The sequence below is a fragment of the Trachypithecus francoisi genome, unplaced genomic scaffold (genome assembly GCF_009764315.1).
Source record: "Trachypithecus francoisi isolate TF-2019V2 unplaced genomic scaffold, Tfra_2.0 Lachesis_group16, whole genome shotgun sequence".
Lineage (NCBI taxonomy): Eukaryota > Metazoa > Chordata > Mammalia > Primates > Cercopithecidae > Trachypithecus > Trachypithecus francoisi.
In genome coordinates, this window is record NW_022681461.1 from 16,953,330 (window position 1) to 17,097,508 (window position 144,179).

Genomic DNA, 144,179 nt, shown 5'->3' on the forward strand with positions numbered 1-144,179 from the left:
GATATCAGAATCCATTCTGATTTATTTATTTTTATTCTTTCTATGGCCAAAAATAGGGTTTTGAAAATTATAAATATTTTGTTGAATAAACGAGTGGGTAAATAATTTTAAAGAAATAAAATGTTTACCATTTTTAAGTATTGTTTCTGTTTGTGCAATCAGCTTTAATCCATCCATCCTAGATTGAAAATCATTTTTTGATAAAATATTTAAAAAGAAAAATTGCAAATAAGTTGTTCTGATTTCCATCTCTCATTCATAAACATTTTTTCACCTGCCTCAAGTAATAAAATTTTCCTTATTCTAATTTATCTGAACATTGATTTATAAGTCTCAGGCCTATCGTTGATCATTCAGTTTATTTTGTCTTTGGCATGTGTCGTTTGAAAATCTAAGTGGTCCTCCTACTGGGCAGCAATATTAGTTTTTGGCACCCTTTTTTTTTGGCAGAATAGTATGATTTTTGTTGTTGTTGAAACATTTCTAAAGATTTTTAGTCTTCTCCCCTTTTAATATATATATTTTCAATTGCTTTACATATGACACCAGCATTTCCCTTTTCTTGGCAGGTAGATGTTCTTTACTAATGTTAAATAATATTACTATCATCTTCCAAGCTCTTCCAAGTTGTTTTTGTCAAATACAACTTTTTAATTGATCAAAATTAAGGACAGCAATTTATGGTTGCTTTATCAACCATCTGAAATACAAACTCCAGACCAAGAAAACATGTTATTCATATGTAGATATAGAAATATGTGTATGTATATCTATCTATCTACTCACCTATCTAAATAAACATCTTGTAATGGAGTGTGGCGACTAGCTTTGACCTCAACAACTTGTACCGTACTCAACCAGTAAATAATCTTACTGAAAGTAGGAGGAAGATGAAGGCATTCTTTATCACTAATATTATTTATTATTCTTCTGTAGTTTTGTAGCAATGCTATTAAAAGTAGAGATATTAAGGATAGGATCGGGAGATAAGCGCAATAAATGACAGAAAATGTTGTAGCTTATCTGGAAAACCCAAGACAACTAAGTGAGAAGCCATATAAATGCAGTAGTTTTGCTTGGAACATACAGAGCATAACAGTTTTTATTTGTCCTTCAAGTTTTAAAGTTTGATTTTACATTGACATAATAATAGTACATATTTATAGGGTACCACGTGATGTTTCAATACATGTATGCATTGTGTAATTATCAAATCAGGGTAAATAGCATACTCATCACCTCAAACTTTTATGTTATTTTCTATTGAAAACATTCAAAACCTACTCTTCTACTTATTTTGAAATATACCATACATAGCTCAAAACTTCTGAGCTTCATGTGCTTGAACGTCCATGTCTCTTTGAAGACTTCAGAAGTTTTCAGCATTTTATTAAATAAGTTTTCTGTCCCTATCTTTGTCTCTTTTACTTCTAGAATTTCATAACGTAAACGTTTGATCATTTAATGGTGCCTCATAAGTCTTGTTGGCTGTCTTCATTCACTCATTTTCATCTCTTTTTCTTTTTAACTCTAACTCGGTAATTTCAAAAGACCTATCTATCTTCAAATTCAGAGATTCTTTCTTCTGCTTGAGCTAGCCTGCTATTGAAGCTTTCTATTGTATTTTTATTGTGTTTACTGAATTATCTTCAGCCAAGATTTGTTTTTTATGACACCCATTTATTTGATAATTTGTCATCATATACTGTTTTTCTGATTTTATTGAATTGTCTTTATTATTTAGTGTCATGCTGAGTTTCCATAATATTATTATTTTACATTTCTTTCCAGGCAATTTGTAAATTGTTTGCTTTGATGCAAATTACTGGAGAGTTATGTCTTTAGTGTTCTTGCTTCTTCCAGTTTCTTGTGTTCCTGAATTCATATCCACACATCTGGTATCACCTCTTACAAACTTTCCAGAGTGGCTTTCATAGAGAATGTCTTTAGCTTGTAGGTAAGTCTTACTGCGGCAGTTGGGAAGGACATGATGACTCTGATTTTGAGTAGATCCAGTGATACAGCTGTGGTCATCACAGTAACTGTGGGTGCCCCAGTGTCCTAGGCTATAGGAGTTTGTGGCAGCAGTGGTAGTAATGTAGGTTGTTAAGGTCCTCAGTGTCAAGTGCTTTTGGGATCCTCCTATTCTTATTTTCCCCATTTTTCCCAAGGGGGTCCCTCTTGGTATCAGATCTGACATGGCTTACAGGCAACTATAGGGGCACTGGATCTTAGGAGGCATGTGCTCAGAGAATATGGAGTTGAGGTCACAGTCTCAGGGTCCCATTAACCTATTGTGGCAACTGGGTCTTGGGATGCAGGTTCACTCTATGAGGCAAGGGTGGATGAAGATTGGCCCCAGAGTTGGAGTCTGTGATTCTGAGGCACCCCCTAGCAGCTTTGGTTCAGGGGACCAGGTTTCAGTTTTGATTCTGACGCTGGGGTCAGGGGGCAGCAATGGCTTGGTTCAAGGGAAGGAGTGTTTTGGGGCTCTGAGCCTGGGCAACAGGGTAAGGCTGCAATTCAGGAATCAGAGCCAATAAAGCATAGTGGCAAACTGGGTCCAAGGGGTTGAGGCACCATATAGTGGTAACTCCGGACCCTGGGATTGTGAGACATGGCAGTAGGCCAGAATTTATGAGACCACTTTCAGCATCAGCCAGATCCTTGGAATGGTACATAACAGCTGTTACTTGGGCCCTGCTGGGCAGGGAACAGCACAGCAATGACTCCATTCTCCAAAGAGGTGGGTGTCTCAGCATCTCAGACTCTAAGTGAGCTAGTCCAGTTCCAGGAAAGTGGGGTACTAGGGTTATTTGACCTGTAGGGCAGAGTGCCTCAGCTCAGCTACTGCTGTTTCCCTGAGACATACGGTACTATATAAGCTTACTCCTCAGGTGTGTAGTTTTTCAGCTTAGCCCAAACACTTCATTCCCCAACAAGTGATGCCCCACTTTAGCTTAGTCCTGGGGACATGATTGCTTTGGCTGACCAGGGCACCTTTTCCTTGGGAGGCAAGGCACTGGTTCAGCTTAGACACCTGGGAACATGATTGCTCTGGGTGGCCAAGGTACCATTTCCTGGGAGTCAGGATGCTGCTTCAACTTAGGCACTGGGAAGAGTAGACTGTGACTGCTTTGGGTGGCAAAGGTTCTGTTTTCCTAGGAGACAGGGCACCTCTTCAGTTCAGGCACAGGGAGGTGGGACTGCTCTGGGCAATCCAGGCAGCATTTCCCAGGGATGCCAAGCATTGCTTCAGCTTTGACACACAGAGGCAGGGCACAGCAGCGATCCAGAGGCATAGACATAGTGGCTGTACAGCAGCTTGACCCCACAGAGTACAATGTAGCAGCAGCTCAGTGGTGGGGTGGTGGGCCACTAGGTGGAGGTGGTTCAGCCGCAGCTAAGCCTCAGAGATGGAAGGGTACTGTGGTCACTCAGTCCTGGAGAAGGACATACTCCAGCAATAGTTGTAATCCCATGATGGCATGGCACAGGAGACACATGGGCCACAGGGGGTATAGCACAATGTAGGCTCCTTCTCTGGAGGGAACACAGCTGTGTGGACTCCACACGGCTTCCTCAGCTAGACTTAGGGCCTGTGAAGGCTGCAGAGTCCTCCAGTGTTGAATACTGTATGTTTACAAGGTATTGATTGGGACAGCTGTTTACCTTTTTTACCTTTTCCTTGTTTACCTTTTCCCTGGAGTACGAAGTCCCTCCTGGTTCTGAGCTGATTATGGCTGGGGAATGGGGCAGTGGAGGCCAGCTGTTTCCTTTTGTTCTCTATGTGGCCGTCCTGGGTTTCTGTACTCTACAGGGTTACTGCTGCAGTTTTGATGTGCTCCAGCACTCTCCTTTAATTTTTTTCATAATAATGTAGCTGGTTATTTATTGTTTTGGCTGTCTTTCTGGAGGAACGACTGCCAAGGGCTTCTAGTTCACCCTCTTGTTGCCATCACTTCCTCCTTCACTCTTGAAGATTAAATTCACCGTATATAGAATTCTAGATTGGTGGTTTCTTTCTTTCATTGCTTGCTTTATCAAGCAGGAAAGAAGAGAGAGAAGTGAAATATTTAACTCCTGTAGTAATTCTTATTCTTTCTTTATAGGTAAGATGTTTTATTCTCCCCGGCTTCTTTCAAGATTTTTTTGTCTTTATATTTTCTGCATTTAAATATGATAGGCTGAGATACACACATATTTTGTTTGCCTTTTTTTTGTTGTTGTTTATTTTTGTATTTGTCATGTTTAGGGCTTCCTGAGTTTCATGAATTTGTGGTTGGTATCTGTCATTAATTTTGGAATGTTCTCAGTCATCATAACTTCAAGTATTTCTTCTGCTTAATACATTCTTTCTTCTTCTAGTAATTCAATTATACTTATAATTTTTTCATAATTCTTGGCTATTCTGCTTATATGTGTGTGTGCATGCATGTGTGTACATGCATGTGCATGTGTATGTTTTGTTCTTTCTTCTCTGTGAATTTCAGTTTTGGGAGTTTCTGTGGACTATCTTCAAGCTCACTGATTATTTCCTTGGCCATGTCCAGTCTACTGATAAACTCATAAAAGTCATTCTTAATTTATGTTACAATGATTTTTATTTCCAGTATTTTCTTTGAACATTTCCTTAGAATTTCCATCTCCTTGTTCATATTAGCCATCTGTTCTTGCATGCGGTCTCCTTTTTCTCATTAAAGCACTTAGCAAGTTAATTATGAATTATTAATTGATAGTTATTAATTATATTTTCCATGTCTGATAATTCCAACTTTGAACTTCTATCTGAATCTGGTTCTGATGCTTGCTTTGTATCTTCAGGCTGTTTTTTCTTGTCTTTGTCATGCCTTGAATTTTTGTTTTAAATTTGGACATGTGCTTTGTTGTATTATTTTGAAAGGTTTTAGTGTGAGTATTTATGTTAATCTTGCTAGGAATTTGGCTATGTTTAGTGTTTGCTGTAGGTGCCAGAGACTTTAAATTCCTATTATATTATTGTTTTTGTCTTCCCTTTTGACTTTGAGTTTCACTAAATTCAGAGTCTGTTTATTGAAGATTTTTCATCTAAAATCCACTATTCTATGCTGGATCCCTGTTGGTTTGACAGCAAGTTGTGTGTGGGAGGGAAGAGTGCTTGACATCTTATGATTAAATCTCCATCTTCTACTGTGTTTAAGCCTTCGTTATGGAGAATGCTATGTGTGTATTTCATTAGATTACACTTTATGAGGGGATTTTTTTTTTTTTTACCCTTTGCCATGTCAGATTAATGAGGGGAATTTTTTTTTTTAACCCTTTATCATGAAAACCTAGTTTCTAGAGGTAACATTTATAAAAGGGTGAGCACATCTCCTAAGGCTAAGGCTTTTGTAAGTTTCTCAATTACACTAGTTCACACTCAGCTTCCAGGCACTTCATCAAAATCACCATTTAAGTGCACCTACTAGTTTATGGCTCCAGTGGCTCGCTCCACATGAAAACACCTTACTTGTGACTCTGATTTTCCCATCTTCCCAAACTATAGGGTGTTGGTTTATCCTGCAAATTCAGCTTTCTGAAGGATTCATGAAAGTCATTGATCTTCAGTTTTTTTCAACTTTTTATTTTAGGACAGAATTTGACAGTTTCCAAGCTCTTTATATATTGAAGATAAATCTGAAAGTAACTATATATAAATAATCCTTTATATTTGTATCTATATTATTCAAATATATTATGGAAAAATACATTTTAATAAGATCAGACAAATACTTAGGTTGAATTTAAGAAAAAAATGCACGAAGGCCAATTCTTCCTAAGTGAATTTCTAAATTTAATACAATTTTAACAAAAATACCAAAGGTATTTTTGGAAGTGAATAAGCTTATTCTAAGATTCATATGAGAAACAAAGAAGAATGAGTATCGAAATTCTGAAGCAAATGCATAATGAGGTTGAATCCAGATTTACATAACAAATGTAAGGTAAGTAATAGGGTTGGATAGAATGCAGAATTATTCATTTATTCAATACATATTTAATGTGTGCCAAAAGTAGGTCATACACTGTTGTAAGCATCTTGCATAGTGGAGTGAAGAAATCAGAAACAATTATTTGCCCTCACGAAGCTTATATTCTAACAGGGGAAGACAGAGATCATAAAAAATATGCAAAATATCAATTATATTAGCTGATGCAAACTGCAATGGAGAAAAAACAAAGCAGGAAGGGGAATGATAAATGCTGGGGAGAGGATATAAAATATTAAATTGTGTGGTTAAGAAAAGTTTTACTGATGAAGTGACATTTGAGCAAATGTGTGAAACAAGTCATGGAGTATGACATGGAGATACTTGTAGATTTTCTAAGAACAGGAAACACTAAGTAAAAAGATTCTGGTGCAAAAAATAAATGCTTAGTATTATGTCGGTGCAAAAGTAATTGTGTTTTTTGCCATTGAAAGTAATGACAAAAACCACAATTACTTTTGCACCCGCCTAATAATCCTCAGAGTAACCTAAAGGTAAACTAGGAGTTGAAAGAACCACAGTGAAAATGCTAAGCAATGAGGTCAGAGAATTAGGAAGTAAAGGTCATCTGTAGTTCTGTAGAGAGTAGATCACTCTAAGAATGTTGACATTTCATCTGAGTTTGATGAGAACCCATGGAAAGAATTTGAGCAAAGCAGTGTCATAATCTGACAACTTGAGGGACGTTTTCTATGTTCTGAATTGGGAATAAACTGTTGAGGGGAAAAGTCAGAAACAAGAAAATGAATTAGGTTAATGTTATAATAGTATCAGTAAAATATGATTTTGCAATAGACAAGGGTAGTAGCAATAGAGGGAGAATGCAGAGGAGGTAGTTGTAAGAACAAGTAGTGTAAGTTCATGGAAGAAAGATCAGAAGTGAAATTTGGGGCTTGTAAAGTTTGAGATGCCTATGAGACGTTAAAGTAAAATGTCACATATGTACTTTCTTGTATGATTCTACATTTAAAGGAAAAATCTGGGCTGAGATGTAGATTTGGCAATGTTTTAGCATGTAGATATTTAAAGACATAAAACTGGTTGGCTAATGACAGAGTAACAAGGACTAAATCCTGAGACAGTCCATTGGTAGATACTGGAGAGCTTAGAAATAACCAGCAAAGAGAACTAAGAAGGATTTGCCAGTGAAGACAGAGGAAAACCAAGAAAATGTGGGAGGCTGTGTAATAAATAATTTTAACTGCCTTTATTCCAAGTTCCTGGGAGGGGATCTCTAAATCCTTGGAATTTCTGAAGTAATAGGAGTGTCTTTGTTATTCAATAATTTTTTTGAACAAAAACAACATGTTAGTCATGATGGGTCTCTACGTATCTTATGCCAATAAGATGAGTCATGACTGAAATGAGCCATAACAGAAACACCAACCATGTGATTAGAGGGTTGAGGAGTTTTGAGTTGAGATATCAATGCAACCTCTGATGAGAAGAGGAGGTTGGATATTGAATTAAACTGAATGGGTTAATGGTTCAATCAGTCAGGTCTATGTAATGAAATCCCAATAAAATCTCTGGACACTGAGACTCACATGAACTTCCTTTATTGACAGTACTCTACATGTTATCGCACACTGATGTTCTAGGAGAGTCATAAGTCCTGAGGACAAGAAAGCTTTTTGTTTGGGACCCTCCCACACCTTGCCCTATGAGCAGATTTCTTTGCATGGTAATGATTTGTATCTTTTTGCTATTAAATCTCTATTTGTAAGTACAGCACTTTCCTGAGTTCTGTCAGACGTTCTAGTTAATTATCGAATGAGAGGGTAGTATGAACTCCTTAATTTGTAGAGAGCAGATCAGAAGTGAGAGTGGTTTGGGGAACTCCAGTCTTGTGGCTGTGTCTGAAGTGAGGGTAGACTTACAGAGCACTGTATTCTTAACTGGTGCAGTTTGACATAACTATGAATAGTTGTATCAGAAGTCAATGCTGCAGCCAAGGGAAGAAAATGTTTCAAGGAGTAGGTAGTCATTATCTGAATCATGTTATATGAGGAATGAGAACGGAGATTTTTTTTTTTTTTGAGGCAGAGTCCTGCTCTGTCCCCCAGGCTGGAGTTGAGTGGCCGGAACTCGGCTCACTGCAAGCTCCGCCTCCCGGGTTCCCGCCATTCTCCTGCCTCAACCTCCGGAGTAGCTGGGACTACAGGCGTCCGCCACCTTGCCCGGCTAGTTTTTTGCATTTTTTAGTAGAGACGGGGTTTCACTGTGTTAGCCAGGATGGTCTTGATCTCCTGACCTCGTGATCCGCCCGTCTTGGCCTCCCAAAGTGCTGGGATTACAGGCTTGAGCCACCGCGCCCGGCCAATTTCTTTTTAACACATGGGAATTGTAGTTCACTTTAGGAAAACAAAATTTCATTGAGTTAAATTAGTAAAATTTTGATTTGAAAGCCTTCTATCCATAACAGGAGGACAGAAATTTTATAGACTACTCTTTTAAGAAGTTTTACTATCAACCAAAGGAGATGTGTGATTTTAACTGAAGGTAGATGTGCGATCAAGGGATATATTTTTCTTCAAGATAAGAGATTTCATAGCATGTTTATGCTGATGAAAATATATTGGAAGGACAACATAGATGACATAAGAAATAGTTGAAATAATGTCTGGGAAAATGTCCTTGGGTGTGCAGAAGGCATTAAATTAGTTGCTTTACTGTTAGGGTTGGCCTCGGAAAAAATACAGAAAATGCTTTCATAATAGCAGAAGAGAAGAAAGAGCATAAGCATAGATGTAGTCAAATGGGTAGATGTGGTAGTTTGAACTTATAGAGAAAGTCTCTTTTGATGGCCTCTATCTTTAGTAGAATATAATATAAGGTGATAGTGAACATAACATAAGAATGACTGAAGGCTTGAGGAGAAAAAAGCAGGTATGAACCCCAGTCTGCAGTAACGGCTCATGAAAGGATAGAGAGGTCATGAATTTAAAGTGAAATGAGTCAGCATGGTGACAGTGAGTAGTGATAAGGAGCATGGAGAATACCTGTTTCACAGAGTTAGAAGTGGCTAATAAACATGATAGCAAAACCTGTCATTACTTGAGAAGACTTCCAGGGAAGAAGTGCATTCTTGGGAGAATTGGGTTTCTCTTAAATGAATACGGTAAAGTGAACATTTAGGATATTAAGATGTTTGCTGATAACAGATTAATGTAACAGAAAATACATACATAATTCTGCATATGTGTATATGTGTATGTGCATGAATTCATTATGAAGGTATAATTTCACATCAATGCAGAAAAAATTAGATTATGTAATAAATATCTTGTGATAACATGGGGGGGTGAATCTCTACCTTATATTTTATGCCAAGAAATATTCATATGGATCAAATATTTAAATATGAAAAAGTAAATTATAAATTTGTTAGACAGAAATTGAAAAATAATTTTAAAATGGGTAAAACATTTCAAAATATTAACAAAAATGCAAGAATCATTATCTATTTTATTGACCAATTTTACCATTTAAGGTTTTAAAAAATATGATATAAAACATATATAAGATCACACCATTGCACTCCAGCCTGGGCAAAAAGAGCAAAACTCTGTCTCAAAAAAAAAAAAAAAAAAAAACTAGAAATACCATATGACCCAGCCCTCCCATTACTGGGGATATACCCAAAGGATTATAAGTCATGCTGCTATAAAGACACATGCACACGTATGTTTATTGCAGCACTATTCACAATAGCAAAGACTTGGAATCAACCCAAATGTCCATCAGTGACAGACTGGATTAAGAAAATGTGGCACATATATACCATGGAATAATATGCAGCCATAAAAAAGGATGAGTTCGTGCCCTTTGTAGGGACATGGATGCAGCTGGAAACCATCATTCTCAGCAAACTATCACAAGAACAGAAAACCAAACACCGCATGTTCTCACTCAGAGTTGGGAATTGAACAATGAGATCACTTGGACTCGGGAAGGGGAACATCACACACTGGGGCCTATTATGGGGAGGGGGGAAGGGGGAGGGATGGCATTGGGAGTTATACCTGATGTAAATAACGAGTTGATGGGTGCTGACGAGTTGATGGGTGCAGCACACCAACATGGCACAAGTATACATATGTAACAAACCTGCACGTTATGCACATGTACCCTAGAACTTAAAGTATAATAATAAAAAAAAGAAAAAAATAAAAATAAACTAAAGAACTAAACCCAAGACATCCAAAATATAGTTCACCCTGTCACTGAACTAGAATGTAAAATGTAAAAAACAAAACAAAACAAAAAAAAATAAGAAAATGCCAAAGGCAAATTGTAAAATGAAATTTTTTTTTTACATTACAGAAAATAGCTAATTTCCTTTATTAGTAATCACACGCAGTTAATAAAACCAATAACCCATATAAAAATGGGGAAAGAATATGAACAGCCAACTTATTTAAAAAATAAAAATGAAATGCAGACAGCTTTAGGCATATTACAAGATACTCTGTGACTCATATTAAAATTGCAAATTAAAACTATAAAATTCCCAATTTTACCCATCAATCTGGCAAAAATAAAAAAGTTTGATTTATCATTTTCAGGGAACAGATATTATACATTGTAGCATCTAAGTGTAAGATGGAAAACAAATGGACTATCCATTAATAGGAAACTCTGTTAAATAAGTTATGGTACATTATTACAATGGAATGCTAAAGAGCAAATCAAAAGAATGAGCTGAATTTTATATACTGCATTTAAATATAAAAAATTATAATAATAATTTGAAAAGGAAGTAATATTTGCAAAGAGTAATACTGTGAAGTAAATTATGAAAAGGGCTATTCAAGACTCAGTATATTTTATGTAATAGTCTCTTTGTTAATAAATCAAAGAAAAATATTCATACATACACAAACACATAAATAGGTATGTAGACAAATATTTGTGTAAAATGTGTAGGAACATATATCAATACTAATGTGTGCTTCTAAAACAGGGATTTGGAGTCTATGGCAGAATGGGAGACCGTTTGAATTTTATAACATATCTTCTTTTATATCCTATTTATGTTTTCCTCTTCAAAACTTTTAAAGAAATATTTTCAATTATAAAACAGCTGGAAACTATTAGCACACTAAGCAGGGAAGTTTCAAAAATATAAATAAAGTAATATTAACTATAAACAAAAACCCTTGGAATATTTAAAACATACTTGAACTAAATCTTAGATAATAAAATGTAATAAGACAGAGTGATTTCATGAGGTGGTTGAAGAATATTGAGGTAGACCTTTAAGAAGGAGGATGTAGTTTGGTTAATTCTATATTGGGTAAAATATTAAGTTAAGCATGTTTGCTAGAAGTTTTTAAAATCAAATAGAATGTATCTCCTCCAAACTGACATGAAAAAAATTTTAAAATTAACATGTCAATCAGGAAAGATAAAATGAATCACAATAGCAGTAAACAAAAGTCAGAATATATGATGATAGAAAAAATTTCAAATACATCAGTGACTACAATAAATGTAAATGCAGTAACTTATTTAAAGTCAGAGCTACCCATCCCCTATCTCTTTCTCTGTTAAGAAAAAAAATAAATAAACAAAAGGCAGTTGTATTGCTTTTGCTGTTAGAACCAATGTGGTTTTGCAGATTGTGACTTATATTTGGTGAAATTCCTGGTTTGCATATTTTTTCCTAGATATGTGTGTTCTGTTGCTTCAGTCTGTTTTGGCCTCAGCAGAAACTTAAAATGTGTGTCCAAAGGTCATGTTGTAGGTCACAACAATGTTCCAGAGTCTCTACCCTCCTCTGAATGCTTGTCTTTGCCATGTATCTCTGTAGAGCCCTCCCACTACTCTGACTGTGGCTCTGGCTTTGACTATGTGATTTCCTTTGACCGATGGAATGTTAACAAACATGGCCAAGGGCAGTCTTGGAAAGTGTGTACATATGGGATTTGCCTGCTTCTGCACTCAGCCAATATAAAATAAGAGCCCACCTGCTTGAGGAGGAAAGACAGGAACAGAGCCAAGTCACAGCAGTCATTCTATGCAAGGCCATCCCATATTAGCCAAAAGTCAGCCGTCCCCTATAACATGTGAATAATTCCCATGAAGTTGGATAAGAAAAATTATCCAATTAACCCACAGATTTGCTTATTGTTTTAAGTCACTGAGTTTTGACATGATTGGTTAGAAAACACTACGGTGCTAAAAGATGAGGCTCGTGGAGTTGGCTTTCTCAGTTAGTATAGAAAAGTGCAGTGGTGAAATGCCTGTGTTAATATGTTAAGAGACCTCATGCATCAATATAAACCAATGAACTCAGGGAAGTGAAACACAATTATCTCACTCACAGTCACTGAAGGACTGTTTTACAATTTTCTTCACCAAATAATCAAAATATATTTGACTTTTAAAAAGTATCAAAGGTCTAATAACCCCTGCTTTTCCATACTTCTATTAGAATCAATTTATGCTCCTTCAATTCTTTCTGTTCACCTGCTATGTAATTCTCATTTTCCAGTCTTATCCTGCTGTCTGACAGCTGCCTTCTCTTTTCTGGCTCTCCTGCCTCTGTTTAACCTGCCAACACCTTTTGTTTTCCCTTCCATGCATCAGGAAAAGGAAGATAACTTGGCATACCTGCCAGAGACTTATGACAGTAATATATGAGCAGGGTGCTTCACTGATGTCGTAGGATAAAACAGTACCCTCAAGAAGACAAACCCTCTGTCATTTGGTTTCCAGGGATACAAACATATCTAAAAATGCAGAGCTAAATACACTTTAAAATAAGAAATTCTTTTAATAATTGAAGTGTAGAAAATGATATAGAGGGAAAAACACGGCTTTGGAGTCAGACACTGCTGAGTGAATTCTGACAACCGTTTACTCCAGGCAAGTTACTTAACTGCTTGACTATCCCTTTTATCTTCTGAAAGATGTGAGGATTATATGAGACAGAATAGCTAAACTCCTGGCACAACCAGCATGTTTCTTCTCCTGTCTCTCTGGCTTCACCAACAACTAAGGCTTTTTTCATTTTTAACATTATTCCTAAATATCCCCCAAATCCTTCAGCAATTCTGCTGTGTCTCAGCCTCTTCAAACTGGTATTCATTCTGAGCCAGATCTCTTTAAGAGCAAAAGCCCTGTGGTTACTTGGACTTAACTGCCTAATAGGACAAAAGAAAGAGAAAGTTTTTATAAATTCTACTTGGATACATTTTCAAATTGGAATATTTTATCCTTCTCACATGAAACTAATACTTTCACTAATCATTAACAGTGTTAAATTCCACAACTTGCAGAAGAAATCTGGACGACTACTTACTAATTATGAAAACACTACTAGACACAGTTATGTGCCATAATGGGCTATAACTAATCCATTGGATTGATAAGCTTATGGAAGATGAGGATGGTCATATCCTGCAGGAACATCTTATGCGATGAGTATGTGACAAAGTAAAAAGTTCATATCTTGGTTGACTGATACTAGTTTTTCTAACTGCTTATTTTACTAAATTACCATCTATTTAAATATCATCTTGATTTAAGGTCTCAATTTGTGCAACCTGCTTCATAGACGTTGATGTGTGAATGTTAAAGTGTGCAATTCTTTTTGATCAATAAGGCAGCTTTCTTGTTCTTACAATATTCCATAATAGGACAATGGCAAAGAGGAACACGATCGTTTCAAATGAAGCACTAGTACTTATGCCACAGCCGAAAGGTAAAAACAGAAGCTACTATTTATTGAATGCTTTCGGTGTGCTAAGTACTCTGCGCACATTACTTTAATTTTAACGAAAACCTTTCATGGTAAGTATCTTTAGCCCATCTTACAGGGTGAAGGTACCAATAATTTGAGAATAAGTAAGTTTCCCAAGTTAAAAATAGAATGGCTATGTTTGTATACATTTGGCCGCAACATTATTAAACCAACAACAAAGTAACCATAATAACAATCACTCAGACCCACTTTTGTTGCACCCATCTGAAAATAATATTCCCACAAATTTCTCTCTCCCTCCATATTATAATCCTTTCATATCCTAGCCAATCTTAGATGCTGTGAATTTCTCCTCCTTATATTTCCTCCTCTCAGAATTCACCTGCCACTTTACCTTACTCATTTGCTATTTGTGTTATTCAGGCAAACTGCTTATGTTCTTCTTAAAGGGTTTTAGGGAAGAGCATTTTCATGTCAATGGCCAGGTGGAGGTTGAATATTAAAGTGAAGATGAGGAGAAGTTGAAGAATGGGATTCTTTTCAACTTTTCAAAGACATAAAACAAATAAGAAGATACTGGATTAAGAATCAAATATCAGAATATATTTAATGAATTAGAGCTTGGGTTGCCATCAAGAAGCATGTAAGTGCAACATCATGCTTTATTAGTCATCTTGTCCTTGGACAAAATAGATAGGAAAAATTCTTACAGTCCAATGTAACAAATTAACGAATCACTTTTAAGTATACTTTTGGTACATTGATGTTATTAAAAAGTGAAGGAACATTTAGTTCAGTCATTCTTATATGAAATATGAGAAAGAAAAAAGGTAGGAACTCAGACTTCCTTTTCATGGAATTAATCTTAAATTCCTCAGAGTTTTGGTTCCATATTTCTACATCTACAGGGAACAAAGGCAGAATAACATAAAAAATGTTAATTTCATTTGTTGCATGTTACTTTTTTGGGGGGTGCTTTGTAAAACTTACACCAGAGCACCATGAGTTTTCAGGAATTCTACAATGGTGTTGAAATCTTGCTCTTATCTAATAGTAATGATCCAAATTGGAAGCTGCCACCAGAGCATAATTCCTGCTAAATGATAAACTAGGTATTGGTGACATAATATAATATCTATGTATACCTGAAGCAGAAGACTTTAGCTTGTCAGAATCATCTTATCTAATGAAATCTGGAAACAAACTGTTCTGATAAGGAAACAGTTTTTATTTTATATCACTCCTCTATTAGATTTTCCTACCATTTTCTTCCCAAACATGGCCTGAATCTCAATTCTATTTCTCTGGAAGATTTAACCGGTTATGTTATAGCACTTTGTTTGATATTACACTTTTGTTTTTCTTTCCCTTCAGCATCCCATTTTCTCATATTCCCACCAATTTTTCCAGGGAACAGTTTCTGATAAATCACTTTTGTACGAAACCTTATCCCAGGATTTGCTTCTGGGGAACCCAAGTTGAGACAAGCATACATTAAAAATGTGAACACTTGTAATCATCAGGATAATCTACTTAGACTTTATTGAGTATCTATTTTTTTTTGGCACTCTCAAGGCACATTTTGACATGGTTTGTATTCTCTATACTAAAATTTTCCTGGAGTTGATATTTGAATATTTTTTATTCACTTGTTTCAAGTTGAGGTAACACATAGAATCAAATATTTAAAATTGCATATGATTTGTGCCCCGAAGAACTTTCCAGATTATTGAAACTAGTTCTAGTCTTTCAGAGATGCTTCAAGAGAAGCTAAACAGTTTAGCCATAATTGTAGAACTTAATAGAGGTAAAAGCCAAAATTAGAAGCTTTTTATTTTTTTTTTCCTAGCCAGTACACCGTGGTGTCTTCCTGTTACAGAATGAACACATTTTTTCCCCCTTTATCTGCCTTTGGTGGAGATATAGAACAGCTGGTCACCATCCTTCCCATTTGGTTAAAGAGTGCAGGAATGGATTATTATGGAAATCACTTCCTTCCCTCCAGTCTAGAAGGTGCTGACTCCACTTAAAGGAAAGAGCAATAGAGGGGAAACTTTCAATGCTGCTGGCCTGCTTCCATGTAGTCTGTGAATAATGGAGCTCTTTGATGTCTGGCACATTCATAACCACTGAACTCAGCTTTCCAGTCAACAGAAGAGCTATTTTACACTGCTTCTGATGTGATGAAATAACTTAACTAGACATGGTTAATCACATAGCTGGTGATTATGCCATGCAAGGAAAAGCCACTAAAGTAAGCTGACTGCCTCTATGAAGAACAAAGGAAAACTCCCTAGCAGGCATACACATAGCTGACTCAAGTGCTCTGGCATGACTCGGTTTTTTACCATCCAGATTCACTCTTACTATTTTAACAACATGAAACATAATCATCACTGTGTCCATGACAACTCTGCATACCTGCCTGACTTGCCTACTGCTTCTTCTGTACGACAGTCATAAGTTTCCTTCACTCTGTTCCAGAGATATCTGACTTTGATCATACTACCAGGCTGAAAACCAACCATAATTGGAACTAAAGCAGAGAAAGCTCTTTTGTAAAAGTGTAATTCCACTTAGGTCATCTGTTTATTGCTTTGCCCAAAACATCTAGATTTTCAGATGATTTGACTGGTATTATAAATGCAAATCCTATAATAAATGAGTGTCCCTATAGGTCAGCAGCATCAAGGGAAAATATAATCTGGTGAGAATAGCACTGACAAGTTGGTTTATTAGTTCAGCTGGCTTTAAAGACCAGCCAAGGTCCTGTTTTCAACTAGATTATTTATTTGCATCAACTATTTCAAGAAAATAAACAAACTGGATCTAGTAGAGCAGATTCTTTCTATGTAGAGGAAATTCTAACTTTTCCAACTCTAAATGAATGGCAAGCTAATGAAATACATACTCAAGTATTTACAAAAGCTTGACAACTAAACAAATCAATGGTCTTAAAATTAAACTAGAATTGTGGTATAGAATTACATTTTTCAATATAACCATAGACTAAATAAACAATAAGTTGTCTTTTAAAAACTTTCCAAGAAGTCTTTGGTGGACTAGCTAATGTTGGTTAAACATAGAGGGCACTATTATTCTAAAAATGATCCAAGGAACAATATAGGCCTAAGAAGGTACAGTTTCAGTAATTGGGATGCCAATTTCAGAAAAATTGTAGAGAAAATTAACCAGTGCTATGAAAATAATTGGGGTTTTGTGCTTAGGTGAGTAAGCTTTTAGGAGGTACTGTGACAAATCACTAAAAGCTCATTCAATACAAGAAACGCTGTATTTTTTAATAATACAAGAATTTGTTTAACTGTAATCAAAAATAAAATACCAGCAGACTATTAAAAGTTTAATTACAGGTGTTTTCAATGCCTACATTATGATATGGAATGACAAGGAAACTCATCAAGCATGCTGTGGTCTAGTTTCCTCATCAATAAACTTATGAGACTCAGTCAAAAATATTTATAGGATTCCCATTACGTACCGCAGAATTTAAAGTGGTAGGCCAAACAGGCAAGTCTTTGCCCTCTTAGAATTTATACTCTTGAACAAGAAATATAACAGATGTGTGGATATGAAGATAATTTCAGGTGGTGGGAACGTTTCTGAAGACAATTCTGTAATATGACATTACAAGGACCTGAGGAAGAAAGAGTTGCTTTAGTTTGGGTAATCAAGGATAATATTAGGAGGTGGTGTTTCAGTTGAAACCTGGTGGGTTTGAAGGAAGCCATACAAATACCTGGTAGGAAGAAATGTTTGGAGGAGACAATTCCAGCCAGCACTAAGGACCAAAGCCAAACAAAGGCCATGAACAATATCGAATTTATGATAGAGGCATACAAAGAAAGCCAGGAGAGTAGGTAAAGACAAGCATAATTGGTCAGGTCAGAGAAACTGGAAGAAACTAGATGTGTGGCATTTGGACTATGGTTTGGAATGTGGATTTGAGTCAGTGTATTGGGAAAGCATCAGAAGATTTTTAGCAAGAGAGTAAGACAGTACTTACATATTCTAAAGAGACCCCTGGTATTTGAAGTAGAATTGATTCTAATATAGCAAGAATGGAAGGAGTAAGACCAGTGAGGAGAATATTCGTTAACCGGGACTGAGAGTAAGATGTTTTGGATTAGGGCAGTTAGACTAGATCAGAAATTCTCCATCTTTCTTGTACAATGGATTAGTTGTCAGTCTATAAACGCCTCTCAAACTAACGTTTATAAATAAATCAAATTAAATGTAGACAATGAAAAAAACTAGTATATTCCAATGTAATCAGAATGTTTTTAAAATATGTCAATACATTAAATAAGCTTTCATGTAAACAATATGTTAAACTGTAAAGTGATATAAAATATCTGATTTATATTAATGAATACAAATCATTATATTATTGATAATAGCACTAGGTGCTTCTAATATTACTGCAGTTAGTGCTACGGTCATGATCAAAGAAAATGCTAAATCTTAAAGATGTCTAAAAATAAAGATGTAAATTTTCCCTTAGAAATTCACAAATTCTTGAACTTTCCCTCGCTAAATAATTTCTATGGAAAGGAACTTGCACTTGGTCATTCTAATTCATTTGCAAGGTAAATTATCATTGATAATGCTGGAGGAAAACAATAATTTCCTATGCCATTGGTCATATATTTGATCATGGCTGCAGTTTCCTCAGTGAGATAGTCTGGATATTTTTCTCCTCCAAATCTCAGGTTGAAATGTAATCCTCAGTGTTGGAAGTGTGGGAGGCCTGGTGGGAGGCGTTTAGATCAAGGGGGCATATCCCTCATGAATGGCTTAGCACCATCCCCTTGGTGATGAATTTTCACAAGATCTAGTAGTTGTTTGAAAGTGTGTAGAACCTCCCTTCTTGCTCTTGCTCTCTCTTATTCCACTCTGGTAATGTGAGATGCCTGCTCCCTCTTTGCCTTCTGCCATGATTGTGTTTCCTGAGGCCCTCACCAGAAGCAGATGCTTGTACAGCCTGCAGAATCATGAGCCCACTATACCTGTTTTCTTTGTAAATTACCCAGCTCCAAATATTTCTTTATACAAACACAAGAACGACCTAACATACTCAGTTTACACAACTTTTTCTTCTTCCAATGAACCCTTCCTGGGGATCTCAAATTCAGAGTAGCTATACCTTTTTTATCTCTAAAAAGAGTTTTGTTGCCTACAAGATAAACTCTACATATTTTTCACTTAACCAAGATACTGTGACTTCTCTTACAGTTAACTTCCACCATGGAGGCAACAGTATTAATATAATTCAATGTCAAAATTTAGATGTCAGGTGTGAACAAACAATAAAACCAGGGCTTTGCTATCCTATATATCCATTATTGATTTGAAAACATCATTTAATAGTATTAGTGTGTACATTTTTGTTGAATTGAAAACATTATTTAATAATGTGTATTAGTGTGTACATTAAGTAGTGTGTACATTTTTAGCTCCTGTTTTTGTTTTTTTGTTGTTTGAGATGGAGTTTTGTCCTTGCACAATGGCATAATCTCGGCTCACCACGAACTCTGCCTCCCAGGTTCAAGCGATTCTCCTGTCTCAGCCTCCTGAGTAGCTGGGATTACAGGTATGCACCACCATGCCCTGCTAATTTCTCCATGTTGGTCAGGCTGGTCTCGCTCTCCCAACCTCAGGTGATCTGCCCACCTTGGCCTCCCAAAATGTTGGGATTACAGGCATAGGCCACCACGCCCGGCCTTAGCTCCTATTTATATACAGAAATACTTTCTTCTATCTTAGCAGAAACAATGGGAAAAATCTGACTATGAATGAAATGTCCTATGTTTTGGTCTTGGATCATCTCAATTGTTTGATGGCCGTTGGCAAATTATATGACTCATCTGTTTCATCACTTAACAATCTAAACTTAAAGTGCATCTGCTTTATATCCTACCACCTCTAGGATTTTACATTTCTAAGGAAAACTAAACAGATTAAATAAAATGGAATACATTTATTCACACTATTGATATCATTATATGGTGTATTCCTCATGATTATTGTGTTTGTTCGATTATATTACACATTGAAGGAGAGTTCCAATTGTTTTGACAGGCTTGTAACTTTAATTAGCTCACAGATATTACATATGAAAGACACAAATTTTAATACTGATGTTTGTCTCTGAGATATGAAACAGTTTTCTCCTACATAAATTTTATGTAAATTTTGTTCAATACTCAATTTTCCTTTCCTATAATACTTCAAGCAACCATTGCTTTCAAAGTAATTTTCTAATAAATAATGCAAGAAGCATTGAGGGGGGGCGGAAAATTTGGGCTTTAATTATAAAAACAAAACGTGAAAATACAATAATCTTCTCTTTCTAATGTTAAATTTCATTTATGCATCTAGCCTTAAACACAAGTATGGGTCATATGCCCTATGCCCCTAAATCCATCAGGACCAACCTAATGAGAACCAGATCTTGTAAACCCATTGTTAACCATTTCAGTGAGCCATTTTGTCATCACAAAATCTAAGAGTCCATGACAGAATATATAAATTAGCTAATATGGCTAGTGTAATACGATTTGAGTGTTGAAAGCTAAATTTCTGTGACAGGTATCATAAAATGTCACATGGCATTTATCATGAAGATATACTCAAACTGTTTAGATAAACAGAGTTTTAAGTGTCTACTATCATTTTGGAAACTCAGGAAAGATGACCTCAATGTTTACTTTTTGGCCAAAATTGACAGGCATGTCTTCATCAAGGAGATAAACCCAACACCAATGTGAGACTGTTAATAATCAAGGAGTCTTGCATACCTACGTACCAGTTAATCTATTTATTTCTGAAGGAACATGAGACAAGATGAAAGGTATTACAAAGGACACATGTAGTTGTTTTTATTACATAAAGAGTTTGAGGGAATTGACGAGAAGGAAGTTTGACTATATTAATGTCATCTTTGACATAATATAAACATAAGATAGGAGGAAAATGGCACAATTGAACCATGATTCTTGGGAACAGCTACATATTAATCTAATTTCTCATTTTACAAGGCTGTCATCTTGGGCCGGTTACTTAAAGTTTGTCTGTGGCTTCGTTTTCTAATCTGTAAACACAGTCATGATGACAGTGACTAGCAGAACTCCCCATTAAGGAACAATGGAGTAATTCATGGGACAAAATGCTTTGCAATTGATTAGACACTAAATGAATGTTAGTTTTCTTCTTTTCAAAATAGTGCCTCTATTTGCTAGAGTTGTAGTAACAAATGGAGTTACTCCTTAATATTCAGGCATTATACCATAGTAGGATGTCCTGGATAAAATTCCTTTTTTGCTTGGTTTTGATCTTCCATATCTTTGTGTCCTCTTTTTCCACACCATTGTCTGTCTGCTTTCCTTTATTACTGTTTTATTTTCTGTTTTCTCAAACTGGTATGGCTTATACCAATCATATTTTTACTCTTCTTCCCTTATCACTGATATTTCTCCTTCCTCCTGCTCTTGTCTCCTTCTCTTTCCTGCTCATCATTGCTTTCCTTCTTCTCTTTGGTGCAGGTTCAACACTCATTTGTACTGTGACCTCATATGCCAGAGTGGGTTTAGTTGCATGCTTGTCTTTCCAGCCAATCTCAGCACACTTTGATCTTACAGCGACCTGACCAATCATGGCATTCCTTTGACTTTTCTCAATAGCTCTTCCAAACTTCTGCCCGCAAATTTTGCATTCTCTAGAATTCCATTTGTTTAAAGATGCCATTGTTTAGGTGCCAAATATTTGAGGTTTTGTTATATGAAAAAAATTTTTATATTTTAAATCAGGGAAATTTAACAATGCTCCAGTTGATTAAATAATTCTTAATAAATATACACTCAAGACTTAATGCAAAACAAGTTATATGAAAAAAAATTAAGCAAATGGCAAATATGAAAAAGATGCATATATTTTATTGCTTAAGAACATAACTTTTTTTAGTTCTGAAAAACATTTACTGAAATGCCCTCCCTCAGATGGTAAAGTAAGCAACTTAATAATTTTATAAAATTCATTTTTACCCGTCTCATGTGCTTATTTAAACTGTCATTATAATCAGGATGGAGAACTGTTGGTAAAAAGAACATCAGAAAATCATAACTTGGAGGGGGTGCCCAAGATGGCCGAATAAAAACAACTCTAGCCTCCAGCTCCCAGTGTGACCAACACAGAAGATGGGTGATTTCTGCATTTTCAACTGAGGTACCAGGTTCATCTCACTGGGGCGTGTCCAGCAGTCAGTGCTGGTCAGTGGGTGCAGCTCAACCAATGAGAGGTGAAGCAGGGCGAGGCATCGCCTCTCCTGAGAAGCACAAGTGGGAAGGGAATTCCTTTGCCTAGCAGAGGGAAACTGAACACACAACACCTGGAAATGCGGATAACTCCCACAATAATACTGTGCTTTACCAAGGGTCTTAGCAAATGGCACACCAGGAGATTATATCCCACATCTGGCCTAGAGGGTCCCACGCCCACAGAGCCTCCCCCATTGCTAGCACAGCAGTCTGAGATCTAACTGCAAGGGGGCAGCCAGGCTGGGGGAGGGGTGCCTGCCATTACTGAGCCTTAAGTAGGTAAACAAAGCCACCCAGAAGCTCGAATTGGGTGGAACCCACCACAGCTCAAGGAGGCCAGCCTGCCACTGTAGACTCCAACTCTGGGGACAGGGCATAGCTAAACAACAAGCAGCAGAAACCTCTGCAGATGTAAATGTCCCTGTCTGACAGCTTTGAAGACAGCAGTGGTTCTCCCAGCACAGAGGCTGAGATCTGAGAACGGATAGACTGCCTGCTCAAGTGGGTCCCTGACCCCTGAGTAGCCTAACTGGGAGACATCCCCCACTAGGTGCAGAACGACACCTCACATCTCACATAGTTGGGTACACCTCTGAGACGAAGCTTCCAGAGCAAGAGTCAGACAGCAACACTCACTGTTCAGCAATATTCTATCTTCTGCAGCCTCTGCTACTGATACCCAGGCAAACAGGGTCTGGAGTGGACCTCAAGCAAATTCCAACAGACCTGCAGCTGAGGGTCCTGACTGTTAGAAGGAAAACTAAAAAACAGAAAGGACACCCATACCAAAACCCCATCAGTACGTCATCATCATCAAAGACCAAAGGCAGATAAAACCACTAAGATGGGGAAAAAGCAGTGCAGAAAAGCTGGAAATTCAAAAAATCAGAGCGCATCTCCCCCTCCAAAGGAATGCAGCTCATCGCCAGCAACGGAACAAAGCTGGACGGAGAATGACTTTGACAAGTTGAGAGAAGAAGGCTTCAGTCGATCAAATCTCTCAGCGCTAAAGGAGTAACTACGTAACCAGCGCAAAGAAACTAAAAACCTTGAAAAAAGAATGGATGGATGGATAACTAGAATGATCAATGCAAAGAAGACCATAAAGGAACTGATAGAGATGAAAACCATGACATGAGAACTATGTGACAAATGCACAAGCTTCAGGAACCAACTCGATCAACTGGAAGAAAGAGTATCAGTGATTGAAGATCAAATGAATGAAATGAAGTGAGAAAAGAAGTAGAGAGAAAAAAAAAGTAAAAAGAAATGAACAAAGCCTCCAAGAAATATGGGATTATGTGAAAAGACCAAATCTACATCTGATTGGTGTGCCTGAAAGTGACAAGGAAAATGGAACCACGTTGGAAAACACTCTGCAGGATATCATCCAGGAGAACTTCCACAACCTAGTAAGGCAGGCCAACATTCAACTTCAGGAGATACAGAGAATGCCACAAAGATAGTCCTCGAGAAGAGCAACTTCAAGACACATAATTGTCAGATTCACCGAAGTTGAAATGAAGGAAAAACTGTTAAGGGCAGCCAGAGAGAAAGGTCGGGTTACTCACAAAGGGAAGCCCATCCGACTAACAGCAGATCTCTCAGCAGAAACTCTCCAAGCCAGAAGAGAGTGGGGGCCAACATTCAACATTCTTAAAGAAAAGAATTTTCAACCCAGAATTTCATATCCAGCCAAACGAAGTTTCATCAGTGAAGGAGAAATAAAATCCTTTACAGACAAGCAAATGCTTAGAGATTTTGTCACCACCAAGCCTGCCCTACAAGAGATCCTGATAGAAGCACTAAACATGGAAAGGAACAACCGGTACCAGCCATTGCAAAAACATGCCCAAATCGATGGTCTTTACCATCGATGCTAGGAAGAAACTGCATCAACTAACGAGCAAAATAACCAGCTAATATCATAATGACAGGATCAAGTTCACATCTAATAATATTAACCTGAAATGTAAATGGACTAAATGCTCCAATTAAAAGACACAGACTGGCAAACTGGATACAGAGTCAAGACCCATCAGTTGGCTGTATTCAGGAGACCCATCTCACATGCAGAGACACACATAGGCTCAAAATAAAGGGATGGAGGAAGATCTACCAAGCAAATGGAAAACAAAAAAAAGCAGGGGTTGCAATCCTAGTCTCTGATAAAACAGACTTTAAACCATCAAAGATCAAAAGAGACAAAGAAGGCCATTACATAATGGTAAAGGGATCAATTCATCAGGAAGAGCTAACTCTCCTAAATATATATGCACCCAATATAGGAGTACCCAGATTCATAAAGCAAGTCCTTAGAGACTTACAAAGAGACCTAGACTCCCATACAATAATAACGGGAAACTTTAACACCCCACTGTCAACATTAGACAGATCAATGAGACAAAAAGTTAACAAGGATATACAGAAATTGAACTCAACACTGCACCACGTGGACCTAATAGACGTATACCGAACTCTCCACCCCAAATCAACAGAATATACATTCTTCTCAGCACCACATCACACTTATTCCAAAATGGACCACATAGTTGGAAGTAAAGCACTCCTCAGCATATGTAAAAGAATAGAAATTATAACAAACTGTCTCTCAGACCACAGTGCAATCAAACTGGAACTCAGGACTAAGAAACTCAATCAAAATCGCTCAACTACATGGAAACTGAACAACCTGCTCCTGAATGACTGCAGGGTACATAACGAAATGAAGGCAGAATTAAAGATGTTCTTTGAAACCAATGAGAACAAAGATACAACATACCAGAATCTCTGGGACACATTTAAAGCAGTATGTAGAGGGAAATTTATAGCACTAAATGCCCACAAGAGAAAGCAGGAAAGATCTAAAATTGACACCCTAACATCACAATTAAAAGAACTAGAGAAGCAAGAGCAAAGACATTCAAAAGCTAGCAGAAGGCAAGAAATAACTAAGATCAGAGCAGAACTGAAGGAGATAGAGACACCAAAAAAACCTCCAAAAAATCAATGAATCCAGGAGTTGGTTTTCTGAAAAGATCAACAAAATTGATAGACCGCTAGCAAGGCTAATAAAGAAGAAAAGAGAGAAGAATCAAATAGATGCAATAAAAAATGATAAAGGGGATATCACCACCAACCCCACAGAAATACCAACTACCATCAGAGAATACTGTAAACACCTCTATGCAAATAAACTAGAAAACCTAGAAGAAATGGATAATTTCCTGGACACTTACACTCTCCTAAGACTAAACCAGGAAGAAGTTGAATCCCTGAATAGACCAATAGCAGACTCTGAAACTGAGGCAATAATAGCTTGCCAACCAAAAAAAAATCCAGGACTAGATGGATTCACAGCCGAATTCTACCAGAGGTATAAGGAGGAGCTGGTACCATTCCTTCTGAAACTATTCCAATCCATAGAAAAAGAGGGAATCCTCCCTAACTCATTTTATGAGGCCAACATCATCCTGATACCAAAGCCTGGCAGAGATACAACAAAAAAAGAGAATTTTAGACCAATATCCCTGATGAATACTGAGGCAAAAATCCTCAATAAAATATTGGCAAACCGAATCCAGCAGAATATCAAAAAGCTTACCCACCATGATCAAGTGGGCTTCATCCCTGAGATGCAAGGCTGGTTCAACATACACAAATCAATAAACGTAATCCAGCATATAATCAGAACCAAAGACAAAAACCACATGATTATCTCAATAGATGCAGAAAAGTTCTTTGACAAAATTCGACAGCCCTTCATGCTAAAAACTCTCAATAAATTCGGTATTGATGGAACGTATCTCTAAATAATAAGAGCTATTTATAACAAACCCACAGCCAATATCATACTGAATGGGCAAAAACTGGAAGCATTCCCTTTGAAAACTGGCACAAGACAGGGATGCCCTCTCTCACCACTCCTATTCAACATAGTGTTGGAAGTTCTAGCTAGGGCAATCAGGCAAGAGAAAGAAGTCAAGAGTATTCAGTTAGGAAAAGAAGTCAAATTGTCCCTGTTTGCAGACGACATGATTGTCTATTTAGAAAACCCCATTGGCCGGGCACGGTGGCTCAAGCCTGCAGTCCCAGCACTTTGGGAGGCCGAGACGGGTGGATCACGAGGTCAGGAGATCAAGACCATCCTGGCTAACCCGATGAAACCCCATCTCTACTAAAAAAATACAAAAAACTAGCCGGGCGAGGTGGTGAGCGCCTGTAGTCCCAGTTACTCGGGAGGCTGAGGCAGGAGAATGGCGTAAACCGAGGAGGCGGAGCTTGCAGTGAGCTGAGATCCAGCCACTGCACTCCAGGCTGGGTGACAGAGTGAGACTCCGTCTCAAAAAAATAAAAAAATAAAAAAAATAAAACCCCATTGTCTCAACCTAGAATCTCCTTAAGCTGATAAGCAACTTCAGAAAGGCTCAGGATACAAAATCAATGTGCAAAAATCACAAGCATTCTTATACACCAGTAACAGACAAACAGAGAGCCAAATCATGAATGAACTCCCATTCACAATTGCTTCAAAGAGAATAAAATACCTAGGAATTCAACTTACAAGGGATGTAAAGGACCTCTTCAAGGACAGCTACAAACCACTGCTCAGTGAAATAAAAGAGAACACAAACAAATAGAAGAACATACCATGCTCATGGATAGGAACAATCAATATTGTGAAAATGGCCATATTGCACAATGTAATTTATAGATTCAATGCCATCCCCATTAAGCTACCAACGACTTTCTTCACAGAATTGGAAAAAACTGCTTTAAAGTTCATATGGAACCAAAAAAGACCCCACATTGCCAAGACAATCCTAAGCCAAAAGAACAAAGCTGGAGGCATCATGCTACCTGATCTCAAACTATACTACAAGGCTACAGTAACCAAAACAGCATGGTACTGGTACCGAAACAGAGATATAGACCAATGGAACAGAACAGAACCCTCAGAAATGATACCATACATCTACAGCCATCTGATCTTTAACAAACCAGACAAAAACAAGAAATGGGGAAAGGATTCCCTATGTAATAAATGGTGCTGGGAAAATTGCCTAGCCATAAGTAGAAAGCTGAAACTGGATCCTTTCCTTACTCCTTATACGAAAATTAATTCAAGATGGATTAGAGACTTAAATTTTAGACCTAAAACCATGAAAACCCTAGAAGAAAACCTAGGTAATACCATTCAGGACATAGGCATGGGCAAGGACTTCATATCTAAAACACCAAAAGCAATGGCAACAAAAGCCAAAATTGACAAATGGGGTCTAATTAAGCTAAAGAGCTTCTGCACAGCAAAAGAAACTACCATCAGAGTGAATAGGCAACCTACGGAATGGGAGAAAATTTTTGCAATCTACTCATCTGACAAAGGGCTAATCTCCAGAACCTATAAAGAACTCAATCAAATCTACAAGAATAAAACAACCCCATCAAAAAATGGGCAAAGGATATGAACAGACACTTCTCAAAAGAAGACATTCATACAGCCAACAGACACATGAAAAAATGTTCATCATCACTTGCCATCAGAGAAATGCAAATCAAAACCACAATGAGATACCATCTCACACCAGTTAGAATCACTATCATTAAAAACTCAGGAAACAACAGGTGCTGGAGAGGTTGTGGAGAAACAGGAATATTTTTACATTGTTTTAGGGACTGTAAAGTAATTCATCCATTGTGGAAAACAGCGTGGTGATTCCTCAAGGATCTAGAACTAGAAATAACATTTGACCCAGTCATCCCATTACTGGGGATATACCCAAAGGATTATAAATCATGCTGCTGTAAAGACACATGCACACGTATCTTTATTGCAGCACTATTCACAATAGCAAAGACTTGGAGTCAACCCAAACGTCTATCAGTGACAGAGTGGATTAAGAAAATGTGGCACATATACACCATGGAATACTATGCAGCCATAAAAAAGGATGAGTTCATGTCCTTTGTAAGGACATGGATGCAGCTGGAAACCATCATTCTCAGCAAACTATCGCAAGAACAGAAAACCAAACACCGCATGTTTTCACTCCTAGGTGGGAATTGAACAATGAGATCACTTGGACACAGGAAGGGGAACATCACACACCGAGGCCTATTGTGTGGAGGGGGGAGGGATAGCATTAGGAGATACACCTAATGTACATGACGAGTTAATGGGTGCAGTACACCAACATGGCACATGTATACATATGTAACAAACCTGTACGTTGTGCACACGTACCCTAGAACTTAATAAAAAAATCATAACTTGCAAAAAATAAGGAAAAGTATATAATAGCAATTCCTAAAAGGAATATTGAAGTAATTACTCACATTGACTTAGAAAGTTCATGATAGATTTGCATGTATATTCATCAACATTTTATTCATTTGCAAACTGGACACAATGTAACTCAACTGTTATCCATTCTCACTCTCTCATTCTTTCTCTGTATTGATATATTTTATATTTAAATAACTGATCTACAAATTTCACCCAGGGAAAGAGCAAAAACATTTGGCCAGGCATAGTCACTCACTTCTTTAATTGCAGCACTTTGGGAGGCAGAGATGGGAGGATTGCTTGAGTTCAAGAGTTTCAGACCAGCCTAGGAAACATAGCAAGACCTCATCTCTACTAAAAATAATTTTAAAAATTAGCTGGGCATGGTAGCACTCACTTGGAGTCTCAGCTACACGGGAAGCTGAGGTAAGAGTATAGCTTGATCCCAGGAGTTTGAGGCTGCAGTGAGTCATGGTCACCTGGGAGTCAGAGCAAGACCCTGTCTCTCAAACAACATTGTTTTGAAGATCCCTACCAAGTAGTATGACATCATTTGTAACATTGAATTGTTACTGCACTGACTATAGCTGTAAAATCCAGTGGTTTGGTGCTTTATGAAATGTAGCTGAAGGCTCTCTGGGTCAGCTTCCTTTATAAATAGAAATGGGACAGGGAAGAAAATTACATTTATAATGTGTGTAGGAAATTTTCCAAGGAGTTTAAGAAAGGAAGGAAGGGGGAGGAAAGGAAGGAGGGAGAAAGAGAGGGAAGAAGGAAGGAAAGAAGAGAGAAAAGAAAAGGCTTTCTTCACCCTTACATTGAAAGTTGAAACCTAAGATACTCTAACAAAATTTAGATCTTGACATGTTGGTGTAAAAGTTGTACTAATTTGGAGGTGTCTGAGACTTTGATGGTGGGGCTCCTAGAGGAGGAAGATTGAACATGAATGCCATTTATGTGTCAAACCCTTCAGGAAATTTCTGAGAATCTGAGAACTGTCTCTTACAAATCACTCTATTCTTGACATTGGATGGAACCTGAAAATTCATTTGTTAGAAGTGAATTCTTTATATTCTTTATTTGAAGCTGTTATTCCTTTGTAAAGCATAACTTCCCCTAAGATGGAATCATTTATGCTGTTTCAATCACTTACAATGTGAATAAAAATAGCTAACATTTCATTTTGGCTAGAATAAGAATAGTCCCATGAAAGAGCATGCTACTAAATGAAGACTGGACAAGTATATCACTAAAGGTATTTATATTTGTCTATTCTCTCATTGCTATAAAGAAATACCTGTGACTGGGTAATTTATAACAAAAGAGGTTTAAGTGGCTCCTGGTTCTGCAGGCAGTACAGGAAGCATGGTTCATCTGCTTCTAGGAAGGCCTCATTAAGGCAAAGCAGGAGAAGTCATCTTACATAGCCAGAGCAGGAGCAGGAGAGTGAGCTGGAAGGTGCCACATACTTTTAAATGACCAGATCTCATGAGAACTCACTATCTCTAGGACAGTGCCACAGGGGAAGGTGCTAAACTATTCATGAGAAACCACCCCCATGATCCAACCACCTTCTACTTAGACCCCACCTCCAACTTTGGGGATTACATTTTAATATAAGATTTGGGTGGGAATGCACATCCAAACTCTATCATTTTCCAACCCTGGTATCTCTCAAATCTCACATCCTTCCTGTATTTCAAAGTACAATCATGCTTTCTAAATAATCTCTGGTCTTAACTCATTTTATGTGCAAAGTCTCTTCTGAGACAAGGCTAGTCCCTTCCACCTATGAGCCTGTAAAATAAAAAACAAATTTGTTATTTTTAAGATACAGTAGGAATATAAGCATTGGGTAAACATTCCTGTTCCAAAAGGGAGAAAGTAGCCAAAAGAAAGGGACTACAGGCCCCGTGCAGTCTGAAACCCAGCAGGGTAGTCATTAAACCTTAAAATAATTTCCTTTGACTCCGTGTCCCACACCTACGGCACACTGTTGTGAGGGGTACGCCCCCAAGACCTTGGGCAGCTCTGCCCCGGTGGCTTTGCAGGGTTCAGTCCCCACAGCTATGCCAATGGGCTGGCATTGAGTGCCTGCAGCTTATTTAGGCACAGGAGCAAGCCGTAGGTGAATCTACCATTCTGGGGTTTAGAGGACAATGGCCCTCTTCTCCCAGCTCCACTAGGCAGTGCCCATGTGGGTACTCTGTGCGGGGGCTCCAACCCCACATTTCCCCACTGCACTGCCCTAGTAGAGGTTCTCCATGAGGCTCAGCTCCTGAAGCAGGCTTCTGCCTGGACATCCAGGCTTTTCCATACAGCCTCTGGAATCTAGGAAGAGGCTCCCAAGCCTCAACTCTTGCACTCCGTGTACTCACAGGCTTAACACTACATGGAAGCTGCCAATGCTTATGGCTAGCACCCTCTGAAGCAGTGGATTGAGCAATATCTGGGGCCCTTTGAGCCGGAGTTGGAGCTGCCAGGATGTAGGGAACAGTGTCTTGAGGCTAACAGGGCAGTGGGGATCCTGGGCCTGGTCCAGGAAACCTAGACCTCTGAGTCTGTCATGGGAAGGGCTGCCATGAAGGTCTCTGAAATTCCTTTGAGGCCTCTGTCCCATTATCTTGGCTATTAGCACTTGGCTTTTAGTTATGCAAATTTTTCTAGCAAGTGGTGACTCCATAGCCCACTTCAATTCCTCTCCAGAAAAAAACATTTTTTTTTTTCCTCTGCCACATGGCCAGGCTGCAAATCTTTTAAATGTTTATGCTCTGTTTCCCTTCTAAATGTAAGTTGCCACTTTAAGTCATTTATTTGCTCCCACATATGAACATAGACTGTTAGAAGCAGTCAAGTCACAGCCAGGCACAGTGACTCACACGTGTAATCCCAGTACTTTGGGAAGCCAAGACCAATGGATCACCTGAGGTCAGGAGTTCGAGACCAGTCTGACCAACGTGGTAGAACCCCATCCCTACTAAAAATACACAAATTAGTTGGGCATGTTGGCAGGTGCCTATAATCCTAGCTACTCGGGAGGCAGGAGAATTGCTTGAAACCAGGAAGTGGAAGTTGCAGCAGTGAACCAAGATTGCAGCATGGCACTCCAACCTGGGTGACAAGAGCAAAACTCCATCTCAAAAAAAAAAAAAAAAAACAGAAAAAGAAAAAAAGAAGAAAAGAACCAGCCAAGTCACATCTTGAATGCTTTGCTGCTTAGAAATTTCTTCCACCAGATATCCTAGATCATCAATCTCAAGTTCAAAGTTTGACAGATCCCTAGGGCAGAGGCAAAATGCAGCCAAGTTCTTTGCTAAAGCATAACAAAGTGACCTTTGCTCCAGTTCCCAGTGAGCTCCTCATTTCTATCTGAGCCCTCCTCAGCCGGGACTTCATCGTCCATATCACTGTCAGCATTTTGCTCACAACCATTTAACCAGTCTCTAAAACAAGTTCCAAACTTTCCATTATCTGTCTTCTTCTGAGCTCTCCACTCTTTCAACCTCTGCCTGTTACCCAAACCCAAAGCTACTTCACATCTTCAAGTATTTTTATAGCAATGCTTCACTCCCAGTACCAATTTTCTGTATTAGTCCATACTTGCATTGCTACTATAGAAATACCCAAGACTGGGTAATTTATAGGAAAAAGAGGTTTAATTGACTTATGGCTCTTCAGGCTGTACAGGAAACACAGCAGCATCTGCTTCTGGGGAGGCCCCAGGGAGCTTTTACTTAAGGCTGAAGGCCAAGCTGGAGCAGGTACTTCATATGGCAAAAGCAGGAGCAAGAGATCGAACAGGGAGGTACCACAAACTTTTAAATGACCAGAACTCATGAGAACTCATTCAGTCTCATGAGAACAGTACCATGGGGGACGGTGCTAAACCATTCATGAGAAATTTCCCCATAATCCAATCACCTCCCGCAAGCCCCACCTCTAACATTGGGGATTACACTTCAGTATGAGATTTGGGCAGGGACACACATCCAAACTATGTCAGCGTTTGTAACAGATTTTCTTTTTTTTTTTCTTTTTTAAACAGTTTTCCCCATGAAACTATTGAATTCGTATCATATTGATCTGAAATCTATATTTCCGTAGTTTTTTCACTAAATATCTAGTAAATTTTTATTAATGCCAAGTCATTCTTCAATCATCTAGAGATACCAAATATACACACAGCATTATGAATTTTTAAAAATTATATATATTAACATAATACACAGGTGTTAATTCACTCAACCTGCTTTCAGTAAGTCGTTACAGTAGTTCCCACTTATCCTCAGTTTTACTTTCTGTGTTTTCAATTACTCACAGTTAAGTGTGGTCTGAAAACAGTAAATGAAAAATTCCAGAAATAAGCTTTAAATGCTATATCACAATGCCTCTCTATGTAATTTATCTCACCATGTAAGTATTTTATATTCTCACATCATCACAAGAATGGTGAGGATAGTACAATAAGATATTTAGAGAGAGACCACATTCATATAATTTTATTATGGTTTGTTACAAATTTTTAATTTTATTATTGTTAATAGTCTCTTACGGTGCCTAATTTTAACTGCAGCAATCTCATAGGTATGCATGTATAAGAAAAAAAAAACACAACATATATAGGGTTCAGTACTATCCGCAATTACACTCATTCACTGAGTGTCTTAGAACATATGCCCTACAGATAGGGTGAAGGGGCTGTGGTAATGAGTTTCTAATACATGCCCATTAATGGTCTAGGTGCTAGAAATATTGAATTGACTAGTAGAGGAAATTTCCCTTCTTTGATGGGGCTTATTTTATTTTTTGAGAAATAGGCAAAAAATAAACATAAGATTATAGAGAGAATTGTCACATGAAAAAATGGGGTTTGAGATCATGGAATAACTGAGGGAAAGTAGACATTTCAGATATGAACTAAAAGAAGAAACCAACCATACAAAAATTAGAAGAAAGCATATTTCAGCTAGAGGTAGAAAGCTCAGAGACATGAAGGAGTCTAGTCTGTTGAAATAAGAGCTACCTATGCCATAAGGCTTCATCAGAGTGAGCTAGAAGGAGAGCAGGATGAGTTTAGTGGTGATATAGACAGCAGCCAGATGAGGAAGGGAATTATGGGTTGTGGCATGAAGTTTGTGTTTTAAGAGTGAGAAGAAATCATCGTAGAGGTTGTAAGCAAAAAAGTGACAAGATAAAATGTATGCTTTCAGATTTGTATTCTGCTTGAAAAACAAACGATGTGTATTCTGTGTTTTGAGTCCACTGCTTTGGGTCGCTGTTTGTTAAATGCCTTTTAAAAGACCATTGCCAATTTCAATCCTGCTTAAGGTATAGAAAGCTACAAAAGAACATCCCTCCTATCTTAACAAGGAAAAGGTGGATAATTTAGAAAAGCACACCATTCTTGAATTCATCAGAAACTTGAGATTACAAGAGATTCAAGCAGACTTAATTCCAAGGAGTAACAATCACCTTCAAAGAGATATTAGACTGCTGGGCTATTTAATCTTTGAAAGAACATGGAGGGGAGAGATGACTGCCAAATAAGTGGGTAATAGCTAAAATCGTAATGCAATAGAAGAGGCTGACAGCGAGCTAGCACATTTGTTTAGAAGAACTGAGAGCTACACATGCGAAGGTAGTTCTCACTCACTCACAAAATCTTCATGGGACTCATAAAAGATGGGTCCAAGGCAGGAGAACAGAGTGAGCCCTCTTTGGTGGCACACATATGAAAGAGGTTTTTTGCTACCACTGAGGGACAAATATACACTATTAATCCACCAGACCCTACTTTTATGAGAAGCAAAATCCTAAGCCATTGAGAAGGGGGCAGCATATCTCCCACTCATACGACTGCTGGAAAAGGGCACAAACAAAACTATTGGAGGAAGGGTAGAAAAAGAGTAGAAAACACTCCTTTTTGCCTGCCAAACCAAAGCAAAGAGTCACAGCTTCTGGCAGAAGGGTAGAAACAGAAGTTCCTCTAGGGACAAGAAGTTTGAATGATATATAGCAGCATTTGCTACTGCTGATGGAGGGGCAAAAAATCTTTCCTGCCCAAGACCTGTGAATGATACATAATGGAGTTTGCCTGTTACTGGAGGAACAGGAAGGAATAATAAAGAGATGCCATTTCCCATGCTTAGACACAAAGACTCTCCAACTGAATCTCCACCAGAAGAATAGAGAAATTCCCTGCTCCTATCACAAGCTTAACATAGGCTGCCAAGCAATACCAATGTAGCAGTATGTGTGTTGAGTGGGTATGGCCAGTAAGAAGGTAGAGAATAGGTGTTGGATTTTGTCAAATGCTTTTTCGGCATCTATTGATATAATCATGTGACTTCTTTTCTTCTCTAGCCTGTTGATGTAACAGATTACATTAAATGATGTCCAAATGTTGAAACAGCTTTGCCTACCTGGGATTGATCATGGTATATAATTCTTTTTATACATTATTTGACCTAATTTGCTGATACTTTGCTGAGAATTCCTTGCATCTATATACATGAGAGATGTTGGTCTATAGGTTTTTTTTCTTGTAATGTCTTTGATTTTGGTATTATGGTAATTCTGGTCTCATGAGTTAGAAAGTATTCCCTTTGCTTCTACCTTCTGAAAAGGATTGTGCAGAATTAATATAATTTCTTCCTTACATGTTTGATAAAATTCACCAGTGAATCCAGATGGGTCTGGAGCTTTATGTTCTGTAAGATTATGAAATATTGATTCAATTTCTTTAATATGGGCCTATTTGGATTGTTTATGTCTTCATGTGTGAATTATGGCAGATTGGGCCTTGCAAGGAATTGGCCTGTTTCATCGAGGTTATCGAATTAGTTGGCATAGAGTTGTTCATAGAATGTCTTTATTATCCTTTTAATGTTCATGAGATCAGAAGTGATGTGACTATTTTTGATGTTAGTAATTTGTGTCCTTTCTTTTCCTCATAGATTGACTAGAAGAATATTGATTTTCATGATTTTTCAAATAATTAGCTTTTAGTTTTGTTGACTCTCTTGATTTTCTGGTTTCAATTTTATGAATTTTCCCTCTGGTTTTTATTATTTATTTTCTTCTACTTACTTTGGATTTATTTAGTCTTTTTTTATTTGCCTAAGGTGGAAGCTTAGATTATTTATTTTAGAGCATTCTTCTTTTCTAACATACGCTTTAAGTGGTATAAATTTCTCTCATTACCACATCTCACACATTTTGATAAGTTATGTTTTTCATTTTCTGTTAGTTCAAAATATTTTTAAATTTTTTCTTGAGATTTCTTGTTTGACTTTTGTATTACTTAGAAATGTGCTATCTAATTTCTAAATATGTTAGAACTTTCCAGCTCTTTTTGTGTTATCATTTTCTAGTTTAAATCCATTTTGGTCTGAGAGCAGACATTATATGATTTCTATTCTTTTAAATTGGTTAAGATTTTTATGTCACTCGGAATATGGTCTCTCTTGGTGAATGTTCCACAGGAGCTTGAGAAGAATGTATATTCTTCTGTTGCTGAATGAAATAGTCTACAGATGTCCATTGTATCAAGTTACTTAATAGTGTTGTTGAGTTCAACTAGATCCTTACTAATTTTCTGCCTGCTTGCTTTGTACATTTCTGATAGATGGGTGAGATAACTGCAAAAGTAAAATAAAATAGGATATACAAGAACTATGAGACAACTACAAAAGGCAAAACATACATACAGTGGAAATTCCAAAAAGAAAAATCCACATGGAACAAGATAGCTAGAATGGGTTCAAGTTGGATATTCCTTCTCTCCCAAATCAGTTAGACTCTGTTAAAATCTCAATAGATTATGCTCTGGTTACGGTTTCTCCTGAAGGCAGACCTGGTTAAGAAGAATGGAATACTTTGACATATTTGAAAGTTGTTTCTTTTCCCCTCCTGGGTCAGAAGCACAATGAAATGCTTTTCTGAAATTCATTGTGAGGACCTAGCAGAGTTGCTGCTGGAGGCAAAACTCATAAGAGTGATCACATATGAAAGAATTTTCTTCTTTCTAAAAGCTAAATATTCATACACACACACACACACACGTATACACATACATACACACACATGTATACACACACACACACACTTTATTTTCTTTATCGCTTTATCCACTGGTGGACATTTAGGTTGTTTCCACATTTTGGTTATTCTGTATAATGCTGCAGAGAACATGGGAGTGTAAATCTCTTTTCAAGATCCTGATGTCAATTCTTTCAGATAAATACTCAGAATTTGAATTGTTGAATCATATAGTACTTCTATTTTTAATTTTTGTGGAATCTCCATGCTGCTTTCTATAGTGGCTGCAACCTTTTATATCCACACCAACAAACTACAAGTGTTCCAATTTCTCCACATCCTCATTCACATTTGTTTTTACTCTTTTTTCATAATAGCTTCCTAACAGGTGTGAGATGATATCTTATAGTGGTTTTGATTTCCATCTCCCTGATGACTAGTGATGTTGAAAACCTTCTCACGTACTTATTGGCAATTTGTACGTCTGTTTTGAGAAGTGTCTTTTCAAATCCTTTGCCTGTTTTTAATTATGTTGATTATTTTCACTATTGAACTATAGGAGCTCCTTACATATTTTGGATATCAACTCCATATCCTATATATGCGGTTTCCAAATATTTTCTCCCTCACATTCTGTAGGTTGTCTTTTTACTATTAGTTGTTTCCTTTGATATGCAGAAGCCTTTTAATTTTATATAGTTCCACTTGTCTAATTTTTCTTTGTTGCCTGTGATTTGGGGGTCATATCTAAGAAGCTGACAAGATAAAACTCATGAAGCATTTTTCCTATGTTTTCTTCTAGGAGTTCTACAGTTTCAGGTCTTATGTTTATGTCTTTAACCCAGTTTAACTTGATTTTTGTGTATGGTGTAAAATAAATATCTTGATTTCATTCTTTTGCATGTGGACACTCAGTTTTCCCAACATCATGTGTTGAAGAGGCTATCCTTCCTCCATTGTATATCGTTGGTACCATAGTAAAACATCAGTGGTTTATATATGCATGGATTTATTTCTCGTGTTTTTATTCTGTTCCATTTGTCAATATGTCTGCCTCTATGCTAGATAAAAATAACCTTCAATAAAACACCAGCAAACTAAATTCAACACCATAGTAGCCTTTCATCATTCATCACTACTAAGTAGCCTTTATCCCTGGATGCAAGGGTCGTTCAACATGTGAAAATTAACGTGATAGACCACAGTAATCACATAAAGGAGAAAAACAACATGATAGTCTAATTAGATTTTTTAAAAACCCAGCATTTGAAAATATTCAACACATTTTCATGACAAAAAGTCAACAAACTAGGAGGAGAAGAATTTACTTTAAGATGAGAAAGAACATACATAAAAAGACCCCAACTAACATCACACTCAATAAAAAAAAAACTGAAAGCTTTTCCTCCAACATCATGGAACAAGGAAATGATGCCCACATTTGCCTATCCTATTCAACATAGTACTAGAAGTCCTAGCCTGATTAAGCAGAAAAATAAATAAAAGAAATGTATAAGTCATAAAGGAAGGAGTGAAATCATATCTATTTGAGATGGTATGATCTTAAATGTAGAAAATCCTAAAGATTCCACTGTAAAAATCTATTGTAATAAACAAATTCAGTAATGTTGCAGGGTGTAAAGTATACAAAAATTGGTTGTGTTTCTATACACAAACAATAAGCTATCAAAAAAAGAAATTAAGAAAATGATCCCACTTACAATATCATCAAAAGAACAAAGTACTTAGAAATAAACTTAACTGAGAAGGTGAACAACTTGCACACTGGAGATTGCAAAAAAGATTCATGAGTGAAATTAAGGAAGACACAAATAAATAGATATCCTATGTTCATGGATTAGAAGACTTAATATTGTTAAAATGTTTATACTACCCAAAGCAATTTACAAACTCAGTGAAATTCCTACCAAAATCATAATGGCATTTTTTAATAGAAATAGAAAAATATTCTAAAATTCATATGGAAGCACAAAGGATTTCAAATACCCAAAACAATCCTGAGAAAGGAAAACAATGCTGTAGATATCGCACTTCCTGATTTCAGAAGACATTACAAATCCACTGTCATCAATTCTTGATGAGATCATCTTTGGTTGTACAAAGAATTTTAAATCTGAGCACCGGGCTATCACTTGAAGATATTTTAAGTACTGACATTCTCTACCTGACTTGATGGATTAATTGGAATGTTTAATGTTATCAATAAATGGAATATCATAAGAATCATTTTCTAAATCAAAGTGATTTTTCCTATGAAAGCATTATATATGTATGTGTGTCTCTATACATAGACATATATACATATACAAACATAATCTGGAGATTGTGTATATACATATAATCTCCTGATGAAGGGAATATTGTGAACCAGGTTTCTCTTTCTCCTTTCACACCCTTGGATAATATCTACTCCTGACATCTAAAGGATCCAATATCCTCATAGTCATACCTTAGGTAAGGAGCAAGCAAATGAAGTTAGGAGAAAACAGTCAAAGAAAAAGATGAAGACCTCATGTGGCCTATCAATGTCAGATTAGAGGAAAAAACAAGAGCAAAGGCGAGTCAACTAGTATTTGATGTTTAAATTCATAAGGAAGGGCTCAGATTTGTACTTTCATGACCAAAAATTACAGCTTTCTGAATAGGTGGCCTTTAAGATATTTTTTAAATAGGTAGATTAAAAGAGTTGATAAAATTTTCAGGACTTAGTGACCATGTTGTATCCGTAAAGTCTAATTTTAGCCTGAAATTTGATGGGATTCTGCCCATGATTCATACCCTGACAGGAGTCTCTGACCTTTTAAAGCTCCTGACAAGTACCTGAAATCATGCTGTAATACTTTAAAGTTCCATTCAGTAATAACTTTTATGTTTCACTATTAGAGAAATCCTGGATTTTTACTAATACAGATTTATTTCTGTAGCTCACATAAAAAACATATTCCTCTGGAGAGGTTAAATATATATTTAAGTATTTTATTTTAATATTTAATAATATTTAAATATATATATATATATAATACATGGTTTTAATATTCCCAGTAGATTTGCAATGCAAGTAGTATCATTCTTACGTATAAAATGAAAAAAAAAAAAAAAAAAAACCAGAGGGTTGGATTTCATTAAAATCATCTTCCTTAGATCACATACATAGAAAAAGACAGAATCTGAATTAGAAAACAAGGATGTCTAAATAAGAAGAAAGCCTGTGTTCTTATCACTCCGTTCCATTACTTCTCATACCAAAAAAATCACATTAAGTCTTAGAGTTTGCTTCTTTCTCCAAGCTTTATATAGCTTTAGAAAATGGACTATTAGATGTACTCCTATGTCTTTTACTCTGGCTACATGTGTTGTTTATGCTGTAATTTTTCTGCTTTATCCTTGGCATGGTGAATTTTTATTCTTGGTTTCCTGTGATAACACTGTGTTCCAGATTTTTTCTTTTTCCTTTTTTTGCTATTTGTTTATTTTGGTATGGAAACATCAGACACAAAAAGCTGAACAATATTTCTTTCTTCATGGCCTGATAACATCATTCCATTATGCAAGGTCCCTAAACTGTTTTATATATTTTTAAAATTTCTTTATTTTATCCTTATTCCTTTCTCTCATTTTCTGCCCAAGGAACTATTTCAGTTGTTATGTCTTTTCTTCTTATTGATGTACATATCTTATATGTGGTTTTGTTTGTATATTTTAAAATACATTATAGGTCTTGTAATGTTCTAATTCTGTTTTAGTTTTTAAAATGTACGGATGTGTGAATATCTAGTCCACTGCTTCTAGCTTTTGAAGAGTATTCCATAATTTTTCAGTGACAAATACTTAGTTTGTCTTCAAATTTTCACTGCCATAAGCAATGTTGCAGTATTGCCACACATTTCCCCACAGAAATCTTAGTTAAGAATGGGGTTGGGCAGACTATTCTGGACCATATGCTCTGAAATAAGTTTTTTAGATCACAGGTTATCCATAACTTAACCTAGCAACCATCTCTCCAACCAGCAGTGCCCAAGGATTCCTGTACCTCTAGGTTTCTGTCAGCCCTTGTCATCAACCAGCTTTACATCTTTAATGAGTTTCAAATTCTGTTTGTCTTTCCTTTGCATTTATCTGTGTACTAATGAGTGTGATATTCTTCACATAGTTATTAGCAATATAGATTTCTTCTCTTCTGGTAATTACCAACTACCACATTATAATCTTTGTCTATTTCTCCATTTGATTGCCTTATTTTTTGTGTTTGTTTTTAAGAGCTCATTATATATTCCGGATAGTAATTCCTTTTTGTTTTTAGGCATTGTAAATATTTTCTTCCAATATATTATATTTGTCAGAGATGTTCCTTATTGAATAAAACACTTTAACGAAAACAATCAGAATTTTTTTTGCCTTTTGTGTTGTAGGTTTTAAGAAGTCCTTTCTCAACTGTAGATCCACGAAGACATTCCAAATATGAGCCTGTATTATTTATAATTTGCCTTTTAATATTTAGGCTTTTAGTGCAGAAGAAGCTTATGTTTGAATATGTCGCTTGATATATTTTATATTTTAAATATTTCATATTTTTCACTTCCTGAGATAATACTATCTACTGATTTCCTTTTCCATTTGTTTCATCACCTTTATTATACATCAAGTTTTTACATATGAATGGGCCTGTTTCCAATCTCTATTCAGTTAAAGATGAACTTTTATATCTCCAAGTATCTTGAACAATCCTTATTATAGAGAATTATTCAAGAATATTGAAATAAATTTATTCTATGGAGCAGTGCTATTGTGAATTTCTACTGAAATATTTTCACACACCCATATCTCCAAAATTTTAACTTTAGAGAGATTTAAGAAATGTAGTTGATTTGAGGGCATTTCTCTGATCTGCCACTGATGAGAAAACGCAATGTAGGATTATTCAACATCCTAAAAGAGATCATCCCTAACGTTTTGTACCATCCCCAAATTCAGTTTCTATGATGGAAGGCAAAATGTATTTGAATGAATGAGGTAGTAAGTATAGTGAAAGTTGAAAGTGTATTTCCCATGTCCTTAAAAATGTTAGTGTGAAATTCCTTTTTCTTTATTAGACATTACCCATTGTTATGGATTCTCACAAAAGTATTTTATAATCTACAACTTTTTCTATATTCTGGTTGAAATCCAGATATCCTGCTTAACCACCAAGACTTTCAATATTACATCAATGGAATAGTAGGTACGAGTGGATTGCACAGATTTTCTGATTGTGAATATTAGGCAGCATGTATATTCATCACATTCTTCAGTGGAAAGTGATTTTGTTGCTTGCTGGTAGTTATTTCATTATACCAAACTAGGCTGCAGTATGGCCAAATGATTACTAGCCATTTGTTTAGTGGGGGAAGGGGACAGATAATCCATTTATATATCAAAACATACTTTGAAACAGCCTGGATGTATCCTGGAATGGAACATCACATGTATATAAATCTAAGAGGCATGTTCGTAATTTAGATAACCCAATCTGCCCTGTAATAACCTTGCCATTACAATGTACGGGTTAGGATTGTGTTTAGGTGAGAGCAATAGAAAACATGACTTCAAAAGGTAAAATGTTTAGTTATACCACACAAAAAGAAGCCCAGGGAGCTGTCCAGCTACATTAAGTTTAAATGAAGTCCTCAGGATCCCACACTCATTTTCTCCTTTTACTCTGTGGCTTTTGTTCTCCTGGTAGCAGAATAGCAGAAGCATCTCTGGGCATCTCCATATTCCAACCAGAAAGAAAGTAGATGTCTAAAAGCCTTGTACTCTAGGAGGCTTTGTCTTATAAAAATGAACCCTCCACAAAACTTTATGCTACAGCTCATTGGACAAAAATGTGTTAAAGGATCATCCCTTGTTGCAAAGGTAGTCTGACAAGTGAATACTTTAGTTCTCTAGCCTTTTTGATAGAGACTGACAATAAAAAGGATAATTATCAGTGGCTTTAGAGAAGCTCATCTCCATTGCTTGCTATATTTAACGAGTCAAAAAACTATTATATACATTTACGTACACTCTCTAAAGAAACTTCTGATGATTGTAAGTCTGCTCTACATTTAAACAGGAAGAATAATCCTAATAGATAATATTTACATTTTAAATGTTAATAAATGTTTTAAATAATAATTGACCCTTATTTTATACCTGGATCATCACAGCAACCCTAATGTCTTAATTCCCTGACTTACAGATGAAAAAGCTGAGGTCTGGAAGGGTTGCATCCTCACCAACACCACATAGCTACTAAATGGCAGACAAATAATTCAAACCCAGGTCAGATCATTATGACTTGAAATTTCCTTTCCAATCTGCTCTGCTGTATATACACCTACTCATACACATTCAAGTATGAATATGAGGTATTTATTCCATCTGTACTCATATTTTATATCTCAGTTTGCCATCTCCACTGGGCACTTTGAAGTTCTGGCAAAAACAAATGTTTCCCTCTTATTTTATCTTTGGCTGCAATTTTTTCTCTTTTGGAGAAAATATCATAGGAAATTGAGCCTCTTGTGTAGGTTGTAGAGCCTGTTCTTGTACTAAACTTATTCTGTAGGATAAATGGATTGAGCATTGTACAATTATAACATTGTAAGGAACCTGAGAGGTCAATCATGCTCTAGTTCAGTAATTTACACTCCTTCTTTTCCAACAAGTAAGTCAATCATTCAGCTGATGCCTGAACATGTCCAGGGACAAGAATTTCACTGGTATTGCACTAGATTTTTTATTTTTATTTTTGAGCAAGGTCTCATTCTGTTGCCCAGGCTGGAATGCAGTGGTGTGATCATAGCTCACTGTATCCTTGAACTTCTGGGCTCAAGTGATTCCCCCTGCATCAGCTTCCCAAAATGGTGAGAATACAAGGCACAAGCCACTGTGCCCAGCCACTAGAATAGTTTTAACAATTGAAAACCCAAACATTCTCTCCAATCCATTCACAACTTCACTTCTATAATGATCACTTCAATGAAAGCATTTGGGGAATAGGAGAAGAGAGTTAAATTATTTCCACTGCTCTACCTAGTTCTACCTAGACTTACTGTAATCACCCTCCAATGGCTTTCTCACACTACAGGAAAAGTTACCTTTTCAGCGTGAAACTGATCATATTACACTTATCTTAGTTTTTTTTTTTTTTTTTTTTTTTTTAAGATAGAGTCTCGCTCTGTCGCCAGACTGGAGTGCAGTGGCACAATCTCAGCTCACTGCAACCTCTGCCTCCCAGGTTCAAGCTATTCTCCCGCCTCAACCTCATGAGTAGCTGGGACTACAAGTATGCACCACCACAGCCGGCTAATTTTTTTTCCCCTTTTTTTTCTTTTTTTTTTTTTTAAGTAGAGATTAAAACATGGGTTTCACCATGTTGGCCAGGACAGTTCTCGATCGTCTGACCTTGTGATCCACCCACCTTGGACTCCCAAAGTGCTAGGATTATAGGTGTAAACCACTGCACCTGGCCATCTTAGAGTCCTGTAATACTTTCTTTTGCTTCTTGGATAAAGGCAAAGGTCCTTAATGTGACCCCTGCTTGTGCATTCCCTAAAACCACACCAACCTTTGAGTTCCATGGATTTGTTCTTCTGGCTTCAGGATGTTTGTATATATTGTTCCATCATCTTGGAAAACTCTTCCCTTTGCTAGTCAGTGTTTCAATGTCTACAGGTTTTTGGAATTCATATCAGCCCTCCTGTTAGCTCCCTGACTAGGTAAAATCCTCTACTGTGTGCTTTCCTAGTATGAATACTATTTACTTTATGGTAAAAATGTTATATTTCATTTTTATGATTATTGGATTAATGCCTATTTCTTCTCAGTAAGCATATATACAGGAAGCAAACATTTTTTTTCCATTTTCATACTCAGACTGCACAGTGTCTAACACATAGAGGATGCCCAGTTAATATTTTTGAATAAGTGACTACATCCTTCTATGATGATTATTCTATCCTTTGATCCTAGTTTTTTTTTTTAATGAATTTAATTCTCTCAAACGGTATATATACTTATAACATTTGAAGGTATGCTATCTCTTAATATGTCTTAACATTCTGGACTTTTTAGCAATTCTTCTTATAACATGATATACCCCTATTTCATTACTTAGCCCATTTTCTGAAAATGGCCCAGTGTTTACAATGTTCTTTTGAAGTGTGTTGTGTACAAATACAGATACATTTTGATCAGTTAATACCCCAATCTAAGTGCTCTGATAAAAAATAAGACATTATAATCATACAATAACATTTAAATAATGCATACATAACATATATAATACCAAATAATTCATAAGTATATAATTTTTTCGAGAACTTATGACATGGTAGCTTTCATCACTAAGTGCTTGATGTGGAATAATTCAGTTAACCTCAACATAAACTTCAGCCATAAGTATATTAGTATCCCCATTTACAAATGAGAAAATTGAGTCTCAAGAAGAGGATCAACACTTGCCTAATGTCACACAGCTAATGAATGGAACTGAATTTTCAGGAACTGAATTTAGGCAGTATAGTTCTAGAACAACTTTTTTTTTTTTTTTTTTTAATATGGAGTTTCACTCTTGTTGCCCAGGCTGGAGTGCAATGGCACGATCTTGGCTCACCGCAGCCTCCAACTCCAACTTTTCTTAAACACCATGATACACTACTATACTTTTTAATTTTTTTAAGAGATGAAGTCTAGCTCTGTTGTCCAGACAGGAGTGCAGTGTGGTAAGACCACAGTACACTGCAACTTTGAACTCCTGCACTCAAGAGATCCTTCTGCCTCAGCCTCCCAAGTAGCTGGGACCACAGGTATCACCATGCTCAGATAATGTTTTATTATTATTATTATTTTATAGAGATGGAGTCATGCCATCTTGCCCAGGCTAGTCTTAAACTCCTGGGCTCAAGCAATTCTCCCACCTCGGCCTCCCAAAGTGATGGGGTGTCCTGTCTATACTGCTACATGTCTACAAATAAAGTCTAAGTTTTTATATAGCAATTTTTGCCAAGTTTTTTTTATATATATATATATATTACATGGTTGTTTTTTACTTGGCTATTCAGCTTAAAATCACTAAATCCCTAGATATTTTATCTTATAACATTTAAAAATATATAAGTCCTTGCGGTGGAGACATCTGTGACCTATATCTGTGTGTACATGTGTTATTGAATTGATTTTGTAAAATACTAAATGGTTTAGTAAAGGACCTTGAAATGCACATGGGCCCTACACTGTATGCCAAATTTTACAATTACATTTTTTTCTCTAATTAGTCTAACCTCATCCGAGTTTTAGCTCACTTTTGGCAGGATAAATAAAGGCCTTGCTACAAAGAAAGAATAAGTTAAATGAAGCCTTTGATTATTGTACATACCCATAAAGTACACAGATGTGGCCATAATGTATACTGGAAATTCCACAGGTTTTATAAATCAAGAAGTTTGGAACAGCCCAGAACAGCCCAGGAACCTTTTTCGGGGGAATATCAATCATCATGATATTGGTTAAATAACAGTTCTCGAATCTACACTGACCAGCTTTTATAAAGTAAGTTCAGATCCACTTATGTACTGATGTCATTTGGAAAAGCTATTAACATGTGGGTATATATTTTCAGTGTTAGAAGGAAGTTATAAAGTTTTAATTAATATAACATATACACATTTTCATTTATAATTTCCATGAATGTGCTTGTCCATGAGTTAAGGGCAGTTTGATTAGAGAATAACAATAAAAACAATGCCCATATTAATCTATATTAATCTTTGTCAAAGACTTTTAAAATAATGAATTTCAACACAAGCTTTGTCAGTAATCAAAAGGGAAATTAGCTTATCCTTTGACAGCAAAAGAGGTTACAATTTGTTATAGACCGTTGACTGCCTTTAAAATATACAAACATTTTGCTTAACAAAAATAACATGTCTTTAGGAGAAATAATTGCTCAATTCATTTCATGAACCAATGGATGTGATATCAGTGTTAGACAATATAAAAGTTTATGCTTTTGCCCCTGATTAGTGAAGTAGGTATATTTTTCAGAACAGGAGATGAGTAATAAATGATCCTTGCCTACTGCCATGTAAATAGAATCAGCATCATTAGGTGGCAATTGCTTTGGGAAATGCAGAGAAATATATGCAAATTCAGATAAATAGATTAGTTCGTAAGGTGAAGGTTTCTGAGTCTATTTTAACCCAAGTCTGGCCTAAGTGTAGATTGCCAGATACAGTTTAGGGGACAACTAATTGTCAATTTCTTTCCTTTTGAAACATGATCTTCTTGGCTATGGGGCCTAGGGGCCTTCTTGATGGCATGGATAACTGCATCTTTCTTAAGACCTTTTTGTTGTTTCCTATTTTAAAGTCTCTGATTTTCCTGTGATCTACCTATTCAGTTACAATGTCTTTGCTATAGGGCCTAGGGCCCTTTCTTGATGGCATGGATACTTTAGCTCTCTTAAGACCTTTTTTTTTTTTTTTTCCTATTTTAAAGTCTCTGATTCCCTTGATCTACCTATTCAATTACAGTTTTGTATATGATTATCTGCTTCAAACTGTCAGAAAATCTGTGTAAGAGAAATGCTTGATATGTTTTGACCTCACTGAATGATCAAAGTCGTTCTGGTTACCCATTTCTATCCATTTCTTACAGTTTTTTCTGATAACTTTTTCCTCATTTCCTCCATAGGAAAGATTTTCAAGAATCTTATCATTATGACTTTATAATATTGCTTGAAATTGAAAAGCTTTACCACTTATCTATATCACCATCCCTAAATTATTTATTAATTTATGGACTGAGATAAGGAGAGTTGTCATACCGAGGCTTTCAGATAGTCAGAAAAACACCATTACCACTAAGAGAAGAGAAAATATTCCATATTCTTCTCTCCAAAGCCACTGCCCCTCTGTTATTTCAATGACAATATTATTTCCAGAGAAAGAGATATACAATTGCCCAGAAATGTCCATAAATAGAAAACATTTGAGAAAGAAGGGTATGTCACTGAATTTTTAATGTTGATGAAGTACATTGCTTTGGGATCAATGTCTGGATGCAAGGGTCAAATTTGTAAAGATTGTCAGAAAATTAGAATTCCTGCACAGATTGAACTGTCTATATTTTAATATCCTTTATAGATTCATCCATTATCTTTTAATAGGGTTAGTGCGGGAGTCCCTGGTTTCACCCTCCTCCAAACCACTCTCTCTAAAGTAACCAGAGTGGTCTTGGTAAAAGAAAGATCTAATCAGACAGTACTGCTTGAGCCATTGGATAACCCTTAACCCAGGACCATATCCCTGTATTATCTAGCTCCATCCTCTCCTTCCTCATGCTTTGCATTCTAGAGCCTGGTCTTCTTTCAGCCCCTCAATTCCACCAGGATTGTTTCATCTCCTGGCCTTTACATGGGCACTTCTCCCTTCCTAGAGTGATTTTACTCTTCTCCTCCAAATGTTCCTCCAACTGTCACATAATTAAATCCTCATCATTATTGCTAGTAAACACTTGCCTTCTCCTTGTGTCCACCCACCCCAGGTCTGTGTGAGTGGGATCCCCGGCACATTTTCTGGCACTTAGTGGGCCTACTTCACTGAGCAACTTTGTCTGGGGAACCGTGTTGGGGTTAAGACGGTGGGGAGGACGGGCACTGTGCATGCGGAGCTCCAAATTCAAATCACTGTTTCCTGTCAGAGACTGGGGGGAAAAAGAAATCTTTGAAAATTAATATATGTCTATATATTTGTGATCAATCAGATATGCATCTCAGATAAATACCTGTGGCAGGAATTTAAAGTATTCAACAATGTTAATGGTCCCAAGTATGGGAAAAGGATGCATTAGCGAATCTTATCTCCAACAAATCCTACATCCTAAGGCAAGAAATTAGTTATAACATTTATTGAAAATGAGCACATTTTCTATGTAATTTTCCTTTAAAAAAATCCAGATGGATTTTGAATTGGAATTACAGATAATGCCACATAAGCATTCCTAATGTTGTCAGCTCCACTGGGATGAAGTGTCTCACCCCAACCCCTCAGATGCTCAATTATGACTTAAATCCTCGTGAAAGCTCCCTTAAGACTCCATGTTACCTAATGTCAATTGCTCAGTTACAAATCAGGTTTCGAATGCCTCCAAATTCTGCACATTGAAGAGGTAAATGGAAAAATCTGAGAGATGGAGAAGGACCAGATCAATTTGGACTTTCATTAAACTACACATAATTAACACAGAACAGATGCTCCCCAATTAACTGTGCTGGCTTCAGACCCGGGAAAATCCTTACTGATTCTCTTGGATAAAACTTAGCAGGGGGAAAAAGCTAGAACCAACACGTACTCTATAATAATTTATAACATTACATTACCATTATCTTATCTTAAAATATTTATGTGGCTCTGTGAACATCAGAGAATTAAACACCACATAAAGTTATTTAAACAGAGGCAGACACTTCCTTCTCAAGGCTCAAGATTTAAAACAGACAATATTGATCAGTAGAATGAAAAATGAACTACTAAGTTAGATAAAAAGCAAAACCTATCTAACTAATGAAACTTTAACATACACACATGTACATATGCATATATAAATGTATATATTTTCCTAATTTATATGCAATGTATGTAAATATTATTTATATAGATATATATAGATTACATATCTATAAAAGTCTAAGAGCAAAATACTCTTGGGCATTCATGAAACATTTGTATAAGAATGTAACTTTGATACGATAGAAAACATTACATACATACTTTCTCATAGTAAAGAGAAAGGGTTCTACATAAACCCATGAAAGAACACCATCTACTAGAAAGAGACCAAAACTTTGTCTAAGTAACAATTCCAAAAAGAAAACAAGTTTTAAAAGAGTAACAGAACTATAAATATGTGGTTATTAAATGCCCAATATATTATTTCTAGTTTAAAAAAAAGTATTCTATTCCCTTAAAAAGTAGGATTTTACAATTTTATTTTTCATATCTGTGTGTGTACACACACACACACACACACACACACGCCACCTAAAGGGATATTGCTTATTTTATAATAATATTTTTTTTTTTTAAACAATGATAGGTTCATATCCTGGGTTAGCATGTGGTCATTGGAGATTATGCAAATACTTCCCATACAAAGAGAGCAGAAAAATAAGATGTAAGTTTAATTGAAAAGATGGATGAAAGGTGTACAATCAATCTAAAAAAGCACATAATTATACATACAGAAAATAGTCTAATGTATGTCACAGCACTCAGTGGATGCATCAGGATGATAAGAATTAAGGTTTATTTTAATTATATCTTTAGAATGTTCTACAATTTAGCTCTAGTATAGCACTTAAGATCTATGGAGTCAGTTTCTCTGTGATTCGATTCTGTTTTGTTGTTCACTACACATGGGACATTGTATAGGTTACATGAACTAGCTGAGCTTCAGTGTCGTTATTTAGAAAATAGCAAGAACATTTCCCACATCATAGTACTGCTGTAGAAATTCCAAGCAAAATGAGAAAAACCAAGAAAAATACTTACCAAGTTACTTAAAACTTAGCACAGAATATTTGAGTTGTGGTATGATGATGATGATGATAATTTTAATTAAAAGAAGTTATAATTAACATTATAGTGATAGTAGGTATTAAAGAGGATTTGGCTATCTTAAGAATCAATAAAATTTAGGTTTCAAAAAATTGGAACTGGTTGCAGTGGTTCACACCTGTAATCCCAGCATTTTGGGAGGACGAGGCGGGTGGATCACGAGGTCAGGAGTTCGAGACAAGCCTGGCCAACATGGTGAAACCCTGTCTCTGCTAAAGATACAAAAAGTTAGCTGGGCGTGGTGGCGTGCATCTGTAATCCCAGCTACACAGGAGACTGAGGCAGGAGAATCGCTTGAACCCGGGAGGCAGAGGTTGCAGTGAGCTGAGATTGAGCCATTGCACTCCAGGCTGGGTGACAGGGCAAGGCTTTGTCTCAAAAAAAAAAAATAAAAATAAAAAATAAAAAATAAAAAAACAGAAAAAACACCTTTTTTTCCATCAATTAGTCTTTTGAACAAATTTTGTAGCCAACATATGCCGGTCAAATAATCATTCAATCTTGTAAATAATTATTAACAAAACACCATTAAAAGATCTTTAGCAAAATGCCAATGTAAAACATGAACCTCTGAAGTAGTTGAAGTAGTAATCTATAAATAACTTGATTCTTGGTGTATCACTAAATGTTAAGAGCTCTTACCACATACCCTTGGAATCTTAACTTCCTTAGTATCTATCAATGCTGAGCAATGGGCTTGTCTCTGTTAAGTATACAGAAATGTTATATCCCAAACACACTAATTTCTTCCTAGAAATTTTCACACTAAATTTGGAGGCTGACATTTCATTTGCCAGTCCTTTGCATCGTTAAATGAATGTAATAGAAAATAGCATCTATGATTTACTCAATCCAGACATTATGCTAGGTAGAGAAGGAAGGCATAATCCCTCTTTCTATAAGTATCAGATTTTAATGTGAGATACACAGCAGTACAGAGAACAGAACAGCACAGTGTGATAAATGTTATGAAAGTAAGGTGTATGCTGCCCACATGGGGATCCCCTGGGTTTAGGAGAAGGTCCTAGAAGACTTCCCTGAAGGAACTGAGACCTTAAGAATTCATTGAAATTAACTAAATACCAAAATAAGAAAATATAGAATAACATATCCACATGTCCAGATTAAAAACAGAACATAGCTTGTTCTGCAAAGTGAAATATAGTGACAGAAGAGTATGTTAAAAAAAAAGAAAAAGAAAAAGAAAATCGACTGACAAAGTTAGGAAGAAGTGGACAAAACAGCAAATTTCCACTATAAAGGATAGCCCTATGATAATAAGGTTAAATATAAATGCCCTCTGAAAATGCCCACTGAAGATGAGCTCAAAATAAAAAATTATTATACAGATCTTAAAAAGAATGCAGTATTGAATGTTTTAGAAATAGGGAGAGGGGTTCAAGGTGGTTGACTAGGTGCGGCTACTACATGCCTCCTCCACAAAAAGGAACCAAAATAACAAGTAAATGTTCTCATTTAGAATAGATTGTCTAAGAGAGAACAATGGAATTCAATGGAGAAGCAATGGGAACCACCAAAAAACAAAGAAGGAGAGGGAAGTTAGGCACCCTACTCGGCAGAGACCAGCTGGGAACTGGGAGAAACACCTGTATGAGGGAAAAAGGTAAATGACAGTCTCCCAGGACTCCACATTTCTGCCATGAACTTTTAGTCCTAGCTACAGGAGAACCCTTCAATCCATGCAGGCCTGTGGACTAACATATGGAGCTAACTAGAGGCTGTACCATGGCATTGTTTTAGAGAGAGAACTCACACTGCATCCCACAGGCTTTGAGCCCTGAGCTGCTGCAGCTTGGTGCCATTCTGAGAACTAAGCTCTCAAGAGACTGTCCTGCCTTGAGGCCAAAACTGCTGCTCTCCTCCCTGGCCAAGGAGGAAGTAGGAGAGGCAGGCACTTTCACATGCCATAAGTACAAATCCCACTGCTGTTGCTGTGGGCTTCTGTGGAACCAAAGCACAAGCAAACCGGACTCCTTTCTGCTGCCCACTTGTGCTGCTCCAGCTGAGAGAGGGCACCCCCACCACTCACCCTCCAATCACAGGCCTGCAGCTGATACAATTCTGAGAACCTGGATTCCAAAGGCCTGCATCTTGCCTTGGGGCCAAAGCCAATGCTGATGTTACTGCTCCCAGGCCAAAGAGGGAGAAGGGAGGCAGGCCCTTTCACACTTTGTGAGAACAAATCCCACCACTAGTTCTGTGGGCTACTGCAGGACCAAGGTGTGAGGAAAACACCTCTCTCACAGCTATCTGCCTATGCTGCTTCCATTGAGAGTAGTAGCCTGGCCTTCCCCAGTGGCAGGCGTATAATGCAACTGCTACTGCCCACAGCAAAGCATTTTGCTAGGGGCCCATAGACCATCCTGTCCCTGCCTATCACAGCCAGTGCCTGAATGCACTACCATGGGGCCAGAGAACAAGTCCTACAGCACAGTGGCATGCCCCTAGTACTCAAACATACCTTCCAGGGGCCTGGAAATTGCCCAGCACATTTGCCCAAATTTCCCAAAGCAGAATCCACCACTTTTGGCATTTGAACACTCCTCCTGGGGTCTGAGTTTAGGCCAATATAATCTACCAATACCAACACAGCATGTATCATCAGTGGGCCAGGAAGGATGCGTATAGTATAAAAGTAAAGGGATGGAAGAAGATATTCCACAAAACCCAAAAGCAAGCAATGGTAGCTATTCTTGTATCAGAGAAAACAGATTTTAAATCAAAAAGAGTAAAAAAAGAGAAAAGACAAAGTTATTACATGATGATAAAGGGATTGATTCAACAGGAAGATATAACAATTACAAATATATATGTACACAACACTGGAGCACCCATAAATATTACCAGATCTAAAAGACAGACTGCAATGAAATAATAATGGAGTGCATCAACACCCCACTCTCAGTATTAGACAGACCATGTAGACAGAAAATCAACAAAGAAACACTGGATTTAAACTGGACTTTAGGCCAAATGAACCTAACACACATTTGCAGAACATTCTATCCAACAACTGCAGAATATAGATTATTTTCATCAACACATGGAGCATTCTCCATCATAGACCATACATTAGGTCACAAAATAAGTCTCAACGTATTTTTTAAAAATTAAAATCGGCCAGGCACGGTGGCTCACGCCTGTAATCCCAGCACTTTGGGAGGCTGAGGCGGGCGGACCACGAGGTCAGGAGATCGAGACCATCCTGGCTAACATGGTGAAACCCCATTTCTACTTAAAAAAAATCCAAAAACTTAGCTGGGCATGGTGGCGGGCGCCTGTAGTCCCAGCTACCGGGGAGGCTGAGGCAGGAGAATGGTGTGAACCTGGGAGATGGAGCTTGCAGTGAGCCAAGATGGTGCCACTGCACTGCAGCCTGGGCGACAGAGTGAGACTCCGTCTCAAAAAAAAAAAAAAAAAAAAAAAAAAATTAAAATTGTACCAAAGATCTTCCCAGACTACAATGGAATAAAACTAGAAATCAATAACAGAGGAAATTTGGAAGTTTACAAATACCTGAAAATTAAACAAGATGTTCCTGAACACCATTGGGTCAAAGAAGAAATCAAGAAGGAAAGAAAAACAACCTTGAGACAAATGAAAATTGAAACACAACATACCAAATCCAATGGGATACAGCAAAAGCAGTGCTAAAAGTTTATAGCAATAAACACATCAAAAACACAGAAAAAAAATCAAATAAACTAATGTTGCACCTACAAGAATTAGAAAAGCAAGAAGCAACCGAACCCCAGATTAGTGGAAGTAAAGAAATAATGAAGATTACTGCAGAACTAAAAAAATAGAGACAAAATAAACAGTTGAAAGCATTTTCTCTAAGAAATGGAATAAGATAAAGATGCCTACTTGAATCACTTCTGCTCAACATAGTACTGGAAGTTCTAACCAGAGCAATCAGGCAAGAGAAGGAAATAAAAGTCCATGTGTTCTCATTGTTCAACTTCCCCTTATGAGTGAGAACATGCGGCGTTTGGTTTTCTGTTGCTGTGTTAGTTTGCTGAGAATGATGGTTTCCAACTTAATTCATGTCCCTGCAAAAGACATGAACTCATCCTTTTTTATGGCTGCATAGTATTCCATGGCATATATGCACCACATTTTTTTTATCCAGTCTATCACACGTACACAAGGAGGGGAATATCACACACCAGATCCTGTCGGAGGGTGGGGGGCTATGGGAGGGATAGCATTAAGAGAAATATCTAATGTAGTTGATGGGTTGATGGATGCAGCAAACCACCATGGCACATGTATACCTATGTAACAAACCTGCACGTTCTGCACATTCATCCCAGAATTAAAGTATAATAAAAAATAAAAGTCATCCAAAGTGGAAAAGAGGAAGTCAGATTGCCTTTTCACTGATAATGTAATCTTATATTTATAAAAACCTAGAGACTCCACCAAAAATACTCCCCATTTGCTAAATGAATCTGGTAAAGTTTCAGGATACAAAATCAAGGTACAAAAATTAGTAGTGTTTTTATACACGAATAATGATATAGCCATGAAAGAAATCAAGAAGGCGCAATCCATTTATAATCGCTACCAAAAATAAAATACCTAGGAAATTTAACCAAGGAGCACGCGCGCGCGCGCGCGCACACACACACACACACACACACACCATACACAGAGAAATGAAATAGGAGACAAAAAAATGGAAAGACATCTGATGCACATAGATCAGAATAATATTCTTAAAATGATATTACCCAAAGTAATGTACAGATTCAGTGACATTCCTATTAAAATTCCAATGTAATTCCTCGCAGAATTAGAAAAAAAAAAACTTAAAATTCATATGGAATTAAAAAGACTCCAAATAGTCAAAACAATCCTAAGCAAAAAGAACAAAGCTATAGGTATCACATTACCTGACTTCAACATATATTACAAGGCTATAGTAACCAAAATAACATAGTATTGATATAAACAAAACAAAGCCCAACAAAACTGAATGGAGAGTCCTGAAGTGAAGCCACATATTTACAGATCTTTTGCAAAACTGACAAGAACTTACACTAAGGAAAGGACACTCTGATATGGTTTGACTGTATTTCCGCCCAAATCTCATCTTGAATTGTAGTTCCCATAATACCCACGTGTTGTGATAGGGACCCTGTGGGAGGTAATTTAATCATGGGGCAGTTACCCTCATGCTGTTTTCATGGTAGTGAGTTATCATTAGAGCTGAGGGTTTCATAAGGGGCTTTTCCCCCTTTTCTTAGCACTTCTGTCTCCTGCTGCCATGTGAAGAAAAACACGTTTGCTTCACCTTCACCATACTTGTAAGTTTCCTGAGGCCCCCCCAATCCATGCTGAACTGTGAGTCAATGAAGTTTCTTTCCTTTATAAATTACCCAGTTTCAGGCAGTTCTGTATAGCAGCGTGAGAACAGACTAACACACCCTCTTTAATCAGCAATGCTAGGAAAATGGGATATCCACACACAGAAGAATAAAACCGGACCCCTGTCTCTCACCATCTACAAAAATCAACTCAAAATGGATTAAAGACTTAATTGTAGTGCCAAAAACTATAAAATTACTAGAAAAAAAGCCAAGGGAAAACTCTCCTAGTCATTGGCCTAGGCAAATAATTTATGACTAAGACCTGAAAGGCACAGGGAACAGAAAACAAAAATTGGCAAAGAGGACTTAATCAAATTAAAAAGCTTCTGTACAGCAAAAGAAATAATAAACAGAATGAAGAGACAACCTACTGAATGTGAGAAAATATTTGCAAACTATTTTCCAATAGGATACTAACATCCAGAATGCACCAGAAACTCAAATAACTCATCAGGAAACAAACAAAACAAAACACAAATTATCCCATTACCAAGTGGGCAAAAGGCGTGAATAGGCATTTCTCAAGAGAAGAAACACAAATGACCACCAGGTATGCAAAAAAATGCCAACAGCACCAAACATCTGAAAAAATGCAAATAAAACTACAATGAGGTATTATATTACCTCAGTCAAAATGACTATTATTAAAAAGGCAAAAAAATATATATATAGATGTTGGCAAGGATGCAGGGAAAAGGGAACTCTTACAAACTCTTGGTCAGAATGTAAACTAGGACACCCACTCTAGTAAACAGTATGGAGATCTCTCAAAAGCTAAAAATAGAACTACTGTTTTATCCACCAATCCCACTATTTTTCAAAGGAAAAGAAATCAATATATCAAAGGAATACTTGCATTTATGTGTTTGCTGTAGCACTATTTATAGTAGCAAAGATATGGAATCAACCTAAGTGTCCATCAACGGATGAATGGATAAAGAAAATGTGGTATATATACACAATGAAACGCTACCCACCCATAAGAAAGATTACAATCATGTAATCGCATCAACATGAATGGATCTGGAGGCTATTATTTTAAGTGAAATAAGCCAGGCACACACACACAAAACAAATATTGCATGTTCTCACTTATACATGAAAGTTAAAACAGTTCATCTCATGGAGGCAGAGAGCAGAGAGATAACAGAGACTGGTAGGGGTAAGTGACATAGAGAGCGAAGGATGAAGAGAAGTGGGTTAAAGGGTACAAACATACGGTTAGATAAATAAATTCAGCATTTGACAGCAGAGTGACTATAGTTACTAAAAATGTATTTGGGTGGTGAATACCTTAATAACCTGACTTGTTCACCATGCATTTAATACATGTAACAAAATTTCACATGTGGCCCATAAATTTGCACAAATTTGAAAAAAGTTTGAGAAACTGTAAAATGTATGGTTTATCACTGCACATACAAGTATCAGGGTTTTAGCAGGAAACAGAATTCACCCCAGATGCTTAAAATGAATAGATGTAAGTAATCTACTTACAGATATAATCAAGTTATAATTAAGTGTCCAAGGACTAACAATAGTAAAAAGAGTTTCCTCCCACTAGGTCTTTCATGAAGGAGATTGAATTAATATGAGGAGTTTATCCAGATTTCAGATTTATTGTGGTAAACCTCAGGGCAACACAGGATTCCAATTCCTGTAGAGACACCTAGTGTTGACATTGGGGTCGATTCACCAGGACAGTAAGAGTCTGTCATGTTAAGATCATCTCTTTGTCTCAGAGAAGGTTTTGTCACATGCTTTTGTTCCTCATTTTGCCCTTCCCCAGCAATATTCTGCTTTTACTTGTTATTCAAATAAGTTAACTTGGTGATGGGAGTTATTGGGAGTGGTGAGGGCTGGGAGGATTTGCAATCTTTGTTGTTTTGAGTGAGGTTCGGTCTTAGGGTGTAGCCTTCTTGGTTCTAGCACCTATGCCCTGAATTTATTTATGAACTTCATTCACCATCTTAGCCTTATCCTAGTAGCAGGATTCTTCTATTGCCTACTCTGGCTGCATTAGTTTTGACTAAGTCCCAACTGCAGCAATGCCTGTTCTCCTTTTGTGACATATTAAGGCTTTTAGTCCATAGTGGAGGTTTGGAAGAAGGATGTGGTCAGAGTTTCTTGTCCTTTCCTTGTGTGTGCTCCTCCCTTTTCCTGGCCTGCACCACAACAGGTGCTTTTTAGTTCTCTTTCCTATCTTTGCCATGAGTGCTCAGTAGATTTTGTGGAGGAAGAGCCTACAAGATGATGCAGACTCTCCTAATTTCTGTATCTCCCAGAGCTTTTATGCTAACGGTCTCCATTTAACTTTTATCCATAAAATGAAACAATAAAATGTATTGTTTATTACTGTATACATATTTTTCATCTATTTTAGCTGAGTTCTTAGCATTTCTGGTTGTTTCTCCCACAGCTTAGTGTATATTCACATTGTTCTTCCTGTAAGCACCATTTCTCCTTCGATTTGGGGTCTATTGGTTGTTGAGCAACATCAGCTCTCTATTAGCCTGTGATTTTGAAGTTAGTCTGGCTAATCTTTGCTGTAAGACTAAGATGAACCCTTCTTCCAGATTTTCTAGATCTAGGGGATAACCGAGAAAGCTGGTCAGCGAAGTACTAGCTAACATAGAAGTGTTTGCCTTGAAGAATATCTTCTATTCACAGTAAATACTGTGAATGAGAAAACTTTGTTGTTTTAAACCACAGAAATTGTAGGTTTGTTTATCACAGCAGCAGCATCTAGCATGTCTCCACTAACACAGTATTTAAACTAGGATGTCCAAGGTGACTGGCAGAGGGACACAGACAGGTGTATGTAAGGAAAGATAGCCTGTAGGCCTAAGAAATTCCTTCTAGGGTCTCAGGAGTCTGGACAAAGCTGGAGTTCAATTACTAGAAAGTATGAGGCAAAGACTAGTTTCTGGAGTTAATTTCAGAGATTTAGTTACAGTATAAACTGCAGGCAAGGCCAAAACACACGGGAAACAAGGTAAGAACAAGTCACTCAGCAAAACTGCCTCAGTGTGAGCAGTGAGTCACTGAGCCCCTTCTGATTCCCAGAGCCTTAGGAAGGTTTCTAAATGGAGTGGTTAACCAGCCTAGTATTGTGGGCTACAAGGATATAATGCCAAAGAGTTATCACAACTCCAAAGCAGGCCAAGAGCCTCTCTTGCAGGAAAGTCCCTTCAATAACAAAAATATATCATTTTGATCAAAATGCCATTGTGAACTTTTCCTTCTGTGGCAAACAGCTTGAATTCTATGACACTATCACCCACGTCCATATGTCTCAGTGTTTGCTCTGCCAAGATGTCTGCTTGCCATTTGCTCTGTCTGTACAATGCCAAACACCCAGGTGAAAAGTGAAAAATTCAGTCAGTGTTTCTAAACACCCAGATGTTTGGCACCAACTATGTAAAATATCGGGATGCCTGACAGCATTTCTCACTTTTTCATCTGGTTGTTTGGCATCATATAATATGAACAATGGTGTAGATGCTAAGTACTCTTAGGAGTAAGAAAATATGGAACATTAGCATAATCCAGTACACTTTTTTTCCTAAAGTATTAGAGAGTCTTAGTCTTGAATTGGTCTTTAGAGGCCATCTAATACAACTTCCCTCATAATATATTTGTGGTGTCTCTGCAATCAAATCAAGGAGACTTCAGTAACAGGAAAGATGAATTCATGATTTGATTTTATGTTATAAACATGAATAAACTTCATTCAAAAAATGTTAGCTGGATGATTCTTCTGACTCAAGCTTTGGGACTAGAAAGGACGAATATGTCTTCAAGGAGTTAACTTCAGTCTAGTAGAGGGAACACATTAGACAGCAGCAGGGGAAATGAAAAAAAGGGGACACTGAGTCAAGAGGACTGAACTCATTAAATATACCTACTACTGCTTGAGCATCTCTTAGTACCAGCCATTATGATAGGCAGGACACAATTTTCCACATTCAATCTGCATAAAACCCTTAGCACATAGAGATTCTTATTTCTATTTTCTGGCCATTTAGGGGGATTAAGTAACATTCCAAGGCCATACAACTTGAAAATTCAAATAAGATGGTGTGTAAAACAGTATATGCTGCCTCCAAATACCTTCCACTGAATTGCTTTGCCTCCCTTCAAACTTCTCTAACAAAGCTCAGGTCCTCAGTACCTCAATCTTGTCATCTCAGAGATGATCAGACCCTGGAGGAGAAGGTTAGGATCCCCAGGCACTTACGGATTTCTTCAGAAGGAATATAATTACTCAAGACATCAGAATCAGCCGAAATAAAATAATACACAAACTGTATGATTGACACTAAAAGGTGGAAGAGAACCCAGCCTCCAACACCGGAAAATGAGAGAAAACAAAATGAGCATAGATGTTAAGTCAACAGTTACTCAGACAGAACCGGCATATTTTCTAATCGAAAGAGGCCGTTTCCCATCTTTAGGATGTGAGAGCCAAACTTAAAGAGAGACTTTATTCAAAAAGACCGTGGTAATAAGGAAAATTTCAGTTTCAAGTTTCAGTTTCAAGATCTGCAAATGTCTCAAAAATCAGACAGAAACAGAGGCTTCTCTTTTATAGGAAGGGGTAACCAGGGACTTCCAAGGGAGAGTGATCAAGGGGAGGAGTTCTGATGGGAAGTGTTACTCACTGTGCTCAGCTGATTCTCAAGATGGGAAGCTGGAGCTGGGGACTGTTCTGCACTTTAGAGCTTGCCAGATCTGGGGGCAAGCCGAAGTTCTGGGCCCTGTGTTAAGGAAAGAAGTCTAAAGTTTGGTCAAGCCAAGGCATAAAGTAAGAAATGCGCAACTATAAACACCTGGTCAACAGTCATCTGTGATATTGACTTCAGAGAGAATCATCTATTTTATCTCCCACAGTTTACAAACGTATTTTACAAATTTTAGCAGCTTTCTCCTTTCGTTGCAGGCTCATTCATGTCTCTTTTTAATGCTGCTATGGTTATAAAAGGCTGCTAGAAATGACAACACTTAGGACTCTAGTTGTCCACCCCTGACTTCTTCCAACTGCTGAATCAGGTTTCTCTGGATAGGGGTATACAAATCCACCCAACTCAGACAGCTTCTCTGCCCAATAACAGGAGGTTGGTCCCAACTGGCTGGGAGACTCCCATGAAGTGTTTTGGTGACTAAGGCCTTGGCTCAGAAAGCCCTGCTGAATGGAATTTCCTGGATTTCAGCTTGGAACTGGAGCATTCCTCACATTTATTCATTTTCATCCTGATGAAGCAACATTTTGAAGTGGAAATTCTGAATTCCTACCTCTGGCCTGCTATGAGACTAAATAATCCACTCCTAAATTCTTAGGAAAGCTAAAATATAACTGCTTCCACAGTGGGCAGCTGTTTATTGTCTCTTTATGTTTCCAGTAAGAGATAGTGATTTCTTTGACCACAATGGAATCTCCCTTTAGGCACTCCCAGCTTGATGTAATGTGTGATTTTTATCAATGGTAACAACAAATTCCCCACCTGCCAACTTTTTAAACCAAAATCATAGCTATTAAAAGTTAATGATTAGAATGCATGTTTTATTCTGCAATTTGAGTGACGTGAAAGATGCAACAAAGCTTGATTCCCTTATTATGCTGCTTTTTCCCCTGTTATCTTAGGCAGTTACAAAAATACACTGAATAACTTAACAGTTTATAATCCCTTTAATTTACCTCCTCCTTTCACATATGGGGGCTATTTCTTTAAAATTTTTCTTTATTCCTTACTTTTACCATGATAATTGCTCATTGTAATCCAGGGTTTCTTTTATAGAGATTGAGTTATAAATCCAGAGAAGGAGAAATCGTCTCTGGGGACTGTAGCAGGTAAGTCATTATGGAATAATGTTGATCTTACAAGTGCAATATTCAAGTTAGAATGAAATACACCAGGGGTCTGGATAATTCACTGAAGATCATCGTGCCTATCTCAGAGGTGAATGCTTGAAATATTCAAAGTTCGAGAAGGCAAACCGAAGAAATACTTTTTATAAAAAACAAATCCACAAAACTCTGATTACAGTGTGCAGTTGAGTTACTGGCAACAATTCAAGTTTCCTGAGTTTTTCAAAAACTGAAAAGAGAAGAAAGTAATACAAAAATGAACTCCATAATGTCGGAATGCTGTCATGCATTAGCAGAAGTTATCAGCAGTGATTTAGGCCCGATTAATGTTAGAGGAAAAAAGTAGCCTATATACATTGTATGGTGTTTTTCTTCTGTAAATGAATACTTAGAAAACCATTGGAAACTTCATTTCCTACAGCCACCATATATTATTTCTGAGATTGTGATGCCAAGTATATCTGACTTATCTTTCTGCCTACTAAAACTTATTTTATGAGGAAAACTATGCCTGAAGTTAATCAAGAGTGAATACTGGTAGCCTAGGAAAGAAATACAGTTCTTACCACTATTGTATGCTTTGTTTTTAATGGGGAATTGTATCCTTTTAATTATTGTATGCTACTTGAAAGTAGTAAACAATGCTATAAATCTCTGAAAGCCACCCTATGGTAATAGTGCATTAAACACTTAAGCAGCTAAGATTCATGTGGACAAACAGAACTGAGAGGGCACACTACCGTATAATTCTATAAAGATTATGAACACAACAGAGGCAGGAAATTGGCAACTCAGCACCAGTACCGCTTTGTGTCTTATCTAATTGTACATAGCCTATGTTAGCTGAGCTAAGGACATCTCCTGCTGTGCTCAAAATAGATAAACAGTGCCTAAAGTTGATAATAATTGACAAAGAAAAATATTGTGCTGCAAATGACAAGACACCTCTGAGGATTATCAAATTTATTATCTTGAAAAGATTGGATTTCCACAGGACTATCAAATGGGAAGAGGAAACTGAGGGGAGTAAGAAAACCAAGAGTTAATTGAATTTGCAAGATATATTGGCTGTCAGGAAAAAAATCAAGGGAATTACACGGATAATCTAAGGGAAAATAGCTCTTTGCCTTAAAGTTTGAATTTTCAGTTTACAGTTCATGTAAATATATATGGTGTGGGGGTGTGGGGTTATGTGTGTGTGTCTGTGTATGACGGCGAGAGAGAGTTTTAGAAACATCTTAATGGTAATAAAGCCAATACTATTCTCACATGGCTGTGGTCAAGTGAAAACAATAACTTATTTGTGTTCTGAAGTGTAAAAAGTGTTGTCTCAGGAGTTATAGAGCCTGGGCTTTGCTGCTCATTAACTGTGTAACATGGCTAATTCATTTACATATACAACTATGTCTTTCTGCTTTGCAGTGGTCCACAGCATCTTGAATCTTTCTATTATTTATTTTACCTGGAAATCAGATATTTACATATTTATCATCCAGAATTGTGTTGAGCTATAGCTAAATCCAACCAAATAGTTGATTTTAAGAACATTCAATCTATATTCTAAAACTGCCCCTTCGTTTGAACAATCAGGATTTTCACACACACAAAAAAAGTTTAGCGGCTGTCCCTTTGTATTATTTTTCTTTTTAATAATTAGTAAAAACAATTTACAGAGAATTTATAAAAACTACAGTGTAATAACCAAACTTCTTCAATACTTACATACTGATAGCTTTATGTGTAAACATATTCACAGTTTTGTGCATACATATAAACACACATTATCTATACAGTATATCTTGTGGATTACATACAATTTATGTATCGTGTATAGATATATAAGCTTTCTATATATGTATATATGTTAATTAATAAATGCTAATAGATGACCTGTGTGTGTGTATATAAGCAAATTTTCATTCTTTGATTCATAATATATTTAAAAAGAAAAACGTTTGTTTTCATTGACTACTTAAAGAGGAGGGAGAAGAAAAAGGCAGGAACAGAGGAAACATGTTTCAGCTACTTCAGAAATCACTCACTGTATTCTTACCTCCCCAGATCCACTTGATATGAACGCTAAAGAGACAACCAAGCAACTCTGAGAATCTAGTTTTCTGAAGAGTACTGTAAAGTTCATGACTAACCCAAATCATCAATCTCTGTCAGTTTCTTGATCTCTAAAACCAAATCATCAATCTCTGTTAGTTTCTTGATCTCTAAAACTGTCTTAAAACATTATGTGTGTGTGTATATATTTTCAATCCTCTTTTTCAATCCTAAAGTTTATTAAGTCTCCATTGCTTAAACAGTCTTGATGGGGTGGGGTGATGTTATCTTGAGAAAATTCCCTAAACTTTAGTTTTCTCATTTTCGAAATATGGTTGATAATACTTGTCTTCTAGAATTGTCTTTCATTGTTTTATACTTAGACTAGTGCCTGGTAGATGGCAGATTCTCAAAAGATATTTGTTGAAGGAAAAATGAATGAATGAAAGTATAGGAATATTCAGTACTCTATCATATACAGTATAAATTAGAGCTATTGATATTAACCTTTATTATTGTGTATAGTGATGTCTATATCTACTCATATATTTTGGAATATTGGGATAAATAGTACACACCTAGTGGTGAAAAGATACCATATATTTTTAAAAACCTATTACAGGGTTGGCTTCTCCAGAATCATGTTGTATAACATATAACAGAATCAATAGAATATATATGTGTGTGTTTGTGTAGCCTATTAATCCTAAATAAATTCAAAGATATTTATTTCAAGGAAATCTAGCTCAAATAATTGTTGGGACTGGCAAGTCTACACTCTATAGGACAGGCTGGTAGGTTGGAAACTCAGGCTGGGGTTGATTTTGAGTCTTGAAGTAGAATTTTTCTTCTCAGGAAACCTCAGCTTTTGCTCTTAAGAACTTCAGCTGACTGAATGAAGCCCACTTAACTATCAAGGATAATCTTTAACTAAAGTCAACTGATTTTAAATGCTAACTACATTGACAAACTATCTACACAGCAACACCTGAGATTAGTGGTTGATTAAAAACTATGTAATATAGCCTAGCCAAGTTTGCATACTTACACATAATTACACCAAACAGATGAAAATCCTAAAAGAAAAACAAAACCTAGGTTCTTCTTATGATGGCTTAGAAATGTTACTTGCTATTGGTCTCCATCTGAAACTGGTCCAATTGTCCCATAGAGCTATTATTTACATTTAAAAAATAAACATAGAAACGGATTCTCCGGTTCTCAAAACTTGAAATTCACATTGTCCCATCTGAGTTCCTCCCTCAGGAAACCAAACTTCAGGCAAGGGACTGGAACTCCCCAGATCACTGCCTTCAGACAAGACTGCCAGAACCCCTATCCATCATGAGTGCCTCTGTATTAGTATTTTCTCATGCTGCTAATAAAGACATACCCAAGACTGGGTAACTTATAAAGGAAAGAGGTTTTATTGACTCACAGTTCCACATGGCTGGGGAAGGCCTCACAATCATGGCAGAAGAACAAGGAACATCTCACCCGGCGGCAAGGAAGAGAGAATGAAAAACCAAGGGAACGGAGTTTCCCCTTATAAAGCAATCAGATCTCGTGAGACTTACTCACTACCACAAGAACAGGATGGAGGAAATTACCCCCAGGATTCAATTATCTCCCACTGGGTCCCTCCTACAACACGTGGGAATTACGGGCGCTACGATTCAAGATGAGATTTGAATGGAGACACAGTCAAACCATATCAGCCGCCTTCCTTTCCCTAATTCCTGTTTTCCTGCCTTCCCTATTATATAGACAACCCCAATTTTAGTTGGTTGGGAGACAACCTACAGCTAAGGAGGTCCACCTCAGCTGCAGCACCTGATTGAAGCCTTCTTCCTTGGCAATACTCGTCTCAGTGCTTGGTGTTCTGTGCGGCAAGCAGCAAGACCCAGACTGAACCCCTTGCATTTTTATAACGTCTACCCATTTTCCATCCAGAAGTATGTGAACAGATAATGACATTAAAAGTTGGACTAATAAACAATTCTGCCTCTATAAAATAAAACTAATGTATTAGAACAGATTTCTTTCTTTCTGGTGAAAGAAACGCTTTATTGGCCAGGCACAGTCACTCATGCCTGTAATCTCAGCACTGTAAGAGGCAGAGGTTGGCAGATTGCTTGAGCCTAGGAGTTGGAGACCTGCCTGGGTCACCTGGTGAACCCTATGTCTATAAAAAGATTTAAAAAAAATTAGCTGGGTGTGGTGGCTCATACCTGTAGTCCCAGCTACCTGGGAGGCTGAATCCAGGAGGTCAAGAGTGCACTGAGATGTGATTGTGCCACTGCACTCCAGCATAGTAAACAGAGTGAGACTCTGTCTCTCTCTCTCTCTCTCACTCTCTTTCTCTCTGTGTATGTGTGTTTGTACCTATTTTAGACACATTATGTTTAGAGCAATGTGTTATTATTGCTCTAAATGTTTAATTTATACAATGCAAATATGTAAACTTGGCAGTGATCTGGCTCATTCAATCACCATAGAAAAGTAAATGATAATTTTGTCTACCATTAACAATTGATAGCCTAAGTGACTAAAATTGTTGTGATACTAATTGAAATGAAGAAAAAATCTACTTTTCTTTATACAATATCAGTGCATTATTCTATGTGTATATCCCAAGTAATTTTTTGATAATTCTAGAAGTTATCTAGCCTGAGAGTTTATCCTTCAAACTTAACGTGACACATCATGAAAGTCAGCCTTAATTTTCTTGAGTTGTGTATGGATCTAATAAAGTAAAATCAACTCCAATATCTTGCATTTGCCTACTTTGTATTAAGCTGGCCCTCATGGGAATGACAAAGACATCTTGGAAATGGTCTTGAACCAGTTAATAATAAAAACCTTTTTCCCTGAAGAAATCAATATACCATTTTGGGCATAATTTATCATTACGTATTCATTTTAGGCAGAACAGCAGGCAGCCTCAAGTAGAGATATTGTAATACTGTTCTCAAAGTCCCTGCCTGCTACTGCTGCTCAGAAACCTACATACTTAATTATTATTTCACATCAATTTTCCACACATTTGGAAATAGCTACCTAATGCATCAATTAATTAAATTTAATATCAGAATATAAATGGGTGAAAAAGTCATTAAAACTTTTTTAATTGTAGATGTTCTCTTTATTTTATTCATCTTGAATTATTAGACAAAAATAAAGTTACATAAATGTTAAATACAAAATTTCATATGTACATATAGTTAAAATTAAGAATGTTATAGATGTATAGAAAAACCAGGCCTTAATTCCTATAAAAATACTCCTAATTGTTCAATACAGAAAAATTCAGAAAATACGAGCTAAAAAAACTGGACTCTCTATTCTCATGCTAATCAGCCATTCTTCACAGGGTCTATAAATTACTAGTTATCAAAATTGAAACATCACTTATCTGTATCCTTTGCCAGGCTGAAAGGCCACCTTACTTCTGCATATCCTAACTGAATGAGAATATAGTGAGCTCAGACTGAGAGTTTTTGAAACCCATGGTGAACCACCGGTTTGGTCTTAAGCAAAAAGGGATGCCACACATTCAGCAGAAAGCACTACAGTGTGCAGCAGCACATTGAGCCTGTGATAGAGCCAAATCCAGGCCCTGGACAAGATTCTGAGACAAGTTGAGTGGTGAGACCCGACACCTTTGGCTTTAACAATGAATAGGGCCACTAGAGTCTTCTCTCACATAGTCCTAGAGAATGTCTCCTCAAGACCTAAGAGAACAGTCAGATAATAAAAGAACACTGAAAGTGGCTCTTTCCATTTGGAGATCCAATAAGAATGAGGTCCTACTTGAAGTTGTGAGAAGAGCTAGATTGATGTCAACCAAGTCTAGTATCAGGGATTGAATAACTGATACTAAGTAAATGCTAGTTACTGACTGGACAACAGAAGGGCCTGTAACACATCCATGGAAAGATAACAATTGCCACGAAGAAGAGGTGGGACATCAAGAACTCTGAAGAAGAAAGGTTGAGGAGCCTGAGATTCCATTGACTTTTCCAAATATGGATTAAAGACATTTTTTCAAACTTTTATTTTACTTTAAGGTACAAGACACACGTGCAGAACATGCAAGTTTGTTACATAGGTATACGTGTGCCATGGTGGTTTGCTGCACCTATTGACCCATCACTAAGTTTGCTCCCCTGGCCCCCCACATCCCAACAGGTCCTGGTGTGTGTTGTTCCCCTCCCTGGGTCCATGTGTTCTCATTGTTCAACTCCCACTTACAAGCGAGAACATGAGGTGTTTGGTTTTCTGTTCCTGTGTTAGTTTGCTGAGGATGATGGCTTCTGGCTTCATCTATGTCTCGCAAAATACACAATCTCATTCCTTTTCATGGCTGCATAGTATTCCATGGTGTGTAGGTACCACATTTTCTTTATCCAGTCTATCAGTCATGGGCATTTGGGTTGGTTCCACATCTTGAGTCAAAGACATTTTAATTATATGCATTGCTTTATAGTGCTTGCAGGACTGCTTCCTTAATAACTACCTAAAATATTGAGTAAGCACACTTTGTTGAATCAGTAGGCCTTAAAAACAACCTCACTCCTCAAAAACTTTTGTATGGCAGCACTAAGATATGCGAGCACCTATCCTGTATGCAAGGTTCAGCTTCCAGCTGTCACTTCTCATCTCATGTTGCATCCCGTTACATGAAAGGAAACTTTGAACAAGTCACCCCAAGAAACAGTAGCTTGATAAACTGTTTCTACCTCTGAGCAGTAAAAAGTTGCCCAAAGGAACCCTGTCACCAGTGAGATGCTCCTTCTGATGATACCAAGACAAGAACCCATGGGTGCACTTTAAGTCCTTTCCTCTTGGACTCCAGGAAAGTTCTAGTATCAATCAACACCTTGTCAATGAAGCCTGGGGCCTCTACCCTTGTTTTCTGTAGCTACATAAATACCCCTGAGATAAAATATCATTCTGTGAAAGAGGAAAGTTAAGGAATTTTAAGTGGATTTCTTATTGTTTGGTTTGAAGTGTCAAGCCTTGTGGAAGACTGCTCTGAGCTCTGTTACCTGGAATAATTGGACTTTTTCATGGACAAGTATCTCATTTTCCTGAATACCTAGTTATCGCCTTCAAAGGATCTCCTTTAAAGATAAAGGAAGAAAAAAGGCATTGCCATTCATGAGTCACACCCAGTTCTGCCAGAAATCATTCTTGAGTCGTATTTCCCATTTCTGATCATCCTGGGATGAAACAGCTCTTCGCAGCCCCAGGGTCTGAGTCTTGAGGGTGACCTGATGATAGTTCTCAAGGCATCTAAATAACTATCCAGCAGGGCCTTACTATATGGGAAAACATAACCCATTCAGAGGATAGTTACTTTTTTGTGCTGGTTTTTAAGGTTAGTGTGTCCTAAATTCTTCTCGATCATTTGGCTGAGTTTTTATTTTTAATGTGCCCCTTTTAGAATAATACAAGCCTTTGTATATATAAACAATACATGACATGAGAAAAATATTTGAATTACATAAGCTTACTGTGTAGAGATATTCAATTTGGGAATATATCCTTTATATAGAATTTCTGTGATCAATAATTATCTGTCAGATATTTAACTCATGCATAAAACATGTGTAGGCATAATTTGTGGCATGTCCAAATAACCTTTAAAATCATTTTCTTCCTTTTGCTTTTTCTACTCCCATCTTTCTTCAAATAAACTGGGCACCCAATCTATTTTCCATGAAATTACTTTCCAGACTCTTCAAATGTATTTCTCTCAGAGCTGTTCTCTTAGAGCATTCATTTAGTTCCGAAAGCAGCATTCATCTGATTTGTCTCTGCAATCATTGTTTCAGAGGAGCGTATTCCCAGGGACAAATTTAAAAGCACTAATGCAGTGTTATCTATTTGAAGTGGCCTGTTCTGTCATCGGCATTCATGGAGCTCTCAGACCCAGCTCTAGTATTCTCAGTAAGTACCTCCAAGTTTTTATTCTGCCTTCACAAGAGCACTGTACTCTTTACTCTCAGTATGTTATGGAGGGTGCTTTTTCAAGGAGGAAGGACAGAGGATCCCAGAAAGAAAGGGAATGGTTACAGCTGCAAGAGAGGAAGAAGTTTTGCCATTTATCCAGTCTTGGTGAAATAATTACTTCATGGAAGCGACTGTGGATCTTGCTGTTTATAGGGTTGGAAGCATATATTTAATCAGAGCTATCAGAGCTGCATATGGTTACGTTGACAAATATATGTGGGCGGTGTGTTTGTTTATATGTAAACCTGTGATTTATTTCAAAATGAAATGATTCCTAGTTAAAAACGACCTGACTGTATACTGCAATACTTCCTATTAGAAGGCTTGATAAATTAATATTTGCTAAGAAGCACTTCTCATCAATTCCGGGAAACATAATCTTGGGTAAAATTTTCAGGCACCTCCCTCCTGTTCACGTGTCTTTTCGTAATAGTACCTGAAAAGGTTTTTTCAACTTAAGATTTTATAATAACAACAAAAAAATAGCTGAGGATTATTGAACCCACTCTATGGAATGAACTCTGGTGCTTAGTAAACATTTAACTTAGCATCAAGCAACAACTAGAATTTATACCAAGAGGATTTTACTGTGATCCCTAAGAAATAGGAGACATTCTTTGGCACTTGAGGTTAAGAAATTTATGTGTGCTTTTCCTCAAAAACTTCTCTTTTGACTGTGTTGTTCATTGGAACTTGTTTTCTATTTTTTCTGTCCCAAGATACAGAACCATGACTTAGAGAAAAGAACACGATGTTAAAAAGTAAGACATTTGGAATTAACTGCTTTCTGTATTCCTCCCCATGTATTAGAATTCAGCAAGCTACTTAACTTCTTTGACCTCAGATTCCTCTCTAAAACAGAAATAATAACATTACAGTTATTTAAAAGTTACAGCAATACTGTCATGCCATCAGGGCTGAATTCCATCAAGGAGTGTGGATCATCTTACCAAACAGCATGTCTTCAACACACTACAAAATCCTGTAATGCTGGAACAGAAGATGTTTACTTCTCTGTAGCACATTATTGCAAACTGTTCTGAACTGATGTAAACCAATTTGATTTCATACAACTCAGAAGTTCTTTTATAAAAAAAGCTGAACATTTTGATGTGTATGAGTATTTGTTGCTCATTGTAAGCAAGCTTTGTTAACAGTTGTAATAAAAGCAAGTTTCAGACCAAAATCTATGTTCATATAGACATACATTAATTAAACACGAATGCACAGGCAAACCCAAAAGAGTTAATACAATGTTGTTTAAGTTTGATAAAGACCCAGATCACTGTGCTTTTAGATGAACAAACTATACATATTTGTTACATGAATGATTTACAGGAGACAAACAGCAATATTTCAGAGGCAGGTTTTTTTTTTTTTTTTTTTTTTTATTTTTAATTCTTTTTTTTTTTTTTTTTTATTATACTTTAAGTTCTAGGGTACATGTGCATGATGTTTATATCATGTATAACTCCCCAATGCAATCCCTCCTCCTCCCCCCTCCCCATGATAGGCCCCAGTGTGTGATGTTCCCCTTCCCGAGTCCAAGTGATCTCATTGTTCAGTTCCCACCTATGAGTGAGAACATGCGGTGTTTGGTTTTCTCTTCTTGTGATAGTTTGCTAAGAATGATGGTTTCCAGCTGCATCCATGTCCCTACAAAGGACGCAAACTCATCCTTTTTGATGGCTGCATAGTATTCCATGGTGTATATGTGCCACATTTTCTTAATCCAGTCTGTCACAGATGGACATTTGGGTTGATTCCAAGTCTTTGCTATTGTGAATAGTGCCGCAATAAACAAACGTGTGCATGTGTCTTTGTAGTAGAGTAATTATAATCCTTTGGGTATATACCCAGTAGTGGGATGGCTGGGTCATATGGTACATCTAGTTCTAGATCCTTGAGGAATCGCCATACTGTTTTCCATAATGGTTGAACTAGTTTACAATCCCACCAACAGTGTAAAAGTGTTCCTATTTCTCCACATCCTCTCCAACACCTGTTGTTTCCTGACTTCTTAATGATTGCCATTCTAACTGGTGTGAGATGGTATCTCATTGTGGTTTTGATTTGCATTTCTCTGATGGCCAGTGATGATGAGCATTTTTTCATGTGTCTGTTGGCTGTATGGATGTCTTCTTTTGAGAAATGTCTGTTCATATCCTTTCCCCACTTTTTGATGGGGTTGTTTGCTTTTTTCTTGTATATTTGTTTGAGTTCTTGGTAGATTCTGGATATTAGCCCTTTGTCAGATGAGTAGGTTGCAAAAATTTTTTCCCATTCTGTAGGTTGCCTGTTCACTCTGATGGTAGTTTCTTTTGCTGTGCAAAAGCTCTTTAGTTTAATTAGATCCCATTTGTCAATTTTGGCTTTTGCTGCCGTTGCTTTTGGTGTTTTAGACATGAAGTCCTTGCCCATGCCTATGTCCTGAATGGTACTACCTAGATTTTCTTCTAGGGTTTTTATGGTATTAGGTCTAACATTTAAGTCTCTAATCCATCTTGAATTAATTTTCGTATAAGGGGTAAGGAAAGGATCCAGTTTCAGCTTTCTACTTATGGCTAGCCAATTTTCCCAGCACCATATATTAAATAGGGAATCCTTTCCCCATTTCTTGTTTCTCTCAGGTTTGTCAAAGATCAGATGGCTGTAGATGTGTGGTATTATTTCTGAGGACTCTGTTCTGTTCCATTGGTCTATATCTCTGTTGTGGTACCAGTACCATGCTGTTTTGGTTACTGTAGCCTTGTAGTATAGTTTGAAGTCAGGTAGCGTGACGCCTCCAGCTTTGTCCTTTTGACTTAGGATTGTCTTGGCAATGCGGGCTCTTTTTTGGTTCCATATGAACTTTAAAGCCATTTTTTCCAATTCTGTGAAGAAAGTCATTGGTAGCTTGATGGGGATGGCATTGAATCTATAAATCACCTTGGGCAGTATGGCCATTTTCACGATATTGATTCTTCCTATCCATGAGCATGGTATGTTCTTCCATTTGTTTGTGTCCTCTTTGATTTCACTGAGCAGTGGTTTGTAGTTCTCCTTGAAGAGGTCCTTGACATCCCTTGTAAGCTGGATTCCTAGGTATTTGATTCTCTTTGAAGCAATTGTGAATGGAAGTTGATTCCTGATTTGGCTCTCTGCTTGTCTGTTACTGGTGTATAAGAATGCTTGTGATTTTTGCACATTAATTTTGTATCCTGAGACTTTGCTGAAGTTGCTTATCAGCTTAAGCAGATTTTGGGCTGAGACAATGGGGTTTTCTAAATATACAATCATGTCATCTGCAAACAGGGACAATTTGAATTCTTCTTTTCCTAACTGGATACCCTTGATTTCTTTCTCTTGCCTGATTGCCCTAGCCAGAACTTCCAACACTATGTTGAATAGGAGTGGTGAGAGAGGGCATCCCTGTCTTGTGCCAGTTTTCAAAGGGAATTTTTCCAATTTTTGCCCATTCAGTATGATATTAGCTGTGGGTTTGTCATAAATAGCTCTTATTATTTTGAGGTACGTTCCATCAATACCAAATTTATTGAGCGTTTTTAGCATAAAGGGCTGTTGAATTTTGTCAAAAGCCTTTTCTGCATCTATTGAGATAATCATGTGGTTCTTGTCTTTGGTTCTGTTTATATGCTGGATTACGTTTATTGATTTGCGAATGTTGAACCAGCCTTGCATCCCAGGGATGAAGCCCACTTGATCATGGTGGATAAGCTTTTTGATGTGCTGCTGAATCCGGTTTGCCAGTATTTTATTGAGGATTTTTGCATCGATGTTCATCAGGGATATTGGTCTAAAATTCTCTCTTTTTGTTGTGTCTCTGCCAGGCTTTGGTATCAGGATGATGTTGGCCTCATAAAAAGAGTTAGGGAGGATTCCCTCTTTTTCTATTGATTGAAATAGTTTCAGAAGGAATGGTACCAGCTCCACCTTGTACCTCTGGTAGAATTCAGCTGTGAATCCATCTGGTCCTGGACTTTTTTTGGTGGGTAGGCTATTAATTGTTGCCTCAATTTCAGAGCCTGCTATTGGTCTATTCAGGGATTCAACTTCTTCCTGGTTTAGTCTTGGAGAGTGTAAGTGTCCAGGAAATTATCCATTTCTTCTAGATTTTCTAGTTGATTTGCGTAGAGGTGTTTATAGTATTCTCTGATGATAGTTTGTATTTCTGTGGGGTCGGTGGTGATATCCCCTTTATCATTTTTTATTGCGTCTATTTGATTCCTCTCTCTTTTCTTCTTTATTAGTCTAGCTAGCGGTCTGTCAATTTTGTTGATCTTTTCAAAAAACCAACTCCTGGATTCATTGATTTTTTGGAGGGTTTTTTGTGTCTCTATCTCCTTCAGTTCTGCTCTGATCTTAGTTATTTCTTGCCTTCTGCTAGCTTTTGAATGTGTTTGCTCTTGCCTCTCTAGTTCTTTTAATTGTGATGTTAGAGTGTCAATTTTAGATCTCTCCTGCTTTCTCTTGTGGGCATTTAGTGCTATAAATTTCCCTCTACACACTGCTTTAAATGTGTCCCAGAGATTCTGGTATGTTGTATCTTTGTTCTCATTGGTTTCAAAGAACATCTTTATTTCTGCTTTCATTTCGTTATGTACCCAGTAGTCATTCAGGAGCAGGTTGTTCAGTTTCCATGTAGTTGAGCGGTTTTGATTGAGTTTCTTAGTCCTGAGTTCTAGTTTGATTGCACTGTGGTCTGAGAGACAGTTTGTTATAATTTCTGTTCTTGTACATTTGCTGAGGAGTGCTTTACTTCCAATTATGTGGTCAATTTTGGAATAAGTGCGATGTGGTGCTGAGAAGAATGTATATTCTGTTGATTTGGGGTGGAGAGTTCTATAGATGTCTATTAGGTCCGCTTGGTGCAGAGATGAGTTCAATTCCTGGATATCCTTGTTAACTTTCTGTCTCGTTGATCTGTCTAATGTTGACAGTGGAGTGTTGAAGTCTCCCATTATTATTGTATGGGAGTCTAAGTCTCTTTGTAGGTCTCTAAGGACTTGCTTTATGAATCTGGGTGCTCCTGTATTGGGTGCATAGATATTTAGGAGAGTTAGCTCTTCCTGTTGAATTGATCCCTTTACCATGATGTAATGGCCTTCTTTGTCTCTTTTGATCTTTGATGGTTTAAAGTCTGTTTTATCAGAGACTAGGATTGCAACCCCTGCTTTTTTTTGTTCTCCATTTGCTTGGTAGATCTTCCTCCATCCCTTTATTTTGAGCCTATGTATGTCTCTGCATGTGAGATGGGTCTCCTGAATACAGCAGACTGATGGGTCTTGACTCTTGATCCAGTTTGCCAGTCTGTGTCTTTTAATTGGAGCATTTAGTCCATTGACATTTAAGGTTAATATTGTTATGTGTGAACTTGATCCTGTCATTATGATATTAACTGGTTATTTTGCTCGTTAGTTGATGCAGTTTCTTCCTAGCCTCGATGGTCTTTACATTTTGGCATGTTTTTGCAATGGCTGGTACCACTTGTTCCTTTCCATGTTTAGGGCTTCCTTCAGGGTCTCTTGTAAGGCAGGCCTGGTGGTGACAAAATCTCTAAGCATTTGCTTATCTGTAAAGGATTTTATTTCTCCTTCACTGATGAAGCTTAGTTTGGCTGGATATGAAATTCTGGGTTGAAAATTCTTTTCTTTAAGAACGTTGAATATTGGCCCCCACTCTCTTCTGGCTTGTAGAGTTTCTGCCGAGAGGTCTGCTGTTATTCTGATGGGCTTCCCTTTGTGGGTAACCCGACCTTTCTCTCTGGCTGCCCTTAAGATTTTTTCCTTCATTTCAACTTTGGTGAATCTGGCAATTATGTGTCTTGGAGTTGCTCTTCTGGAGGAGTATCTTTGTGGCGTTCTCTGTATTTCCTGAATTTGAATGTTGGCCTGCCCTACTAGGTTGGGGAAGTTCTCCTGGATGATATCCTGAAGAGTGTTTTCCAACTTGGTTCCATTTTCCCCCTCACTTTCAGGCACCCCAATCAGACGTCGATTTGGTCTTTTTACATAATCCCATACTTCTTGCAGGCTTTGTTCATTTCTTTTTCTTCTTTTTTCTTTTGGTTTCTCTTCTCGCTTCATTTCATTCATTTGATCCTCAATCGCTGATACTCTTTCTTCCAGTTGATCGAGTCGGTTACTGAAGCTTGTGCATTTGTCACGTATTTCTCGTGTCATGGTTTTCATCTCTGTCATTTCGTTTATGATCTTCTCTGCATTAATTAATCTAGCTGTCAATTCTTCCACTTTTTTTTCAAGATTTTTAGTTTCTTTGCGCTGGGTACGTAATTCCTCCTTTAGCTCTGAGAGGTTTGATGGACTGAAGCCTTCTTCTCTCATCTCGTCAAAGTCATTCTCTGACCAGCTTTGATCCGTTGCTGGCGATGGGCTGCGCTCCTTTGCAGGGGGAGATGCGCTCTTATTTTTTGAATTTCCAGCTTTTCTGCCCTGCTTCTTCCCCATCTTTGTGGTTTTATCTGTCTCTGGACTTTGATGATGGTGACGTACGGATGGGGTTTTGGTATAGGTGTCCTTCCTGTTTGATAGTTTTCCGTCTGACAGTCAGAAGGACTGTCTGTTGGTCTGTTGGAGATTGCTTGAGGTCCACTCCAGACCCTGTTTGCCTGGGTATCAGCAGCAGAGGTTGCCGAAGATAGAATATTGCTGAACAGCGAGTGTACCTGTCTGATTCTTTCTTTGGAAGTTTCCTCTCAGGGGTGACGCCACCCTGTGAGGTGTGGGGTGTCAGACTGCCCCTAGTGGGGGATGTCTCCCAGCTAGGCTACTCAGGGGTCAGGGACCCACCTGAGCAGGCAGTCTGTCCGTTCTCGGATCTCAACCTCCGCGTTAGGAGATCCACGGCTCTCCCCAAAGCTGTCAGACAGAGTCGTTCGCGTCTGCACCGCCCCCGCTCTTTCCCCTAATGGGCTGCAGCTGTGCGCTGTCCGCAGAGGTAGAGTCTACAGAGACAGGCAGGCTTCCTTGAGCTGCTGTGAGCTCCACCCAGTTCGAGCTTCCCAGCGGCTTTGTTTACCTACTTAAGCCTCAGCAATGGCGGGCGCCCCTCCCCCAGCCTCGCTGCTGCCTTGCGGATAGATCGCCGCAGAGGGCTGTGTTAGCAGTGAGGGAGGCTCCGTGGGCGTGGGACCCTCCCGGCCAGGTGTGGGATATATTCTCCTGGTGTGCCTGTTTCCTTAAAGCGCAGTATTGGGGTGGGAGTTACCCGATTTTCCAGGTGTTGTGTGTCTCAGTTCCCCTGGCTAGGAAAAAGGGATTCCTTTCCCCCTTGCGCTTCCAGGTGAGGCGATGCCTCGCCCTGCTTCAGCTCACGCTGGTCAGGCTGCAGCAGCTGACCAGCACCGATTGTCCGGCACTCCCTAGCGAGATGACCCCAGTACCTCAGTTGAAAACGCAGAAATCACCGGTCTTCTGTGTCGCTCGCGCTGGGAGTTGGAGACTGGAGCTGCTCCTATTCGGCCATCTTGCTCCGCCCCCAGGTTTTGTTACCTTTATAAATTTGCATTGGTCACTATGAAATTCTCTCACCCAAAGACTGGACTCAAGTCCATTTAATGATGTAAACTTGGGGGCCATCCCAACAGATCTCACAGATTCCAATTTCCCATTTTTATGCAAGTGTTAAGTATGTTTCTATAATACTTTAACCAATTCACATATCTTGATTTCTTCTAATTTCACAATTCAGAACCTATTTCTAACATCCATTATGCTGATTAACCAGCCACTAAATTCACCAATGAAAACCTATTTCTGATGTTAATGATGCTAATTAGCCACTTATCTGGTGTTTTGCTGAATATGAAGATAGATGAAACTTATGATGTAGAGGCCTCTGAAGTGTGGCTGTCCTGGGATGAAACTGGCTGACCACTCAAGGAGTGTGGGGTTTTCATCAGAACAAATGACAGTCTGACAACCTTAAAGAGAAGTAAAAAGCATTGCTATATACATTCATACTCCACTTTATTCTGAAAAATTTTAAACTAACTTATCAACATCATGATAGCAAGTATCTCAACTCCCCTCCTTCTCTCTCCAACCTATCCTTTCTGTTCCTGTTTGACACTTGAATGTAGTTTGCTGGGGAGAGTGTCTATCAACTGCTGCAGTTTTTTTTTTTTTTTTTTTTTTTGCAAATTTATTTCTCCTTGAATCCACACCCAGAACTATTCCTCTCCCCATCCACACATACTTTTTGCAGAAGTCTTGACTCTCTGTTACTTCCTTTCACCAAGTAAACGCTCTGGATTCAGCCCCCTGAGGATTTCACAGTTTAACAATTCCATAATCACTGTGTGTGATCTAGAATCACCTGGCATTGGTTCATACTGCTTTATCTTTTAGGATACTAAAGGCAAACATATGGGGTGAATAATGGAGTAGATTTTCTAGGCCAGGGAATACGGTAGCGTCTTCTACCTCACCTGGGCTGCACATTGGCCACACATGACACATTATTGTCCAACCAATTCCCTAAAATCTTCTTTGCTTCTTCACTTCATATTGCATGCTTATTCTTTCAGCCCATTTGTAGAAACCCTAAGCTCTGAAACATAACAACCAAAAAAATCAACCCAATCAAAACCCCAGTAGCTGGGATTGTGCTTGTGGAGAGAGCAACCCAACCCAATCAAAAATTCCAGTAGCTGGGATTGTGCTTGTGGAGAGAGCTCAAATTTCAAAAAGCCAGGTGTAGTATAGTCTAAACACACATAATGTGCCCGTTCTGTAGTTTTACACGGAAATGTAAATTTGGAACAGTTAGTAGTGTGTGCAATTGGATTAACTATCTTTGCTGTTGCCAACATAAAATTTGTGGGTCTTTTAATGTGCATCTGTGAGTAAGGGTTTAAGGAAATGAGTATGGGTGATATATGCCTATTTCAGTCTTCCATCACCTCCCACACTTTGGCAAGATTCATAGGTTTTGGCTGGAGAATTAGCCTTTTCTTGGCTTTGGTTTCTCTTTTTCTCACCTTACAATTTATATAGAAACTGCTTCCTCCTGAGTTCATTCTTATACCTAATTCAGTGGCCCATTCTAGTTTATTTTTTTCCAGATGTTTCTTATGTATAGCATGAAAAACACAATGTATGACACTTGTGTTAGCCATGTTTTTCATTGACCCTTATATCAGATTTCTTGGCATCCTAAAATTTGTTAGGTGATGATATTTCATGCAACATAGTAACAGTATTTTATGTTATCTGGTATTATATGCACTTCATATAACTTGAAGCATTTACAAATAGCACATCCATTCATTTCATTTGGCTAGAGAAGAAAAAATTTCAGATGTCTACTTGTTAGGCAGGATTTAGAAAAAGATTTTCTTATGTCTTGGAAAACATGATTGATTCAAACTACTAGGTTGTGTGCACATTGAAAGAAATGTGAAGAATTAATTGGAAGAGAAATTGATTGTACTAGAAATTGAAAAGGGATGAAAAAGTAATTATTTAATGTATATGTTTTAGGGAGGCTGAAAAGATGTAATCACATGGATAAATATGCTTAGAATTATTCTGAGTATTATATTTGCATAAATATCGTAAGTGCTGGATTTCAAAAATAAAGAAATAAATGACCTGTAAGAGGATGCTGCAGTGTTTATATTATTTTGATCCAATAGTGAGGTGATCCCAGAATGTGTTAGATTTTGACTAAACTACAAATACACATAACATACACAAAAATGATGAAGTCTTGAAAATTTTTTAAATGAAAAATAAAACTATTTTAACTTGCTTAACAGTTATTTGCCAAACATATTTGATCACAGAACCACAATAAGATATCATGATATTTCCAATTCTAGCTCCAACATATAAAAACGTTGGAAGTTGTTACTCTCATCCTTACAGAAAAAAAAAATGAACTGAAAATTAATTACTTTTTGTGGGTTCATCAGAGAGCTGAGGTTGCAAGACAAACTACCATTCTGTAATCTGGAAATACTAGTGATTGGAAGAGTCACAATAAAAATCTGCTTATCTGGAGCAGAAGACACTGGACCCATAACTAGGGGGATCACTTAGATAGTAATTTTGATAAATTGCTAAAGAATAAGTGTGGAATAGCATGAGAATGAGAGATTTCTGTTGGCTGCAGTCTTCATGGGATACCCGCATTTTTGTGGGGATTACCTTTGGCAACAATGCCTTGTTCTCACAGTGAAGAACTGAGAAAGAGTCTCTCACACTCTGGCAGGGGAAGAGTAGTCATTATGAAATACACTCAGAAAATTTATTATAACAAAGGCCTACTGTCCAAGGAAGTTGACTTTACTAGAGCTTTATCTCACCTGGGAAAAGGCATTTCTCCAACTCCAGCCCCATCCAGACTTCCAGTCTCACCTAAGATGGGTGAAGCAGAGAAAGCTATAGAAAGCTTATGAAGGTCACAGAGTAGGTACACAGGTCAACACAAAAACTGAGATTTAAATATAATATTGTAGAACACTTTCCTTCCCCCACACCTTACTATAACAGCAACAGATCTCCAGTGTAATGACAGTGGATTAGAGTTAATAGAGCTGCAAGACTTTTTCTGAGAAGTACTTAGGGGTTCCCAAAGCCCAAAGGAAAGATAAAAACAGGGCTGATAGAAGAATGTGCACCATCTGGCAGCTACAGCAAACATTAAACACAGTTCAGCTTCTAGCCAGATTAATATAAAGCCTCCCACTAAAGGCTTATTTATCTCATGTGTAGTTCTCAAACAAAAAATTTGCAAGGTATACAAAGAGAAAAGAAGAAGCACAGTGTGAAGGGCAAACATCAAAACAAACTACAGTTCTGTCAGGTATTGAAATTATCATATAAGGAATTCCAAATAACTATAATTATATGTTTAAAATCTAATGGAGAATATACACAACATGGAAGGAGAGATGGGTAATGTAAGCAGAGAGGTGGAAACTCTAAGAAAAAAATTAAAAGAAAATATCTGAAATAAAAAACACAATAACAGAAAGAAGAATCTTTTGATAGGCTCATTATTTGAATAGACACAGCCAAGCAAAGAATAAGATGGCTAATAGAAACATCCTAAACTGAAGTATGAACACAATAAATAAGTAAATATAATAGAGCAGAACATAAAAGGACTATGGGGGGATTTCAAAAGGTGTAAGATTATCTCAGCTTGAATACCAGCAGAACAAGAAAGAAACAGAAGAAATATTTAAAATAATAATTGTGGGGAAATCCTGATAGTAATGACAGACATCACATCTAGGAAATTTAGAAAACACTAAATAAAATAAATTTTTAAACTACAAATAGGTGTCTCATATTCAGACTTAAGAACCAAAGATAAAGAAAAACCTTGAAAGAATACAGACAGGGAAAACAAACAAGAAACCTTCCTTATAATGAATGAGGATAAGAATTACAGCAGACTTCTCTTCAGAAACCATGCAAGCAAGAAGAAAGTGGAGTGAAATACTTAAAGTGTTGAAAGAAAAGAAAATAAATACCCATCTAGAATTCAATATCCAGTTATATTATCCTTCAAAAGTGAAGAAGAAATAAAGGCTTTCTCATAAAAACAAAAACTGAGGGAATTTATTACCAGCAACCTGCCCTGTAAGAAATGTTCAGAGGAATTTCTTCAGAGAGAAAAAATTGGTGTAGGTTGGGAACTCAGATCTGGTTTTTAGCATTTTAAAATGGTAGAGGAAACTGGGAGGAGGACATACGGAAAATCTTGCAACATCATCACATTTCTGTAAACCTAAAACTATTTACAATTTGAGCTGCATAAAGAAAGGAAGGTAAAGGTAAATAGAGAACAAGTAAATGAAAGGAAGATAGAATTACAGTGAATCTGAAATATCATGTATTGTCAGAAAGTAAAGAATTACTCAAAAAAATCACAATGATGGGGGAATAAGTCAAAAAGACACCAGTGCCAGCTGACAGAGTAGACTATAGCCAAATTTAGAGCAATTTGAGCAAAAAAAATGCACTGGATTATGATTGTGTCCTCATACACAGAGTCTATATACTCATATATAGACTCATGTATACTTCTAGACTCATATGTAGTATATATACTCATCTATAGACTCATATATACTCCTAGACTCATAGAATATACTTATATATAGACTCATGTTAATGAGTCTATACACTCATATATGAAAGATAGATAACTCTTCATGCAAAAAAGTCTAAATTATTAATGTAGATACTCTGCCCTAAAATAGGTAGAGCATAATGCCCTACTTCTGAGGTGTGAGCTATGCATAATGACTTTCTTTGAAGGTATACAATATGGAAAGAGGCTAAAAAAGAGTAACGTTACAGTGGAGAAACCTGACAAAAACTACTCCAGTCAGTTGATCAATACTGACCTCAATGATGATGAGTTAACTTGGATAGTACGCAACCTTGATATGATAACAATGAGAATGGCACTTTACCTCTGTGGTTTTCCTCCCCCAAACTCATAATCACTGTAGTCTTATCATGAGAAAAACATCAGACAAGCCTGAATTGAGAGACATTTTACAAAATATCTAACTAGTCCTCTTCAAAACTGTAAAGGTCATTGAAAACAAGGGAAGTCTGAGAAAGTGTCACAGCACCAAGGAGCCTAAGGAAACATGACAATGAAATGTAATGTGAAATCAGATAAAAACTAATACATCCGAATAAAGTATGCACTTTTATTAATAATAATGTATCAGTACTGGTTAATTAATTGTGACAAATGTACTATACTAACGTAAGATGTTAATAGTAGTGGGACCCGGGAGTAGGGTATATAGGACATCTTATATACCCTACTATAAATCTATAGTAGGGTATATAATTTTTTCTATAAATCTAAAACTGCTTAAAATTTGAAAATTATTTTTAAATGATCAGGACAAAATTTTCTGAAAACTCACACAATTATGATTGAAGGCAGATTAAAAGGACTACCCTTTACAGTACCTAGTTTTGCTGCTTAAAAAACAAAACAAAAGGCCGGGTGCGGTGGCTTATGCCTGTAATCCCAGCACTTTGGGAGGCTGAGGCGGGCAGATCACTTGAGGTCAGGAGTCAAGACCAACTTGACCAACATGGTGAAACCCTGTCTCTACTAAAAATACAAAAATTAGCCAGGTATGGTGGTGGATGCCTGTAATTCCAGCTACTTGGGAGGCTGAGGCAGGACAATTGCTTGGACCTGGGAGGCAGAGGTTGCAGTGAGCAGAATTCAGGCCACTGCACTCCACCCTGGGTGACAGGGCAAGAATCCGCCTAAAAAAAAAAGTTAAATTTCGCTTTTGTTTCTCAATAGTGTTCCACTATATCTCTAGATAGAAGATCTAAGTATAGATTAGTAAAGGTAGCAGTCATTTAGGCTGCAGTTTCTATGAATAGAAATGGCAGTGGTGAGTCTGGAACAGTAAAGAAGTAGAAGGTTTTGGATATAGGGAACGAAAAATGAGATAATTTAAGTACATATTTTTGATCACTTCTCTGCTTGGCTTACTGTGATCTGATCATTTCACAAAGTCAAGGTCCCCGAGAATTGATCAGTGGTATTACCTGCATCTGTCACAGAAAACAAATGACAACCCTTGGTTTCCATTTAATTTCATTTAGGAAATTCACTATAATCCCTTTATAAGACAGTGGTTCTTAACTTTTTCATCATATGTACCTCGGAGAATCCAGTGAAAGTCTGAATCTTTTCCTTAATTTTTAGAAATACACATAATTTACCATACTGTTCCAGAATTGTATTAAAACACCATCATGCCCCTTCATGAATCTCAGATTTTACCCTCCTATTCTAAGGCATTTTGCTGTGACTTACTTAAGTCTATAAAAGATCAAATAATGGGGCTTAGTAGGAATGCTTGGTCTTCAGGATAATATTATTTCCAACTTTCATTTCCATTATGCTGAATTGAACTTCCTAAAATCTAGCAAGGTCCCACCTTCAATTTACTTGGCACACACAAAATAACCAAATGCTTTTGTTTTGAGATTAACTATTTGAGTCTCTATCATTATATTTGTTCTTGTCTGTTTGAAGGTAGACATGAAGACCAATGCTGTTATAGCTAATGTTAGACCACCACATTCTGGGAGACACGTAAATAAATATCAGATAATAACATCATGCTTTCACTGTGCTTTTCAATGATTCTACACACTATGAGCAAATGGAAATAGAATAAATTGTTCCAGATTTTTCCCAGAATAAAACTCTTTTTAGAGAGCAAGGGCCTTGAAAACTGCATTAACTCTTTGGATTGTTAGCTTACTATTCCATAAGTGTTTCAGTAGCTTGCTTAAAATTAGACACATTTAGCTCTTTGTTTTGTTATTTTTCTGACTAGAATCTTTTTGTTTCTAGTTTCTCTGGAAGTATGAAGAGTTTCACTGAAATATGCAGATTAGTCATTTAGTGATTTCAAGTGCTCTGTTGAAGTTGCTTAAAAACCAACATCCTCTCTACCGGGAAGAACAGATTCCAAGAGAATTGTTAAAATACACTTGAGGGTAAAATAGCAAGATATTTTAGGATTTATGATTGAGTAATGTAACAATAAAAATAAAAAGTAAAATATAAAAACCAGAAACATTATTTGAAGGAGCTTCTTAAATACTTTCCCAAAAGCAGCTCTCTCTCTCTCTCTTTGTGTGTGTTTACTGCAGGAATTGTGTGTGATTTTTGTGTTGGTCAGAGTAATATATTTAAATTGGAAGAGTATTTTTCCATTAATGTTATAAAATAACTCAAAGGCTAGAATGTGATGAATGTAACCATTTAGTATGATAAATAAATGAATAAGAAAATGACATATTGTACTAGGCTCATTCTTAAATCTGAAAGTCTCTAGCATTCTAACACACGGGCTTATGAATTAAGGGTTCTTTTTTTATCTGTAGAGATGTTAATGACCCCTTCCATTAATTATGATTTTGAGTAGTGATCCCAACAGTGATAGGTGAGCACTCACATTTCCGGTCCCATTTGACCTCAGTGTTTCTGCCTCATGAACTAAAGTGATGTAGGCAACATAAAGAGGATGATACAGATAACAACAACAAAAAGCAATATGTCACTCATGGATGGCCAAGATTTGACTTGGCTGTTTGCTTTGGCCACATCTCTGAAGCCCATAGACCACAGTCTTCTCATCTACAAAATGTAGATATTAAACATAGGCATAGTCAAATGCCTTCTAAAAGTTAACAGTCACATTTACATAACAAGCAATGTTAAGATATGGGGTAGGAAGGCTGTGAATATTGATTAATTTTTCCCCAGGTCAAGTTTTTTGGAGAATAAATATGTTTGGTCAAAGTAACTACACATGCTCTTTCAGTGGTTTTTACATATTTGGTTCAAGAATCACTGGAAAGAGGTATTGTAACTGCCCAATGGGTTTACCTTACCCGCTGCCTAGACAGGGGAATTGAAAAAAAGAAAGAGTAATTCACGCAGAGCTGGCTGTGCAAGAGATCAGGGTTCTATTATTACTCAAATCAGTCTCCCCGGGTTTCAGGGATCAGAGTCGTTTATTTTGTTTGTTTGTTTGTTTGTTTGTTTTTTAGACGGATCTTGCTCTGTCACCCAGGCTGGAGTGCAATGGCGCGGTCTCGGCTCACTGCAACCTCCATCTCCCAGGTTCAAGCGATTTTCCTGCTTCAGCCTCCTGAGTAGCTGGGATTACAGATACACGCCACCACACCCAGCTAATTTTTATTTTTAGTAGAGATGGGGTTTCACCGTGTTGGCCAGGCTCATCTTGAACTCCTGATCTCAGGTGGTCTGCCTGCCTCAGCCTCCCAAAGTACTGGATTACAGGCATGAGTCACTGTGCCTGGCTGGGGAGCAGAATTTTTAAGGACACCTTGGTGGGTTGTGGGGTAAGCCAGTGAGCCAGGAGAGCTGACTGGTCAGAGATGAAATCACAGGGAGTCAAAGTTGTCTTCTTGCACTGAGTCAGTTCCCGGGTGGGGGCCACAAGATAAGATGAGCCAGTTAATCCATCTAGGTGGTGCCAACTGATCCATCAAGTACAGAGTCTGCAAAATATCTCAAGCACTGATCTTAGGAGCAGTTTAGGAAGGGTCAGAACCTTGTAGCCTTCAAGCTGCATGACTCCTAAACCACAATTTTTAATCTTGTGGCTAATGTTAGTCCCTACAAAGGCAAACTAGTCCCCAGACAAGAAGGAGGTCTGCTTTGGGAAAGGGCTGTTATCATCTTTGTTTTAAACTATAAACTAAGTTTATCCCAAAGTTAGTTTAGTCTAAGCCCAAGAATGAACAAGAACAGCTTGGAGGTTAGAAGCAAGATGGAGTAGACTAAGTTAGATCTCTTTCACTGTGTCAGTCATAATTTTGCAAAGGTGATTTCAGTACTAGTCTTGTCAAACACTGAGAAATCACACATGTAGGTACACAGATCCATCGTTGTTTATTCCTGCACTCTGTACTGAACCAATTTTCCCGGAAAGTTGCATTCTTTGCTCTAAATCGTAATGACTATTACTAAATGTTCATAGTAATTACATTATTTTGTCTTAAATAGCAATAACTTTGTCCTAACAGTAATTCCCAAGTAGTAATAGTACTTAGTTTCTTGGAATTTAAAAAACTCAGTTTCTTTCCATTTTAACATTTTGCTCTTTATTCATAAAAATATTTTACTATTTTACATGTTATTAAACCATGTTTCAGGATTATTTCAATATGCAGGTAGTTTCCAATATTTAACAAATTTTATTTCAAAAGTTTGTTTGTTGGCCAGGCGTGGTGGCTCACGTCTGTAATCCCGGCACTTTGGGAGGCTGAGGTGGGCGGATCACGAGGTCAGGAGATAGAGACCATCCTGGCTAACATGGTGAAACCCCCTCTCTAAAAATACACAAAAATTAGCCGGGCGTGGTGGCGGGCACCTGTAGTCCCAGCTACTCGGGAGACTGAGGCAGGAGAATGGCGTGAACCCGGAGGCGGAGCTTGCAGTGAGCCCAGTTCCAGCCACTCCACTCCAGCCTGGGCGACAGAGCGAGACTCCGTTTCAAAAAAAAAAAAAAAACTAGAGCAGTGAGGGGAAGCTGAAGTAGAACCATTCCCAGGGAAAAGAAACAGAGTTAGGCCTTCATAATGAGGGACATGAAGGAGAATCAAGCCCCATTTTCAGAAGACGGGAAGCTAGACACCAGGCTCCAAAGGAGAGCAAAGATTCACACATGCCTGTCCACAGTGATGTCATAAGACATTTATCAACCAAATTATAAAGAAGACTAGGACTTTCCTTGATTGGTCAGAAGTGAATAACCTTCTTCCTTACTGAATATAAAAGAGAAACCAAGAGGCAGCATGGGATCACTGAAGGAGAAAGCTGCCAAGAAAGGAGCCAATACCAAGACAGCAGACGAAGAATAAAGAGTCCTGCTCACATTTCTGAGCCACCACATCAGTCCAGAGGATACTGGATTCTCCTCCTCCAACTCTTCCTTCTGGTGATGCCAAGTTTCGATAACTGACTTAAAAATACTGCTTAGATCAGAGTGAATTATTATCATCTACTGATGCCAGAGCTATTCATGGCATATGCTTTTTTCCCCATTCGTGCTGATCTTCACTTGCTTTTCCCTACTTACCATAAGCTTCCACGTTAAAAATCTTGGCCACATGTGATCTTTGCAAGCAGCCTTCTAAAATAACATTAAGTTTTACGTGCATATGTGTTTTTAATTCACATTAATGGTATTTTGCTGTAAATTGTATTTTATTACAGTGTCCTCAAAGTCTATTTATGACACTGTCTATAGATTTGTTGGTTTACGCTGCTGAAGAAGGTTCCATAGGATGCAGCCACTGTATTGAGCTTCTTCACTCTTTGGAAGCAAATGTGTAGTTTGCCCCCCTCCTCCTTGCTTCTACCTGCATGCTGTTTACGGAAACAGTGAGTTGGAGGCAAAATATTATTGCTGCCATGGTAAACAACTTAGGATAGGATCTCTGTTGGAACTTTGCAAATATTTTTCTGTGATATATGCCCAAGAGTTGATTCTTTTTTTTTTTTTTTTTTAAGACGGAGTTTCACTCCTGTGACCCAGGCTGGAGTGCAGTGGTGCGATATCAGCTAGCTGCAACCTCTGCCTCCCGGGTTCAACTGATTCTCCTGCCTCAGCCTCCCAAGTAGCTGGGATTACAGGTGCCTGCCACCACACCCAGTTAATTTGAGTAGACTCTTTAGTTCAGAAAACAGATATACCCTGCAATTAGCTGAATACTGCCACCTGCTTTTCTGAATGGCCAATTTATGCTTTCACCAAAAGTTAGTCAATGTTCTCTTCTTCCACATCCTGGCCAATATTTTGCATTGCCTTCCTACACACTCTTGTCATTCTTATGTATATAAATTATTGCATTATTTTCTTGGTTTACATTTTTCTAGTTATTGGGTTCAATAACTCCTTTTTCTTCTTTTACAGAAGTTTTGTTGTATAAACGATTTTTATTTGTCAATTATAGACATTACAGATACCGTACAAATATCTTCTCTCACTGTGTTACCTATCTGTTAATTTTGTCTATCTGTCCTTTGAGGAATAAACGTTATTAATTTTGCTTAAGTCAAATATATTGATGCTTTCATTAATGATAGGCAGTTTGTGGGTCTTGCTTAGGACATTTTCTCATTCTCAATTTATAAAGATCTTCTTCAACATGTACATATTAGCATTTTTATTTTTTGTCTTTCACATTGGGTCATGAATCTCTCATGAGTACATCTTTGACTATAGCATTGATTAGGAAGCCAGTTTTATATTTAGTAAGTCAATCACTCTAACACCATTACTAAACTCCCTTCTCCATTGCTTTCTGTTGCCAGCTTTATCATGTATAAAATTCCTTTATACATGTAGGTCTGCAGCTGAGGTATATGTTATTATCTATTGGTCTATTTGTTTCTATACTAGTTCCATACTCCTGTTGTTGCATTTTTGTGGTGTGCTTTAACATCTGGTGGAACTAGTTACCCTCTTTCAATTTTTTTTACCAGCATAGATTTCGCTACTATGATACATTCTTTTATCTGAATTTTAGAATTTACTTGTTGAATGCCAAAATACCTCAACTGCAGTTTGATTTGCATAACATTGAATTTGTAGATTAATTTGGAAGCCATAACATCCTTGCACTTTAAGTTTTTTCATCTCTGCACATGCTACATCTGCCTAATTATTCAAATAATATTTTATATAATAGGCTAGATATTAAATTTTTTCTTTATCAAATCTTGAATAATCTTTATTAGTTTCATTACTTACTACCTTATAATACTTTCTTTTTTGGCCCTTACCCTTCTCCAGCCTGTCCCCATGCCACCTCATATATATACTTTCATAGTGACATTCGGTGTTACTCTGTTTGTGGTCTCTCATGAATTTTGCATTAGTTCTTCGGACTCCAGTACTTTTACTTTTATTCTATAGCATCTCTGGAGTTAGAATGTTGGAAGTGACCTAGAACCTGTGTTGTTTTGCCCAGAGGGCCCCACTGATTTTTCTACAGTGGTTTGAGAGGGACGTGTTGTTACTTGCAGCTGAACCTCCTGATTGATATGACACATCAGTATGGGGCACATACACCATGTTGATGATGGGCATCATTTCATAATTATCACACAGTCTCTTTCACATCATCTGATTCTTCTCAATCTCAGGTTCCTTCCCAGTCATTTGGTACCCAGGGTTATCACAAGGCTTCCTGGGCCCCTTTCCTTTTTCTACTCTTTCTACCTGCCCTATCAAATAAAATTGTTCAACATCAAAAAGGACTGGCTCTCCCCTCTATCACCAAATAATGCTTTCTTCTTCCTTATTGTTTTCAGTTATCTGATTCTAAAAATTTAAATTAGATCACCTGATAGCTTATACCATGGGAATTTGCATCCTAATCGAGACAGTTTCAATCCAATCAATTCATAATTGGTGAAAACTTTCAGAGTGTAACGAAGAAAAACAATTCATCGAGTATAGTGGAGAATGTTTGTGGGCTATATTCTTACCAGGTAAGCAAACAGTTCTGTCTGAGAGGCTGCTCCATGGGTGGTCGACTCTTCAGAAGTATTTTTCCCTTTTCTGTAGCTTCTTTTCTATGTTAATTTTGAGAACCTTCTGAGTACATAAGATTTATAAAAAGCTCTGCATATTCTGTTTGTGTGTTTCTTTTCCCACACATTCACTCTCATGATATTGCAATGTGCGACTTTAGCATTCTGAGAAAGAGGTCTATTCGTTAAGTCTGTTAAGTACAGGTCAATCTTTAGAGCTAAACTATGTGGTACACAAATTGTTAAACCTAGACCTCCAAAGTCTAGACATTAACCCAGCAAACTTCCAAATTCTAATTAGCTTTCTCTTTAACCTCATTTTACTTTCCCTTTCCATTTTCATTGTGCAAAATTTCAAGCTGTTAATAGGATAAAATTGCTTCCACCTTTGTTTGCGAGATATGTCATTTCAAAATTTAATATCTGAAAAATGTCCAAAGGGGAATTTCATCAGATCTACTCCACTCATTAGTAGAAAGGTTATTGAGGTTCTCTACAGAGTATATGTAGAATGTGAGAATCATTATTTTTGTTTCTTGTTTGTTTTATTCTTGGATCCTAATCTATTCATATTTATAAAAGTAGAAAGTTACAGTTCATGCCAGCAGAAGTCCACCAGCATTTTAATAAGACAATTGTGCAATTAAACATTTTAAAATTTGTCTTAAGTTAAAGTCTCTAATGAATTAGAATTGTGTTCCTGAATTGCTTAGTGTAATTTTAGTAAATCAGAGGAAAATAAGGGGGAAATTGATGAATGTACTAATCAACTTTTTCAGTAATTAAAAAGTACTTGGAGATATAAAATACAATCATTGTTGCAATTTATGGCATTTTATATTTCTAAAACATGACATGGTTATTTGTTTTATGATTATCAAGTACCAGGTTGTACTGGAAAGATACTTATTAGTAAAAATATTATTCCAGATTTGGGGTATTTTCATTAGCTATACTCAAATAATGTAAAGAAAATTATTTCTTAGTATTAGTTGTAAATAGTTATTCTTACTAATCAACTTACTTTCTTAGTAATATTAAATTTAATATTATTAATATACTTATTATTCTACTTTTGATATTATCAGCTCAAGGTAGTTGTAGAAAATGTTTTAGTAAGTGCCCTAGGCAGAGAAAAGACTCTATTGTTTAGGTGGTGGTTTCATAGTTTAAAGGAAAAAATTAATTTGGTTTTGTTGTTTTTACTTTTGCTTGCTTTTCTCAAAAATCTCTCCTTAACTGGTAAGCTCAAAATGTCAGATCTGTAATCCCAGGAAGAGCTTTACCATGTGAGTGTACTGCCCGGATCACATAGTTTAATGAACTTTCTTATCTGCCTCAGTGCAATCTCTTCTCTAGCCAGTTACTGATGCTCTAATCACAACCTTGAAATGTGTGGGTAAATGAATTTCTTTGTCAGAAATGTGTAACTTCTCATTCACTTTCCTCAAGGGACTCTTAATGGTAAAACTATGGAAAAATGAACAATTTTTTTTCTCTTTACTTGAAAACAATAAAACGTAACCCATGATTTCAAGATTTCTTTCCAGTACCTCGTTACCTTGGCTCACATGTTATACGAAGCCCTTTGTGAAGAATACGTCTCCAGAGGAGACTTGTTTCTTTGAGGTCTCAGTCAAAACCTTTCCTCAGCTTTATTTTGATCCAAGAAGGGGCATAGAGATGGCCCATCTCTTCCTTGAGATTATTTGATAAATAATTTTCCCATCTATTTCCCCATGCGTAATAATTAATACCAATACAAAATTAATCCAGTCATTTCCTCTACATGTCTAATATGCAGGTCCTATTTTGGGTTGGCATGTGAGATAGATTAGGCGTGTTATAATACTGAAACATTTCCATACCAAAAGCCAAACTATTTACCTAGGAAGGGTTTCTTATTTTTCTTTTCTCAAAGGCTAGGACACACTAGATAAAGCATTATTTCTCTCCACAATAAGCCATAAAATTAAAGGAGATAAATGAATTTTCCAGGTTTAATAAGACTTAATTCAAAGTTACTGAAATTGAACCATATTCTCTCAATATTCAGATAGTTTAAAGCCATTCTGTAAGGTTTTATGTATTTTCTCTTTTTAAAGGTCTATCTTCAAAAGTTTTACACTCCGGATTTAAAAACTTTAGTCATTTGGTTTTGGCCAACTTATGGGAGGAATAATAAACTATTTTTCCTCATGTTCAGCCATGCTTTCTTTGGTCAATGCCATTTTAGTTTTCCTGATTTATTTCTTTTGAATTTCTAGGTCATGATTCTTCACTACTTAATAGGGAAAAAATTAGCTAAACATTTGTTTTTCAGATTAGGCTTTTGGTAAAGAGTACTGCTGAAAGGTCAAGGCAGATGAATCAATCAATAAATAATCAATAATAAAATCAATAGATACGTAATTCCTAATAATTAAAAAGAAGGTCTAACTTTAAAACTAAGATCTAACTTTAAAACATGAATAAAATGTAATGACTCGTTTGTACCTCCACTTCATAGACTACTTGATATTTTCTGTAAAAATGGAATTCAAGATTTCAGAAATGAAAGTGAACAATTCATTAAGTATTTGATAGGTTTTATTCTAGCTTATAGTTCAGTTCTTTTTAAAATATTAAATTTGGAATAGCTCATACAAAATGAAATTTTTAGGAAGGCATCTAGCCTGATTTTCCTTTTCAATATATCCACAGTTTTATGGTTATCAGATGGCTTTCTCCCCTTTGTTATATGTCTTAGCTATATTACTTTGCAAGTTGCCACTCTTCTGAAATAGTTGGTTATATGAGCATGTTAGTAATCAAATAACCTTGACAACCACTAAGTAAAGTTTATCCATTTTACTTTCTAAAAAAAGTACTGGAGATTGGCTGTGGAATTGGCTAACAAGCACAATTCAGGTAGAATTTTTAAAAATAAGTGGACCTTCAACTTTTCTCTTACCAATTTTTCAATTTACAATGTAACTCCACGTTTTTCTTTCCACTAGTGAAAAAGCCACTACTAATGGGTGAAATTGTGAATGCTAACTTTTCATTTGAAACCACAGCACTTTCATTTTGCCCTCTTTCAGAAATCCCACTATTATACACCGAGAGCAATTCAGCCCCAAATGGGAAAATATATAAGAATCATTTCTTTTAAAAAAAGTTATTTTTGTTCTCATTTTAGACTTCTGCATTGGGAAACAACTTGTCATATATATATATATCAGAGTATTTCTCTTAGTTTATTCTCATGAAATGTTTCTACATTAATGGTGCCTTAGAAGTGAGGAAATAAAATATTTATATCATTTACTAAGTCCTCACTATGTAATATAATTACTGTAAGAACAGTTTCAGGTGGGTGTGTTTATTTCCATTTACAGATAAGAAAATTAAGGCTCAAAAGGCCTAGGTAACTTGCTGAAGATCATAGTGCAGGACATGTAGAGAGAGCTGAGATTAAAGCTCAAATTTAGTTTATTCTTGAGTCCAGGTTTATAACTACAATACTTTACTAACTACTAAAGGCTATGTGGATATCTTAGTGGACATCAGAACGGTGTCAGAGAAAGTTGGAAGTGGAAGAAATGTTAAGATTATGTCATTCTAGAAGAGAGAAATGTCCAGGAAATTATCCATTTCTTCTAGATTTTCTAGTTGATTTGCGTAGAGGCATTTATAGTATTCTCTGATGGTTGTTTGTATTTCTGTGGGGTCGGTGGTGATATCCCCTTTATCATTTTTTATTGCGTCTATTTGATTCTTCTCTCTTTTCTTCTTTATTAGTCTAGCTAGCGGTCTGTCAATTTTGTTTATCTTTTCAAAAAACCAACTCCTGGATTCATTGATTTTTGGAGGGTTTTTTGTGTCTCTATCTCCTTCAGTTCTGCTCTGATCTTAGTTATTTCTTGCCTTCTGCTAGCTTTTGAATGTGTTTGCTCTTGCCTCTCTAGTTCTTTTAATTGTGATGTTAGAGTGTCAATTTTAGATCTCTCCTGCTTTCTCTTGACTTCAAACTATACTACAAGGCTACAGTAACCAAAACAGCATGGTACTGGTACCACAACAGAGATATAGACCAATGGAACAGAACAGAGTCCTCAGAAATAATACCACACATCTACAGCCATCTGATCTTTGACAAACCTGAGAGAAACAAGAAATGGGGAAAGGATTCCCTATTTCATAAATGGTGCTGGGAAAATTGGCTAGCCATAAGTAGAAAGCTGAAACTGAATCCTTTCCTTACCCCTTATACGAAAATTAATTCAAGATGGATTAGAGACTTAAATGTTAGACCTAATACCATAAAAACCCTAGAAGAAAATCTAGGTAGTACCATTCAGGACATAGGCATGGGCAAGGACTTCATGTCTAAAACACCAAAAGCAACGGCAGCAAAAGCAAAAATTGACACATGGGATCTAATTAAACTAAAGAGCTTTTGCACAGCAAAAGAAACTACCATCAGAGTGAACAGGCAACCTACAGAATGGGAAAAAATTTTTGCAACCTACTCATCTGACAAAGGGCTAATATCCAGAATCTACAAAGAACTCAAACAAATATACAAGAAAAAAACAAACAACCCCATCAAAAAGTGGGGAAAGGATATGAACAGACATTTCTCAAAAGAAGACATCCATACAGCCAACAGACACATGAAAAAATGCTCATCATCACTCGCCATCAGAGAAATGCAAATCAAAACTACAATGAGATACCATCTCACACCAGTCAGAATGGCAATCATTAAGAAGTCAGGAAACAACAGGTGTTGGAGAGGATGTGGAGAAATAGGAACACTTTTACACTGTTGGTGGGATTGTAAACTAGTTCAACCATTATGGAAAACAGTATGGCGATTCCTCAAGGATCTAGAACTAGATGTACCATATGACCCAGCCATCCCACTACTGGGTATATACCCAAAGGATTATAAATTACTCTACTACAAAGACACATGCACACGTATGTTTATTGCGGCACTATTCACAATAGCAAAGACTTGGAATCAACCCAAATGTCCATCTGTGACAGACTGGATTAAGAAAATGTGGCACTATATACCATGGAATACTATGCAGCCATAAAAAAGGATGAGTTTGCATCCTTTGTAGGGACATGGATGCAGCTGGAAACCATCATTCTTAGCAAACTATCACAAGAAGAGAAAACCAAACACCGCATGTTCTCACTCATAGGTGGGAACTGAACAATGAGATCACTTGGACTCGGGAAGGGGAACATCACACACTGGGGCCTATCATGGGGAGGGGGGAGGAGGGAGGGATTGCATTGGGGAGTTATACATGATATAAAAGTCATGCACATGTACCCTAGAACTTAAAGTATAATAAAAAAAAAAAAATAAAAAAAAAAATAAAAAAAAATAAAAAAAAAAAAAAGAGAGAAATGGAAGTCAATAAGGGCTATGTCCTTAGTGTCATATTCTCAGTGACAGAGGTCAAATAATCCTCCCATTCAAATGTATATTGAAGATTGATTATCCGTAATTTTATTTTAAAACTTTTTGACATTATTTCTACAGTAGAGTAAATTCTTATGATCCCCACACATATATTATTTTCTTACTGCTTTATTCTTAGAATACTCAATTTGAAAATAAGCCTTTTTATCACCTAAGAAGTTACTAATTCTCTGAGAGATGATTTCAAGCATGGTTGTTTTAAACCCTTCAGAAAAAAAATTGAAAGCCTCGTCTGTAACTCTTGATGACTTTGTTCCTATTCATCATCTATTATCAATTGCTGCCTAAATAGTAGGCGAGAGAGATAACTGCTCCAATAGATGCAATACTTTGGATTTCTCAGAACTATACTGATTTCCAATAATTTATGTAAGTTTAACTTTTGTTAGAATGCAGAAGCTTGTGAGAAACCATTGCTTCTTCCATAACAACTAGGGAAAATGTAGATAGTGTGTATGTGTGCGTATATATGTATATACGTGCACACACACATTATATTATATTATATAGATTAAAAAGTCCATATTAACTAATGCATATTATATATACTTCTATATACTATATATATATTAAAAAGTCTTTTTTAAGAGACTTTATTTTTTTTGAGACGGAGTCTCGCTCTGTCGCCCAAGCTGGAGTGGTCGCCCAAGCTGGAGTGCAGTGGCCGGATCTCAGCTCACTGCAAGCTCCGCCTCCCGGGTTCACGCCATTCTCCTGCCTCAGCCTCCCGAGTAGCTGGGACTACAGGCGCCCGCCACCTCGCCCGGCTAGTTTTTTGTACTTTTTAGTAGAGACGGGGTTTCACCGTGTTAGCCAGGATGGTCTCGATCTCCTGACCTTGTGATCCGCCCGCCTCGGCCTCCCAAAGTGCTGGGATTACAGGCTTGAGCCACCGCGCCCGGCCGAGACTTTATTTTTAGAGCAGTTTCAGGTTCCCAGAAAAGTCGAGCAGAAAGTACGGAAATATCACATGCTTCCACACATCTGCAGCCTCCCCTGTTATTGACATCCTCCGCCAGCAGTGTATATTTGTTACAATTGATGGGCCTACATTGGCAGATCATTATCACCCAAAGTTCATAGTTTACATGAAACTTAGTTCTTGCTGTTGTACATTGTATGGGTGTGGGCAAATGTATAGTGACATGTACCCACCATTAGAATATTGTATTAGTCTGTTCTCACATTGCTATAAGGAAATACCCAAGACTGGGTAATTTATAAAGAAAAGAGGTCTAATTTACTCAGAGTTTCACACGACTGGGGAGGCCTCAGGAAACTTACAATCATGGCAGAAGACACCTCTTCCCAGGGCAGCAGGAGAGAGAATGAGTGCCAGCAGAGGAAATGCCAGATGCTTATAAAATCGTCAGATCTTGTGAGAACTCACTCAGTATCATGAGAATAGCATGAGGGGAACAGTCCCCATGATTCAATTACCTTCCACCAGGTCTCTACCATGACACGTGGAGCTAATGGGCATTACAATTCAAGATGAGATTTGGGTGGGGACACAACCAAACCATATCAAGTATCGTACAGAGTAGATTCACTGTCTTAAAAATCCTCTGAGCTCTGTCTTTTCATTCCTTCTTTTCACACCCAGATCTTTGTACTGTCTTCACCGTTTTGCCTTTTCCAGAACGTCATATAGTTGGAATCATACAATATGTAGCCTTCTCAAACTGGCTTCTTTCACTTAAAAATACATTTAAGTTTCTTCCTATATTATTTTTAAAAGATATTCAATGGTTGCAGGTCCAATAATAATAATAATAATACCTAAATGAAGTCAGTTCTATAGAAGAATGAGATCTTCTTGATTGAATGCAGGATGCTGGCCCTTTCTTCTCCGGGGGCACTAGCTGTATCTGGGCATGTAAGTAGAAGGTCCTTCCTATCATATAGGTAGAGGAAATATGTTGGGGTCAAGAGAAACTAGTGAAATTTGTAATAACCATATAGGTGGCATGATTGACTGAAATCTGACAGCGGTTGTTCTTCCGACCTACCAGACTTCACTTAAGAAACATTTACCAAGAGTATGGCAAAAGAAGGCTAGATTGGAAAGGGAAAATGATCTTCATCATATTCTTGCATATCAATCCCAAATTTCTGCTAGAATGATTTGCCTATAATGCACATAGCACAGATACATATAATATTCTGAAAACCTTTGATACCAGACATAAATTAAAACAAACTGCCACTGCTATCCATTGCTGACATAGCACATCTTTTGAATGAATTAATATATATTCAACTCCTCATGCTAGCTGCTAGAAATATAAAAGGGTATATTCTCTGAGGGAAAATAATATCCATTTTAGTCTTTGTTTTTTTAAAACATAACATATCTGACATACACCTGCAATTTAAAAGGCAAGTGAAGAAGCAGGAAAATATAACCCTAAATCAAGAGCAAAAATAAGAAACAAAAGCTGACATATAGTTGCCTCAGAGGTTAGAACTTGTTGATAAACAATTTAAAATGATTATCATACATATGTTAAAAATAGAGGCAAGGATGAACAAAATATCTGAAAAATTAATAATTGTAACAAATAAGTAGAAACCCTATAAAGAAAATGAAATAGATAATATATAACTGAAAAGTGTCTGAAATTAATAACTTTTTGGATGGGTTTAAACAGTAGATTGGCATAGCAGAATAAAGAATCAGTGAATTTGAATTCTCATCAATATAAGTTATAAAAACTGAAGAAGAGAGACAAAAAATAACAGCATCAAATAATTTTCCTTGCATGCATATAGTTTGTAATATCAGTGGAACTCATATTTTTTCTTTCAAAAATAATGGTTTCAGATATCCAATAGTATGAGGGAGGGGAAGAGCAGTTTTGTTTTTCTTTTTTCCTCAAGGAGTGGGATGTAGCATTGATTTTTTTCTTCCAAATATAAATTCCTTGGGTATATTTATTTAACTAATACTTATGAAATCTACTGTGTGCCAGGTTCTGAAGATATGTAAACCTATAACCACTATATTCTAGGGTCTGGATATAGGATAGTGAACAAATAGTTAAACTTCCCAAAGTAAATACATTTTACTTCCAGGGGAAAGTGACAGAAAATAATGTGTGTGTGTGTGTGTGTGTGTGTGTGGTGTGTGTGGTGTGTGTGGTGTGTGTATGTGTGTGTGTGTGTCAGAGAGAGAAAGAGGGAGAGAGAATATGTTCTATAAAAAAGTCAAGCAGTAAAGAGAGAAAGTTGAACAGGGGATGGAGGACTGTATAATATTTTAGATAGGATGGTCTGGAAATGCTTCTCTGGTAAGTTGACATTTGAGTAGATAACATGAAGAAAATGAGGTGACATTCCATGAAGATAACGTGGAAAGCATTTGCAGCAAAAGAGGTGATAAGTGCTAAGGCAGTGAACCAGAGGTATGCATGCTGTATTTAAAAAACAGCAAGGAACTTAATCTGTCTCCAATGCAGAGATCAAGCAAGAATATAGTAAAAGGCAAGAAAATTCGTGGCAACCAGATCTAAAACGGGAGTTAGACTTTGATAAGAGCTTGGCCGTTACCCTAAAGGAGGTGGGAGGCCCCCATGTGACATATTTTGAAAGAATCCTTCTGCTCCCATGTAATAAAGTAGGATGGAAGGTGTAGAAACAAGAAGAACAATGAGGGAGCAATGGTACGGTCAAGAGATGATGGTGGCTGGGCTAGGATGGTAGTCACAAAGGTGGAAAGACGTTATCAGAATTTAGAAATAAGTTTTAGATAGAGTTAATAGCACTAGGATAGATAGGATGTGGAATAAAAGAGAAAAAGAGAAATTGATACACGAGTAACTTAATTTTGGGCTGTTTAAAATGTTAGTGGTAAATAATGTCTATCTTGTTTGCAAATTGGCAATGGTTACCCAGAAATGTTGAAAAGATTATTTTGAGTCAAAAATTTTGTAAAGTGTTGAAACAATTAGTAATGTTGACCATGTGTGGAGAAGAAGGAAATGCTGGGATATAAGCCATGTATTTGTAATCCTCACTTGAAACTAAATAGACTGAAATTTATTTTTATTAGCTGATCCATCTGATTTTTCTGCCCTCTTTTGTTCTAAGGTTATCAGTGAAAAGGTTATCTCTTTTGCTTTCATTTATCTACAAAATTTTCAAATATCAGTTTGCTACCGCTTCAGAGTCTTTATTAGTCCATTGAGATAAAATTTACATAAACTAAAATGCACAGAACGTAAGTGTACAATTTGATGGATTTTGTTGAATACATAAACACATACACACCCTTGTGAGCCACTTAAGATAAAGAAAGTTTTGAAGGAAGACTTCAGAAACTTTTCTCAACCTTTTCAGTTAGTCCCAATTCCCTACGCAGAACCATTATTCTGATTTTTGTTACTATCCATTGGCTTTTCCTGATCTCAAAATTTATTGGTTTGGCTTCTTTCATCCAGCATGTTTTCGAAACATATTCATATTGTTTTGTGTATCAGTTGCTTTTTTAAGATTAATGCTGAGAATTATTTCATCATAAAATATATTCTGATATGTGTATCCATCCTCTTGGGGATTGGCATTTTGGTTGTTTCCAATTTGAGAATATCAAAAATAAAGGAGCAATATACATTCTTATACAAATTACAGTCTTCATATTAATTTACATTAATGGATGATATCTTCATAGGGAACAGGAGACAAAAAATAGGACCCATACAAACGATGTTATAAAATCTCACATTAAAGCCAGAATCCTTGAAAGGTAACACCCCCTTCCTGCCCATTAAAATACAACTTATTTTTTAAAAAAAGAGAAATAGTGAAAAAAAAGTCCCTGAGTGATATCCTTTTACATAAGAAAAAGAAAAATTTTATCTTGAATGTTTGAACTACAAACTAGTACTCACACAGGTATGGAGGTATGACTGATGCTGTCCAGGTGTTCCGAAAATGTCCAAACTCAAAGTGTTCTGAATTTCTTGTTTATCCAGGCACCTAAAAGAAGAAAAAACAAATAGTCAATGGAAAAATAGTGTTTAAGTTCAACTCTTAAAGTTTACCATAAAGTTACAAGGAACACATCCTGCATTTCCCCCATGCACACACAGACACACACACACATTCATGAAGACATAAATGAAGGAACAAGACACTATGAATAAGCGTTGACAGAAGCAACAAACTGAAAAATTCAACTCACAATTTTGGAGATATTGGAATTATCAGTCAGAGATAATTAAAAAGTTTGCCCCATACAATTAAAGCAATAAAAGAGAATATTGAATACATGTCTTAGAAACAAGAGAACAAAATATGACTAGGAAAATTTAGAAAAAGTTCCAAATATAATATCTTAAAATGAAAAATATAATAATTAAAACTCAGATGTCAATATAGGTTTAATAGATCAGACACACTTTTGAAAAGAAAAACTTAAGAACAGGACATTAGAAAAAAAAGAGATGGCTTAGAATGGAGCAGATAAGCATAAAGAAGTAGAAAATTTGAGAGTTGGGCAATGCAATGAAGCTTTCTACTACATAGATTCTCAGAGGGCGACAATGGAGAGCACACGAAGATGCAATATGCAAACAACCCACATTTCACAATTACAATTGGCTTATTTTTTCTTCCTCATATGTTTTTTAAATCAAGATACTATTTACATTACATAAAATGTATGCTTTAAAAGTATGCTTTCATGTTCTTTAGTAAATTCACAAAGTTGTGCAATTACCAATATCTAGTTCTAGAATATTTTCATCACCCTTAAGTAAATCTTGTGCCCATTAGAAGTCACCTGCCATTCTACTTTCTGTCTCTAGGGAATTGCCTATTCCATTTATATAAATGGAATAATTCAATATGTGGCCTTTTGCATCTAGCGTCTTTCACTTAGCATAGTATTTATAAGATTTATCCATGTTGCAGCATATATCACTTCTTGACTCCATAGGTCACTGTATGGATATACCACATTTTGTTTCTCTATTCTCTAATGGGGTTCATCATTTGGGTTGCATCCACCTGTTGGCTATTGTGAATAATGTTGCAATTGTTTCATCTTCCTGATGGACATTTCGTCATCAATCCATAACTACCACCTCTCTCCAAACATCAATCTTCAGCAACTGTTTCTGCCATCCTCAGCCTGAAGTGTAGGTTGCTTTGATACCATGAACCTTGTCATTACATAATTTATCTTTAGATACAATAAAACATAGAATACCAGTTCTGTTCTATACATGGATTTTATGGGCATCACTCTGTTAGTATTTAGGCTAAATGTAAACATACTCAAAACATTCCACACTTTCACCAGCTCCATTCTCTCTCAAAGCAAAAATTAAAAAGTTAAACCATTTTAACTCCTGCTATTACCATGTGTCCTGCAATCGATTATTTATTACTCTCTAAGGAAATTAAAATACCTTATCAATATTTTATTGTTTTCTTTTCTCCCTTAGAATTCCATAGAGTTTGGACCAAAAAATGTAATTTAAAAAATCTGTTAGACAAAACCATTTCCTAATAAATTATGTTTATTCTTTTTGAGAGATATTCACTTTCTCTGGTCTGAGCAGCATTTGATTGAGAGTGATTTTTAAGTGACACACAAAGATGCAATCAAATAGCTTAACTGAGCAAAGGGAAGCTTAGTGGAATTGAAAGACGTGCCTTAGTTCCAAACACAGTCTTATTTCTGTCCCAATTCACAAACCTCCATGCTTGAACTAGAGTACACTGTTCTTTCCCCTTTGTTGAACATCCGATGTGTACAACCAAAGCACTCACAGCTGGTACTGATCAGACCAGGCCAATGCTGAAAAACTTACATCAGTGAAGTAAGGCCGGGGGTCAGACATCCTTGGCAAAACTAACTCAACATTTTTGTAAAATTACTTGCAGATTCATCAAGTTACCAGTAATTTTTCAGCATGAACGGGATCCAAAATGCATTTGTGTGGTGTAGATGTGCTTTTTAAACTCAAACAAAAAGTAAATAATTGCCTAATTTGCATTACTGAAAATATGGGACCTGGGGAGTGGGTGTGGAAAGGGGCAAATTAAACAGGAGGAAAAATTAGCATTCCCAGAGAGCAACTATACTAAAAGTTATCAGGACCACTTTTAAAAAGAAAATAATCTTGAGCATTGAAAGTCCATTAGAAAAACATATATATATATGAACTCTATGTAGTCAGGGCTGTGATCCAGAATAAAAAGGAAACAGAAATGTTTTAATATTGTCCCTAAAGCAATGGAAATTTATTATGTGTATTTGGATATAGATTTTACATTTTTTTACTACTTCGGTGGATAAATTGAAAAAAATCCATTTCTTCCATCTTAGGCCATTATCGCCCTTTTGAATTGAGATTCAGGTCATTGGCAAGAAACATTAGTTTAGGCAAAACGTTAATCCAAAGCTAACACACCCTTCTTAACTGGTTTGCCAAATGGAATCTTGAGCCACATGCACCTTGAAAGAGTGGAAAGGCAACAATTTGTAGGAAACGTAAGTTTGTAATAGCTATGCCAGATACTTTATTGCCACAGAGTAAACAAATCTTATTCTCACCTATGAAATGAACAAAAAACACAGGCTCCATTGAGTTTCTATTGCTTCAATAGGTATAACTCAAGCCTCTCCCATGGGAATGCATTATCTTTTTTGGGGGGAGGTGCTCTCTTTGCACCTTTTGCTTACTTAGCCCTTAAATTTTAAAATTGCTTACTATTTGAACCCATCTCTCTTTGAGAGAAGAGGCCATATCTTATTTATTTTCACATTCCCAATATACTGCATAGAGCAGTTGCTCAATAAATGTACACATACTAAAACATTCACTTGCAACAATCAAGATTATGAAAAGGACATCTTATCTTATTAATTGAGATTATGGTAATTATTCCTTATTAAGAATTTTTTTCTCTAAAACCATATACATCCTTTGGGTTTAAAAAAAGATATCTGGAAGGTTTCAGTGGATTGACCTTCCTTGAGAGACAGCCAACATTTTTTCTGTTGATCCATAATTGCAATAAAGTGAGGACAGCCATTTAGATATTCTTTCAGCAGTTCCTGAATTAGTCCAGATTCATAAAAGAGCATGGAGGGCGAGACAGGAAGTGAGACAAAGAAGAAGATCGAGGCAGAAAGAAAGGGAGGGGTAGAAGGAGAGGGGAAAATTGCCTAAAAATTTACTGCTATGTTTGTCCGAAAACATTAACACCTTTTATGTAATTATATAATTTCGGCCCCAGATTTTATTTTTACCACATGTGTTTTGTTTTAAACTAATTCCCAGAACTTTTCATGAAATATTCTTAGTTCAGCATCACACTAGGGTCCAGTTCAAGAATCTATTTCTAGATCTCACACTTTAACCTTCACATGCCAGGAAAAATAGCCACGCTATTTACCATCTGGATCCAATGTACTTTCAATTTTCTTTTATCTTTTAAAATCATTTAACAAATAGTTCACAATAGTAAGACTAAAGGGATATTGAAAATGATTTAGAAATTCAAATAAGAACTTAAGCACCATAAACTCAAATTTTATTCCACATTTCCCTGATTTTGATGTTATATATATGCTCCCAATGGATAACATCCTCTGAATTAATTGGTTCATCATCAGCAGTCATGAATGAACTTGGGACATATCCATCTTGCAAATACAGATTTTGTATTTCAAATATATATCTAATAATTTTTAGCTTATCATTGATTTTTGTTCTTACTACATTTGCATCATCAAAATTCAATACCTAACAGTTTTTGAAACTTTTCAATGACTCATAACATTGATTGAGTCTTCTTTGATTTTTAATTCCAAATCATTTTCAGCTTAACGTTTATAAATACCAATTAGAGTGAATTTTTTCAACTTCTACATTCTTTATATTTTGTTCTAAATATCTTTTTATACACACTTGTTTTCAACATCTGTCTCTTACAAACTATATCAAAGAAAGTTTGACATGCAGACATCAAAATAAGTAAAATAACAATTTCACATTTTTTTTAACGAAATGGCATGGTCTAATTTTTGTCACAAAACATTGTAACATGATGTCCTTCCTGTTGAATATGAGAAAACCATATTTATTTTCATCCATAGAAATATATTGTTCACTTGCTGATTCTTAAATTTGAGAAAATTCATCTCAGAGAGATATTGTCATTTGAATACTTATAATCAGAAGTTTTATGTGATGAATTTCACTATCATTGTTAGAATATACTAGAGTGCTTCTATCTGTCTGTTTGCGTTAATTTCTGATTCATCTTGCAGTTGTGAAATATCTTCCTCTCTCAGTTTTCTTCTGTTTGCTATTATGGACTGAAGATGAGAAATTTTGAATTCAAAATTATGTTCAATTAAATCTAAAAGTAGACTACAAAGCTCATGTCTCCAGTCTCCCATTACACTTTCTCAGATCATGATGCAGTACTTCAAACAATGTAATAAGAAAACTGAAAGATAAAGGAATTGTTATTATTTTGACCTTTTAAACATCTTTCTGGGTGACTTCATCATTCTGATTTCTTGTTAAAGTTTCTTTTTCTTTAGCATAGCTAAGAATAATTGATAAGTAATGAGAAAAATAATTTCTAGGATAATGAAACAGCAAATATAGAAAAAAATAAAATCACTAAGAACCTATAATGAATCTTATACTTAAAGGGTCCAATGATTCAAATCATAATTATAAAACAGAATGAGTTTTATTTTACTTTAATTTTAAAAAGTGAATCATTCTCTTTGTTCTTTGGAAGATCCCTTAAGAAAAGGTCATGAAGTATCCATACTTAAAAATAGAACTATTCTTTAAAAAATGTATTCAGAAACAAAAACTGGGCCAGATAAACCCTAATGATGTATTGAGTCAATTAGATAATCAAATACTTTTTGAGAGCAGACATTAGCACTTTATGTTTGTGATTATGTTGAAATATGCTATCCGTTCTTCTACAGTATGTACAATATTGAGGCTAGCACTCTGGTGATACACTTCTATTTTATTCATTGCAATTTTCCTTATGAATCCAATTCGGCATCAGTTTTGTTCTGGATCAGTCCTGAGGACTTTGATCTAGTTCACTGCACCCATAGGTGGAAGACCGTGAAAATCTTGATTCCATAAACAACTTCAGCTTTTGATCTGAAAATAAACAGCTTCCAGGGAAATAGGACCAAAATACATTTTATTTCTCTGGCTCTGTCTCTTTTTCTCATCCAGAAATTCCAGCTGCATACAAATCACCTCCCTCCACATTATATCTGGAAGCACCTTTTGGGTATCTCAGATGTATTCAGGAAAATGTTCTCTGTCTTGCAGGCACAGTGCATTGTGGTGTAGCTTGGTTAGGAATAGCAATGTTCCTGCCAGTGGTTGCCAGACCAAGTGCCAAGTCTCTCCCTTTGAGAAACCAAGGACTCAATTTTTAAATTCATAGCTTCTATAAGTTTTCAGGGTATCAGTGCTAAAGAGGAGTGAAAAACGCCTATTTTTTCTTTGTACCTGATGATCTGTTGAAGGGATTTCAAAGAAGTATTGCTTGAACCCAAATGTGTTAGAGTTTAGAGAAGCCAGCATGTACAGGTTTTTACCTACAACTCTCTTCCTTTTCCCCCCATATAGGAAGGATTCCGTAGCTTTCGACAGGGCTAGCTTTGAGTTTAGGCCACGTATAAATACTATTTTTCCCTGAGGGTGACTAAAGTTATCTAGCTCCTGTTTCTTTACTTGGTTCTGCCATGTCCTAGCAGGTTTTCTGCAGACTCTTTGCAAATAAACTTCTAAGGAGTCCCCTTCAGTGATCAGACAGGAAAATTTAAATCAGATGCATTTTATTACAACATGCCTCAGCCCTTTCGAAAATTCAGATGAAGTAGAATCAAATTCATTTGGGCCCATTCAAAAATTTGCCAAACATGGTCAAATTTTCTTAAACATAATAGTGTAAAGTAAAAGACAGTATCTTAAGCTACAATCCATCTGTAAATTATTTATTGTTTTACTTTCTGTCAATAAATGTTCTATGTTCTTATGTTAGATTTGAAGAACAATAAAATGTACAGAGAAGTAAATTATAATCTTATTAAAATGTAGATTGTACCAGTCTATGCTCATGGTAATTAATATGAGCTTCAGATAGACGTGGATAGAAGAGAGAAAACAGTATTTTATTTTTAATCTTGCAATTTATTTGTCTTAAGGTTTTATTCCTTGACAATATTTTGGTTGAATACTTGAAACATGTCAAATAAAAATAATTATATGAAATGTTCAGTATTACAAAATTGACAACATATTGTAAATTCAGTTTTATATCCTCCTTTTTCACTTACATTTATATTTGATCATTTTCCAGGTCATTAAACAGTATTTGAAAATACAATTGTAATGGCTTCATAATAGACTATTATAAGAAATACCATAATATGTTTAACTAATCTTCTATTGTGAGACACTTAAATTGTAACTAATTTTTCACAATTACTAAAAAAAGTTATAAACAGCCAGAAATGTAGGTTTTTGACTGCACATTTCTGATTGTTATTTCTCTGGGTAGAGTTTCTTGGAATGGAATTACTCCCTTAAGGTGTATGAATATTTCTTCTGGTTTCGAACGTGTCACCAACTTGCTCTCCCAAATCGGTATATGCATTTTCAGTGTAAAAGTCTTTCAAAGTATTGATTCTAAATGCTTGTTTCAATATATGTTTTGAGATTGTTTCTAAATATATGTTTTGAAATGTTCTGTTCTCCCCTACTCCAGGGCTGGGATATTCAAAAGATTTTAAATCAGATGGTTCACTTAATAATTTATTTAGCTGACGTTTTCACAGATGGGTGCAAAATATGTTATTGCAATATTTTAGCATTTCTCCTAGATCATTAAGATAATCCGACCTAATCAAAATATTTCATTTAAAAGTGAGAGATTCCACCTCTGGCTGGGTGCCCCTATTTACTTATAAATGATTTCTTCTGTTTTTGAGTGTCTGTTTTGAGTACATAGTTATTAGTTGTCCACATGATTTTGGCAGGGAAGCATTGTTAAGTCTCATTATTTGTATAAATATTTAAGGCAAGGCTCAAAGAACTTAGCCTAATATGTAACACATAAAATACATGGTAAAGCTATGATTCAAACCTAGGTCTAGCTGTTTATAGAAACGCTGTTAAGTCCTCTGTTCTCTTCTTGATGTCTAATTAGTAGATTTGTGGGTTTTTGTGATACAAGCATGGCTTTTGATGTAGCTGACTCATAAGCACTAGGCATTGGAACAGATTGAAATGGAGGGATTTATTACTTTATCTCCAATTCAATCATTCGCATATCCACCCCTGTTTATTCAGCACCGACTATGTACTAAATCTTATGTGAAACACTGTTCTTCAAGATATCAGGATTTGAAATTCCAGAAACCTACACTTATTTTGGTCAAGGAATATTAAATTCTCTACATGTACTGTGTCAGAAAGTGCAGCACACAGGCAGAGAAGAGCAGGGTCAAATAAATCCCAGGATCTGCTATGTCAATCTTGATACTTTATATGCTCTGATTTCTCAAAATTAACAAGTGAATACTCTGAAGGGCCTTTCCCATTGTTATTTGTCAGGCCTCAGATTTTTCCCCATTTATTTTTCTCCCAAGATATTTTTGCCTACAACTATATTGTTCAGTGTGTCTAGGGAAAGGAAATAGCAAAGTGATGTGGTATATCAGAAAAATAATACTAAAAGCAAATGGAGAAAAATGCGACTGAATCCACAAGGAAACCACACTTCAGGTGACATTGATTTGTATCCAGGAATAACTAAAAGGCTTTCTAGTGATTCTAAATACTTAAAAGCATATTCATTTCCTTCTAGAAGAAACCAAAATTACCCAGTAATTTAATTCGTATTGAACAAGAAAAGCAGTCAGTTACATATACACAGAACACATAAACTTACGGTTTCGCTATGCCTTTTCCAAGTACTTGAAACTGAAGGGTTAGAAGCATATTTATACAACATCAAATGAGGAAACAACCTTCGGCTATTGTTAGCTTGGCCTTGGGGTTCTTGGAATGTCAACTTATCGATCAAAGAGTTGTAGCCAAATTGCCTATGACAGAATATTTTCTCTTAGAGAAGCAGACAAATGTCTATCATGCAAAGTTGCTGTTCTCAGTAATAGCAATAAAGGTACTAGCAGTATAATGAGTTTAAAAATAAAAAGGAGGAGGTTGGTAAAACTTCACAACACACATAAATTCCTTCTCGTCACTCTTTCTTTTGTTCCTGAATTGTTTTAGGAGTTTTTGTTAAAAAAAATTATTAATATTTTTGCATTACCCATAAAGATAGCTAATAGTTGATTACTGACAGATCTGTTTTAGCAGAGGATTGCCATCTGAAAGATTTTACTGTAGAAAGTAATCTATAGTTTGCATGTTATATTTTTGAATAGCCAACACTTTTCCACATGAAAGTAAGGTATCAGAGGTATACCTACATCAATAAGAGCAAGTTGGCTGGAAAAAATTGTCTTCACTTTTTGTTCAGAATGCAGAGCTTTATGCAAGAGACCTTTCTGCTGCTAATAAAACCTCTCAATGTAGATTTTCTCTACAGGTTCTTTGCAGCAAACAACCTACCTGATTTGTACAAAAGAACACTGCTCTCTAGTGGAATAAGGGAAAAGAAATCCATTACCTCATTCACTTGCTATTCTTGCATTCTTGGCTGCTGCTTAAGAAAGGCGGCTGAGCTTTGTCATGGACTTATGACATGTTATGATATATGGCTATAATTATTATGATATTATACTGTGAAGTGGTTTTGCTCTTGTAATCAAGCAAAAATATTTTTCCCCTAAACCCTCTTTTGTAAATTGAAACCAGTAGGTCTCACTATCCCTTCCTTCCTAACGCAGCCTCTACCAACACGAATAAAGCCTGCAACTAATAATAATTTAATTTACACGGGAACTTGCAATAATTTAACTCACATCAGGTTAATTTGGAAGTGATTAATGGCAGCATTTATGGAGCTGGAAATTTTTAATAATGGTTTACTTGTGAATTTATAGTGTTCGTGTTGCAGATCATGGGCTGCCTTTATGTTGAGCACTCTGTCTGTCTACCCTCATCATCCCCATGCATGATATTCATCCTCCCTTTTCTGTCCTCCAATGTGTCACAGGTCGAGGGAGACACGGCACATTTTTAATGCCACATTTTCTGTCTTAGTGGAAATCAGCCACAAAATTATGACAAATATGCTCTGATGGGGGATTCTTTGCCCTGGAAATGTTGTTTTTCTATGGATCACTGTTAAACAATACTTCCAGGGATCATGGTCTCCTTTGATATCTTTGATCACCATTTTCATGCATTTTGAGTTGGCCCACAAGAAACAGGATTTTGGATTTGCCATAATAGTTTTGTAGCACTGGGTGGGTGCAAATGCAAATGGGAATGTGTAGTAACTATGCTTTCTGAACAGACACACATTTTGAGGGATTAAACCTGCACCAGCAGCCCTCCAAAGACTTATCAACATTCTCTATTGATAAGGTTCTGAAAAGTAACTTTAAATTTTTCTCATAGCCCCCCATAATTGAAGGTGGGAGAAGTCCCTCTTGTCTCAGAATCTTCATATGCAAATAAACATGCATGTATGGTACCAAGTAATGATGCATAATTACCTTCTGCAAGAAACATAATTTAAATTCTATCCATTTTCTGATTAGCATTAGAACTTTAGTATAAAACTGTATGTAGCAATTTGAAGATGCAACTTTTTATTTCAGAGACTGTTGGGAACAAAGGTGAGCTAGAGGCCTTGACAAACTAATACTCCTGCTAGTCAGTAGAACACACTTGCCCGTTCCACACTCTGTTTTGCTTCTGTTCTGATTCTCCTCTGGTTTTGTGGACCATCAAATATGGTTGTGAACAGCAGAAGTCAACAGCAAGAAAAAAAAGTGTTTTGTGAAAGTGAAAAGCACATTTCTCCTTTCTTGTGCTTAATATTTACTTTATCTTCACCCTTTCACATCTGGACAAAATTAATAATCTCTAACTAAATCTCTTTTCAAAACCATTAAAAAATATTACACTGTGCTAAGTGTTCTGTTATCAAGAAAGTAGTAAAATGATGTTTCTTTGTAAAGTTATCTTCTCTAAATCAATGGAAAAAAGCAAAGCTTGACTTCAAAATTCTGGTCAATGCGGCTTGTTAGTTACCATTTTCACATATGTATGACAATAGAATACCATTTTTTAGGTGGTAGGAGCTGCTATTGAAAGTGAAGAGGCCTTGTAAAAAGGTGGAAAGAGCATTGATAGAAGAAATACATTCAAGCTTCAGCTTTTCCACCAAGATATTTTGAGCCTTGAGTTTTGTCACTTCTATGTGACTCTATTTTTTTCATCTTTAAGAATGACCTACATTAAAAATTGCTACGGAAATTAAGCAAGACAATATATGAGAAAGATTTCTGTAAACCAAACATGATGTACGGCACATATGGAGGAGTTTGAATACTACCTTGTCTCCATGTGAGCTGTGTAGCCAACTCTGGTTTCCTAATCTCTCCAAACTTGAGTTTCTGCTTCCGTAAAAGGTCTAAAAGAACAAGCTATCTGCAACTCGCCATGGATTTACCATTAAATAAGAATGGAGCAGATACAGAATACTCACAATGACATCCATTTTAAAAGGAAATATTCCAGCCATAGCAACTTTGAAGGCCTTCTACTTTGAAGGTGAGGACGTTTTCTAAATCGTTCAGGATTCTTGGAGATATCTCTTGTTTGTTGCCCTCCATAACCCCAGGTGCAGAAATATTTGAGATTCTTTTTCGTTTGTTATTCTACATCACCATAATTAAAGTGAAAATTATGACAAATGCACAATTTGGAGACTGTATGCTTTCTTTAGGCTCTCTCTCACTCACGTAAATGTGGGGTATCAAGAGTTATTTTAAAGTTTGGCCAAAGATTTTTCAAAGACTGAGCTTATGGTTTGTCAGAACACTTTCTTCCACAGTTTAGTGGAACTGTGATCCCTTTTCTTGTAGACAATGCCATGTCCCAGTAATTCCTGACAATGTTGAACTTCATCTGATCTCTGTGCTACTGAAAAAAGAGTGATGGTTAAGAAATCTCCCACCTTTTTGTGTTCCTGGAAATAACTTACTACAAAGAACCACCCTTCCACATATGAATAAGACAAAACTCAAAGATGGCCCCTTGTTTATCTAAGATGACGCCAGACACAGAACTTCCACAGTCACATTATCATCTCACAAATGATTGGCTGAGCTGTTTGCCTCCATTGATTAATCTGTGCAAAGTGCCCATCAAATTGACTTGACCAATCTTTAACCAGCCTCTCTCCTTCCTCCAGGCCCCGGAACTTCATTTTGTTTCTAAGCTTAAGCAAGGGCCAAAATGCCGAACAACTCTCCTACACAGCCAACCCCTCCTGAGAGCTGGCTGACTGTAGGGAAAATAATTTCCTGCTTGACTGTCCAATCACACCTCCCGCTTAGCCCCCTCCCCAACACTGGGTTCTTTCCAGCTTTGTTTACTCTTGCCTGTAAAATGAAAAGACCTTTCTGCCTAATCTTTGCACATCTTGTCACTGGCATATTCTCCCTATTGCAATAATCTTTTTGAATAAAGTCTTTGCTTACTTTAGATTTGTTTTTGACAATACCAAAGTTATTTTCTAGACAAAATTCTTAAATGTGTTTCTTTCTTCTCATTATTGCTTACAGCCTTTCAATCTTAATATCATTTGAAACAACTTGTGGGGAGGCTACTTTATTACCAGTCTCAGCCATGAGTCATTTTATTCAACTAAGAGGTATAGCTGGGCCATGATAGCTTCATGACAAATGGAAAGTCTCATATGTGTTAATGCCCAGTTATTTTATGAATCTGAGATTGAAACATCCTCCGGGTATCACATTACGCTCCTTAAGCAGCTTCATTTATACCTCCCACAAGCTGACCCTAAAGTGAAGAATGAAATGGAAGATGAAAATTCGCAATGATGAGGTAGCATGAATAGCACTGTAAATTAAATAGGAGAGATTGGGGAAAAGCTCTTGGAGGGAAAAAAACGTGTGTGTGTATATATATACACACACACACACATATATGCATATCTACACATTAAAAAGAAGACATTATTAATAGTCCATTTACGTCTAAAAAGCATTTGAGCTATTTAAAAAAAAAATAAAGCAATCTAGATAAGAATAAAATCTTAGGAGTCATGTAAAGCACAATGACGATGATAACACAAATATTCAAAAACAATGATGATGATAACAACACAGATAATCAAAAACAATGATGATGATAACACAAATATTCAAAAACAATGACGATGATAACACAAATATTCAAAAACATGGATTAATCCAAAAACATGGATTAAGAAAAAGTATTCAAAAATCCTGTACAATAATACAGGAATAAAAGGGGCTCCTTCATTTTCTGTCTTTTAGCTTTGAGCGCTCTGAAGAAACATAGACAAAATAGGATTGGATTGATCATACGGTGCTCACCGTAAGCATCTGTGTGTAACAGGATGAAAAATAAGTTGGGATCTGTAACTACAACTCCTTTTGAAAAAAGTAAAGCTGTGATAATGGGAGGCCCTTTGTTCTGCAGGACACATTGATAGATTGGAACTTTCAAGTTTGGGAATAAGAGAGGTGGAAAACTGTGTTTCTCTCCGTAACAGGGAAAACTGTGAAGCTTATTAAGCCACCTGGGGTGGATGGTAAGTCAGTGAGGTCACAATAGGCCTTACCAACACTATTGGAACCTTTTCCATTAGCTCCCACATTGTGAATAAGAGTTACTAAACTCATGGAAAGCTTGTGCTTTTTTAAGAAACAGGTGAAACTGTTGTGTGCATTTTCTGGAATTATAGCAAAGTATAAGGAAGAATTTTTGTCTATGTATCTCAGGGAGAAATGATGACTTGGTCTAACTAGCTTAAGAGAAGCAGCAAGTGTTTCTTCATTCTTTATATTTACATCTTCATATAAAGAAAACTAAAGTATGTGATAAATTGTGGCCTTAAAAATAAAGACTCCAGCCGGGCGCGGTGGCTCAAGCCTGTAATCCCAGCACTTTGGGAGGCCGAGACGGGCGGATCACGAGGTCAGGAGATCGAGACCATCCTGGCGAACACGGTGAAACCCCGTCTCTACTAAAAATACAAAAACTAGCCGGGCGAGGTGGCGGGCGCCTGTAGTCCCAGCTACTCGGGAGGCTGAGGCAGGAGAATGGCGTGAACCCGGGAGGCGGAGCTTGCAGTGAGCTGAGATCCGGCCACTGCACTCCAGTCCGGGCGACAGAGCGAGACTCCGCCTCAAAAAAAAAAAATTAATAAATAAAATAAAATAAAATAAAATAAAGACTCCAACACTTTGAAGACTTCAGATATCAGGCCATCCCTTGTAATTATCTTTGATGAAAGCCAATTAGATTAGCTTTTAATTATAATTTTGAAAATCCAACACTAGGAAGGATCTGAGGAATATTGCCCAGGCATACACAATTTTGGGACTCATACTGATAACAGAAACAGTGTATAATCCTAATCCCACTGTGAACCAGTGTGATGCATTGGTGCATTTTTTTTATTTACAGGGCTAGCATTACAAAGTTTAAGACTACATAACTAAAATGTAAAGAAAAATTTTATAACTTATCCATAATTAGAGAATTCAGGCACAAGCATATAGCACACAAAGAGGCACTCTTTCAAAAAACTTCTATTGATGGAAATATTTGAAATCAACAACAAAAAATCAATGTGGCAAAGAGCAAAATAACAGTTAATGCAATGAGTGTGTTGGTTAAAAACATAAGCCTAAAGCCAATAATAAACAGTGATCACAGCCATAAACTGAAGGAAGAGGTTTATATGTAAACTTCAGAAAGACTCACTGGTCATCTCCGTTATTATATGTCATGATGTTCTGCCCCAGAAAGGCAATAGTGCCTACTATTCGAAACACAGGAAATTAATGATTATGAGATCCATGGTTTCTGCAGTTCCAGGTTAGCTTCATTACTCCAGTTTTTAATATTCACCTTCTTTATAATGAGTTTTGCATTTTCTTCAATTTTCTCTGGGCAGATATATTTCAATTCCACATAACATAATAGGAAAATTGTGTTACGATAATACAGGAATAAAAGGTACCCCTTCATTTTCTTTTTTTCCTAAGGGAAAAACAAAATATAAGAGATAGTAAAGTGAAACTTTGCTAAAAAGTATAGCACAAGGCTTTCACATTGCTATTATTGGGAAAAGGCTCAAAATCCACCATACAAACAGGGCTCTCTGTGTCATTCAAAAATACTAAGATTTCAGGGTATATACCAGAAAAGTTCCTTTATCGTTTCTCTTTTTTATTGTTATTATCGTTATCACTATCATCGTCATCGCAGTGATCGCTATTATCATTATTGTTGTGACTGTCCTCATCCTCATCATGATTCCTGGCCAGGAAGACTAGCTCATAACCAAGTAGACGTAGTGACAGATCCAAAGGAGTGATGTGTCTAGGTTTTGGGGATAAAATATTTTGTTAAAATAAATAGGTTCCCAGGAGAAGGGTCTATTCTAGGAGTGGGAACAAATCTAGGAATCCTGCAAAGAAGGTCAGATTATGACAAATTCACTAATTTCCTGCCATTCTATGAGGAACCTCAGGAAACAACCCGTTGACATTATTCTGTGGACCCATCCCCACAAACGTCTGTTAAATATTGTTTTACACTTTGGAACCCTTTCTGCTGGGGCAACTGAGAAAAACAAATCCCTAGTTCACTTTTATAAATGAAAACAGATTTGGTTTTGCACAATAAAAAACACACTAATTTATTTTTCTTATGAAACAGTGTAAGTGCAAGGGTTTAAAGAAACAGAAATAATTGCAGTTTTATTTTTGAGCGCTGACCTTTTTAAAACTGGGTTACTTTTCTCCCAGTTACTGCTTGTACCAGATCTTTGTCACTGGTTTTAATAACTCCAGTGTGGTTCAGTGTATTCCAGCTGTTAGAACAGAGGTGCTAAGTATCTTATTAGCACCTTCTCGTTGTTGTATTTCTAAAACTCAGCACAGTGAAAGAGGGTGGATGTCAAATCGATCTTAAATGGGAATCTACTTTTCTGCCTCTACCTGATAGACTTTGAACAAGATATCTAACCCCTTTGATGGTCAGTTTCCTCATCCGTAAAATGGAAGAATCGTAAAACATAAGGTTAAAAGAGAACAAATAAAATACCATAAGTGAAATTGTTGGTACATTATTAATTCTCAGTAAATGTTAGCTCAACTTTGTCTCCTTTTTCTGAAGACCAAATAACCCCAAATATAGATTGTCCTAGTGAAACCAGGCCGAATACATTTCTGTTCTTTCACCTGATTCTCAGGTGAAAGATAAGGTCTTTTCAGCTTTTATTTATTCTTTATTCTGAATTGACACTTAAATAAAAGAGTAAAGTTGATTAAGGAAACCAAACCAGTATTTATGAAGCACTACTTTCACAGAAAGTGCGGCATTTGATCATCCAGTCATTCTCATGAGGCTGGTATTATTATCCCATAGAATAGGTGATAAGGACAAGGCTTAAAGTAACTCACCTGACATATTTAATACATCTCAGAGCAAAGTTTTAAATTTCTGCTATATCTGACCCCAAAGTTTAACTAAGTGTCCTTCATGAGTCCTTAATTATCTTTCAAAGGTAGGTGGTATTGTCTCTCTCTCTCTCTCTCTGTCTCTCTCTCTCTCTCTCTCTCTCTCTCTCTTGCTTGTATTGAATAATGCAAGGTCTGCAATGAGGTAAGTGTAGCTCTAACTTTCTGGGATATAGAAAAATGAACCAGAGACAGAGTACTTACTGAAATGATGCTTACAAACATTGGGAGTATGGTAGGGAGATCAGGTAGTAAGCAAATACATGTATGATGTTTCCAGGGGGATTAAGTGGCATGAAGAAAAATAAAGCACAGTGCCATGAAGAAAAATAAAGCACAGTAAAAGGTTAAAGACTGACAGTTGGGGGAGATGCTCTCTTACATGGGGTGGCCAGGAAAAGCCTCTTTAATGAAACGCCTTTCCAACAGAGAGAAGCAGAAAATGAGGGAGCAGCTATCACAATATCCGTGAAGGGGGCTTCCTATGCAGAGAATGTGCATGTGCAAAGGCCCTGTGGTAGAAGCATGGCTGTCATGTTTGAGGAACTGAAACAAAGCCTATGTGGACAAAGCAGATAGTCAAAAGTAGAGAGTAGCAAGTGATGAGGTCTTTAGACTGTGTAGGTCATATTCAAGATTTTGAATTTTACTCCAAGTGAGATGGAAAATCAATGGAAAATTTTAAGAGAGGAGCTATATGATTCAGCCCAAATGTACCAAGTCTGGTAATGAAGAGAGTATACCATTCACAAAAAGTTTTACATCTGAAACAAAGGGATGTCAGTTGTTACAGACACATTGATCTCCTGGCTTATTCATAGACAGATCCACACACATACAAAAATAACATATGACAACAAACATTTCACATCCATATACTATAAATTAGTGGAGTGAGGATGACACTTCAGTAAAAGAGTTTGAGACAATAGCTTATATGCATGGGACAAATTTAGATTTCTACCTCATATTGTGCTCAAGAATAAATACGAAGTAATTTGAAACACACAAATGAGAACACAATTTTCCCCATAAATGGATATTCTTAGGAAAATATAGGACAATATTGCTAACAATTTGGAGCATAAAAAGTCTGCTTAAATAAGATGCTCAAAATGATAAACCATATAGGAAAAGAATAATTGATTTTCCTCCTCTTATCAAACTTTATTTTTTGGGACCTTATCTCCCAACTTAGCAAAAAGAAGGAAGAATTTGTCCTCAGGCTGGAATTTGAAAGATTTATCCATTGTACAGAGAAATTGTAACAATGAGACATCTAGTTATGGGGCTTTATGCTTATTTTCAATAATACAACAGTTATCCTTCTTTTTATTAAGTAAAAGAAAAATTTGTCCCAATGGTCTAGCAATCAGGAATGCAGCCTCTACACCTAAATTTAAACACTTCCAATTTTATCTATAAAATGTAGTTGGCAATATATTTTCCACTTACTTTATAAAAGTTAGAGTCAAATAAGATTATTTATGTTCAAATACTTTGGAATTTCTCAAGCATAAGACAAAATATCAACTATTATTAAGTTAGATGTATATTAACAAAGTAGATATCTAAAACATAGATTAGGAAAACTAAGATTTTAAAAATTTGCTTCTATATACATTCTCTGGTTATTTTCAACAAAAACGGAAAGTCTTGATTTATCAAATAAATAGTTTTTCTTCCGCATTTTATTCTACTAGAGTAGACTTTGGCAGTTAGTAACTTAGTAACTTGACAGATATGTAATCTCTCCGGATAAAATGTAACCACAATGATTATTCACATTAAGTCTTAGATTTTTCAGAGAAATGGAAAGCATAAGAGTGGTTTCTAAACCCTTAGACTCGTGGGAGCCACAGTTTTTCTCAATTGCATTTTCTTTTTTCTAAGGTATTCAAACTGCTTTGGAGGGGAAATTGTTCTCTGCATTTGAGTGAGATAAATGGTTCATGTAAGCAGATGATGCCAGAATGCAGTTAGATGAACAACCACAAAGCATCAGGGGGAAGTGTGTGTGTGTGTGTGTGTATCTGGTTTGGTGGTAAATAGCCATCACTGATTTGCAGAAAAACATAGCTCAAGACAAAGCATCATTAGAATGTCAGGAAGGGAAGGAAAGTAATTCAGGTGAGTGTGTGCTAAGGGGAATCACAAATAGCAACCACACATACATACATACATACATACACATGGTGGCTGTGCCTGAACAAAGCAACCAACATTGTAAATATCTGAGGTATTTGCTAAAATGATTAGCAAAACACATTTTACTTTTGTTGATACAATTAATATATTGTAAATATAATATAATTTTTATTTGTGCTTGAATGATAATGTAGATATGGTGAGACAGAAAAGAAAGAAATTAGGGCTAGGGAGAGAGGAGAAATCTAGCTAATTGTGGGTAGTAATAAATCTAGGCTATCATACATCAAGAGGAAATGAAATTCAGGTTTCTTACAAGCTTACATTGCTAAGTAAGTCCATTTTTATATGATGGAATCTAGCAACAAGAATATATGTCATTGATGATATCCCAAGTTATATCCTGTGACCCTAAGTAGTAGCTGTTATGAATTTCTCTCAAAGAGCGAGATGTGTGAAGAATAATAATTGGCAATTCCAAGAAGAGAAGTGTTAGCATTGTATATGCCAGACATTGCTTCATCCACATCATCTTTATTAATAGGGTCTCAGTTTTATTCAGAGAGAAAATGACCAGGAAAAGTGCATAACTGCCCAGATCTCTTTGCAGCTAAGAGTAGCCATGTGACTCTTTCTGACCAATGAGATGGAAATGGAAGTCTATCTGAAGAATAAGCTATGTTTCGTCACAATAGAAGGAAAGGCTTGACTAGTGACCCATTGCCTTTTGTCTTTACTCTTCTTCCTCTATAGAGATGGATGCAATATTAAAGGCAGTGGAGCAAAAAATTAGAAGAAACTGAGACACAATGACTTTCTCAAGCATCTTCCTTATCCCTCTACTCCCTACCTTCAGATTTTGATTAATGTGAAAACAAAAAGTCCACTTGATTAAGCTACTCTATATTTGATTTTATTATATGCAGGGAAACCTACAGACACAGCAGCCAGTGAGCTATTATAATATGCTCAAATGTTTCATATTATCTTATAGTGTGGATATTGGTCTGTTCTCATGCTCCTTTATTAAAAGATATACCCAATGCTGGGTAATTTGTAGAGGAAAGAAGTTTAATTGAGTCACAGTTTAACATAGCTGGGGAAGCCTCAGGAAACTTACAATCATAGCAGAAGGGGACACAAATATGTCTTTCTTCACATGGTGGCAGCAAGGAGTAGTGCCAAGCAGAAGGGGGAAAAGACCCTTAAAAACCCATCAGACCTCATGACAACTCACTGACTATCATGAGAACAGCATGAGGGTAACCACAAATGTGATTCAATCATCTCCCACCATGTCCCTCCCAAGACACATGGGAATTATGGGGACTACAATTTAAGATGAGATTTGGGTGGAGACACAGCCATACCATATCATTCTGCCCTTGGCCTCTGCCAAATCTCATGTCATCACATTTCAAAACATAATAATGCCCTTCCAACAGTTCTTCAAAGTCCAGCATTAACTCAAGAGTCTAAGTCCAAAGTCTCATCTGAGGTAAATTCCTTCCACCTATGAGCCTGTAAAATCAAAAGCAAGTTAGTTACTTCCTAGACACAATGTTGGTACAGGCATCAGGTAAATACACCCATTCTAAATGGGAGAAAAGGGCCAAAATGAAGAGGCTGCAGGCCCCATGGAAGTCCAAAATCCAATAGGTAGTAATTAAACCTTCAAGTTCCAAAATGATCTCCTCTGACTCCATATCTCACATGCATGTCACGCTTATGCAAGAGGTGGACCCCCATGGCCTTGGGCAGCTCCACGCCTGCAGCTTTGCAGGATAAAACCCCTCTCCCAGATGCTTTCACAGGCTGGCATTGAGTGTCTGAAGCTTTTCCAGTTGCGTGGTGCAAACTGTTGGTGGATATACCATTCTGGAGTCTGGAGAACTGCATCCCTCTTCTTACTGTTCCACTAGGCAGTGCTCTACTGGGCATTCTGTGTGGGGGTTCCAACCCCAAATTTCCCTTTCACACTGTCCTAGCAGAGGTTCTTCATGAGGGCTCTGCCTCTGTGGTAAAATTCTGCCTGGACATCCAGGCATTTCCATACATCCTCTGAAATGTAGGCAGAGGTTCCCAAATCTCAATTATTGTCTTCTGTGCACCTGCAGGACCAACACCAGATGGAAGCCACAAAGGTTTGGGGCTGGCACCATCAGTAGCAACAGCCTGAGCTATACATTGGTCACTTTTAGCCACAGCTGGAGGTGAAGCAGCTGGGACCCTGGGCCCTATGTCCCAAGCCTGCATAGAGCAGGGAGATCCTGGGCACAGCCTGTGAAACCACTTTTCCCTCCTAGCACTCCAGGACTGTGATGGGAGGGGCTGCCATGAAGATCTCTGACATGCCCTGGAGACAGTTTCCCCATTGTCTTGGTAATTAATATTTGGCTCCTCATTACTTAGGCAAATTTCTATAGCAGGCTTGAATTTCTTCCCAGAAAATGGGTTTTTTTTTCTATAGCATAATCAGACTGTAAATTTTCCAAACTTTTATGCTCTGCTTCCTCTTGAATGCTTTGCGGCTTAGAAATTTCTTCCACCAGATATCCTAAATCATCTCTCTCAAGTTCAAAGTTCCACAGATCTCTAGTGCAGAGGCAAAATGCCACCAGTCTCTTTGAACAGCAAGAGTAACCTTTACTCCTGTTCCCAACATCTGAGGGAAGTCCATCTGAGACCACCTCAGCCTGGACTTTATTGTCCATATCACTATCAGCATTTTGGTCAAAGCCATACAAAAAGTATCTAGAAAGTTCCAAACTTTCCCACATCTTCCTGTCTTCTGAGCCCTCCAAGTCTCTAGGAATTTCCAAACTTTCCCACATTTTCCTGTCTTCTTCTGAGTCATCTAAACTGTTCCAAACTCTGTCAGTTACCCAGTTACAAAGTTGCTTCCCATTTTCAGGTGTTTTTACAGCAGCACCCCACTCTTGATACCATTTTACTGTATTAGTTCATTCTCATACTGCTAATAAAGGCATACCCCAGACTGGATAATTTATAAAGGAAACAGGTTTAACTGAATCACAGTTCAGCATGACTGGGGTGGGGACCTCAGGAAACTTAACAGTTATAACAGAAGGGGAAGCAAACACATCCTTCTTCACATAACAGCATCAAGGGAAAGGTATGAATAAGAGGAGGAAAAGCATCTTTTAAAACCATCAGATCTTGTGAGAACTCATTCAGTATCATGAGAACAGCATGAGAGCAAATGCTCCCATGATTAATCACCTCCCACCAGGTCCCTCCCACGACACGTGGGGATTATCGGAACTACAATTCAAGAAGAGATTTGGATGGGGATACAGGCAAACCATATCAGTGTGGTACTCTCAACAGTGGAAATAACTTTGGGTAATATTAAATTATGTGGTTAGAAAAGTATTTTCCAATTATCTTTCAGACTTGATTACTTCAAGGAGAAAAGTCTCAATTTAGTTCTAATATGTCTTAAACCGTACTCTAAATTTTGGTTTTCTCCCTGACAAAAAAACTCAGATAATCTTCAGGCTTAGAGCCTTTGTTAAGCATCACCCTCTAACTAAAGCTTAATAACACGTTTTGTTCCCATCAAGTTTGCTTTATAGTCATCTCATATGGCAAAGGGTTAGTGGTTTTCAAGTTCTAGAAATGGAATAATTTATCATTATAAAATACATTTAAATTAAAATGCAAAATACTTTTTATAAAAATATTATACAAATATAAACAAAACCCAAGAGAAACTTAAATAAAGTTTTAAGAAAAAAAAGAAAACAAAGGAAAATAAAACACAAGAGAAACTTATAAAAACAAGGACAGCAGAATATAAGTATCTAAACTTTGATAAATTGAGTCCTTGGTATATGAAATTCTTGTATGGGGCCTGCAAGTATAATTCCAGACTCACTAATCCTTTTGTTTGCCATTTTAAAACAGCCTTGACAGAATTTTGCCTGTTGGTTCAATAGCCTTAGTACTCAATGTTCTCTAAGTTAGGAAAACCCATATGCAGAATTTCTTCACCTCCCACTTTGCTTGTGACTGAGAACAGAATGCTTCGGGCCTATTCTGCTATCATCTAGACTCAGTTACCAAAGTGTCAGTCCAAATTTCATTCTTTGGAATCCAAAAGGAATATTCCAAATATTTTCCATACAGATGATCAATTAATATTTGTGCATCTTGAGTTATTGCAGAGAATGAGAGCTATATAAATATTCTGTTCAGCTAAAATTGCAGCTTTGTCACCTAAGATCATGTGTTCAATAACTGGAAAGTTATGAAAACTTGATAGTGAATGCTGACTATCATCACACTTGGCACCTCTCTGCTCACTTGTTTTCAGCAGCAAGTTTGGTTGCTTATAAAAATATTATTGGCTGTTGCATGTTCCCCTTGCTCGAGAAATTGGAGTTTCAGTTATTTGATATAATCTTATATTAAAAAGAAATTAGAGCAAAAGTCAAATTGTGTAGGAGAAGCCAATATCAAAACTGTGCTATTGTGGAAAAGGAAAGCTGAAAATTAGAAAGTACAGATTTTGTGATTTTAAATTTTTACCAAGTCTCCTTTGTGTTTATTGTGACGCCACATAATTATGATGGTTAATTTTATATTGCAGTCTTAAAATGACTGGAAAGTTATTCAGTAATCATAAACACTTTTTGGAGAATTTTATTACAAAAGTGCTTTCTTCATATATAAGCTATGTGTTTCTTCCTTTTGGTAATTCTAGTCATTCCACCCTATAAATAAATATATAGAAGTCCATAGTAGTCACAGGCATTAGATAACGATGTATTACTGTGTAAGAAAAGAGTATCAGGCCAGGCGTGGTGGCTCATGCCTGTAATCCCAGCACTTTGGGAGGCCGAAGCGGGTGGATCACTTGAGGTTGGGAGTTCGAGACCAGCCTGACCAACATGGAGAAACCCTGTCTCTAACAAAAATACAGAATATTAGCCAAGCATGGTGGCGCATGCCCGTAATCCCAACCACTCGGGAGGCTGAGGCAGGAGAATCTCTTGAACCCGGGAGGTGGAGGTTGCAGTGAGCTGAGATCATACCATTGCACTCCAGCCTGGACAAGAAGAACAAAACTCTGTCTCAAATAATAATAATAATAACAGAAAACAATACAAAAGATAAAGGAACAATGTTAGAAGTGTGTCTTGGGTTTGAGACATGAAGGTCAACCCACAAGATAGGGTCAATACCAAGACTAGTTATGGAACCAGTGGAGCTAATGAAGCACAAGCAGGACTGGAGTTTTACGTGGCTTCAGAGACTCATGTAAAAGGGCACCATGGAGGACTAGATGTATTCCCCATGAGGGCTAGAGAACCTGCTTTAATTCTAAGATATCGGCATTGGCATATTCAGTTGGGTAAGCATGGTACAATAAGCAAGGGCATAAGGGTATAGTGGGGGGTTAGGAGATGCACTGACCTACCTTATCTAGGGTGCCCAGCCCCCACAGTGATGCACTGAATATTAAATCTAAAGACTGTTGGTAGGAAAGAGCTCTTGGGCTCTAGACAGTCCCACCATTTCTGGCTGGGTTATTCCAGACTATAGTCATGGGCTATTCTGGATCAGTACAGCTCAGCATAATCTCATCTTTACTCCACCATCTTTAGAGTTAAGTCAAGTCAAGTGGAAGGATCTATAAGAAGTGAGAATTTGGGCACATGTATCTGAGAGACAAGTATCTAGTTTAGTAAATGGTAAATGATAAATGACCATCACGGTATTAGGGAAAAACACAGCTCAGAAAAAAAAACATCACTAGAAGTCAGGAAGGGAAGAGACGTGATCCAGGTGAATGTGTGCTAAGAGAGAATCACAAATATTAAGTTGGTGCAAAAGTAATTGCAGTTTTGCCATTCATAGCAGCAACAATGCCAAGTGAGTTTCTGCTCTTGGGGACAGCTTATCTTGTCTTAGCAAGGCTTGGAGTGGCTCCTAGTCTAGGGTGCCTTAAAACGAAGATACAGATTGGAGCACTGCCTCTTTTGTACATAATACTCATTGTGTATTTAGAGATAATATTGCCTTGCTGCATCTGAAACTGTTATAAAGTAACAATATAATTTAAACTTGGGTGTGCTTCTGTGAGCATGTATGTGAGTTTTAAAAGAGATATAATACATATGAATAGATGAGAACAGCAGGTTTTTAAAAACCATTATATTACATAAAAGAACCATTGCTGAGTAAATGTGCTACTGCTGACTGTTAGGATGCAGAGTCAGTTTTGAATATTTAAGCAATTATTGACACTGTCTTCAATGTGATGAATGGCTCCCATGTTGAGACCACACATTACTATGTTTACTTAGAGGCTGAGTTGATGATAGGCTTTATATTACATTCAGGAAAGAAATGAGAGTATCTGAAAGATGTTTCATACTAATATTGTTGTTAACATTGACAAAGACACTGGTTTCTGATGTGAATTTTGCAGATTTTGAGCACTTCACAAGGAAGTAAAACTGTAAGGTTTAATTGAAAAAGTCAATCGGCACAAACCAAATGTGTTTGGAAACTAATTTAAATATAGAAATGTGTTCAGATAATGTGATAGGTAAAGATAGGGTGCAATTTTTTTTTTTTTTTATTTGAAGGAGAATGTCCTGACATTCACATAGACTTTGCCTATATGTGCTGTTCCTTTTGAATTGCAACCTACATTTTTAAAAATCGATAAAATAATCAGTCCCTTTTTACATATGCGTTTTAGGTACAGGGAAATATGACCAGATCAATTCTGTCTTTCTGTTATTGCAGTAGTTTGTGTCTTTTTTTTTTTTTTCTGAAGCTAGGTCCGGGAAGCCACATAAAAATGCCTATTCAGAGAAAAATAGGAAACTTTTGAATGGGTGAAGTAGATAGGGCTGCAAGAAAAAAGACTGGACATTCTTATCTATTTGTTGGACAGATTTCCCACTCAGTCCATTCACTAAATTTGGGTTTTCTACCCACTCTGTGTAGCAGACTGAGTGCTATATTATACCAAATTCTTCAAGAATGTTAGAATAGAATCAATTTTTGGATAATCTAAGATGATACAAAATAATGCATAGCAACCAGTCAGTAATTAGGCTACTCTGGGCACACTGCTTATAGGGTAGCTCTGCTCCCCAAGGAGCGGTGTTTAAAAATTAACAAAATAAATTTAAATATGTGCTGAAGAAGGTCAGCGGTGAAGAGTGATTCACGCAGTCACTCCAAGGTAAAATGGTGACTCCAGAGGCTGCTTTCCACATTTCATAGACATGAATTACTAAAAAACAGCAGAGCAGAACTTAAGTTTCTACTTTAGATGGATCTATGGTAAGAATATGTGTATGAAAATCTGTGCTTGGAATATTCTTAGAGAGCTCATTGACCCTCATTCTTCTCCTTAAGATGTGACTTATTGGGTGTTGTGAATTTAATCCATCTAACATGCATCACCTGCCTTTCTTTAACTCAATTTGGGCAGCTCACCCTCTCTGCTGAGACCTGAAGATCCTTTTAAGCCTCTGTCATTCTCACAATATGAAGGTATTTCACATCTTCTTTCAAATGGCCATATCTATTTTAGGTACAGCTCTCTCTTGCTATGTAGAGCTTCTTGTAGGCAAATAGAAGTTAAGTGGGATTCTTTGGAACTGATTCATTTTTCTAAAGTTTTTATATTCATAAAACGTAATCCATATCTAAAATTCTCTATTATTCATTCTCAGATAGGATGAGAGAACACTGTTTCGTATTTATTCCAAGTCAGTCAGATAGCAGACTAGCAGCAGGTATCAGAACAGGGGCTACTACACAACCTTGATAATCTAATAAAAGATATCTTAACAAAGAGATACTTAGCCTCCAATTTTTAATAATTGTTCATTAAAAATGTGAATGATTATAACATTGGCCAAAAAGTTCCAGAAATCAGTGATTTCTCTTCAGATTAGGTGCCTCTCTCTATCCTTTACTGGCATGCACCATATCACGAGGTCTTTACCAAGCAATTCCAATTTCCCACTAACCTCAGATTTGTGTTTTCTACAAATACTGCTGAATCCTCATATTTCCACCCCATCAAGCATGTATTCCTACATCCTTTTCCCTAGCTCTTGTCAGTCTCCTGTTATCCTCAAATTTCAAGTTGCCATAACATGTTAAAAATGTATGGGTAAAGCCTTCCAAACTTTTAAATTTCCCCAAGAAGGTGGTGAATAGATTGGTTTAATAAAGCCCATGTTGCTATTTAGGTAAGTTTATTTTGCCACCTTTATAGGGTGGGCCCATCTTCTTAGAATTGCCCTCTACTCTATCCCTCTGGCACAGAAACTCATCCAAGGATTATAGCCTGCACACAGCAGGCCCACTCACAAAGTTCTTGATTTGAGAAAGCAGTGTGATTTTCTCTCAAATTTTCTCCTCTGTTTCCAGGAAGCCAATATCCGCAGATTACTTCTTCCAAATATCAATCATTCAAATAATCTCAAATCATTATTTCATTAACTATTCCCTGGGGTTAGAAGAGTTGAGGATGTTCTTGTAGAGAAGGGGGATCATCTGCTTTACTGGCTTCCAGAAGAAAACAAAAGGAACAAAGAATCTGCCAACTGTAGAGAGTTATTTATAAAAGACTCTAAATCAGTGATTTCCAAGTGAAGCGTTTACTTGACTAACTGCTTGCCAGTGCTCCATTTCCTGCTCACCCTCAACTGCAGTCCAGTAATGCCTTTCTGTTGCAAGCCAATTCCATGCAGTTCCTACTCCAGTCCTAACCTTGGGAAGGTGCTCACTAAAACTCTAACTCCTAGCTGCATGTGAAGCCTGGTGATTAGCAGTGCGCTTGAGATCTGACATCAGAGCTGCCTGGAGTGAACTCTATGTACCCATGGCTTGAGCTGCTATCGGCTGCTTACTCTCTCCTCCCAATGTTAGACTGTGGTCTTGATAAAGTTGCTTAACATCTCTATCATTTTAAGCCTCATCTCTGATAAAAACAAAATATATTGTAGGTCCTAAAAGTTGATGATTTCTTATTTACGTTTTCATATTTATGAAATGAGAATTCACCATATGGTCAAATATAATTAAAGAAGTATCTCTCCATTGTCCCAAAGCCAAAAACTATCATTAACTCAATATATAGACTTTAAAATGAGAAAATATAATAATGACAGAGTGCTTGAGAGACAAATATGAGTGCACAGAGTAGGCTAGTAATTTAACACCCCTTCAAACAAACAATCTTTAAAGACGTATGGGCACTTATTTTGTGAAGTTAAGGAGGTGAATGAGTTTCTTATGGCTGGTAGCTTGAGATTCAGGGACTTTTGCAACTTCTATGTGCTGATAGTAAAACTATCCAACCAAGATATATCGGTGCTGGCAAGGACCTTTGTTTGTTTTCTTTTCCTCTTTAGTATTATTTTGGTTACAAAAATGTACTAGAGAGGGTCCAAAAACAACCTACGGGACTTTCATTCCCTGGGGTACATGCCCTGTAAAATCCTCATAAGTGGGGGTGCTCTGTTAATAGGTTGATATGTTGCTCCCTTGAGAACATGACTTTACATGGCTAGAGGAAGATCGTGCTGGGTGGGCCTGATCTTATCTGATGAGCCCTTTAAAAACAGAGCATTTTCTCTGGGTTGTTTGCAGAAGAGAGTCAAAGAGACACATTAACCCTCACATGGAGGAAAGCAAAAATCCATGTTGTGGAACTGTCTACAGGGCCCATATGGCAAAAACCTGCTGCCAGTGTCTAGTTGCTGAGAGTGGTACCAAGCTGACAGCTAGCAAGGAAATGAGGACCTAAATCTAAACTGTGAGGAATTGGGTTCTAACATGAATTCACTAGTGATCTTGAAAGAGGACCGTAAGCCCCGGTTGAGATCACAGCCCTAGCTGACAGCTATTTCTGTCTGGTGAGAGTCTGAACAGACAGGTTGGTCATGCCATGCCTAGACTTCGAACCTACAGGTACTAGGGGATGTTAAATGTGTGTTAAGTTGTTAAATTTGTGATAATTTGTAACACTAACACAGAACAGAAATTTGCATTTTCCAGTCATGCAAAGACTCGTGTAGGAAATTAAGTTAGCTAGAACCTAGTGATGTTTTAGCCTTTTGGGATCCACATTTGTAAAGATTCTCATTTGGCCTGCTTCTTTGTCTCACTCAAATATTTTATTAGTACCTTAGAGAATACAAAGTTCTACAGTTGAGCTAGGAATTTCCTACGGTTCTTTATCTATAGGGATTGCAGAAAATAATGTCTATGGTTTCTTTCAACCCAAATGTCATAGAATGATATTTTGATATTTATGAGATTAGTATAGTTAATGTCAATATGACTTACCTACAAGTATACAAAAATAAAAGATAAATTTGGAACACTGTATATATAGACAGAATTACTGTTTATTTGGTGCTCATTATGTGACAGATAGTGTGTTTACTATATGCATTAATTCACTTAATCCTCACAACACCCTATAGAATAGATGCTATTGTTGTCTTCATTTATAGATGGTTAAACAAATGTGTGAAATGTGTGAATGTACAACGTAAATTGCCCAGCATCTCCCAACCAGTAAAGCGTAGAGCCAGGATTAAAAACCAGGGCTGTGTGATTTCAGAGCACAAATATTTTCATTACATTTATGAACACTTATAAAATATATAGAATGGACTTAAAATGTAGTATTTTGAAAAAATGATTTTTCAGAGGAGATTGTTCTATTCTCACTTTAATAGGTCATGATTTGCAAATGTATGCAGTGAATTAAACAAAATAATATGTAAACCCCAGAAATAATTCTAAATGATTTTAGTTTTTCCATAGTTCAGTTCATTCCTAAATAATTTTTACTTTCTCTCTCTTAGTTCCTAAGTAGGCACATTGGTAAAATATCTGGGTACATATAAAACCATTCATTATAATTAATGTTCCACATATGTTTTTCAACATATAATGTTTGAAATCACATCTTTCTAGGAAAAGACTAAATATTTCCTCTTATTTTTCTTTTATGGGTTTACTAAGATATTTGGGGTTTTATTAGTAAGTTCACCTTCATTTTCTTTTCTTACTGTAAAGTTAAAAAATAGGGCCTAAAGAATAATTTTTGACACCGAATACCTAAACACCTAAATAATAAGAACATCATTAAGTTTGGAATGCAGTTACAATAAAGGATAAGAAGCAATTGCTCAAATAAATGTGTATTTTTTTCTGGACTTGAAATCGATGTATTAAGATGATAATTTGATGCATACCATAACTTAGGATTTAAAGGAAGTGATGGTTTTACAGATGTACATGTATTCTCTGAATTTATAAACACTTAATATAGGCACCACGATGATAGAAAACAGGTGTGCTGGCACAAAATGCAGCCATCACGTGGCATATTGTCAAGTACTGAATAGTCTTTTGGACCCTTGAAATTTCTTTTAGCATAAGCGAACTAAAACTAAAGTTACAAAATAACCATCACTTGTCAAAAAGAGAAATGTAAATTATTCTACGTGTATTTTATTTTTAAGAATCCACATCACTGCCACTATCTGAAAACTACTCTATTTCTGCTTCAGTGGAATTTTTGTCCCATTCCTTTGAGACACTATTGGCTGGCAGCCTCTGCATTGGAGAATGGAAAAATTGGTTTTAGCTCCACTCTGGTGGTTAGATCTGAAACTTAGACCAGATAGGTATACTGATGTCTTTAATTATGTGGTTTTTAAAATTCCATTTTTTTCTGCCCTCCGAGGAATTAATGTAATTATCATTCACAGTTGGTTTCTTCCTCTTTGTGTTACTTGGGACACTTAGATCTATACTAGGAAAAGTTTTTGTAGTGCTTCATTTTAGCTTTTGAAAACGTTTCCTTGAACTTTTTAGCTTCCAGATAGAGGTTGATGGCAGTCTTTGGTACCATAACCAGAGGGCTGGTGAAGAAGTAATCTTGGGTCTGGGAGTCAGGCAGAGTTTGAATTAGAGTTCTTCTGCCTATCAGCTAAGAGACTGGGGACAAAACCATTGGTCTCTTGTACTCAGCTTTCTCCCTTGTTGATTAGCCATAACAATACCTTCCTGATAGGATTGGGATGAAGTTTAAGTTATTTGTGTGTGATAGTTCCTGCTATGTAGGAAATGCTCATGAATTTTGTTTCTTTTCCTTCTGTGTTGTGAGGTGGGCCGTGTGGTCAGGCATCGTTTTGCATTTCATTTTCTATGGTATGTCTGTGAATATGTATTTGTATGCCCACCTCATAATAATTGTTCCACAGTATAAAGGAGATTAGTATATCATTTATTTCTTGAATGAACAGACCACAAACTATGAACTTCCGTTTTATGAATAATTCTTTGTACCTCAACCTCTCCGGGAGCTGTAACGCAGCCAGTTGCTATTGCTGGATGTGGGAGAGGACTTCTACCTCATTGCTGCCATCTAAGAGGAGTGTTTCTGCTTTTGTAAATTCTGTCTTGGAAAAGCCAGCCTTTCATAAACTGGCCTGTAAAATTAAGTACCATGTAGAATATTATTTCCATGAAAAACTGTATTTTAAGTATCTATTTACTGACATAGGACAAACTTTTATGCGGAACCACTCATATTTAAAGCATTTTACTTTCTATAATGAATACATATATTTTTGCAAACTTAATATATATCTGCAGGGCAATGTTTCTACTTTTTAAACATTGATAGAAAAGGCCTGGGAATTATGGAAGGGACATTAAAGCTTAATAAAATATAACATTTTTCCTCAGAACAACTAAGGTGAGTTCTCTTTTTACTGCAAATGCTATGCTTTCTTGTTTTTTTAAATACATGCTATATTTATAGCTCAATGTTGCTATAGATTAGAACCCTTTTGTCACTTAAATAAAACATGTACCCTGGTTCTTAACATTATGGACATTTTTTATGGTAGTATAATTAACAAAGACAGATGTTTCTTAAATCACTTTTTTTCATTTCTTCTTTTTCAAATTTATTTAATCTCCAACACTTAACCTCAGTTAACTCAGTCTTTAAAGAGCTGAAGTAGTTCACAAAAGACTCTTTAATTAAATAGAGTGACGCACAGGAGTGGCAAGGAGAGAAAGATGGAGAAATCGAGTTACTCCATAGAGGTAAATGTGAATAATATAATGTTGAATTCAGGCAAGGAGCAGGACACAGTGGGAAATGACCTGGATTGGATGGCAGGGCTCTGGCATTGCAGCTCCAACTAACAGCTTGTGCATCTTTGTACAGCTGTTTCTTAGAATCTTCATCTATCCTCTGAGAGATGAATGAGGCAACCCTGTGAGTCTTCCACTTCTATAAACTGTATGAGCATGCAAACTATAGCGAACTAAAACTAAGATACCTGTGTTATCTTTTTCTTCAGGCATTTTTGGAGTTGCCTGTGCCATGGGGTGATAGAGACACATTACCGCAAAATATGCAGTATATGGGCACTATTTGTGATTATTTAGAAATGGTGTTTGCTTTAGAATTTGGGTCTGTGGGAAACAAAGTGGTTTTAACTGCTTGTAGTCTAACTGCAGAAGATGGGAGAAAAGTGAGTGAAGGAGTTAGGTTGATTTTCTTAATAAAATAAAAATTAGGCTTAGACCTAAAAATTTTAAAAAGCTATCTCCATTTTTAGGTCTGTATTTTACTAAAAGATGCTTATATGACTTCAGATTTAAGAAAAATTTTAAAGAGAAAAAGACAAGCTTAGTGGATTGCATCATTAGCTGATAAAAGAAAATGTTAACTGAAACATCACCATCAAGCATATGGACTGATCTAATTAGTTGATTACTAATTCAGATTTAGTGCTGAGTACCTTTACTTTGAACATCAATTTCAGCTTAATAAGAAGTTCTTCCTGCTTCTCTGTCATCATAGAAAACAAGGCTTGGCAATTGGGCAATTAAAAAAAAATGAATGAATGAATATTAGATTAAGGCCTTTCCTGACATTCATTTCCAAGTGCCAAAAAATGTTGTTCATGGCATATTCATTACAGAACAGGAAGCCACTTCTCCTTTCCAAACAATATGGCACCTTTCAATCATACAAAAATCTCCCTCCATTCACATCCATATTGTCTTCTTTTAGCACAAGTAAGTGCCTGACCCAATGCTCTATTCTGTAGATAGACAAATAAAATACAGCATCTTATTTTTTTTAATTGAAATGTTTTGGACAAGAAAGTCACATTAGCAATCTACTGTGATGAATGATGGAAGGAAGTGGGCATTGCTGATTATAATGGGAGAACAGAGGAAACAGATAACCTAGTTTGGTGGAAGTAGTGTAGCGTTAGAGAAGGCTGGACTGCATTAGAATAAGGGGAAATGGAAGGACTTCTTTTTGCCTTTTTCACTTACTTACTTTATCCAATTTTTAAAAGGGTAATATCATTACCTAGGTCTATTTTCAATGTCCTTCCCATTTCATCAAGGTTCTTCCTCTTCCCCCGAACCCTCTCATATCTTTTCCTCTAGAGGCCAATAATGCTATCCTGACACTGACAATGGCCTGGAGGTCTACTGGTTAATAATCTCATTAATTCTCATGACACCTGTTCAGAAAAAAATAATATATAAATGGCAATTATTACTGTAATTTTACATATGGAAAACTTGAGTCAAAAAGAATGACACAGATTTGCCCAGGGTTACACAGAGAATGGAGGAACCAGGATGGGAATGGAAGAAACTCCAGAACTGGCTCCTCAGACAAACACTTCATGGCGTACACAGTCAACGTGGGCTTCATTAATAGGCTTGTCATTGGAAGAGAAAATGTTAGCTTCACCTGGGAAGATAACTGTTTGTGTGTTCCAGAATAATGCAGCATAAACTTAAAATTCAGCACTTTAAAGATTCAAACATATTAAATATTGAATATTTTGGTTTTTTTGCAGCTATTATCATTCAGTAAAGTTGTAATATTGGGAAACAAAAATTCAATTCTTGCATTGAATCTGTGAGAATGTGTGTGTGTGTGTCTCTGTGTGTGTGTGTGTGTGTGTGTGTGTGTGTGTAATGTTTAGTCTGATTGCCATGGCAGTTTGAATGCTTGACTAATCTATAGAGATTGGTAGTAATTAACATGACAGACAAAAGGAGCAAATGTAGTCCATTTATGCCTCTGGCTGAATTAATTTTGGTGTTAAGCATGAACCTAATATCCATAAATAGCGACTAGTTAGTCAGAAATATTGAAGTCACAATTATGTTTGTAGTATTGCAGTAAAGGTAAGAATTGCCTAGCTTAAGTAAGACTATGGATTTTGTTGTTAAGAATAATGTTGATAAGGATAATGAAAATATTGACTGTGGATAAAATTTTGCTAGAAAAGTTAGTGTTTAACAATACCTAGACATAAAGTTTGAACTCAACCTTTCCAATAAATGTTAATGATTATTTGGTACAACATGAATTCAGCCAAGAACATGATTATGAGTTTTACAGAACAGTTGAAAATATGAACTTTATACAGTATACATCTATACCTTTATAAACTTTACCTCTTTCTCTCCAAATATTAAATCAACTTGTTTTTGGCTAAAATGAAACAAACAGAACATTAGTTTAAAGTAAGTTAGACTAGCTCAAATTTTGATAGCACCAGGTAAATTGAAGATTTGGAAATTTAATCCCAGTGCCTGCTAATAATCTCTTAGTCATTGTGATGTTATTAAACTAATGGAAGATAAATTTTGCCATGTCACTTCTAGATTAGCAGAGAAATGCAGAAACAGCAGCAAAATTGATCCTACATCAACAGGTCCCTTATTGTAAGAGCCTGATACATGTGTAGAGATACTTGAAAAAATGTTGGATAGAACTGCATGGTCTATTCAGATTATACTTTCCTCATTGAATGAACATGATGTCCTTGTCAAAAATCATTTGACCATATAGGTAAAGGTTTATTTCTGGGCTCTCTATTCTATTCTATTGTTTTATTTATCTGTTTTACACCAATACCACACTGTTTTAAATATTGTATCTTTATAGTAGGTCCTGAAATCAGGAAATGTGAGTCCTCTAGCTTTATTTTTTTTTTTAATAGATTGTCTTGGCTATTCAAGGTCCCTTTCAATTCCATAAGAATTTTAGGAAAAGACTACCTAATGTGTAGTCTTTTATCCCTCAGTCCCTTCCCAACATTCCCCAAGTCCCCAGAGTCCATTGTAGCATTTTTATGCCTGTGTGTTTTCATAGCTTAGCTCCCACTTATAAGTGAGAACATACAATATTTGGCTTCCATTTCTGAGTTGCTCCACTTAGAATTATGGTCTCCAATTCCAACCAGTTTGCTGTTTTTCTATTTCTGCAAAACAAAATATACTTGGGATTTTAACAAGAATTCCACTGAATCTGTAAATCGCTTTGGGTCATAATGATGTCTTAACAAGATTGAGTCTTCCAACCCATGAATTCAAGATGTGTTTCCATTTACTTATGCCCTCTTCATTTCAGCATTTTTTGTTGTTTTCCTTGTACAAGTCTTTCATCTTCTTGTTTAAGTTAATTCCTAAGTATTTTCTTCATTTTGAAATTATTGTAAATGGAATTATTTTCTTAATTTCCTTTACAGAATGTCCGTTGTTAATGTATAGAAAGACAATTTTTATCTGTTAACTTTATATCCTGCTACTTTGGTCAATTCATTAATTCAAACAATTTGTATTAATCTTTAGTTTTTATGTATAAGATTACATCTGGAAACAGAAATAATTTTACTTTCTTTCCAAGTTGGATCATTTTTATGTATTTTTCTTGCTTAATTGCTCTGGCTAAAACTTTCACAACTATGTTAAATAGAAGTGGAGAAAAAGAATCTTTACTTTGCTCTTGATCTTTGAGAAAAGCTTTCAGTCTTTCACTACTGAATACTAGGTTGGCTGTGTGTTTTGTTTCTTAATATATATTGGTTTTATTACGTTGAGATAGTTTCCTTCCATTCCTAGTTTGTTGAGTGTTTTTATCATGAAAGTGTGTTGAATTTTGTCAGGTGCTTTTTTGTTTATTTTATTTATTTATCTATTTACTACATGGATAAGTTCTAGTGGCGATTTCTGAGATTTTGGTGCACCTGTCACCTGGGCAGTGTACACCATACCTAATGTGTAGTCTTTTATCCCTCAGCCCCTTCCCAACATTCCCCGAGTCCCCAGAGTCCATTGTATCATTTTTATGCCTGTGTGTTTTCATAGCTTAGCTCCCACTTATAAGTGAGAACATACAATATTTGGCTTCCATTTCTGAGTTGCTCCACTTAGAATTATGGTCTCCAATTCCAACCAGTTTGCTGCAAATGCCATTATTTTGTTTCTTTTTATGGCTGAGTAGTATTCCATGGTGTGTGTGTGTGTGTGTGTGTGTGTGTGTGTGTATGTATATGTATATGTGTGTGTGTATATATATATCACATTTTCTTTATCTACTCATTCATTGATTGATGGGCATTTGTGCTGGTTCCATATTTTTGCCATTTAAAACTGTGCTGCTATAAACATGTGTGTGGAAGCGTTTTTTTGTTTTTGTTTTTTTTTTCATATAATGACTTATTTTCCTCTGGGTTGATACCCAGTAGTGAGATTGCTGGATCAAATAGTAGATATAATTTTAGTTCTTTAAGAAACCTCCATACTGTTTTCCATAGTGGCTGTATTAGTTTACATTATCACCAGCAGTGCCAAAGTGTTCCCTTTTCACCACATCCATGCCAACATCTATAATTTTTTATTTTTAAATTATGACCATTCTTGCAGGTGTAAGTTGGCATTGCATTATGGCTTTGATTTGCATTTCCCTGATCATTAGTGATGTTGGGCATTTTTTCATGTTTGTCGACCATTTGTGTATCTTCTTTTAAAGTGTCTATTCATGTCCTTAGCCCACTTTTTGATAGGATTTTTTTTTCTGATTTGTTTGAGTTACTTGTAGATTCTAAATATTAGTCCTTTGCCGGACGCATAGTTTGTGAAGATTTCCTCCCACTCTGTGGGTTGTCTGTTTACTCTGCCGATTATTTCTTTTGCTGTACAGAAGCTTTTAAGTTTAATTAAGTCTCATCTATTTATCTTTGTCTTTGTTGCATTTGCTTTTCGGTTCTTGGTCATGAAGTTCTTGCCTAAGCCAATGTCTATAAGTGTTTTTCTGATGTTATCTTATAGAATTTAAATGACTTTCGGTCTTAGATTTAAGTCTTTGATCCATCTTGAGTTGATTTTTTTATAAGGTAAGAGATGAGGATCCAGTTTCATTCTTCTACATGGGGCTTGCCATTTATTCGAGCACTATTTGTTGAATAGAGTATCCTTTCCCTACTTTATGTTTTTGTTTCCTTTGTCGAAGATCAGTTGGCTGTAAGTATTTGGCTTTATTTCTGAGTTCTCTATTGTGTTCCATTAGTCTATGTGCCTATTTTTATACCAGTACCATAATGTTTTGGTGACTATAGCCTTATAGTATAGTTTGAAGTTGGGTAATGTGATGCCTCCAGATTTGTTCTTTTTCTTAGTCTTACTTTGGCTCTGTGGGCTCTTTTTTGGTTCCATATGAATTTTAGAAATGTTTTTTTCTAGTTCTGTAAAGAATGATGGTGGTATTTTGATGGGAATTGCATTGGATTTATAGATTGCATTTGGCAGTATGGTCATTTTCACAATATTGATTCTACCCATCCATGCGCATGGGATGTGTTTCCATTTGTTTGTGTCATCTATGATTTCTTTCAGCAGTATTTTGTAGTTTTCCTTGTAGAGGTCGTTCACCTACTTGGTTAGGTATATTCCTAAGTATTTTAATTGTTTTTGCGGCTATTGTAAAAGGGGTTGAGTTTTTTATTTGATTCTCAGCTTGGTCACTGTTAGCGTATAGGTGTTACTGATTTGACTACATTGAGTTTATATCTTGAAACTTTACTGAATTCATTTATCAGATTAAGGAGCTTTTTGGATGAGCCTTTATGGTTTTCAATTTTTTTCTTTGAGACAAAGTCTTACTCTGTCATCCAGGTTGCAATGCAGTGGGATGATCTTGGCTCACTGCAACCTCTGCCTCCTGGGTTCAAGCAATTCTCCTGCCTCAGCCTCCCCAGTAGCTGGGATTACAGGCACCTGCCACTGCACCTGGCTAATTTTTGTATTTCTAGTAGAGATGGGGTTTCACCATGTTGGCCAGGCTGGTCTCGAACTGGTGACCTCAGGTGATCCACCCATCTGTGCCTCCCAAAGTGCTGGGACTACAGGTGTAAGCTTCCATGCCCAGCCTAGGGTTTTCTAGGTATATGATATCATCAGTGAACAGCAACAGTTTGACTTCTTCTTTACTGCTTTGAATGCCCTTTTTTTCCTCTTATGTGATTGTCGTGGATAGGACATCCAGTACTATGTTGAATAGAAGTGGTGAAAGTGGGCATTCTTGTCTTGTCCAGTTTTCAGAGGGAATGCTTTCACTTTTCCCCATTCAGTATAATATTGGCTGTGGGTTTGACATAGATGGCTTTTATTACCTTAAGATATGTCCCTTATATGCTGATTTTCTGAGGGTTTTAATCATAAAGCAATGCTAGATTTTGTCAAATGCTTTTTTTTGCATCTATTGAGATGATCATGTGATTTTTGGTTTTAATTCTGTTTAGGTGGTATACCACATTTATTAAGTTGAATATGCTAAACCATCCCTGCCTCCTTGGTATGTCACCCACTCAACCACTCAACCATGGAGTATTATCTTTTTGATATGCTGTTGGATTCGGTTAGCTAGTATTTTGTTGAGTATTTTTGCATCTATGTTCATCAGGGATATTGGTCTGTACTTTTCTTCATTATGTACTTTCCTAGTTTTGGTATTAGGGCAATACTGGTGTCATAGGATAATTTAGGGAGGACTTCCTCTTTCTCTAGCCTTTGGAGTCGTTTCAATAAGATTGGTACCAATTCTTCTTTGAATGTCTGATATAATTCAACTATTAGTCAATCTAGTCCTGACCTTTTTTGGTTGGCATTTTTAAAATTACAGTTTGTCTCCCTGCTTGTTATTAGTCTGTTTAGAGTTTCTATATCTTCCTGGTTTAATCTAGGATGATTGTATATTCCCAGGAATTTATTAATCTCCTCTAGGTTTTCTAGTTTGTGCACATAAAGGTATTCACAGTAGCCTTGAATGATCTTTTCTATTTCTCTGGTATTGGTTGTAATATCTCTTATTTCATTTCTAATTGAGCTTATTTGGATCTTCTTTCTTCTTTTTTGATTAATCTCACTAGTGGTCTATCAATTTTATCTTTTCAAAGAACCAGCTTATTGTTTCACTTATCTTTTGTATTGTTATTTTTGTTTTAATTTCATTTCGTTCTGCTCTGATATTTGTTATTTCTTTTCTTCTGCTGGGTTTTGGTTAGATTTGCTTTTGTTTCTCTAGTTCCTTGAGGTGTGACATTAGATTGCCAATTTGTACTCTTTCAGACTTTCTGATGTAGGCATTTAAGGCGATGAACTTTCCGCTTAGCACTGTTGCTGTATCCCAGAGATTTTGATAAGTAGTGTCACTATTATCATTCAGTTCAAAAAATTTTATAAATGTTCATTTTGATTTCATTGTTGACCCAATGATCATTCACGAACAGGTTATTTAGTTTACTTGTGCTTGCATGGTTTTCAGGGTCCCTCTTGGAGTTGATTTCCGGTTTTATTTCACTATGGTCTGAGATAGTACTTGCTATAATTTCTGTTTTCTAAAATTTATTGAGACTTGCTTTGTGGCCTATCATATGGTCTATCTTGGAGAATGTTCCATTTGCTGATGAATAGAATACATATCCTGCAGTTGTTGGGTAGGATTTTCTGTAAATATCTCTTAAGTTCATTTGTTCTAGGGTATAGTTAAAGTTCATTGTTTCTCTGTTGAATTTGTATCTTGATGACCTGTCTAGTACTGTCAGTGGAGTATTGAAGTCCCTCACTATTATTGTTTTGCTGTCTATCTGATTTCTCAAGTCTAGTAGTAATTGTTTGATAAATTTGGGAGCTTCAGTGTTAGATGCATATATATTTAGGGTTGTGATATTTTCCTGTTGGACAGGCCTTTTATCATTATATAATGTCCCTCTTTGTCTTCTTTAACCATTGTTGCTTTAAAGTCTGTTTTTATCTGATATAAGAATAGTTACTCCTGTTCATTTTTGGTGTCCATTTTCATGGAATATCTATTTCCACCCATTTGCCTTAAGTTTATGTGAGTCCTTATGTGTTAGGTGAGTCTCTTGAAGACAGCAGACACTTGGTTGGTGAATTCTTTTTTTTTTTTTTTTGAAATGGAGTCTCGCTCTGTAACCCAGGCTGGAGTGCAGTGGCGTGATCTCGGCTCACTGCAAGCTCCGCCTCCTGGGTTCACACCATTCTCCTGCCTCAGCCTCCCGAGTAGCTGGGACTACAGGCACCCGCCACCACGCCCAGCTAATTTTTTTGTATTTTTTTAGTAGAGATAGGGTTTTACCATGTTAGCCAGGATGGTCCCCATCTCCTGACCTCGTGATCCGCCCGCCTCGGCCTCCCAAAGTGCTGAGACTACAGGCATGAGCCACCGCGCCCAGCCTAGTTGATGAATTCTTATCCATTCTGCCATTCTGTATGTTTTTAGTGGAGCATTTAGGTCATTTACATTCAAGGTTAGTACTGAGATGTGAGGTACTGTTCATTGTGCTAGTTGTTGCTTGAATACCTTGTTTGTTTTTACAGTCTATGATTGTTTTGTAGGTCCTGTGAGATTTATGCTTTAAGGAAATTGTATTTTGTTGTATTTTGAGGTGTTGCTTCCAGATTTAGAGTTCATTTTAGCAGTTCTTGTAGTGCTGGCTTGGTAGTGGTGAATTCTCTTAGCATTTGTCTGAAAAAGACTTTATCTTTCATTTAGGAAGCTTAGTTTTGCTGGATACATGATTCTTTGCTAATATATGATTTGCTGGATACATGATTCTTTGCTAATAAGGAGGCTAAAGCTAGGAGTTCAATCTAACTGTTTTGTTTAAGGAGGCTAATGATAGGAGCCCAATCCCTTCTAGCTTGTAGGGTTTCTGCTTAGAAATCTGTTAATCACATAGGTTTTCCTTTATAGGTTTCCTGATGCTTTGGCCTCACAGCTCTTAATATTCTTTCCTTCATCTTGATTTTAGATAACCTGATGACTATGTGCCTAAGTGATAATCTTTTTGCAATGAATTTCTCAGGTGTTCCTTGAGCTTCTTGTATTTGGATGTCTACATCTCTAACAAGACCAGCAAAATGTTCCTCAATTATTTCCCCAATAAGTTTTCCAAACTTTAGATTTCCCTTCTTGGGAACACTATTTATTAAGTTTGGTTGTTTAATATAATCCCAAACTTCTTGGAGGCTTTGTTCATTTTGTCTCTTTCTTTTTCCTTGTCTTTGTTGGATTGGGCTAATTAGAAAGCCTTGTCTTTGAGCTCTGCAGTGCTTTCTTCTGTTTGATTCTATTGAAACTTTCCAGTGTGTTTTCCATTTCTCTAAGTGTGTTTCATTTCCAGAAGTTGTGATTGTCTTTTATTTATGCTATTTCTCTGGGGATTTTTTTTTCATCCATCTCCTGTATTTTTTTTTTTAATTTCTTTAAGTTTGTTTTCACGTTTCTCTGGTGCCTCCTTGAGCAGACTAATAACCATCTGAATTCTTTTTCTGGCAACACAGAAATTTTGTCTTCGTTTGGATTCATTGCTGGTGAGATAGTGTGATCTTTTAGGAGTATTAAAAAACCTTGTTTTGTCATATTATCAGAATTGTTTTTCTGGTTCCTTCCCATTTGGGTAGGCTATGTCAGAATAAAGATCTTGGACTCAAGGGCTGCTGTTGAGGTTTTTTTGTCTCACGTGGTGTTCCCTTGATGCGCTTCTGTCAAGGGCTTTTCTTTGCTGGGAGACCTTTGAGTACTGATGTAATCTCCTTACTAATCTATTTAGTTGTTTTATTTCTTTGTGATTTATCCTGGGTAAGTTTGGTGTTAGAATTTGTTCATCTCATCTAGGTTATCTAATATGTTAGCATGTAATTTTCAACTTTATCCTTATATAATCCTTTATGTTTTTGTAAAGTTGGTCATAATGCCTCCACTTTCATTTCTGATATTACTAAATTCAAGTCTTTTCTCGTTTTTTCTTTTTTTTTTTTTGTTTTTTTATCTAGCCCATCTATCTAAAGGATTGCCAATTTTGTTAACCTTTTCAAATAACCATTTTTTTGTTTGTTTTTCTCTATTGTCTTTCTATTATCTATTTCACTTACCTATGACATAATCTTTTCTTTTTCCTTCTGCTTCTTTGGGTTTAGGGTTTTTTGTTTGTTTGTTTGTTTGTTTGTTTGTTTTTTCTAGTTCTTTCAGTTGTAACATTAGCTTTTTGATATGAGATCTTTCTTTTACATTAGATTTTTGATATGAAATCTTTCTTCTTTTTAATGTCTTCATAGGTATAAATTTGTCCTTTAGCAATGCTTTTGCGGCATCCTGTAAGTTTTAGTATGTTGCATATTTGTTTTCATTCATCTCTAAGTATTTTTTAACTTCTCCTGTAAATTTTGTTGATCCAGTAGTTGAGTTTGTTGTTTAATTTTCACAAATTTGTGAATATTCAAGTTCTGTTGCTTACGATAACTTCATTTCCTTGTGGTCATGGAAGATACTTTGACATTTTTCTTTTAAATCCATTGAGACATAATTTTTGGTCTAACACATGGTCTCTTCTGAAAAGTGTCCTATGTTCAGTTGAGAATAATGTGTATGCTATTGTTTTTGGGTAGAAAGTTCTACATATGTGTGTTAAATCTACTTGGTTTATTATATTATTTTAAATCCTCTATCTCTCTACTTATCTTCTGTTCGGTTGTTCTATCCATTACTGAGAGTAGGCATTAAGGTCTTCAAATATTATTTTAGAATTGTTTATTTCTCTTTTTAATTCTGTGGGTTTTTTTGTTTATATATTTTATGGTCTCATTAGCTGTGTAAATGTTTATAATTGTTGCATCTCCTTGCTGTATCAACCCTTTTATTAATGTATAATGTAATTATTCAGTTGTTATAAACGTTTACTGATAAAACATCTATTTTTTTTCTAATATTAGTTCAGACACTTCTGCTATCTTTTGGTTAATATTATTATATATATATTTTTAATTCTTTCACTTTCAACCTATTCGTGTCTTTGGATCTAAGTTTCTTGTGCACAGTAGATAGTTGGATCATGTATTTTTATCCCTTCTGCTAATCTCTGTCTTTTGACTGAAGATTTCAATCCATTTACATTTAAAGTAATTACATATAAGAAGGGACTTCTGTCATTTTGCTAATTGTTTTTTATATGCTTTATAGCTTTTTGTATCTTCTTGTATTACTGTCTCCTTTTTTATTTAGTTGATTTTTTGTAATGAAATGTTTAAATTCTTATTTTATTTCTTTCTGTATATATTCCATAGCTATTTTCTTTGTGGTTAGCATGGGGATTATCTTTCACATCCTAAAGTTATAACATTCTAATTTGAATTTGTGCCAGCTTAAATTCAGTAACATATACAACTCTGCTCCTTTACAGCTAAATCCCCACCTTGTGTGGTTGTTGACATCATAAAATTACATCTTTATACATTGTGTGCCTGAAAACATAAGCTAATAATTCTTAAAATTTATTAGTTTCTTAAACTATGTAAAAACAAAATGTGGAGTTCCATGTAAAGTTACAATAATACTACTAGCTTTTAGACTAATAATTTTTAAATGTATTACTTTCAGTTATGTAGACAAGAAAAAGTGAAGCTATAAACTATTGTTACAATATTCGAGCTTTTATTATTGTCCATGTATTTATATTCACTGAGGTCTTTCTATCTTCATACATCTTTGATTTTCTGTTTGGTACCCTTGCATGTCACCATGCTGGACTGCCTTGAGCATTTTTTCCCCCAAGGCAGCTCTAATGATAACAAACTCTTACAGCCTTTGTTTTCTGGGAATGTCTTAACTTCACCCACAATTTTCACGGTCAGTATTGCCAAACATAGAATTCTTTGTTGACGATTCTTTTCTCCTTTTAGCATTTTTAACGTATCAGTCCACTGCCTTCTGGCATCTCAAGTTTCTGATGAGAAAATTGCTTGTATTCTTACTGAGGATCCCATGTACGTGACAAGTTGCTTCTCTCTTGCTGCTTTTAAGATCTTTTTCTGATTGTCTTTCAAAAGTTTGATTATAATATATCTCAGTGTGGGTTTTATACAGTTCATCATACTTGGAATTCATTCATCTTCTCAGATATTTTTCAACAATTTAGAAAATGTTCAGCCATTATTTTTTGGAACATTTTCTCTGATGCTTTCTTCCTCTCTTCTCCTTCTAGGGCCCTAAAAATGCATACGTTGGTCCACTTCTTGATGGTGTCCCACAGGTCCCTCCGGCTCTGTTTACATTTCTTAAATCTTTTTTATTCTTTTTATTCTGCAGACTTGGCAATTTCTATTGTCCTATCAACAACCTTACAGATTCTTTATTCTGTCTGCTCAGGCCTCTTTGAATCTCTCTAGTGAATTTTAAAATTTCAGTGATTGTACTTTTTAGCTCCAGAATTTCTTTTTGCTTTTTTTTAGGTTTTGTATCTATTTATATTTCCATTTTGTCCATATATTATTTCCTTGACTTTCTCCACATATTTCTTTAGTTATTTGAGTATTTTTAAGACAGTTGTTTAAAGTCTTTGTTTAATATATTTCCCATCATGTCTTTTTCAGGGAGAGTTTCTTTGGATTTTTTTCCTTTAAATGGTCCATACTTTTTTGTTTCTTTGTAATATTTTGTTGTTGTTGCAAACTAGATATCTAAATCTAATAATGTAGTAACTCTGGAAATCAAATTATCCTCCTTCCCCAGGATTTTTTTTTGTTATTGTTATTATTATTATTTTTTGATTGTTGTAGGCTGTCCATATGCGAAGGATCAGTCTTAAGTCTTCTCATGTTTTTTTCTGAGCCTTTCCCTAGACATGTGCAGTCATGTTCTAATTTTCCCTGCATATACAGCTGTTTCAAATGTCCTAGTCTTTAATGTCTGGCACCCAAAAGGGAAGAAGAAAAAAATCAAGGAGGAAGGGAATAAGTCCTTTAAATTACTGAGAGTGACTTCAGCTTGTGGCGGATGGCTTGCAGCAATGCGGTGAGGTACATCAACACAGCCACTATTTCTTTTCCCCTCTGTGTTCACAAGCAGCAATCAGTGAGCAGAGATCAGATCCCTGGTATT